This window comes from Equus asinus, chromosome 3 (genome assembly GCF_041296235.1).
Source record: "Equus asinus isolate D_3611 breed Donkey chromosome 3, EquAss-T2T_v2, whole genome shotgun sequence".
NCBI classification, from domain to species: Eukaryota; Metazoa; Chordata; class Mammalia; order Perissodactyla; family Equidae; genus Equus; species Equus asinus.
In genome coordinates this window covers 51,137,161-51,281,339 of record NC_091792.1, presented here as the reverse complement: position 1 = coordinate 51,281,339, position 144,179 = coordinate 51,137,161, and the positions used below count along the sequence as shown (strand labels likewise).

Genomic DNA, 144,179 nt, shown 5'->3' with positions numbered 1-144,179 from the left:
CAAAAATGGCCACATACACATACATATACACATAATCACTAACGTGTACAAACTTACACACGTAAACATGTTTGCATACCTGAATATATGGCCTCTGATAGTAAAAGATATTTGCACCTACGTGAACATGCTCACTAAAGCAAAGACATACACTAAAATTAGCAGTGCCCAGCCTGGACACTCCAGTACACACAGACACACAAGAAAGGAAGAGTTCTAATCCCACAGGAAAAGGTTGATTCTTTATTCCAGACCACTACTCCACAAACCATTCTGTGGATCTTAGTTGTTATTATGTGAAAATAGGTACAAGATCAAATAAGTTTGGGAAACACTATAAAAACGTTAAATGTTTATCTTTAATCTGCGTCTTCAGAAACACTGCTCTACAACTGTTTCCACAGGAACAAGAGAGTGCTGTAAAAATCAAAGATATGGTCAAAGATTAGGTATTTCACTTTGATTCTTTGAGTCTAAATATAAGCAGGGATTAATCCCATTACTGCACTGAGTATAATATGATATAGAATTCTTTTCTAACCATATTTTTATAGTAATGTTAAAGTCTCTGTGGATATAAAAAGTTAGGATTAATGAGAAAAGAAGCAAGCAGTGACCAGCTTCCTCACCCACAGAAGTGAAATAACCTCCAGCACAGCAAACTTTGCCTGTAAGAGGGGAGAACATCACACCTCGTCTCCACTCTCCATAGGGCAATGGCTGTTCTACAGACTGAATATAAGAGCCTCCATTAGGGCTTCTGCTCACCCCAAGCCCAGTTCATGCCCACTTCTTAATGCTCCCACAGCACTTTGCACAAATGTCAGTTACAGAAACTGCTAACTTGTATTGTTCTTGGTTTGGGGCCCACATGACCCATGATCTCCTAAAGGCCATGGACAGTCTCTTGCCTAACACCATACCTGGCATATGGTGACTACCTAATAAATGTTTCTTGGATGAAAGAAAGAGGGAGATTAAAATCAGCTGGAATGACTTAGTTTTCACATCAAGGGGATCTTTCCAAGAAAGAAGACTGTTGAAACAGAAATAGAGGCTGTGCTAGTGAGATGGTGAGATCATGAACCATGAAGCCTGATTCTTATACCTGGAAAAGAGAATGAAAAAGACTTGATGGAATGAGCCTTCTCCACAGAAACAGAATGCATCAGAAAATGTGTGTGTAGTGTTTCATTTTTTCGGTGCTTCTCCCCTGGGCATATCAGAAAAAAATCTATCAATAGCAACAAAATGCCTGAAATGCTGTCTTTGTGCTACCTTGGAAATAAGGCTTACAGAAGCGTTATCTAACTTATGGGTGAAGAATGGGTGACTATAGGATCTTTTACTGACTGCCAAATGGTAAAATGTGATAAGGACTCAGGACAGTCAGAAGCACACTTTGAAATATATATTAAGGACAAATATTAAATATAATCAGAGCAATCTTTTTAACCCACTGCTCACATCACACACTCTTGTTCCAAACCCTCCCCTCATCACCTTCTATATCCTTACTTTGCCTTGTTTTCTTCATATCCCCTGTCACTACCTACAGGCATCACTAAAGGACATAAGTCCATTTTTAATATCATTCTTCCCCTCCATTATGTGATCTCCAGAGATTAGAACATTGTCTGATCCACCATAAACATTTAAAAACAATAGCTGAACCACTAAAGGATGTTGTATTATAGATTTGAGCCGTCAGAAACAAAGTCACAACCAGCAGCCATTGGCTGTAGATAATAGAACAGACTTACATGTACGGACAGCATAAAGAACTATTGGTCATTTCATCCCATACCTGTTACTACCGCTGCTACTGCTGCACTTACTATTACCCATACTATTACTACCACTATTACTAATTATTACTGATAATAACAAAAGTAACCTTCTAAGCTTTTAACACAGGCCAGATATTGTACTAAGTACTTACTATGCATTAAATCATTAAATCCTTGCAAGAACTTCATGAGGTAGTGAGCTAATACTAAGCTAAGGTGACATTATTGAATCAGCTTCACATGACTCAGAGAACTCACCCAATGTCAAGTTTTATTAATAATCTCATGGGTACAAGCAATCAAGGAGCATGAGCAAAGCAGGGAGCAGTCTAGGACATCCCAAATGTCCGGGTCTTTCCTTTCATAGTGGTACACACTTTGTGGCCCAGAACAATAGGTGAGCTCTCTGTAAGGTTTGCAGGTCATCTCACATAGAAAAGAGCATTTAAGCTATAAAACATATCTATTTTAACCCAGAGCTTTGTGCAACTTTCATGACATTATTCATGGAGCCATGCCTCATAATTCCATAGATTGCAGATGTGTTTACCCCAAGCAACTTGAACCAGAGACATCCTGATCAAAGCATATCATAGATAAGGGCTCCTCTTCTTAGCAATCTATTAGGATCACTAACCTATTTCATGGTGACCTAGATACCATGTTTATCTAGATGTTTATAAACATCTCACCATGTTTATAAGGAGAGTGGATTAAGCAGCCTGCCTTCTCTTGCTTCCTCTGGGTGTGCTTCCTAATAATCAAAAGTAGAAATGGATCATATGCCAGCTGTTCTAACTCTGTCCTCTGCAAGTAGCAAATCATCATTTTATATATTAGGTTTAGAAAAGTAAATAAAGCTGCTAAATAAAAATCCAGAACTGATACTGGAACCCCAAAGACCTGTGATTTTTAACCACTGCGCTACTGCCTCCAATAGATAATATTTTCTGTACGTACTTCAGTTAATCAAATATTTCTTGAGTAATGATACTGCTAGGTTTTGTCAATAAAAAAGAATAAGGCAGGGTCTCTGCCATCAAGGAAAAAGAGAACTCAGAAAAAAGAATATAAAAAAATGTAATAAAGTGTTATACATTCAATGAGAGAGTTACAAGGTTGTGAGAGTACAAAAATTTTGAGTAATTCAGGAAGTAAAGAGGAGGAGAGCAGTGACGGTTGAAGAGAACATCGTGATTGTGCAGCATCCATGCATGTGCATACATATGGAGAATGCACATCCTCATAAACACAAACGTTTAAGAGAGAGGAAGAACAATTAAATACAATTGTGCAGTTTGCCTTTTGGAGAGAACTCTCAGGATCTCTGGATACCAACAGAAATGTCAATTTGGACAGCAGTTCTTTTGGAAGCCTAAGGCAGTGGAAACTGAGTAGCCATAACTACGTTTGTATGAACCTTGAAAGTTTTCAGAGCACATCCATTTGTCTTTTAAAAAGTATGCTCTTTCTTTTTCAATCATGTATAGGCCAATTTTTATTAAGTGAAATAAGAAAAGATAAATAAATACAGCTAAATATATAGTAAAGATAAATATTTTGAAAATTTTGCCTGTGGATTTACACTGCATGCAACACAATGGATTTCCTTGAATAAAATAGGAACTTACAGAAGCCAGGATGATGAGTTATAAAGATACCTCTACCTTAGAAACATATATAAGGGACTCACTGTTTATTTCTTCAGATTGATATATTCTTATTTCTCACGGAAAGAACAGTGTTATGGTGTTTACTTAAAAGTTATACACACTGAGATGTAATTGAAAAGACACAAAAAACTCCTTCATTCTTTAGGTCTGAGATTGTGCATCAGCCTTTCACAAGTCTGTGACCTAGAAGTGCGATCCAGGCTGTAGAAGCAAGTACCTCAAAGGAAAGACAGAGAACACACCTGAAGATCGTTAATGCAAAAGAAATTATAACCCAGAGGAGATAAAGCACAGATCAGAAGTAAATCTTCTAAGAGATCAGTTAAAATATTATGTGATCTTAAAATCTTAACCTTGGATGCCCCAGAAATCTGCAGGTGTGAATTTGTCTGCATCATATGCCATTGAGCATATGGTAAAGCAGCTTCCATATGTCAACCCTAGAGACAGAAGAACTGCCGTTGCCCTTCTAAGAAGCACACAAAAATTTTTTCATCCTCATGCACTTTATCTCCTCAGAATAGCTAAGCACTATACTCAGAAAAACTCCCTCTTCCCCACTTCTTCCTAGCTCACAAATCTAATTTAAATATTGGAAAACATTAAATCAATTATTTTTCATTTTACGTTAACCTAAATGATTACAATATATAATCCAACTTTCAGATGTTTACAAATGAAAAATAATGCATTCAACTGTTTTATATTTGAGTAATTTTCACCTTTTTTAATTAAAAAGTTGGTTAGGATTCCTTTACTCAACTACAAAGAAGCCTGGGACAAGATGAGGACAAACCAGAACTGTTTCTGAACTGTGAGAACAAAAGATGAAATAAACTGACTCATCTGCAAGGAGAATCTAGTGGTCAAGAGCATGTGGGGAAAATTTGGATGAATTGGCTGCCCTTCCAAAAGTTCAAAGTCAGCCCCTAAATCTTAGTGTTTTCCTTGGGGAATTCTTGGCATGGTGCACACATTTTCCTGGAAAAAGCAATAATTCAAAACTACAAAGTACCCTTATTATCAGCAGCAGAAGCTGTCAATAAAGGGAAAGCAGGAAACCCACCTGTCCCAGATCCTTCACCAACAGCAGGCTGTTAGGGAAAAAATATAGGCAAGAAACCCACACATCCAAAACCCTGCACTGATACAAGGCAGGACTCCTCTGCCCCTGTGGAGACTTGCCTATACTCCAGGTAAGGTAAAGAATGCTTGTTATTAGGGAGGATCAGGAATTTTGAAAAAGTCTTATCCCTGAGATTCAGGCACAGAGGGCCTCCCAAAGACTTGGGCTGGAGCAGGAAAACCAAGAAATCTTCCTCTCCCCACTATAAGTCTTACACCGAATACCAAAGAATAGTCATCTACTATTATCAGACAGCATGAGAGAGACCCAATTCATGGCACAGTCACGCAAGAGCTGCTGAAATGTGAGGATAGAACAAAGATATGGAGAGGAAGTCTGGTGCTCCAGGTCTCATCCTAGGTACAAGACAGAGGCACAACCCCACTAAAGGAAGGTAAAGACTGTTGCACTAAAGCACTAATAAAGCCCAAACCCAGCTCAGTTACAGTCTGTATTGACTCACTTTCTCCCATACATGCACACTAATGGCTTTGTGCCATTTCTGGACATAAAAATCATTTGCCTCCATCTCTACTGTTCTTTTCCACAGTATGATCAGCATTCAATAATGAAATTATACAACATCCAAAAGAACAAGAAAAAAAAATGACCCATTGTCAAGGTATAAAACAGTGACTTTGTCAAAAGATAAAAAGGTAACAGAATCAGATCCAAAAATGGCCTAAGTTGTTGGCATTGTCAGACTGAGACTTTAAAATAATTATCATTAATATTTTAAATGATCTAGTGGGAAAAGTGGACAATATGTGTAAAAAGATGATAACTTTCAGCAGGAAGATGTTAACTCTAAAATAAAAAAAAGAGTCAAGTGGTAATGCAACAAGTGAAAAACGCCATTCCTAAGATGAAGAATTCCTTCAATGAATATAGTAGAGGAAAAGGAAATGAACTTGAAAATAAGTCAGTAAAATTATTCAAATTGAAACAAAATGAAGAAAAGGGGAAAATTAAAAGGAAGAGATCATCTAAGGTTTGCTAGACGATATTATAGAACAGGTCATTAGAGTCCCAGAAGAGGAAGAGAGAAAATTGGAGCAGAAGAATTATTTGAAAATATAATGGCCAAAAATTTTCCAAGATTAATAAAAGACAATAGGCCACAGAAGAAGCTCAAAGAACTCCAAGAAAGAAAATATAAAGAAAATCTCTATTAAAAGAGATAGTAAACACTGCTCTCTTTCTCTCATAGGTTTGTTTTAAAACTTAATAACATCTGTAAATACATTGCAAAACTTTCAGTGATTTATGGAAATTGTTGGGATTACAACCAAAGCTAACTTTTCACGTGTGGTTAAAGACTGTTTCAGAATCACTCTGAACATTAGAGCAAGAAAACTAGTAATTCAAGTGAGTGAAACCGAGAATGAATGAGTTAAAATCTTCCCGAGGGCAAAAAATTTGAGATCAGCTTTGCTAACTGCAGCTGTGCATACCCCACTAAAACTAACCAGATCCTTCTGTCTGAGTTGTTTTTCCCAGGAAGTCAAGGTCCAGACAGTCAAGAAGAAAGGAGATTCAGCCTCACAAGGCCAAAAGCAGGCCAGATGCAAATTAACCAGAAAAGACCAAAGGGTCAAGGAAAAAAGAGATTTGGTCTTCAAGGCCAAACACAGGGTGAAGAGACCAGCCAGCAAAGCCACATGCTCCCCCTTCCCTACCTAAAACCCCGAGTGAAAAACCCTACGTTTCTCCATTTGAAGAGGTGGATTTGAGTTTTAACTCCCATCTCCTCATCTAGCTGCCTTTCAATAATAAACCTCTTTCCTTGCTACAAGTCTGACATTTCAGTGATTGGCCTCTGCTGCACACCATGCAAATGAATCTGTGTTTGTGTTCAATAACAAGCTCCTACTGTTTGTCAGACATTCTGTTACATTCATATACCTTACTTCTCTCAGCCATCACAAATCATTCATTCATTCTATAAATAGTTATCAAATGCATACATTTTGTTCCAGGCATGGCATCTCTGAGAAAGTAACATAAAGTCAAAAGCCAAAGGATGAGGAAAAACCATTATGCAAAGACAAAAGTGACTAGTGGGAAAGGAGAGCCTGTTTCTAGCCAGAGGAATCAACAATCCCAAATGTCCTCCACTGGGAAGGAGTCTGGCATGTTCTAGGAACTGACAGGATAGAGTGGCTTCAATGCAGCAAGCCAGGAGAAGAATGACTAAAGATGAGACCTGATCATGCAGAGGGTCATCAGTGCCTTATGGAACAAAGCAAGGTATTGAGCAGAACAGGAACTTAAGCTCAGAGCTTCCTGACTCCCTAGCCTCTTTCCACTTTTCTGAGATAACTATCAACTTTTCCAGAGCTTTCTATTCTCCAGAACACTTCCATGTTCCTTATGTGTTTGAGAGCTCCTAACCCGGATGGCTGATTAGCAGAGCTCTAGCTTCTTTCCTCGCTTGTCTAAAACCACTGCTTTGCTGCTGAAATCTAAATAGTGGCAAGAGGAATAAGCTAAGAAGACTTCTAGCATTGGGTGAATCAAATGCTTGACTTATTCAGGTCATGGGTGATGGGGATTTTACAGACCCATTCAGTTGCCTTTGCATGATGCTTCCAGTTCCTTGACCCTACCACACCTCATTATCAGAATCTACAGAATTAGAGGACTCTGCATCAGATGCTTACCACATCTTTATCTCCCCTTTTCCTGTATTTATCAATACCATGATAAAGAAGCCTATAGGGCAAAGACATGGAGGCGGCTAATGGTTGGAGGCTGTCACACATCTATGGAGGGAAATTTACTACCATAAGCTCATACTCTGGAGGGAGGAATGCAAGCTGTCATATAACACGTACACTAAAGGGCTTCCCCTAACCTATGACCTTCTTAGGTATAGAAAGTGAAGGAAATACTACTACGTGTCATAAGCATTAATGAACGTCCCCAAGCACCTGACACCAAATTAATGAGGTGCCTTTATGAGCCTGTTTGTAATGACCCCTGAGCCTGTACTCTGGGACTTTTCTTGCCCTTCCTGATTCCTCAGATCTTGTCTTTAGCCTTCCAAGTTAACTTAACTGCTGAATTTCTAATTGTGCTTTCAGCATGCTGCCTCTGCTACAGTCCAAGTTATGAAATTTCATAAAGTCATTTCTGATGCAGCCTAGAAATTTGACTCTTTAGCTCTGACTTTACTGAATGGTTTATTTTGCACTCTGTTCTGGAAATATCTATGTGCAAACGCAAGGGTAGGCACGCGTTTAGGCCTGGACTGGACGCTGACTCTCATTTACCCTGCCGTAGCAGCTGGTCATGCAGGACCCAGGGCCCTTTACGAAAGCCCTCTGTCAAGAGATTCCTCCTTCGCTTCCTTCACTCTTGATTCTGTGTCTTCATTTTGATTCCCACTGCTACTGCCCCAGGGCAAACAGCAATCACATTGTACATAACTGGCAACAAAACGCTGACAAGTGTGCCTGTTTATGATCTCTCCCTCCCTACTCCCCTTTTCTTGGCTTTTCTCACACCACCCTCTGGGCAAGCATCCTCGGTAGCTCCCCAAGTCCCACATTCTAATATTGAAGGCACAAGTAGAGGCAGGCTGACCTATGAACAGGGTTGTAAGACCTGCTAATATAACTAGGAAGATGGTAAATCACTGCTCAAGGCCCCCTCAAATTTTAAGAAGTAGGCAAGAATTGTAGGATTGAAGCCCATGGAGTCACATTTGGAAAGTATTGAGAACTCTATCAGTCAGGGTCCAGCTGGAAGGCAGAAACTACACCAAATGTTTGAACAGAGGTAATTTAATATACAGAATAGTTAACTAGATAGAGAGTTTTTAACTAGGCAACTCAAAGGATAGAAAGGGACATCTTAGAGGTAGTAACTGCAGGAAGCAGTTATCATCTCTAAGCCTGACGGGACAATGGGAAGAGCTTGAAATTATTAAAACTTAGAAACTTGGAGGAGGCACCCTATGTGATGTTTACAACTTTCTTCTTCCATTTCTAATTCCATCACTTTTGGCCCTCAACAAGGACCTAGTTAGTTGGGGTCCCTACTGAGAGAGTAATGACACCTGCAGGCCTGGAGGAGTACAAATGTCTGAAGCCTCAGTTTCCTGCTTTAGTAGCCATAGTTTTCCATTAACTTTTACAAATGGATATGGAAATACTATGAGGCACCACACAAAATCCTCGAGTTCTAGAGACTGTCCCCTCTGTATAACATCAACCAATTTCCCCGGCCTTTCAGGATGTAAAATCCAAAATATCTCTCTCTTTATGTGAGTCAGTTATGTGTTTCGATGATGATGAACATTATGATTAAGATGCTGATGCTAAAATGTTACATATACTAGACCAAATATGAAATATGACACTAATTATTAATACCATACATTTTTAAAGAGTAGAAAAAGTAGAAGTAGAGTTTGTCTCAGTAAATTAACACAAATTATATTGTTTATGGAAAGACGTTACTGCTTGCTTAATTATTACACAATTTAATGATAATATATATTATAAACAAAAAGTAGTTTTATCGCAAATTCCATTTGACTAGGATGTTGAACTATGTAAGTATGTTCACACCTCATAAGCTGGGTTTATCTAATAAAACCATTGGCTTATAATGCTAGCAAAAAGTACAAGAGTGTGGCGTCAACCCTCTTGTTGATCAATGGAAAAGCACTAACGTAGGTTGCAAATTCCAGGCTACAGTTGAGATCCTGGTTTGTTTCACCCATGGCCATTTGATAGCCATGCCAAATTTCCTTTACCTGAATACCTGTATGAGTAATTCCCACCTGAGAAAAGTGGAATGTATTGCCACAATTCCTTTTTCAGTTTGTAGTTTTTTAGGCAAGTCAAGACAGTGCTTCTTCAATTAAAACATTTAGAAACAAATCACATAATAAAGTTGATAATGATCTGCTAACAACGTCCAAACTCAATAAAAAGACAGTGAGAGATTCTAAAACCACTTCAATAAGGGAAAAAATACCTATGCTCACTTAAGCTGTTCTGTTCTTTAAATTTGCCTACAGCGATTTTAAAGAGATTGTTTCATTTGTTAATAAGATTACAAGAGAGCAGATGCATACGAAACAAATTGATAGGATTTATTACACTGTCCCGAAGACTTTAGCTTTCTTTCTTTGAAATCTTACAGCTATGCAAAGATTTGCATGTGGTATCACAGGATCCACATGCCAAACTATCTCTGGATATCTAATTCAGTTAATGGTTAAAGCAGCAGAGATTTTTTTTTTTACAACAAATGTTAACATAACCGGAGGAAACTTGTTTCCAAAGGGAAGTCTATCTATTCTAACCAGCAGCATCAGGCCTATCTGATTGGCTCTTTGACTTGCAAACTGCTCATATCTAGCTACCAACAAGTATAAAAGGTCTTACAGTAGTCCCCCCTTATCTCCAGTTTCCCCTTCCAAAATTTCAATTACCCATTGGTCAACCGTGATCCAAAAATAGTAAATGGAAAATTCTAGAAATAAATAATTTATAAGTTTTAAATTGAGTACTGTTCTGAGTAACATGATGAAATCTTGCACCATCATGTTCCATCCCTCCCAGGATGTGAATCATCACTTTGTGCAACACATTCACGCTGTATCTGCTATTCACCCTTTAGTCGCTTAGTAGCCGTTGGTTATCAGACCAACCGTAGGAGTATCGCAGTGCTTGTCTTCAAGTAACCTTTATTTTACTTAACAATGGCCCCAAAGCACAAGAGCAGTGATAATGGCAATTCAGAGATGCCAAAGAGAAGCCATAAAAATGCTTCCTTTAAGTGAAAAGGTGAAAGTTCTTGACTTAGTAAGGAAAGAAAAAAATCATCTGCTGAGATTGCTAAGATCTACAATAACTTTTATTACCTTATATTGTTAGAATTGTTCTATTTTGTTATTAGTTTTGTTGTTAGTCTCTTACTCTGCCTAATTTATAAATTAAACTTTATGACACGTATGTACATTTAAGAAAAAACATAGTCTATACGGGGTTGGATACTATCCACGGTTTCGGGCATCCACTGGGGGTCTTGGAATGTATCCCCAGCAGATAATGTGAACCATGAGAGAGATATTTTAAATGTGTATAAACTGTTATCACGTTGTCTCTATTTTAGACTGACAGTGACATTGAAATCTATCCTTTGTTTTCTTCTTTCTCGCCATTGCAAGTTTCAAAACAAGATAGCACCAAGTTTCAGGTGTTTATATCAACAGTAATCCCTGTGTTAAGACTATGCATAGTTGTGTATAAAGGCAGCCAAAGTTTAGAGAATTGAACACTGGTCTTAGAATTAAATTAGGTTGGGACTGACTTTCTACTCTCTCACTTGCTAGCTGTGTAAATTTAAGCAATTAACTTTATCCCAGTGGTATCCACATGAAACATATAATGTACATATAAAAAAAGGAAAATGGAAAACATTTTTGAAATTAGACTTTAATTTTAGAATTTACAATGTGACAGCTTAATTTTAAATACCACTGTAAAACTTATGTTTTCTATAATTTGTATTTATAAGTTAAAGAATCCATCTCTCAGGAGGGGAAGGGAGAAAGGGGGGATATATTTCTCTTACGCGTCATCCATGGATCAGAGGGATATTTAAATTAATAGCTGTTTTATGAAAGCAAAGACTTGCAAACTGCTATAAGTCACTTACATCCTTCTTTGGCATGCTGTAACCTCATCATGAAGCTGCCTCATACCCAGCTAAGATAGGCAGCAATAGAAGCTTTGATGGGCAAAGGCCCTGCTGGAACAGAAGTTCAACCAGGGCGGGATTCGAGTCTGTCGTGTTCAGTGTTGTATCCTCAGCACCTGGGGCAGGTCCTGAGTCATGCAATAAATAATTGTATGACTGAAGTCTCTATGATTCAAGGGAAGGACATTCTTTTGTGGTTAAAGGATAGTATGAGGCACGTTAGGTACCTACTAGGTGAGAGAAAGAATCAGACAAGGTTCAGAAAGGAAACTGAAGGGTGAAATCTAACTGAAGGTCTAGGTGGCAGAATTATCTGGTGCAAAATCTAGCATGCCACTCTAGGTTGCCAGTTGTTAATACCTTGGAGATATTTCAGGTTTGGTTCCAGATCCCTGAGATAAAGCAAATATCACAATAAAGCAGCGAGTCACACAAATTTTTTGGTTTCCCAGTGCATATAAAAGTTATGTTTACACTATAGTGTAGTTTATTAAGTGTGAGATAGCATTATGTCTAAAAAAATAATGTACATACCCTAATTTAAAAAGACAGTATTGCTAAAAAATGCTAACTATCATCTGAGCTTTCAGGGAGTCGTAATCTTTTTGCTGGTGGAGGGTCTTGTAAAATACGTAATATCTGAGGCACAATAAAGCGAAGGGCAATAAAATGAGGTCTGCCATCACATAACACAAACATCATAGAGTAGAAACTGTTTAGAAGTGAGACGCCGAGCATATTATAATATGTATATATTCAAGAAATAGTGCAGCACAATTCTGGGTGTAAACTTTACCACACAGGGGAAATTATAGGTGAACTAATTGGTATCTTTCATTGCAATTTATAAACTAGAATCAATCTTTCCTACAAAAAGGAAAAGGAATGTTTGAACAAATTATTTTTGGTGAATATATGTTGAATTTATTTGAATTTGACGTGATTTGATGAGATCAAGGGGAAAATGTGTGTGTGTGTGTGTGTGTGTCATAAATCAGAGACAGAGTTTAGAGCCTACCTCAGGATTTCGTACTTAGATTCCTGAATTAAGTGCCCTGGGATGACCTGATGGGTTAATATATTTCTGAATAATATTTCTAACAGGCAGACATTGTGGAATAATGGGAAAATCAAGACTTAGTAGCAAAAAAGGCCTGAATTTCAGTGCTATCACTGCCATTTTTTTTAATAACTTTTGGGAAGTTGCTTAATCTCCCTGAGCCCCAGTTTGTCATCTGTAAAATAGGGATATTAATACCTATTTCAGCAGGTTGTTGTGAGGAGATATAAGGTAGGAAAAGTGGCTGGTACATAGTGGGCACCCAGTGATCTATTTTCCTCCATCATTTTCTTCATCTCCATGATACATACCCAGCCACCTCGATCATTTTAAGATGCTCTTTTCCTGATAATGTAATCAAATAACTCATTCAAATGTTTGCTTTTAATCAACCCAGGCCGTTGGATTAAATTGACTCTTCGAAATAGTCAAAACGGTTAAACTGATGGCTTTCTGAAAAAGTCTTAAAGTTAAGCAGAACATTATAGCAGATTTTATGGAGGATTATGATTTTTTCTATTGTTCTCTTTCAAGAGCAAGAATGGCATGACTGAGCACTAATCCTCTAAGTGCTCCTGGGCACTCTGCAATATGAAACTTGTTGAGGGTGATTGCTTCACTATACTGTGATACATCTAATGTTAGCTTCAAGGTGAGAACTCTGTGTTTATAATCACTGTACTCCTTTTTCTGGAATTTCGACATTTCAGGAGGAAAACAGCAACAATTTAGCATCTATAGAGAAAAGGCAGGTGTGCTGCCTTAATGTCAGAACTCATCCACCGATTTAGTGTAGGCTAGGACCAATGGAAATGGGACTTAAAATCCAAAGCTGGAGTCTCTGACTGCCACATCTGGGCCCCAGAGCTCTTGAAAGAAATGCTAGAGGGGGTTTAGCCACCTGTGCTTTGGAGGGATGGAAGCACTACCTCAGTACAGTCAAGGGTTTGCCTGTAAATGTATAAAAGTGTAGACTTGTGAGGCACAGCTCTACCTCCTGCCACATGCCAACTGATCCAATTCCAATATCTCCCAATTGCTCCCTCTCAATCCTGCTGCTTCATCGCCCTGGTGGACTGACTTCTCCATATCTCCTCTCACTTTATAGAGGCTCTGATTGTTATTGTTTTCACTCTAAGATGCTTTGGCAATTTCTGCACTAGTTGGTATATTCCTGGTAGGACATACTCTAGTAAGCGAATAACAGCATTTTGGGTTACATACATAGTTATAGGCATTTGTGTTATAAGCATTTGTGTTCCTTTTCTGGCTCTGGTTCTTGTGACTTTGGACTGGTTACTTATCTGATATTAGCCAAACTGGAAAGTTCAGGGGCATAGTCCTTCAGGCTGCCAAGTCTGCTCAAGACTTCTGACACCAACAGCAAGGAGTTAGAGTTCAGGTACAAAGTTAGAGGAGAAAGTCCACACAAGACCACCCTCACTTCTGACACCAACTGCAAGTTTGGTTGGTTCCCAAAACCACCCTCAAGTGTGAGAATTCACAAGAAGGATTCACGGAACTCACTGAAAGCTGTTATATTCGTGGCTATGGTTTTTCACAGAGTAAGGATGAAAAGTAAAATCATCAAGGGAATTGATGCATAGGGCAGAGCCTGGAAGAATTGCAAACGTGAGGTTTACATTTCCTTAGGACATGCTACCCTCTCAGCATTAATGTGTGACAACATATATGGAGTATTGACAACTGGACAGACTCAGTCAAACTTCCATGTTCAGAGTTTTTATTGAGACCCCATTGTGTAGACAGGATTGACTGATTGATTGATTGCCCTCATAGTTGAACTCAGCCTCCAGGTTGACTGATACTTTGTAATCCATATCCCTCACCCTAAATCACATGGTTGGTCTCTTTGGCATGGCCAGCCCTGACTGTAAGACTGTCAGGTGTGGTCAGCTCCAGCCTAAACAAAGACATTCTCCCAGAAGCTGAGGGCAAAGGTCAGACTTCTCTTTAGGGAAGGCCAAATTCTTTATTGGACATTACTTAACATCCATGAGCCTCAGTTTTCTAATCTATAAAATGAGAATAATTAGAATACATGAGGAATATAATAATATAATATTATATTATATTATGGTATATTATATGTAATTTATTATAGATATTATAGTTATTATATATATTATATAATTATTAATAATATAATGATTATAATATATGACGAAGCCTTCATATATAGATAATCACCCTAAACATAAATGGATCAAATTCTCAATCAAAACACACAGAGTGGCAGAATGGATTACAAAACATTACCCAACAATATGCTGCCTCCAGGAAACACATCTCAGCTCTAAATACAGACACAAGCTCATAGTGAAGGGATGGAAGATAATACTTTAAGCTAATGGCAAACAAAAGAAAGCAGGTGTTGCCATACTTATATCAGACAAAGCAGACTTCAAGATAAAACAGGCAATGAGAGACAAAGAGGGGCAGTACATAACAATAAAAGGAACACCCCACCAAGAGGACGTAACACTTATAAATATATGCACTCAACACAGGAGCACCAAAGTACATAAAGCAACTACTAACAAACCTAAAAGAAGATATTAACAACAACACAATAATAGTAGGGGGCCTTAACACCCCACTTACATCAATGGATAGATCATCCACACAGAAAGTCAACAAGGGAATAGTCAATTTATACGAAAAACTAGACCAGATGGACTGAATAGATATATATCGAACACTTCATCTGAAAACAGCAGAATACACATTCTTCTCAAGTGCACATGGAACACTCTCAAGGATAGACCATATGTTGGGAAACAAGGCAAGCCTCAATAAATTTAAGATTGAAAGCATATAAAGCCTATTTTCCAACCATAATGCTATGAAACTAGAAATCAACCAGAAGAAAACAAGCTGGGAAAGTGACAAATATGTGGAGACTAAACAACATGCTACTGACCAACTAACGGATCATTGAAGAAATTAAAGGAGAAATCAAACAACATCTGGAGACAAATGACAATGAAAATACACCATACCAACTCATATGGGATACAGCAAAATTGTCCTAAGAGGGAAATTCATAGCATTACAGTCTCACCTTGACAAAAAGAAAAATCTCAAGCAATCTTAAATTACACCTAACAGAATTAGAAAAAGAAAAAGAAGTCCAAAGTCAGCAGAAGGAGGGAAATAATAAAAATTCAAGCAGAAATAAATGAAAATGAAACCAAAAATCAGTAGAAAGTATCAATGAAACAAAGAGCTGGTTCTTGGAAAAGATAAAAAAAATTGACAAACCCTTAGCCAGACTCACTAAGAAAAAAAGAGAGAAGAGATAAGCTCCAAATAAATAAAATTAGAAATAAAAGAGGAGAAATTACAATGGATACCACAGAACTACAAAGGATTATAAGAGAATACCATAAAAAACTATATGCCAACAAATTGGACAATCTAGGAGAAGTGTATAAATTCTTAGACTCATACAACTTCCCAAACTGAATCTACAAGAAACAGAGAATCTGAATAGACCCATCACAAGTAAAGAGATTGGAACAGTAACCAAAAACCTCGCAAAAAATTAAAGTACAGGACCATATGACTTCTCTGGAGAGTTCTACCAGACAGTGAAAGAAGATTTAGTACTTATTCTTCTCAAACTATTCCAAGAAGTTGAAGAAGATGGAATAATCCCTAACACATTTTATAAGGTCAACATCACCCTTATCCCAAAGCCAGACAAGGACAACACAAAGAAGAAAAATTACAGGCCAATATCACTGATGAACACAGATGCAAAAATCCTCAACAAAATATTGGCAAACTGAATACAGCAGTACATTAAAAAGATCATACACCATGATCAAGTGGGATTTATACCTGGGATGCAGGGATGGTCCAACATCCACAAATCAATCAATGTGATACACCACATTAACAAAATAAGGAATAAAAACGATATGATCATCTCAATAGATACAGAGAAAGCATTTGACAAGATCCAACATCCATTTATGACAAAAACTCTCAATAAAATGGGTATAGAAGGAAAGTACCTCAACATAATAAAGGTCATATATGACAAACCCACAGCCAACATCATACTCAATGGGGAAAAACTGAAAGCCAGCCCCTGAGGACAGGAGCAAGACAAGGGTGCACACTCCCACCACTCTTATTCAACACTGTATGGGAGGTTTTGGTCAGAGCAGTCAGGCAAGAAAAAGAAAGAAAAGGAATACAAATACGCAATGAAGAAGTGAAATTCTGGCTGTTTCCAGAAGACATGATTTTATATATAGAAAATCCTAAAGAATCCATCAGAAAACTATTTGAAATAATCAAAAGCTACAGCAAATTTTCAGGGTACAAAACCAACTTACAAAAAACAGTTGCATTTCTATACTCTAATAATGAACTAACAGAAAGAGAACTCAAGCATACAATCCCATTTACAATCGCAACAAGAAGAAGAAAATATCTAGGAATAAATTTAACCAAGGAAGTGAAAGACCTATACACTGAAAACTATAAGACATTATTGAAAGAAATCAACGGTGACATAAATAAATGGAAAGATATTCCATGCACATGGATTGGAAGAATAAATATAATTAAAATGTCCATAATACCTAAAGCAATCTACAGATTCAATGCAATCCCAATCAGAATCCTAACGACATTCTTCACGGAAGCAGAACAAAGAATCCTAAAATTCATATGGGGCAACAAAATACCCCAAATAGCTAAAGCAATCCTAAGAAAAAAGAACAAAGCTGGAGGCATCCCAATCCCTGACTTCAAAATATGCTACAAAGATTTAGTAATCAAAACAGCATGGTACTGGCACAAAAATAGACACACAGATCAATGAAACAGAATTGAAAGCTCAGAAATAAAGCTACACATCTATGGATAGATCAGGGAAATGCAAATTAAAACTACACTAAGACACCACCTTACACCCATTAGAACAGCTATAATCACCAAGACAAAAAGTAACAAATGTTGGAGAGAATGTGGAGAAAAGGGAATCCTCATATATTGCTGGTGGGAATGCAAACTGGTGCAGCCACTATGGAAAACAGTATGGACATTCCTCAAAAAATTAAAAATAGAGCCGTCTATTAAACACCCAGCCATCCCACCACTGGGTATTTATCCGAAGAACTTGAAATCAACAATTCAAAGCGACTTATGCAGCCCTGTGTTCATTTCAGCATTATTCACAATAGCCAAGAAGTGGAAGCAACCCATGTCCCCATGAACTGATGATCGGATAAAGAAGATGTGGTATACATATATATATATATACACACACACACAACACACAATGGAATACTACTCAGCCATAAAGAAAAGACAAAATTATCCCATTTGCAACAACATGGATGGACCTTAAGGGTAGTATGTTAAGCTAAATAAGCCAGACAGAAAAAGACAAGCTGGATGGTTTCAATGTGGAAGATAAACTAACACACAGACAAAGAGAAGAGTTTAGTGGTTACCAGAGGGGAAGGGGGTTGGGGACTGGGCATAAGGGGTAAAAGGGCACATTTATATGGTGACTGACAAATAATAACGTACAGGTGAAATTTCACATTATAAACCATTATGGCCTCAATAAAATTTTAAAAATTAAAAATTAAATAAAAATAAAAATGGAGATATCATTCCTGTCTGGTCTATCTCACAGAGTTGTTGTAAAATAAAATAAATAATTTATAAGTATAGACATATATAAATGTGTTAAGGAAATTTTAATGAAGGTGATGGTGAAGTCAAGCCCTCAAGCGCTGGAACTTCTGCCCCCCTTGAGAGCGGACCTCTGTAAAGTACTAAAGAACGTGGTTGATATGCCAGTATGAAGTTCCTTTAGGTCACATTCAAATCCATGGAACGGTTTGTAAGTGGATCACTGGATTTTCTCCCCCATCCCCCCATGGCAGTTTTATGTGCTCTCCATTTCTTGACTAAGTAGCATTTAAGATATTTTACTCCTATACTCTATCCTTGGCACTTACTGAATCACAAATATCCAACTGGAAGATAAGGGCTTCAAAGATTCTTTAGACTGTACAATCCTTTGACAGATAAAGGTGAGATTCCATCCCCTCTATTCTTTTTTGTACTTTCAGGAACTCTGAGACTCCCTTGTTTATGAAACCCATTGTTAGAGGCCCTGTCTACCACCTCATAACTTCACAGAGCCAAATAGATATAAGAAGGAGGGTACACTAAAAGGCCCCCCCAGAACCCGGACACTGCCATCAAACCAAAAGTCTACAACCAAACATTCCACAAGCCAATAAAGCTTTAAAAACCCCACAATGCCACCATTTCCCCCTCCATTCTCCAAGAACTAGAATGTTTTCTCTCTTCCTTCCAAAGTTCCCCTCTCCCAGCACTATCCCAGCTCCCCTCCCCAACTTGCTTTTAAAATTAGGAAAAATGAGGAAAGAAGGAAGAAAGAAGAAAGCAAATATTTATTATGTGCTGCCTTCACCATCAACAGGGTTGGCATTGTTTCACACTCACCAGTACTTCTCCCGAAGGGCTCCAGTGAGCGGGGTTGTCTGTAGCCCATACCTAGTACCCAAGGAGCAATGTCCATCCATCCAGAGAGGGAGGGAGGGAGGCAGCTACAGAGCCCCAGCTCTGACATTACATTACCCTCCATGAAGAACTGCTTAATTGGCTCAGGCTGCTATGGGCCAACCCAGAAATCCAATTTCTTTCCATTTTGATGAATGATTTATAAGCTCTGAATGGTTTGATTCCAAGTTACAAAGAGACCAATTTTCCTCACCTGCACTCTGCTGCAGCCGAGGGCGAATGTGATTTCATAAACAAAAAAGAGGAGACAGATGCAAACATGAATTGTTCCTGAGAGGGAAGACTGTTCCCCCACAAAGGCCAGTGCTGCCTTACCACAATCAGTCCAAAAGACTAAACAGGAGGAGACTGCATATCTTCATCCGACATGGCCCAGAGCCAACCTGCCAGAAACTTCATCTGCTCGTGTAAGAGAAAGGAAAAATATGAATTTGGAACACTCTTATGGTCTGTAATTTAAAGAGGCAGGCACAGACATTATTTCTAAACAAACTATTGCTGTGTTTAGTATTACAATCTGTCACACTCTGGCAGAGACCAGAGAGCACACTCCCACTGGCTCAGGAGGAGAGTGTAACAAGGGTAGATAGACTCTTGGGAAACCAATAACAACGGTGCAGCACTAGGTCCAGAAATACAGAGCCACTTGTCACCACCCTGGGCCTAGATCGAAGGGATGGACCTGGGAGAGAAAGCTGTATGGCGAGGGTCACCTGACAGGAGCTGTAGGATTTGATGGAAGAGCACAGCCAACCCACAGTGCCAGGGTAGGGAGATAGCCTGTGGGATAAACACATTCTTCTTGACTTCCAATATTGATACCATCCACGGGCATCACCCAATCATAAGTCCAAAGACAAAGGAGCCCATGGATGTAGAAGAGAACAGAGCATGAAAAATGGGGAGTGGATCTGGAAAGATAAACAAAAAATAGTTAACACAAGAATCTTTTATATGTTCTATTTTATGTGGGAATATGTCATGTGTTGTGGATTGAATCGTGTCCTCTAAGAAGGTATGTTCAAGTCCTAACCCCTGGTACCTGTGTATGTGACCTTATTTGGAAATGGGATCCTTACAGATGTAATCAAGTTATGATGAGGTCCTACTGGATTAGGGTGTTCCCTAGCCTAATGACTGGTGTTCTTTTAAGAGCAGGAAAATTTGGACACAGACCCAGGGAGAATGCTATATGACTACAGAGGCAGAGATCTAAGTGATACGACTATAAACCATGAAGTGCCAAGAATTGCCAACAACCACCAGAAGCTAGGAAGAGGCAAGAAGGGGTCCTTCCCCAGGGCCTTCGAAGAGACTATGGCCCTGCCTATCCCTTGACTTTGGACTTCTAGTCCTCAAAACTGTGGCACAGTAAATATCTATTGTATTAAGCCATCCAAATTTCTGGTAATTTATTACAGCAGTCCTGGAAAACTAACAGACCGTATATTCAATAGATGTTAGATCCTGTATCAGCATCAAGATGCAAGTGTTACTGTGCTTCAGAGAAATATGACAAATGAAAAACTACTTCCAGAAGCAAGGATTTCAGGCGGGATGAGTTATGTTTTCAAAATGGAAAGGGCAGTGCCACTAGTATTCACTAGTGTTCTTAAATGTTATGATGCTAAGCATTCTAGATGACCAGTACCTAGGCAATACAAGATGCTCCTACAACTACCCTGCATGTGACATTCTTGTGATTATCCTAGAAATTTTTCTAAAGACTCTAAAGCAATGGTTCTCAGCCAGGGGCCATTTTCTCCCCAGGAGCCATTTGCAATGTGTGGGGACATTTTTGGTTGTCACAGTTGGGAGGTGCTGCTTTTACCTAGTGCATAGAGGCGAGAGATGCTGCTAATCAACCCACAGTGCACAGGCCAGCCCCCCACAATAAATTATCCACTGCAAAATGTCAGTAGTGTTGGGGTTGGAAAACCCTGATCTAAAGGAATGTTCCAGGAATGTAAAGCGGGAAAATAATTTGTAACTGCAGAAACAACGAGCAAATCTGAATTAACTCTAATGAAGATTATTAGTAGAAGGCTTATAAGGGCACATCTCAGAGATGCTGATGACGACTCCTCACTAGGGACTGCAAACACAGGCTCCATGGACCACCTCTCACTTTTAATCAGCATCGTTTTTACCTGGACTGTGGTTTCCCCATCTCTGAAATGGGGATCAAAAGTAGGACGTAGATTTGCTAAGAAGAATAAACAAGAAAATGTAGGAAATGTGCTTAAGATATTCCCTGTTGCACAGTAACTTCTCCAATAATGCCAACTATTATTATCATCACTATTATCACCATGACGACTACTATGATTACTACCACCTAAGTCTCTGGGACCATGCATTCCACCACTACTTCGTCCCAGAATAACTCTCACCTCATTTCTGAGTTTTCTCTGTTTTGATATTACCAGATTCCATGAGCTCTCTGGAGAAATGAATTGCTGATTGCAAACAAAAATTCTAAAACCAACCCAAAATCCACTTCCACAAAAACATGTCAAACTGCGACTAAATGTTAAATGCTAGTCTTATTTTCCTTGAATTACCAGATATCATTACCAAGGTAGACTCAGGTTTCTGTTCTGTAAATAAAAAGAAAAAAAATCCCTACCCTATATTTGATTTTTTTCTTGGTTTGGCCAGAACAATCCTGAATTTTTCACTACTCACTTAGGTGCCTAGGAAATGTTTCTATTATTTTATGTAAATTAAGCTGGTTACATAGTTCTGAAAACAAATTTAAGTTTCACTTATCATAGGTCTTTTAAAAAAGGCAAAAGACTGCTTTTCCCAAATCATGAATTTGCCCAGAAAAAAGTCATTGGTCAATCTCTATAAGAAGAATTTTTGTGTACTTTATCTCAAGTACTTCTCATAAAAACCAGGCAAAGGAGGTTCTTTTATATTTGGTTTTGGATTATGAAGCTAAGTCTCTGAGAGATTAAATAACTTGCCAAACATCACACAGTTTCTCAGTGGCCAAGCCTGGATTTGAACCCAGAGATGTCCTTCTCGAAAGCCTGTGCCCTCTCCAGGACTCCCCATGCTGCCACCAGCAGTCTGCACTCTGCACCCTTACTGGTGAGGTAGAGAAGAGCAACTAGAGGTGACTTTTAGGGGCCTCAAAAAGGTAATGGTGGCGAATGTTCCCCACCGGGCTGCGGTGGCCCTAGGGGAGGGTTCTACCTAACATTCCTGTAACGAAAACCTAGTGAAGAGCAGTCACTTCTCTCATCAAAGTCTCTCTCTCTAACAACTTCAGAAATAATTGTGAAACGTCCCGGTCCTTGTCCTGGTACCGAATCTACCACTCTTCTGCCGCTTTACTACACAGGCGACTTGCTTCCTGCACCCGCCCTGCTGCTCAGTTACTGTTTGTCTTAGAGCTCAGAAGGCAGAAATGCCTGCTGGTTCTCCAAAAGGAGATTCCAAAAAAACCCATGCCAAACCAAATCCACACAGGATGGGGAAAGTGTGGGAATGTTCGTCTCTTTCCCTCATGCTCTCAGATGGCTGCAACCTGAGTTCATTCTTGCCCATCTTAATTTCTTCTAGGCCTTAGGTACACAGCCAAGGCTCATTTTCCTGACAGAATTCTGTGATACTTTCTTTCGCACATGCTGTAACTCACTGTTAAAAGGATGCCAAGATAAACCAGAGGCAGGCTTAATAGGTAGCGTTTCTTGAGCACTCATCATGACCCAGGCACTGTGCTGAGCACTTCTGTGGATCTTCAAAGATGTATCCACATAGAGGGGAAGGAAAAGAAGACTGAAAGGCACTCCCTCTGAAGTCTGACTTCCAGCAAATGCCACCTACTAGCAGCGGAGGCCTGCTGCTGGTTAGGTTTATCCTGGCATCCTGCAATACTGAGTCACCGGCTAACCAGCATCCTGACCTAGATCTTGTCTCCTAAACGATGGTCTTTAAAGGAAAGAAAAAAAGGACTTGCAAGACCAGAACAAAGTTTGACATTCAAAAATTATCAGAAGTTCACATAAATGGCAATATTTTAACACTAAAAGGTTGCATGCTCTAAACTCTACAAAGAGCGTTTCTACTGTGAAGAATATTTGTGGCTAGGTGTTACCACGAAGCAGCTTGAGGCAGAATGTCTTTTTCTCACTTGGATGCTGTTACACACTTGTTTTCGTCTCTTAGCAAAACAACCTACTGCAAGAAAAAATTTACATCCGTTTTAAAATTCATAAATACTTTTTTCCAAGCATTTATTCACAATTTTCCCCCAAAAGCATCTTAACTGTTTTGCTGTTACTTGGCACACATACATATATGGAAATACACGTCATCATAATCTCACACATATTAATAGCACAGTAGCTTTTTCACATAACCTTATTTGTTCTTCAACACTATTCTGATAAGCAGGAAAACTATTTCCAAATGTCCTCTAAGCCATGGTGAAAAGTTTAAAGGCAGCTTATTTCAGCTCTCTCTAAGAATTGGGCATTCTCAATATGAGGTTCTTAAAAATGAAAAAGAAGCAGGTCTATTTAATTCAGACAATAGACAAGGGCAGAAACGGAACCATCTGCCTATGTGTCCTCTTGTCTCACATCTCTGGTTCCAGGACAGGATCCCCTCAGGGTTCTGGTACCCCCTCACTCCCAGTGGATGTGGTTGATACTGAATGAGTTGCTGACAGTTCCCGGGCATAGTTGACTGTAGAGATAGAGAGGATGGGGATGGGAATGGAGATGGAGATGATGGGTAAAGATGAAGATAGAAGGTAAAGATAGAGAGAGAAACAGAGATATACATCCTATATCAGAAGGATATAGTGAGACTCAGAGCACCATCCCACATTTGAGATTTGACACCAACTGCAGCATCCCTGTCCATCACCTCCCTTCCCCCCGCCACCTTGCTCCTTCTTGCCCTTGCTCCTGTCCTCCATTATCAGTACCAGCTTCACTGACTCCTCTCCTCTTAAAGCTGCTACCTCAGACTCAGGGGCCTCTTGGCATTCTTAAGGTTCACTCTGTGAGGGGTGTGGTGTGGGAGAGAATATGTCTAAGGACCTGATGCCTCATCTTGCTTGGGGAGTCAACATTACTGACATTTAGGAGTCATAACTTTTTTATAGCCAGATTTTATGGGCCAGTACAAAGCTATTTCTGAGCCATGGTACATTTTAACCAAAACATACTCAGCATCACAACCTAAAGATTTTAGTGTGTCTTCTATTTTTATCTTTTCTTACATTCTAGAGGAAATTTCCTATTTGTAGTCTTATGGGATTATCAGGAAAAGAATTTTAATAAATATCTTAATAGCAACTATCCTGTCTTCTAGTTAAATACAAGAAGACTGGGCTTCTAAAAGGTGCCAAGCTCACCCAGCCTGCTATCTGACAAGTTGCAACTGCTGCTCGGGTCTCCTGAGCCAAGTCCAGGGCTCTTTCTATGCCGCCATGCTGCCTGATCTTCTGAGTTCATCCTTCCCCATGTTTAAATAGTTTGGCCGCAATTTCTCACATTTGTCAATACTGAAGGAAGTAACCTATTTCTTTACTAAATTCCTGTTTCTCTCAGGAGATCTGATTTCAGATAAGCCAGGGAAGACTCCAGAATTGGGATCTAGGCTCTTGGGGTCACAGCCAGGGTTCTGGAAGTTATAAAGGCCATGGAGAAGGTCAAGGAGGTCCTCTAGAAAACAAGCTGCCCAGAGAAAGGCTAGGTCTGAGGAAGACCCTTTTTGAGGAAGGCGCCTGTCAGAGAAAGGGCTGTGGGAAGGAGGAAGAAGAAGAGAGTCTGTACTCCTTGCCTTCAGCTGCTTTCCTGGCTAAACACAGTGGTGACCCAGAGAGGTCCAGAGAGGCAGAGGAAGAGAATACAAAGGAGTGAAGATCAAGGAAGCAGAAGAGAAGGAAAGAAGTCAGGCAAAGGGATGTTGTGGAAACTGTGCCAGATAAAATGTATCTTAAAGAAAGGTGATCAGGAAAACAGAAAAGTAGAAAGACAAGAGAAATGGGTATCATGTTTTATATTGCAAAAACTCAAAAATAAGGATACTAGGTTTGGAAGTGATTCCTAAGGGGGTTGAAAAACAACTTTCTGCTTTTCTGTTTTTTTGTTTTGGTGCAATCCCAAAGAATCCGTCAATCCTGGGCATGATACCCATTCTCCTCAGTCAGCCACATACAGCTGATGTGCATGGGTGGTTCCTAGCTGCCCCAGCTAACAAGTTAGGGTTTATAGAGTCTTCCGCTGTGATTGCTGGGGGCTGTATTCTCATTCTGCGTGGGTGAAAAAAAGGAAGAAGAGATAATACTACCAAGTTTGTGCGGGCAGGAGCCTGCAGGACCATTCGCTTGGCAAAGGACTCAACCAAACATCCAGCATTTAATCCTTCTTTTCACATCTGCCTGTCTGCTCTGTGTATTTGTTGGCGCCTCTCGTGGACTGACAAAGAGCACATGTGGCGGTCTGGACCTTGAGGTGTGCATACAGAGCTGGAGCTTTCTCACTTTAATTACACACATACTTGGCTTTGAAATACCTCTGTGTATTTAATGCACAAGGAAATATATTTTAGGTCTAAAGCAAAGAATGCTGCACCACCCAGTGCTTTAATCTTCCCTAACCAGACCCCAAATCCCACTGCGGTGGTTCATGTAGCCAGATAAACCATGGCAACAAATTTACGAAGCCCTGTGTAGACTCAGTGCTATTCTCTCACCATCTTGCTCAAGTTTAAGGTTTAAAATAAACACAGAGGAAAGGCTGCAGTGAAATTTCTGGAGCAAAGGGTAGCTGTAGGCAAACGACTACGCCAGCCCCTTTAGGATTGTTTCATTGCAATGGCAGGAATGGAAGCGGGCCTGGTAGTGTCAGGGCTGATTTTTCAGGAATTTCTAGAATAAATATTAGTGTAAATGTGGGTAAGAAAAAACCAGTTTTAGCCAGAGGGGTCACTGGGAAATTCTAAGTCATTTAATCAGGACAATAAGAAGAATGCATTATTATGATATTCAAACTTATGAAACTTGCCTAACTCAACCACTGATTCAGCTATTCAAAAAAGTCATTGTATTGTTTTCTGGTTTACATATTTTGTACATGTGTTATGTTTTATTTTATGTTAATTGACTAGTGATTTCTTTGTAACTCATTAAATATTCTATTCATTAGTCTGTTTTCTTAACCCCGTGAATAGGGTTTCAGCCAGATCAAGTTTAAGACGCAGAACCAGTAACAGTTTAACTCCGAAAAATCACATGCAAAAGAAATATGAGGAAAAGACTATATTTCTCCTCGTTTTGTAGCAATTGCTACAAACTTAAATTTTTTAAGTATTTATAAAGTAAAAAGGGCAGGGTCATTTATGGCTATTTCATCGGTGTTTTCTTCCCAGTAAGTTCTCTAACAGTGTCAGATTGCTTGCTATTGATAAGGCTATGAGTTTATTTATAGGTTAATGTTGGAACATCTGTGTTTGAGTGTAGGCTGCTCACCAAACGCTGTGTGCTCCCTCCTGTCTGAACACGCCTCCATTCTTTCAGCAAATGTCTGTGGATAGACATTCACATCCAATTACCCAGAACTTCTGGGCGGATTCCCTCCATCTTTATCACTGTCATCTCCACATGGACACTTAGGTGCTAACATTTCAGAAACACCAGTGTTTTCACAGTGAAAGTTGGACACTAACCTCACAAATCTTAAAATGTAAATTTCTTATGTTTTTATTTCTCTTTTTGTTTTTATCATTCTGGCTTTAATATTATATTGTTGCTGATTAAACACAATGGTAAGTGGAAAAAAATACAAATAATTATTTAAATCATTTTTAAGTTATTCAAATACCACTACAGTTAATACTAAAATTATTACTAAAGAATACCCTTTTGCATGACATCCATACCTGTCTCTCTTTGCTTTCCGCTGAATACTTCTCAGCAGACTTAAGTCAACTGCAGGGGCCTAGATAGATATTGACCTAACATAGGGATGTTTACACAGCTCCAAGAGTCTTATCTGTACTCAACATTAGACCATCGCTCTTCTGATAACTAGGTTTTCACCTCATTACCAAGCACCTATAGGTCTTTTACGTGGGTTTCTTCCGTGGTTCCAGTTTCTCAGTACCAAGTCTCCTAACTTAACTTGCAATGATAGCAGTAGTAAAATTATAACACATTTTTGAGAAATAAAAATACATCTTTGAGTAATAACACATTATTGAGTCACAATAATAGTAATTAAATTTCTTAAGCATACGCTGCATTTCAGGCAGTTTTCTAAGTGTTTGACATATATTAACTCACTTAGCAGGTGCCCCTTCCTTCGAAGATTGTATAGTGACCGGGAACCTTTGTCCAGGAGCAGAAGCCTCACTCTGCATGGACAGTTGCCTTGAGTCTAAGGGTCTGTGTCCCTTTATTTGTCCCTTTATTAAAGTATTATCTACATCAATTTTCCACCAGACTTCAGGACCCCCAGAACTTCATTTTATACCCTCCCACTCCACCCTTGCTGTAGTTTTCCCAGACTGTAACTTCAAGACAGAGCTTCTGCAACCAGAAGTTGCAGTTGGTCAGTTTCCCATGGAGGAAGGGGGGCACAGGAGGCAATTTTAATGCCAGATTCTCCTCTCTCACCTGCCCTGTTCTCCCGTAAGTTACTGACCATGCCCTGGTCCATCCTGAAATGTGTCTCTCTACAACATTAATGTCAGGGCCAAGCATAACATCTTTGCCAAGCATCTCATGTCTACATAGGACTGGATCAGATTAACTGGATTCACAATAATTCCACATGGCAAGAAGCTATAAACAGCAGCTTATTGCATTTATTTGCAAAATGTTTAAAAATTATCTTTAAAAGTTCTTTTTTCAGAATAGGTAATAAATACTGCTCAGAACCTCAAAATATAGCAATCAGCATATATGAAGTAGTCAAAAGAATATATAGCAAAGATATATTTAATCAAGAAGAATACAACCCTTTCCATGTCATGCTAGGGAAGTGAGGTAAGGTGGAAATAGATGGACTTGGGGTCAGGCAGACAGGAGTTTTGATGTTGGTCTGCCACTTACCAGCTGTGTGAGGTAAGGAACTTAACAATTCTGAGTCTGTGTCTTCAACTATTAAATAGGAAAAATGCAACACCTGCTGTGTTACAGTGTTGTGGTGGGTTTCAAAATATTGCATTTCAAGTGCCTAGCCCAGACTGTGGCACAAGACATATGCTCAATAATGGTGACGATGATGGTAATGGTAATGATGATGACTGCAATGGTGACGACCATGGCCATAGACCATGGAGATGGCTATTCAACTCTCTAGTAGAGACCACAAGTGAGCATTTAGTGATTGCTGAATGAACACTTAAAAGAAAAGAATGAGAAAGGGAAAGAAAAAAAAAGAGCTAAGATAGGTTAAAAACTAGAAGAGGTAGAGCCAGTCCGGAAAGCCTAGTAGTTAAAGTTCAGCATGCTCTGCTTTGGCAGCCCAGGCCTGGTTCCTGGGCACAGAACTGCACCACGCATCTAACAGTAGCCATTCTATGGTGGCGGCTCAGGTAGAAGATCTAGGAAGGACTTACAACGAGAATATACAAGTGCATACTAGGGCTTTGGGGAGGGGAAAAAAGAGAGAGAGAGAGGAAGATGGCAATAGATGTTAGCTCAGGGTGAATCTTTCTCAGAAAAAAGAAAACCAAAAAAACTAGAAGAGGTAGAAGAAAGTACTGCAACGTACAAACCCAGCCTAGTGGCCCCCAGCACCACGAAAATTTCCAATAAGCTTCATGAAGGTGATTTTTCTTTTCTGACCCATTACAGACCATATTCAATATCATCTTGGGTTGTACTGATGATCCTTAACCCAGCTAAGCCAAGTCTTTGCTCTGTTTTTAAAAACACTGATCTCACAGAATTTTGCAATGATTTAAATTAATCACATAAAACTAAAGTTATATACCTAGAAACCCATGTTAGAATTGATTTGACTCACAGACTGACTGTCTAGTAGAAAGAAATAAAAAAAATAAAGGGTACCTGACTGTCTAGTAGAGAGAACATTTGTAAGTACCTAGAAGGATGTTTACCTAAGAACAGCAAAACCAGAGTATAGTATATTTACAGTTGAGACCTAAAAGTCCGGTATATTCTATCTGGACATTTCTGAGGCAGAAACTTCAAATTCCATCCAGTCCTAACCACAGAAGAAAATCCTCCTGAGAATTTTGGAAAGAGAAGTTGAGTCATATGTTAGCCAAATGATGGTTTTTTGAGCCTCCCATAACACCAAATTGTGGCAAGATTTCAGAGGTTGTATAAATAAAATGTTGCTGTGATGATGAAAGCTATACTGACGCTGTTTCAAATACCAGCAGGGTCACTCACAGTGGACAGGTTTCAGCAGAACTTCCAGACTAAGACAGACTAGGAAGAAGGACCTGGCCACCCACTTCTGAAAAAATTGGCCATGAAAACCCTATGAATAGCAGCAGAGCACTGTCTGATACAGTGCCAGTAGGTGAGAGGATGGCACAAAAAGACCAGGTAGGGTTCCACTCTGCTGTACACAGCGGTCACTGGGAGTCAGAATGGACTCCATGGCACTAACAAAAAATAAATAAAATATAAAATATCCAAGTTCATAGCTCCCTTTCTGCAAGCAATGTTTATCTTTGTGTGAAGAGTTGAAAATAAAAATGAGTTGAGATTAGCTGTGGAATACTTCCATAGTAACATGTCTGATTTTTATTGTCAATGAGGAAAAAAAAAGCAAAGTTTCAAATGTGTCCATCATTTCACTAAAAGCAACTACTCATTCTCCCTTTTTTTTTTTTAAAGATTGGCACCTGAGCTAACATCTGTTGCCAATCTTATTTTTGTCTCCTTCTCCTCCCCAAAGTCCCCCAGTACATAGTCATATATTCTAGCTGTAGGTCCTTCTGGTTGTGCTATATAGGACGCCACCTCAGCATGGCTTGATGAGTGGTGCCATGTCCGCACCCAGGATCCAAACCGGTGAAACCCTGGGCCACCGAAGCAGAGCTCGCAAACTTACCAGCTCGCCCACAGAGCCCCTCTACTCCCTTTCTGATTTTTGTCACCTAAAACGATTGAGCCCTATTGTTCATAATCCAGATCTGTTTAATCCTCAACTTTCACATCCTCCGTGTTCTTGCCTGCTCTATCTTTTAGTTTCAAACCAAATCAAAGACTTTAATTCAGAGTTTTCATTGATGCTAAGTTTAGAAGAGGCAACAGTGTGACATAACTTCCAAAAAAGGTCAGTATCATCTTGGACTGTATTAAGAGAAGTACAGTATTCGGAATGAGAAATGTGCTGGTCCTATCTTACTCTTGCAAAAGAACACCACAGCTACAGTATTAAATTATTCTCTCTCTTAAAGATTTTGGATTCAATACATAATACCCATTTCTTCCACTCTTGAGTTCAGAACCACTTGAAAAACAGGAGACCAGCAGACAGAGGTTAAACTGTCAGCTTTATTGTTGATAAACTAATTGGAGAATGTGACATTAGCTCTGTGGACCAAAGAGCCTATCAATACTCCATGCCCACAAGCTCTTCTTCCATCCCAGTACACACCCCCAAAGCCTACCTCGCACATGCAAAGGAGAGTTTGGGGCTGCATCTACTTGGGGTAAAGAAGGGAGGGAAAGGGGAAGCTTATAGTCCTTTGATAGATTTATGCCACCCAGTTAGCTCACCTGTCATCACCTAACAATTAAGCGACCAACTTCTCTGAAGGAAAGAGTAAGTGAGGGGTGGGAATAGAGGCCAGGAGTCTTATTGCAGCGGAGGTCCTTCAACACAGAAACATTGACCAAACAAAAGGAGTTCACTCTCAACAGCACTCAATTCTAGACCCCTCATTAGATGAAATCAGAGAACACTCAGAACATGACCAGGATAGTAGGGACAAGACTACATGGAATCAACACCTTCCTTCCAACAGCTGAACGGGTAGTTGACTTGGGCTGTATAGCCCTGTGGCAGAGACATGCATTCTACTCGCTCCTCCATATTTCCTGCATCCTGTTCAGTTAGGCAAGGCCATGTGACTAGTCTGGGCAATGAATCATGAGCAGAACTGATGTATGTCATGCACAGGCTAAGGCAGTGAAAAGTCCGTTCTCGGTTCTTTGTTCTCTCCCTCTGCTGCAGAAACTGGGATGGGGGCGGGAGGGGTCCCACATTCCAGATGGTGCAGCTGTGCAGGATGGGGTCTTCGTCAACCTAGGTCCTGAGTGAAGGAGAGAGAAGGAGTTCAAGAGCACAATGTCAGGGCCTTAGAGAACAATGAAAGAATGAAGCACATTCCAGAGTATAGAACCAATTCTGAAACCAGGAACATTCTCCACTCCCAAAATGGGAGGCCTATGAAATAACTGCTTGACAAGATTTCAGAATTGCTGTAGACCAGTGAATGCTACGTGTCTCTATTCCTCACTGTTCCAAATGGAGAGTTTACTGACATTATCTTGACCCCATTCTACTGTTGTATATTGGGTATGAGGGATGCATATAACCTGTCCTTTTAGTTTAGTAGGTTTCTGGAGTAAGAGTGGCCACATGCAGACCTATTATAGAGACTATTATGGGATCACTCAAAAGTCCCAAACTTAAAGCTCAAAGCCTTGATTTGATGTGACTTTAAGTGGCCTCCCTTGAGGAGGTGTTAAGTGAATACTATATTTGGAAAAAGGGGAGCCAAGTTATGTTGGCGACCAGAAGGGAAGACTATGGTGGTGATAGTGTAGCTCATCAAACATTGTGATTAAACAAGGCTGTGTGACTAGCTCTGGCCAATGAGCTGTGGGTGGAAGTGACTCCAGGTATCTCTTCCTGTGACCTAGAGGAAAAACTGAGAAAACCTTGTGCTGAGATGGCAGAGCCAAAACGCTGAAACATGCTACATTGCTGAGTCACTGCACACAGTACCAATGTCCTGCAGAGTTACATGGACCTATGCACTTTTCACAAAAAAAATTACTAAGTTAAACCACTGAGATTTAGGGTTGCTTCTTACTGCATCGTAGTCTAGCATTCCCTATCGTATATAAACCACAAGGAGCAAAATTTTGAAGTTCCTCAGAGCTCAGTCCTGATCTTATTTTTCTTCTAACTCTATGGGCTCCTCTTAGGGGATTTTAAATATTCCCATGACTTTAAATGCCATCTATATGTAGGTGACCCTACTGCCAAGCTTACCCCAGGCAGTTCTGGATTATATCTGCTGTCCTGGCAAAACTAGTTGTGCCCCTTTCATTCTCAAAAGTGCCCTGGTTTGGAAGACTAAATAATATGGCCGCCTTATCTACATGTTAATTATGCCCCAACCTCTATTTCCAATCCCAGGCCTCTTTTGAGAGCATCACACATAGGATATCCATCTACACACTCAACACCTCTATTTGTATATCTTACAAGCATAACATTTCCTATATTGAAATTTTTTTCTTCTCACCTTTTCCAATCTGCTTCTCCAACATCCCAAATTCCATGTACCCATTTGCTCAAGTTAGAAGCGTGATGTCATCTTTGACACCTAGCTCTCTGTCACCATCCACATCTAATCCCTCACCAAGACCTGTAAATTCTACCTCTGAAATATATCACAAACCCACCCCACTTCTTCTCATCTCTACTGCCATGACCTGATCCAAGTCACCTCTCTCCTAGACTCCTGAAATGGCTTCCCAACTGGCCTCCACTTTTGTTTCTACTCTCTACACAGTAGCCAGAATGACCTTTAAAACAAATTAGATCATGTCCCTCCTCACTTAAGAACATTCAGCAATTCTAAAAAAAAGCATCCTAAATCTTCAAGTCTGGTCCATAAGGTCCTGCATGATTTTGTCCCTGTCCATTTTCCTGGCTTCTACTTCCCACTTCCCACACGTCTCTGCTCCAGTCATTCTGTCCTTCTTTTAATCTTCCAAGCTATATTCTTTACTATCCCGATGTCTTTGTACATGCTGTTCCTTCTGGCAGAGACTGTTAGATGCTCACCAAAGACCATATTCTCCTCACCTACCTAGGTGTGCTGCTAGACTACATTTCCCAGACTCCTTTGCAATTATTGTGGCCAGCAAATAAAATTATAGACAATGTGATGTGAGCAGAAGTGATGTATACCACTTCCAGGCCTGGCCCATAAATACATCCCCCACATACTCCTCCATGCTTTTTCTCCTTTCCCGTTAGTGGCAATGGAGATGACTATCATGCGACTTTGGTGGCCACATGTAGAAGATAGCAAATCTTCCGTCAGAATGAGTCCCAGAATGACTGTGTGGAGAAAAGCCATCTCATCTTTGTCTTCTGCCCAGCACAGGTACCTGAGTTAGAAATACACTTCTATTGTGCTTAAGCCATTATATATTTGTGGGTCTATTATTACAACAGTTAGCTCTATTTTAACAAAAACCTGTACTTGGAGCATTGGTCAACCACACCACCGCCACAACATGCACACCCCCACACATATCCCTCTACTCAGTCACTCTGTGTTGCTCACACGGACTCATATTTCAGGTCTGGGCTTTCACGCATTGAGAGGCCATCTCTGAGTCCCCTCATTCAGTCTAATTTAAGTTGCTCTGACATTCTCTTTCTCCACACACTATTCTTTCTCGTGATTTTACTCAACACAATACATAATTACATATTCATTTGTGTGTATATTTATTTAAAGTCCATGTCCACAACTGATCCATAAGAGCCATAGAATCAGAACCTTTTGTCCACCACAATAATATACACAGAGCTTGCACTGTGCTTGGCATACAGCAGTCACTTAATGAATTTTAAAAAGTAGAGAATGAACAAATGAGAGGGCACTATCAAGGGAATATGTTTTTTTATCAGCAGACCACAACTCTAGACCAAAAACCATAAAGAATTAAAATACAGACCATGGGGATTTTTTTTTTTTACTTTTATTCATTCAGAATGCAAATCTGGGCCAATCTACAACCAAGAGAAAACCCTAAACTTTGAAGTAGTGTTAATAGGCTGAATAATACAACGACATTGTCCCTATATGTACAAGCAAATCAGTTTCTATTCCTTTCATTAAACCTCTTGCCAAACATTTACATTCTCTTTCCATTAAATGCATTAACAAGATTATGCTTATATAGCTTGTCAGCACAAGAGACAAATGACAATTTAAACTGAACTAGTTAAGTCTTGCAGTATAGTGCTCACAACTCCAAGCTGTAGCTATTGACCTTTTCAATGGCATTCACTATGTGACACTGTCACCAATTACATTAAAAGGACTTCATTAATTTTTAAAAGTTAGAATTACTCAAAAAGTTCAGTAATGTAAATAACTCATGAAATATTGCATTTAAGTCTAAGAAGGCAGGATCACTTAAATCTTTTCTACAGTCCTCTGTGTAATATATGTAGGAAAATGAATGTTATATAAGAGAAGAAATTGACCAAAATTCTTACATTTTGACCTAAGAGTCTAACTATTTATTTTAAGTAATTTCTATTAATATTTAAATGATTAAAAAATAAATCAATGTTAAATATTAACTGCACAGAATCTAAAAGAAAATGGCCACATTACATCATAATACTACATTATCTAGATAGATTAAAAGCAGCTAAGTAGAAGCCTTCTTAAAAATTTAAAGTTTCTGACATCATTTTCCACCATTCCATCAATTCTTCCTTTTCCTCTTCTTTCCTTTCAGAAAATGACTCCAGTTCAAAATCAACCTAAAGGAGAAAATCAAGAATATTTTGTCATCAAACTGAATATGTACTTTTAAAAGCTGGGGGAAAGAAAGCAGTTTTAGAGTTTATAGGATAAACTCAATCTAGCCACCTGAATTAAAGTATATTCTAAAAAATCTCTCATGATAAACAAAAGACACTTTCAGGGAAAAAAATATCAAAAGCCATATGTTTGAAATGTGCTTTGATCTAAAAGCTTTGTAGGATTATTTAAAGCAGATTATTTAAAGGCAGTCTTTTCCCCCAACAAAAGGATGTAATTTACAATTAATTTTCTGCCTTTGACTGTTTAGTGAGCCTCTCCAGTCAACCTTGAATTTTCTCCTAATACCTGGGGGAATGTGGAAGAATGCAGTTTAGTGTTCTGGTGTCCCAAACAAGATTCTGCCTTCCAGAATCTTAAATCTGTTAAAGAAACTGATGGAAGCACATACATCTCCAAACCACCACAGAGGCCAGTGGCCCAGGAACTCAACCCTCCCTGTGAACTGGGAGTCCTCAGCAGGTCTATGGAGAATTCATACACTTCAGCATAAAGCGTATGCTGAAATATGAAATATGAAAATATGCAGCCCCCAACCCCAATCCTCCTTGGACCTCTTGATTTCTACGCTTCCATTCTAGGTGGAATTAAGATTTCTTTGATTTGGCCTCTTATACCCCTGGCTATTTAGGAATGTAACTCCTCACTACCTCCTTGAACTAACCCATGCTAGAAAGGCTAAGGATCAAAATAGTTGAGCCTTTTACAACCCAGTCCTGGAGCTACATTTTTGAGGTTTTATTTGCCCAGATTTATTTCCTGATTTTAATACATATACAGCCTAATGTACATATACACCCAAACAAAACCAAAGCGCCTGTTAAAAACTCAAGATATTTTGTTTGCAAAACCCAAGGATTTATACTCAAAACTTTGGGTCTCTAAATAAAAATACAATAAATTCCTTTCAAGTTAGCCTTTTGCTTGAAAATCCTGTAGGCCATTTCATGGTCCCAGTAATGGCACAAAGATAGCAGTAAAATCCTGCACAAAGAGAAGTTTTGGCCTTATCACCATCACCATCCTGGCAAAGTAAATGGTATCTACTTAAATAAGATACAGTTTTTGATAGTGCTTAGCACATAGGGCCCTGCTTATAGTATGTGCTTACTCAATGTGTGGTTAATGCCTAAAATTATCTTGAAAGCATAAATTATTTTCCCTAATACTTAATGAACAGGGTATCTATTAAGTGCCAGGGATAAAAGATAAATGGAACAGAATTTCATTTACATTGAAATCAAGGGTGGCAACTAAAAGTTTAATTTTTTAAAGTTTTATTCGATTTTCTTGTGGATCTCTTTAAAAACTGAGAACCAATAACAGAGCTTCACACTGAGTGGTGGTATTAAATCATCCAATGAGACCTTGGGCAAGTCACGTACTTTGCAAGGCCTCAGCTTTCTCACCTGTTAAATGGGGATAAAGGTACCTACCTCATAGGGTCATTATTCAGATTAAATATAAGTCACTTACATAGGCCTGACACATGGTAAGTGCTTAATAAATCTCACCTATTATTATGATTACTTACCCCAACAGCAGGGCTATAAGGAACTGCTACTTTCTTTGTTATCGCCAGATAGCCTGGAGCTGAGGCGGTAAGTTTATAGTTTCCAGGTACAAGCAATCTCCAGTAATCACCATCCTTTGCTGTAGGGAAACATAATATCAAATCGCAAGACACATACAGGAAACGCATAATGATACCATCTAAGGAATATTCACTATACTGCAGTTCAACTTCTTTGTTTCTCTATTTTTAAAGTAGATGCTTATGGAATTTGATGAAATTCCATTGAAAAGAGTGTGGAAACTCTCTAGAGGGTATCATTTCTATAGTAATTTTATAAATATTAATGTTGAATTGTCTAATAAATCTTCTAAGATAAAGAATCTTCATAAGCAACTCAGGAGTGACACAAGTAAAAAGATATACAATGTCCCCAAGTGGTGGGGTCAGAGCATCTGGCATCATGTTTTGATTCTTGCCAAGGATCTTGCAAGGTGACGATCTGATGGTCTGAGAGTCAAGATCAGTGTTTTACAAAGTGTGGCCCAAAGGTAGTCTCACCAGAAACTCTGAGGCACTTGTTAGAAATTTACTTTTCTAAAGATTCAGAATATGGTGGTCTGGAGTGTCTTCTAGGAACTGAATTTTCAACAAGTTCTCCAGAGAATTCTTAAGCAGAGTTACGTTTCACACTCTTCCACTCCCTACATATCTGCAGTTCCCTCCTAACCTAGATTAGGATCCTGGCCCACCACTATACTCACTCTCATGCATATGCCTTCAACTCATTTCCTGCGTGGCAAATCACCAACCCTGGATAATTTCCAGCTCTCTATGCCTACCTCCATGAGGCCGCCAGGAGCTGGAGCAAACACACAGCCACGCTGATCTGTCTCTGATTCATAAACACGAGCCTTCCACAGGTCATGGTACTGTCCTGTCTTCCTTCTAGTCACTCCCTCCCTAGTGGTTCACTCTCCCATTTTCCTAGATGACTGCATATCACTGGGAAACTTGGTAGGATGCAAATTCTACTTCACTAGCTCTGGGGTAAACCCTGACATTCCGCATTTCTAACCAGCTCCAGGGTGATGCTGAATTCAGCTGCTAGTAGGGGGCTATACTTTGAGTAGCAAGGTCCCAGGAGACAATTCAGACATTCTCCTTTTTCCTATCACCTCTAACACATCCCCTCATCCTCACTCTCAGTTGATGCTTTACATCTTATTTCACTGTGAAAATAGAAACAGTCAGAAAAAAATAAACACCCATCACCATCTCTTCCACAGATGTAAACACCACATCTTTTTCCAGCTAGTGCCTCATTTATCTTCTTTGCTTTATAGCAAAATTTCTAGAAAGATCTGTCAATATTCTCTATATCTAATGTCTCTCCTCCTAGTCTCCCTTGGACCTCCCCAACCAGGCTCCCACTTCTCCAGTGAAACAGATTTTGTAAAGATTCTCCACACTAGTTTATTCATAAGGTTCATGTGACCTGACACTTTTTAGCACTCCCTCCTTCTTGAAGCACTTCTAGGATTTCGGGACAACACAGTTTTCTCTCCAACTTAGATTCTATTGCTGGTTCCTCCTTCCTACACTGCCCTCGCACAGCTGGAGTGTCTCAAAGTCCATTCCTCAGATTTCATTCCTTTCCACCTATTTTATTCCCTACGTTAGATTTTCCTAAAATTTTCACATCATGGATGCAGAGAAAATATTTGTATGGCATGCTAGGGTGAACAGATAGATAAGGTTTCCTGTGGTAGGAGGGGATCAACATATGGGCGCCATCTTTAGGAGCCCCCTCCCTGAGGACTGAGGGGAGAGAGATCTTGGCCCAGATTCTGGTATGTTGGTTGGAAAGGTGTGCTGGCACTTAGCACGTTGTTAATAAATATTTATTGAATGAATAAAGAGAATTTTAGAGGACAAATGTTAAGGATTAAAAAATACAAATTATAAATGTAGGGGTTAAGAGAGAGGTAATGGTATAGAGTGGTTTAGGAAATAAGTTAAAGGTCAATTAAGTGTGAAGTCTAAAAATATGTAAAGAGTTTATAGCTAAAAAGATATTGTTGTTGACAAGATCCCAACAAACAACAGTTAAACTAAAACGAGCGGGATAGATGTTTATTAACAGGAGTAAGTAGGTTTGCCAGGAAAATACATCATTTTGCCCAAACTAGAAAAACAGAAATAAGGCTTTAAACCTAGATAAGTAACATCAACCTCAAGCCCGTAACATTCCGTTTTAACCTTGAATAAGTCTGGATTTATTATATGGATTAAATGAAGAAATGTATGAGAAATCCTAAATCCACAACATGCTGGCCATTATCTTCTTTCTTACTCTTTGCTCCCTCCTGAGGTCCACCAATTAACTGCTCATTAGTACATCTTCTTAAGAGATCAGAAAGACACTGATATTTTAACTCCAGCTAGTTCATCTTCCTTTGCCTCAAGAACTACAAATAGTCTCCAGTGGATGGCACCACCTCGCAGCTCTGGGGTGAGATAGCTGGAGAAAGGGCGCCACCTGCTGCTCCCCAATTTCTAAACTCACCCTGAGTAATAGCCTGACCTGCTCCCACAAATGAAATTTAACTAGATCAAAGCTGGAGAGAGAGGAGGTAAAGAGATATGAGGCATTTAATTGTTTTGCTTAGAATAGCATATGAATTACAATTAGCAGGAAAAGTAATCACGTTCTTGTGTATAACACAAGAGCCTCCGGATGACGGCAAAGAACACCCACCAGATGTAATATCATGGTCTATTCCTTCCACGGAGATGGTTGCATTGGCAATTGGGTTACCTTGAAGGTCTCGGACAAATCCTTTAACTCCTCGGTGTATCTGGGAAGGTCAAGGACAACCAAAAAATGCATATTAGAAATGACCTAAAAACACATTTCATATCAAGAATCTCCTTATTTTATAGCAAAATACCGTAGATCCTCACTGTTTAAGAATCAAAACATGTTCAAATGGCCACTGAATTTTTTGAGCACTCTCTATTCTGCTTTTTCTCAAGTGGACAAATGAGAAGTAATCCCCTGAAAATTGATACCTTGTTGTGAGTCAAAGAAAGACTGTGAAGTAACTTCCAAACCATCAAAACAAAAAAACAAAAAAGAAAGTCTGTTATATCTGTAAAGTAGTTCTGGTCTTAGCATATTTCATTACTTTCTCTCTGTTTTAAATTTGGTCACTTGTATATAGATTATATGACCACTGTCAGTTAATAAGAATATTTACATTACAGCCCTTTAATATTTGTTCATCTTGGATAAAAAGATATATACTGATATAAAAAGACTACTTTTGCAGTAAGCCCATTAACAATATTATTTTGGTTGACAATAAGTAACATGAAAGATCAGTGAACTTCACAGCTGAAAATTGGATTTAGAAATAAAATGGAAGAGTTTCTATTGAGAATAATCCCCCTGAATTAAGTTGCAGTCATCAACTAACGCCATGTAAACTACAAAAACAGCTTTTTCCTTTATTTTTAAAGATAAGTCAATATGTGTTTGAAGTGACAGAGAGTCAATTCAGGTCTTGAGAAAGTACTGCTTCTGGAATATCAAGCGGTAATTCATTAAGCTTGATTACTTAACAGAACATGTCCCAACCTCCCAATGGCCCAGGTTGCTCCTCACTCAAAAGGCCCTAGAAAATGAATTTTCTTTTGCAATGATGATATTTGAATATTTCTCTACAGAAGATAGAGTAAGGTTCAAATATCCCTTTGTCATAAAAGGATAAATTTGGCAGTGGTACAATGTTTTATCAAAGAGATGCCCCTGGTTATCAGCAAATCTTCTTGCATTTGCTATTTTTTTTTAAAAAAGTAGAACCTCTAAAACTCTGTAAAAAAAACATAAAATTCTTTTCTCTAAAGGCAATTTAGAAACGGTAAAAAACTATACATGTTGTCAGTAATTATAATTTTATTGACAATAAGTATAGTGAGAAGAGAGTAAATATATTTTAAAAACACAAAGACATTTTTAAGATCTAGTGAACCTTTGACTTTTCCCCAAGATTTATCTATGAACCAGCCAACCAAAATTGAAAGAGATTGAAATTTAGCCACTGGAAACAGGCTTTCTGAATGAAATTCACATGGTGAAAGTGGCTGAGGATCAGAAAAATCGTAGAGATGAGGAAGAGAGATACACACAGAGGTGGCATAGAGCAGAAAATCAGAGCAAAAACACAAACTTTAAATTTCTTAATATGAGGGCTGTCTAAAGAATCTTAGAAAGCTTGTAAAAGAGGAATTATTTACCCACATGTATTTTGTTCATCTTGAGGCACTATAATTCTGAAATTATCAACATTATAAACTTAAAAGAAACGAGTTTTAAATTTCCTTATCATTTAAAATAAGTCTAACATCTCAAAACATACAAAGCACTTGTATTAGGCACATCTACCCAGTTAATATTCATGACTACTTTTTTCTGCCTCTGCAATCCAAGACTTACATTACAGTATGTGGCTTAACAAATAGTTAAGTATATGTCTATTGCTGATATGCCAATTGTGGAGCAAGTTTTTCTGTTTGAAAAATTCCACAGTAGTAATAAATCTCAATAGAAATGTTACAGGCTATCACAACCTCTCACGAATGCAGACTGGAAAACATTGTCACTTTATGGCTTTTGCAAAGGAAATCACACAAGTTCACATTACACTCTTGACTGGAGAAGCTATTTACTACACTTGTCCCTCCTGTAATGCTCTTTCCTCAAATTCCAGGACATTTCAATCAACCAAGGCTAAAAAAAACATCCAGAAGATTCTCCATTGTTGCTAGGACTGTTTATATCAATAGTCCTTAATCCCTTGTGTGCTTGAATGTCACCCAGAAAGCTTGCTGCTGTGGGGATCCTCGGGTCCTGCCCTGCAAGGATGTGAGTCAATGATGGGACAGACACTCACTTTTAACAAGAACCTAGATGATTCTGATGCAGGTGCCCATGAACCATTCTTTGTGAAATTCTTTGGGAATTTTGAGAACTAGACTGTTCCAGAGCTGTTGAGTGAGGGGCTCTCTACCACAGCAAACCATTTACCCGAATTATCTTTACAATCCCAGCTCCTGCAAACTTCCCTTTAAAGTTCTGCAAGAGATTTTCTCTCAATTACAGACTTAGGACTCCTAATCACCTATTTTCCATGAGTCGTAAATTAGTCCACGCTTACATTTTAGGCCCAGGTGTTCAATTACTAATCACCACCATACTCTGTTTCACTGTCAAGAAAACAATTTCAACACAGAATTTCTGGCAGTCTGCACTGATCTTTCATCAGCCTTTGATTCTCTCCACTGGAGTTTTCTGTGAGGCAAGCTGTATGAGCTCACTGTAAATACCGCTCTTTCTGCTTCTGCACTGCACGGCTTGCACCGTATCATCGATGCCATAACAAGGTGGATCACACAGATCTGTGGACGGATCAAATTCTCATTCCAAGCGGCATAAAACAAGACTGTATGACCTGGTCCCTCTTCTTTTCAGCTTATTTCTTTATAAACTGACACAGCTATTCGACGAACTGAGACATGCCCACCTGCCACCATAAAAATGACAAATATCTTCCTCTTTCCTGATGGCACACATTTGTATTCTATTTTGTTTTGTATTGCATTCTTTCACAAGAGCTAAGAGAGGTAGGCAGCAGCTGAACTTGTTTTTTAACTGTTGATCAGAATAATAACCTTATTGGCATCAACCATAGTAAACCTCACAGTACGGATCCAAGCAGCCTTTCCTAAAGCCCCAGGACTGGGTAGGGACCCATCTGTGTACTAGCAGTGCTCCTTGTAGTTAACCTTTATTTTAGCTTTTAGCATTTAGCATCCTCTCCTGTGATTAGATATTCATGTTTCCAAAGTCCACTAATAAGAAGCCTTCTTCAAGGGCGGTCACTATCCCCAGTGCCTCACAGGACGCCTGCGACACAAAAGCAGCTCAATAACATTTTGTTGAAAAAATATGTAAATAAAATGAAAAGCATTATGTTGAAGAGGTATTCTTTGACATCTAAGTGGAGAACACACCAAATAGCCCCATTTTACTTCTTCTACCCCCAAAATACATTTTTCAGTTAACTTTGCTCTTGGAAGTTCTCTCCTCAGAGGAGACACTTTATAGGGGTTCCCACCAAGGGTGTTCCAGGGTCAACATGGCTAATTATCCGTAGCTTTTATTGTTGAAAACATACCTTTCTATGTTAACATGCAGCAGGAGTCCACTGACTGACAAGATCCTCTGTAATGGGTATTTTTCAATTACTGTCTGTCATCAGTGGATCAATTCTATGATAACCCCTTTTGGTAAGGTATTATATGGATATTTGACATGTGTAAAAGAACTATTATTTTTTAAATGCATTGGGCTCATATATATATACGTTTATATGTACCTATATACATGCAAATAGCTACACATTTAACACCACTTGTTTATGCCAAATTAATTTAAAAATCAGCCTAGACTATCTGTTGGCGTGTGAAACTAACATCACTCTGCTTGACTTCGGGTGTAAATGACCACATACAGAATGGCATCTGAGGACTGTCAAACCATTGCAGCAAGGAACAGAATCCTTAGAACTTTTCCACCACCACTGCCCCCCAGTGCCAAAGTCTACATAGCATAGAAGGGTGGGATTGGCAGGGGCCTGGCCTGGGTTGAGTCTGAGTAGGTATTTTATTCTAACAGATAGTGAGATTCCCCAAAATTGTGTACAGATCCCATTGGAATGGGTACAAAAGTGACTCTCTGGTCAAGATCTAGGCTTGGGGCATGAGAAACATAATAGCACGGTGATTCTGGATCTAGACACCTTGGATGCTAGCTGAGTGACTTCAGGGAAGCTGTTTAACTTCTCTGTGCCTCTGATTCCTCCTTCACAATTCAGGGAAGAAGAAGAAAGAGAAGGAGGAGAAGAAGAAATAACTTTCCTCACAGGGTTGTCAGGAGGATTAAATGCATCAATTACTACATGGAGGGCATTTAGAACAAGGCCTGGGAAATAGTAAATGCCAAATAAATGTAAGCTATCATTATTTTTATTACCTCAGACCCAGCTAAGTCTAGGGTGAGACAAGTGAGGCATGTGGAGCACAAAATTTAAGGAGGCACTCACACTCAGGTGCTGGTCCTATATCTGCATGCCCCTGAGTGCAAATGCCTCCTTAAGTTTTGTAACCTAGGTGCCTCACTTCCCTCATTCTAGTCCTGGTCCTGCCTGGGATGCCTGACAGGCCCAAGGGGATCAGGGTGGAGGAGGGTCCAAGGATTGCCCTTGCTGAGAGCACTCTAATGAAAACAGAGCTTTGCCTCGCGTCTCCACCGCTCTCCAATATCATCACTTCTCAGTGAATAGTCACCAACCACAAAACCTATGTTAAATGAAAGCCTGTTTGAACCACTACTGACACGTTTTCCAAATTTACCATCCTCATTCTGGGTGGATGGATTCCCCTGGACTGGAAGGAGACTATTATACTCCAGGTTTAAATGCTTTTAAATCTCCCGTTTCATGCTGGAGACTGTTTACCTGCTCAAGGTAGCTAATGAGGGAATCTTTGTTATCCTCCCAGTAGCTCTTCAAGGTCTCTTCAGGTGGAAACTTTTCACAGCTAAGCTCCACAGTGATCTCGAAACAGTTGCTGCTGAGGTAATTGAAGTCTTGCATTCCTGCCAAAGCACCAAATGGAAAGTCAACATTTGCATGTGGTGACTAAATCTCTACACAGGCTGTTCTGCTGAATTGAGAGCCAAGTAAAAGACACACCAACCAGTGCATTTGGGGAAGCCTGTGGGAAACCTCAAGGGAAATCACCTACCATAAGGCAAAGAACAACGTACTTGGGAGATTCTTATTACCTCAATAGCACAAACTCTCTCAGGTTCTTAGGCAACCATTTAGCTTAATGTATTGCTGCTTCAGGGTGATAAAGCGGGCATCAGCCACGTTCCATATTGCTGGAATCAGCTTCAAAGAAAACAACAGGGGATTGATATCGCCAAGATGGTGAAATAGTTTTCTACTGTCTTCCCCTCAAAGAATACCAATTTTGACAGTCACCCATGAACAGAGTGCCTTTGTGGAAGTCTGGGAGTCCAGTGGAAAAGAGCCAGCACACCCCTGGAGCAAAAAAAAAAATCCAAGATTGGATGCATTGTAGAGGGTAGGAGGAACAGTTTCACTTTCCATATGTCACCCCTCCCCCAAGGTGGCATAGCTCAGGGCCAAGAGAGACCTAATTAGTAGCATGAAAACATGAAAATATACAACACACTAGTAAAAGTAAGTATATAGTCAGATTCTGAATACTTAATACTGTAATGTGGTGGTGTATCAATCACTTGACTCTAGCAAAAAGGTCAAAGGACAAAAATATTAAAAATAATTATACCTATAATAAGTTGTTACACAATATGAAACAATGTAAATTGTGACTTCAAAACATAAATGGAGGAAGGGTTAAAAGGGTAGAGTTTGTGTTTGGGATAAAAGTTAGGTTGCTACCAGCTTAAAATAGACTGTTACATCTATAAAATGTTTTATGTAAGCCTATGTAACCACAAAGCAAAAACCTACAGTAGATTAAAAAATGCTAAAGAGGGGCTGGCCCAGTGGCGTAGTGGTTAAGTTCACGCACTCCACTTCAGTGGTCCAGGTTCCTGGTTTGGATCCTGACGTGAACCTATGCATTGCTTATCAAGCCATGCTGTGGCAGCCATCCCACATATAAAGTGGAGGAAGATGGGCACAGATGCTAGCTCAGGGCCAATCTTCCTCAGCAAAAAGGAAGGATTGGCAGCAGATGTTAGCTCAGGGCTAATCTTCCTCATTAAAAGAAAAAGTTAAAGAGAAAGGATTCAAAGCATACCACTACAGAACATCATCAATTCACAAAGGAAAAGAGCGAGAGAAAAAGCAAGGAACAAAAGAACTACAAAACAGTCAGAAAACAATTAATATGATGGTACTAATAACTTCTTACCTATCAATAATTACTTTAAATGTAAATGAATTCAATTCTCCAAACAAAAAGCATAGAGTGCCCGAATGGACAAGAAAATAAGACCCAACTATATGATGCCTACAAGAACCCCAAACTCACTTCAGCTTTAAGGACACACACAGCTCAAAGTAAAGGACTAGAAAAAGAGATTCCATGCAAATGAAAACCAAAAGAAAGCAAAGGTAGCTATATATCAGACAAAAATAGGCTTTAAGCAAAAAACTGTAACAAGAGACAAAGAAGGTCATTATATTATGATAAAGGGGTCAATGCACCAAGGGTATAACTATCAAAAATACATATGCACTCAATATTGGAGCAGCTAAATATATTAAGCAAATACTAACATATTTGAAGGGAGAAATAGACAATACAATAACAGTAGGGAACTTCAATACCCCACTTTCAGCAATGGATAGGTGGGTCATCTAGACAGAAAATCAATAAGGAAACATTGTACTTGAATTATACTTTACACCAAATCAACCTAACAGACACCTACAGAACATTCCATTCAATAGCAGCAAAATACACATTCTCCTCAAGCACACACAGAACATTCTCCAGGATAGTTCATAAGATAGGTCACAAAACAAGTCTTAGCAAATTTAAGAAGACTGAAATATACCAAGTATCTTTTCCAACCACAATGGGGTCAAACTAAAAATCATAACAGGAAGAAAACTGGAAAATTCACAAATATGTAGAAAACTAAACAACATACCCCCGAACAACAAATGGGTCAAAGAAAAAATCAAAAGGGAAACCAAAATATCTTGAACAAACAAAAAATGGAAACACAACATACCAGAACTTATGGGACACAGCAAAAGCATTCCTAAGAGGGAAGTTATTGCCTATCTTAAGAAAAAAGAAAGATCTCAAGTAAACAATCTAATCCTACATTTCAAAGAACTAGAAAAAGAACAAACTAAGCCCAAAGTTAGCAGGAGGAAAGAAATAACAAAGATTAGAGCAGAAATAAATGAAAGAGACCAGAAAAATAACAGAAAAGACCAATGAAACTAAAAGCTAGTTTTTTGAAAAGATACACAAAAAAGACAAATCTTTAGCTAGACTTACCAAGAAAAAAAGGAGAGAGGACTCAAAAAAATCATAAGTGAAAGAGGAGACATTACAACTTTTACCACAGAAATACAAAGCTTCATAAGAGACTACCACGAACAATTATAGGCCAACAATTGTATAACCCAGAAGAAATGAATAAATTCCCAGAAATATACAACCTACCAAGACTGAATCATGAAGAAATATAAAATCTGAAACAGACTAGTTACTAATAAGGAGACTGAATCAGTAACCAAAAACGTCCCCAAAAGAAAAGCCCAAGACCAGATGATTTCACTGGTGAATTCTACCCAATATTTAAAAAAGAAATAACACTGGGGCTGGCCCTGTGGCCAAGTGGTTAAGTTCGCGCGCTCCGCTGCAGGCGGCCCAGTGTTTTGTTGGTTCGAATCCTGGGCGCGGACATGGCACTGCTCATCAAACCATGCTGAGGCAGCGTCCCACATGCCACAACTAGAAGGACCCACAACGAAGAATATACAACTATGTACCTGGGGGATTTGGGGAGAAAAAGAAAAAAATAAATAAAAAATCTTCAAAAAAAGAATTGGGCAAAAGATTTGAATACACATTAAAAAAAAAAGAAATAACACTAATCCTTATCAAATTCTTCCAAAAAATTAAAGAAAAAGGAACATTCCTAAACTCTTTTTACAAAGCCAGCATTATGCTGATACCAAAGCCAGATAAGGACACTACAGGAAAAGAAAACTACAGGCAAATATCCATGATGAATACAGATGCAAAAATTATCAACAAAATACTGGCAAACTGAATTCAACAGCACACTGAAAGGATCATACACCATGATCAAGTGGAATTTATCCCTGTGATGCAAGGATGGTTCAATATACACAAATCAATAAATGTTATATACCTCATTAATAGAATGAAAGATAAAAATCATATGACGTTCTCAAAAGATGCAGAAAAAGCATTTGACAAAATTCAACATACTTTCGTGATAAAAACCCTCAACAGATTGGGTATAGAAGGAATATACCTCAAAATAATAAAGGGCATATATGACAAGCCCACAGCTAACATCATACTAATTGGTGAATGGTTGAATGCTTTTCTTCTAAGATCAGGAACAAGAAAAGGGTGCCCACTCTTACCACTCCTATTCAACATTGTCCTAGAAGTCCTAGCCAGACCAATGAGGCAGGAAAAAGAAATAAAAGACATCCAATTTGGAAAGGAAGAAGTAAAATTGTCTCTGCCTGTAGATGATATAACCTTATACATAGAAAATCCTAAAGATTCCACCAAAAAAAAGTTAGAAGTAATAAAAAATTCATTAAAATTGCAGGATACAAAATCAACATAAAAAATCAGTTGCATTTCTAGACACTAACAACAAACTATCTGAAAAACAAATAAAGAAAGCAACCACATTTACAATAGCATCAAAAACAATAAAATACTTAGGAATAAATTTAACCAAAGAGGTAAAAGATCTGTACACCGAAAACTATAAGACACTGATGAAATAAATTGAAGAAGACACAAAGATATAGAAAGATATCCCGTGTGCATAGATGGGAAGATTGTTATAATGTCCATACAACTCAAAACCATGTACAGATTCACTGCAATCCTATCAAAATTCCAATAGCATTTTTCAAAGAGACAGAAAAAAAGAATCCTAAAATTCATATGGAACCACAAAAGACACTGAGTAGCCAAAGCAATCCTGAGAAATAAGAACAAAGCTGGAGGAATCACACTTTCAGATTTCAAACTATACTACTAGCTATAATAATCAAAACAGAATGATACCAGCATAAAAATAGACGTGTAGACAAATGGAACAGAGTAAGAGCCCAGAAATAAACCCTGGTGTACACAGTCAACTAATATCTGACAAGGGAGCCAAGAATACTCAATGGAAAAAAGATAGTCTCTTTAATAGGAGGTGTTGAAAAAGCTGAATATTTACATGCAAAAAAAACCGGAAATTGGACTTTTATCTTACACTATACACGAAAATTAACTCAAAATGGATTAAAGACTTAAATATAAGACTGAAACTGTAAAGGCCCCAGAAGAAAACATAGGGAAAAAGCTCTTTGACGTAGGTCTTGGCAACATTTTACTGGATGACACCAAAAGCACAGGCAACAAAAGCAAAAATTACTAAGTAGGACTATATCAAACTGGATATAAATTGTACAGAGAAAAGCTTCTGTAAAAAAAAAAATCAACAAAATGAAAAGGCAATCAACAGAATGGGAGAAAGTTTTTGCAAATCATAAATGTGATAAGGGGTTAATATCAAAGTATATAAGGAACTCACACAACTCAATAGCAAAAAAATAAACAATTCAATTTAAAAATGATCAGAGGACCTGAATCGACATTTTTCAAAAGAAAATATATAAATGACCAACAGGTACATGAAGAGGTGCTCAGTGTCACTAATGAGATATCACCTCACACCTGGTAGAATGACTATCATCAAAAAGACAGGAGATAAGTGTTGGCAAGGATGTGGAGAAAAGGGAACCCCTGTGCACTGTTGGTGGGAATGTAAACTGGTGCAGCCACTATGGAAAACAGTATGGAGGTTCCTCAAACAACTAAAAATAGAACTACCATACCATCCAGCAGTTCCTCTTCTGGGTATATATCTGAAAGAATGAAATCATTATCAAGAAAAAATGTCTGTACCCCTCTGTTCACTGCAGCATTATTCAAAATAACCAAGGCATGGAAACAACCTAAGTGTCCATCAACAGATGAACGGATAAAGAAAATGTGATATCTATCTACCTATTTATATCTATAGATAGATAGATATAGATATAGATATCTACACATACCACATAATGGAATATTATCCAGCCGTGAGAAATGAGGAAATCCTACCATTTGCGACAACATGGATGGACCTCGAGGGCATTGTGCTAAATAAGATGTCAGATAGAGAAACACAAATCCTATATTACCTCACTTATATGTGGAATTTTAAAAAAGCCAAACTCATAGAAACAGAGTAGAATGGTGGTTGCCAGGGGATAGGGGTGGGAAATTAGGGAGATGTTAGTCAAAGGGTACAAACCTCCAGTCACAAGATGAGTAAGTTTTGAGGATCTATAGTACAGCATGGTGACTATAGTTAAAAATACTGTATTATACACTTGAAAGTTGCTAGATCTTAAATGTTCTCATCACAAAAAAATTAAAATAGTAATTATGACAGGTGATGGATGTGTTAACTAACCTTACCATGGTAGTCATTTTACAATACATACATGTATCAAATCACCACATTGTACACATTAAACTTACAATATATGTTAATATCTCAATAAAGCTGGAAAAAATAAAATTTTTAAAATAATAAATAAAGTTTTTTAAAAAAGAAGACTGCAGGGTGAAAGACGCCATCCTTCCTGGCCTACTAAAGAAACGTACATCTCTCTAAGCCTACCCCCCAACCAAGGAAGAATGAGGAGAGTCATGTACGATGATGATCCGACATACCATCCTATTCCTTAAGTCCAACCAGTATCAAGGTGTACTCCTGAGGGACTGGGAGTCTTGATAATAATTAATAATTAATTCAACAATCATTGGGTATCTACTACATGTAAGATATAATGATAATAATACTTCAAATTGCACCAAAGGGAAGATTCTGTATCCAGAACAACTTTAATTTTAACCTGATTCAAAGTAGCAATGAATGCTGTTGGTGCCCCAGATTGCCCCTGTTTTTCAGAGAATTGCTGCTAGAGCCACCTGGCTTGGGAGGTTACATCCTTCAATCTCCCACTCCCAATCTCTCCACAGCAGCCCACAAACGGTGACTGACTAAGATGGAGCCACCAAAGGCTGGCGCCCTTGCCTCAAGGCAGAACAACCCTGCCTGTGACTTATGCTTGAGGCCCTCCTCCCAAGGGCTCAGGCCAAGGCTAGACTGCATCTGAGACCATATCCTGGCTCAGCTCTATCCCCTTCCTTACCCTGCTTCCCTCAGTTCCACACAGGGTCTTTCCTAAAGAGCGCTCCCTCGATAAATTATGAGCATCCACACCCCTATCTCAGGCTCTGCTTTTCAAAAATCTGACCTAAGGCACTGATTTTATTCACTAGATAGAAAGCTAAAGAAAGTCAAAGCTTTCTTTTACTGTTTGATTGTCGTGGGCCATAATCATTGACTAAGATTAACATTATTATTATTATCATTATTTTACTAATAGGAATTACTTGGTATTCTGTAACAATGCACTGGTTGTCCAAAAAGGTAATTCCAAAGGAATTACTAAAGTTTTCATAAAAACTGAAGTATAAAATTACGTCCTATCTGAAGTATTTGACATAGTCTAAATCCTAAATCTGACATAGACTTTATTTCTCAAGCTATAACGTGGGGGACAGAGGGGGGAGTGCTAAATCTAAACAAACCAAAACCCTACAATTAGCTAGTGCGCTACTGCCCTAAGGAATTCTCGTCTTCATGTCCAAGTGGGCTGTAGAAAATTTTCCGTAGGCAAAGAGGAAAACAAAACATAGCAGTATCCTTACACGTCCCTCTTCACCCTTGGTAGAGGTGAGTATTATATAACTGTTGGTCCAGGTAGCCATAAACATAAGAGCTCCACAGAGTCACATGGGGCAAAGGGAGCCATGAGAGCTGCCTTGGTTGTCTAGAAGATGCTTCCTCCAGTGGCTGTGCTGCAAGCCGGCTTTTCCCTTTCCAGACTCCATAAAAGGTGAAGAGCCTCCTGATCTAATAGTGCTTATTACAGTAGTGAATATAAATTAAATATTGCACATCAAATAGTCCCCATTATCCCATCATTTAAAAACAAAAAAGTATGTGAACCAAGATATGCTAAAGGCCAAGGCCTGCCCTCTAAAATATACATTTACCTATGGTAAAACTTGGCTAACATAGAATCAGGATGCTATCTTACTCCATAATGCCAGAATTTGAAAAGTAGGCTCATTGACAATATTCAATTTATATGTTTTCCCAATGGACGTCTTCAGTTCATTTCCTATATCTCTTCAATTAGCATCCTGATTTTTAAAACTCAACAAAAAGATATATAATAGGAATCATTCATGCAGAAAACTGATTAATTTTAATGGATGAACTACAGGTTCAGTCTATTTCTTAATGACTAAAGAGGACTGAAGATTCTCTAAATCTAAATGGTAATTATAAATAAGCCACCATCACATAATCAAAGAGCAAAACAGAAACTCACCACCAGGTACACTGTACCAAGCAGCACCATTAGTTGTTCCATCTACAAAGCTGCTGTCATCATCGTTCTTACGACATGGTGGCCGATTGGGGTCAGACATGGGTGGATTAAAAGAGGAGTAGGCCCGGGCCAAGCTTTGGAAAATGGCATCATCTGGGCAGGAGCTATATTCATGAGCACTACCTAGAAAATAAACCCACAAGATTAAAGAAACTGACACAGACCAAGGAGCAGCGCATGTTTCTGAAGAGTGATTCAGTGTTGATCTCTTGCTGGTGCATTTTTTCAGCTACGTCACCATGGGAAAGGAGCAAAGGTTTCAGTACTCAACAATTACACATCGTTTTTAGGTTATATAACTTCCATTCCTAATATCACAAAGTAGAAATTGGGTAGAATGTACATTCTACTTATGAATTGAAACCTTCTCAAGAAAAGATGATAAGATCATAGTAAACTGTACATTCTACTTATGAATTGAAACCTTCTCAAGAAAAGATGATAAGATCATAGTAAACTGGACCTGGGAAAACAATAAGAAGATTTCCATTGTTAAAATTTTTAATTTAAAAAATCTACCTGTACTAACCTCATAGCCACTGTGAACCTCTCTCACACATACTTTTCAGTATCTGAGTTTAGAGTTAAAAAAAAATCTCCCATGTGTATTATGGAAAAAAAGAATATATATTTTGATAGACTGTATTCTTATTCATGTATTATAAAATATGCCAGGCTTTTATTTCCCAGCTATTGACAAAGCCCAAAGTCTAAATTCTAACTCTGTTTCACCAAAGACTTTCTTAAAAGTTCAAAGTTTCCAATATCTAAAATTGTCATCCTGTGTTTACAAAGAGGTAACTCTTCAAAGGCCCCTGAGAACTGATCCAAGCAGAAAATCTTCTGGAGCAACAAAAATTAAGCTGAAAATAGCTATCTGGCTAAAGCTTGCTGTGCCTGAAGCTGGCCTACAACTAATTGGCAAACCAAGGCACTACTCCCCCTCCCTGACAACACTAGAAACAGTTCCAAATGCAAAAGTGTGAGAGCATAAGACACACGTAAGAGATCCACATGGTTCCTGACCAAGTGCCAAGAGGCTGCCTCCATTTTTAGCCATCTTGTACACAAACCTATGTAACTTTCATTATCTCTCCATTTTACCAGGGTCTAAGAGCTACCCAACTTCACGACTTCCATTTTCTCCCTTTCTTCTGTCCAAGTATTCTGTCAAGACCACGTTTCTGTTAACCCAAACTTTTAAAAAGATTTAGTCTTTTTCTGCCAAATATATATGCCAATGGCCCATGAAATAGTTAAGGGATGTTGCTGTTAAACGTGTATTTCTACAGGGAAAATCACTTAAGAGACTATTACAGAAACCATCATACAAAGCCTTGTAAAGTAATTGTAAATCTGGAAGCAATTAGAGCAGCAGTAAGAACACCTACCACTCCGCGTCTCATCATATGGATAATTGGCCACAAGGTCTCCTCCGTGGAGATTGGCAGAGAGAACAAAAGGAATATCCATAATCCAATGAATGACAGCCTTAGTCTCAGGAGCAAGCTGTATTAAAGATTAGAGATGTAAGGGATTATAAATTTGGTAATCACTGGTGAGATCACTTGACAGAAAAGACATAGAAAAGGTTAAAACAAATCACAACCTGAAAGCTGGTCATATTTCAAGCACTTTGTGGTTGTTTTCATAGAAAAAGAAAAGTCCCTATATGAGCAGCATTCCCCATCTCTATCTTTCCAAGACTTAAAAAGTATGTCAATAGTGTTTAAATTTCCTTAAAAGTTCTACTTCTGTAGACTGCCAGCTTTTCTCTCTTTTTAACTTGAAAACCAGCATGCAAATCACTTAGAAATTTTGGGACATCTCCATCTGATCTGTGTTAATAATAGCTCAGGATAAGACATGGAGAAAAGAAAATAGTTGAACCGCAGAACAGGGGTTTTTTTTCCCTATGGTGGTCCAACTCTAGAAACGTGGTAAATTTTATTTCCAATTTTCGCTTACTATTTTTCCAATTCTCTTGAACTACTTCTAACATCGTCCCTATAAAAAAATATATTAGAGGGGCCGGCGCCCTGGCCGAGTGGTTAAGTTCGTGCGCTCTGCTGCAGGTGGCCCAGTGTTTCGTTGGTTCAAATCCTGGACCCGGACATGGTACCGCTCATCAAGCCACGCTGAGGCAGCGTCCCACATGCCACAACTAGAAGGACCCACAATTAAGAATATATAACTATGTACTGGGGGGCTTTGGGGAGAAAAAGGAAAAAAATAAAAATCTTAAAATATATATATATATATTAGATTGGGTCTCTTTCAGAGCTCACTGTAAAATATCAGTTTACTTTGGGATGATCGCCTTAAATTTTAAAACAAAAGGCAAAAGTTTCAGGAATTCATGTTGTCTTCTGAATGATTCACAGCCCCTCGAAGCAAAACAAAAGGAGAAAAAATTTATACCAAAGAATTCATCTGGAATCAAAAGCTTGATATTTTTATGTGAAGAGTTTTTAACAGCAACTAGGAAGACTGTCAAAGTCCCAAGTACCTCTTTGATTAAAAAAAAAAAAAAAGCTTTTACTGGAGATGTAATCCGTACTCTTCTTTGGCACATAAAGTCTAACAGCATCAGTAGGGTTTGATGGTCATAATAAGATTCTGTATTTGTGTATCTCTGTTGAGTTTATGAATAGCTCTCACATGCACTATTTAACCAACCTTCACAATGTCCCCATTGGATAAGCAGAGATATTCATCCCCATTTCACAAGGAGGAACCTGAAGTTTGGGTGCATTAATAACACATCCAGATTCATAGAGCTAAGGATTCAAATCCAGTCTATGAAACCATAAAGCCCACGCTATTTTTAGTTTATCAGCTTTAATGTATCAAAACTATCCTATTTTTCATGTGAGTTACTCATTATTGTGGAAAACTGTAATTTAGAATGGGGTGTTGTTTTTATTATTATTTGTTTGGTCTATCTTATTCTCACTACAAAAAAAAAATGTTCACTGTAGAAAATGTAGAGCAGACAAACACAAAGAAGAAAATTAAAATTACCCAAAATTTTACAACCTAAAGATGCCCACTACTACCATTTTCATAACTCTTTATCAGTCTTTTTTCAATGCACTTATATAATTTTTTAAATGTGAACATTTATATACCATTTTGTATGTTGCCTTTTTTCGCTTGAAAACAGATAAACACTTTTTCATGTCATTGAATACCCTTCTAAATTATGATTTTAACAGCTGAGTAACATCCAATGTATGGATATATCATTCTTAAACATGAACAAAATAATAGCTCATACTTATTAAACCTTTTCTGTGTGACGCATTGAATTCTCACATCCTCCCTGTAAGACAGGGACCACAGGACCCCCATTTTACAGATGAGTAGACTGAGACACAGAGAAGTTAGGGAACAGCATGGGGTCATTCAGTTGAGAGTGACAGAGCCTGGACTCAAGCCCAACCAGCCAGGCTCCAGAGCCATTGCACTAGCACTAGCAACATCCAATTGATGGGAGGGGCTCAGGGGAGATAGGGAGATGTGGTCAAAAGGTGCAAACATTTAGCGATAAGATGAATAAGCCCTGGGGAATCTAATGTGCAGCCTGGTGACTTAATAATACTCTATTGTGTACTTGAAATTTGCTGAGAGAGAGGCTCACAGCGCTCTCACCACAAAAGAGCAGAAAGGTAACTATGTGAGCTGACGGACATGTTAATTAGCTTGAGTGTGGTAACCCAAATCATCATATTGTACACCTCTAATCTAGACAATTTTTGTTTGTCAATTATACTTCAATAAAGCTGGGAGGAAAAATTTCCAAATGTTGTTGTTTATTTAAAAAAAAAAAGATACTGTGAACACCCTTGTAGCTATTCTTCGTGTAGATCTGTACTTCCCTTAGGAAAATTCCCCGAGAAATGGAACGACTTGACCAAAAGCTAAGCACATTTTTAAATTTTATAGAATGTATTCCTAACTGCCTCCTTGTAAAGATACAGCAATATATCCAGAAACAGTATATTAAACCTACCATTTTTAATCACTCTTACCAACACGGCATATGTGTTTTTTTAAGTTTCTCACTGACACATGACAAATAGAATTTTTTTTAATGTGCATTCTTCAACTAACTAGTAAAACTAGAACAGTTTTTATATGGTTAGTGACCATTTATATTTATTCTTCAGTGACATTTATACACGGTTTAACTGATTTTTCTATTGAAATGTGTAGCTTTTCTTATTAATTTGCAAGAGTTGTTTATTTAGTAAAAACGTTAACCCTCAGGGCTGGCCCCATGGCCGAGCAGTTAGGTTCACACGCTCCACTGCAGGCGGCCCAGTGTTTCGTTGGTTCGAATCCTGGGCGCAGACATGGCACTGCTCATCAAACCACGCTGAGGCAGCGTCCCACATGCCACAACTGAAAGGACCCACAACGAAGAATACACAACTATGTACGGGGGGCTTTGGGGAGAAAAAGGAAAAAAATAAAATCTTTAAAAAAAAAATTAACCCTCTACCTACTACACAGCATAAATATTTTCCAAGTTTGTCATTTGCTTTTCAAATTTAATAATAGAAATTGAAATACAGACCTTTAAGATGTTTATGTTGTCAAATCTACTGATCTTTTCTCCATGGTCTCTTCCTTTGCTTTTTATATTTCATTCATTCATTCAATAACTACTAAGTGGCCCCTATGTGCTGGTTTCGATTTAGAAAGTTCTACCCCCCCCCAAAAATGATATATTTACCAAAGTTTTCTTTTACTAGGTTCATACTTTTTATATTAAATCATAATACATCAAGGTTTTATTTTGATCAATGCTGATAATTGTGAGATGGACTTGTCTCCATTCCATTTATTAAGTAATCCATTCCTTCCACAGCAATCTGAATCACTCCCTTTTACAAATGAAATTTTTATACAACCCTAAATTTGTTTCTAGAGTTCAAATTAATTTTCAATTAAGCTCAAATTTTTATTGAAATCAACATAAAAAATAACTAATATAGGATATTTAATCAAAAGAATCTATAATGCATATGTTTTTTGTATAATGAATGTATCTTATTAGGCCTAATTGCTCTAAATGACATTAATATTGTATGATATGATTTTAACACACAATCTTCTATAATATTCTGTTCAAAAGTTTTTCTTTTACTGCTGAATATGTTATCAGTCTTCTTCCTTGTACATCCCTCTCATTCCTTCTAGTTACTCAAATCCAATGGCTTTTGCTGACAAATATTTCAATGAGTCCAGAAGAGACAGCAATTTCTTGTTTGGAGAATCATTGAGGACCTCAGGAAGAGGTGGAACTTCACTATGTGTCAGGGAAAAAAATAAGGTAGGATTTGGATAGGAGAAGGGAGACAGGAGTAGTAAAAATAAGAAAGGAAGAGAGTACCCTTGGAGGAAGCAAGCACAATACCCTCTGGGGCGAAGGGCTGGTTTGAATAGAAGCTCAGGAGGCAAAGCCATCCTGGGAAGACTCTACTGTTGTATTTATTTACCTGAAAGGGTTCAAAACAGTGTGCATGGCATCCTTCCATATATTTATATGTTGATACGTGCATAAAAAGTAATTTTGAAGGATACACACCAAAAAGTGATTGGTGGTCATTTAAGAATATAAGGTAATAGGTTATTTTTCTTCCTATCCGTATTTGCTTTATCTTTTTGTTGTAATAAAATATTAATTTTGTAACAAAAATCTTTTTAAAGAAACTGTCTTTTGAAACAAATTTAGAGATACAGTCCTGAATACACCAAGTCGTTTGTGGCTATTAGGTTTGGCCAACACTACTGCTAATATACATGTTACCAGTATGTTAAAAAGCAAGCAAGTAAATTCCACAATTTGATAAATTAAACTCAGTTTCTCTCTGACTATTAATAGAGTCTTTCAGGCTGACTAAATGCAGAGACTCCTTAGATACTGTAACTATATATTTAAGAAATCCATAGAGAAGCCTCTGAAACACCCCTGAGATGGGACCCTTAATAGGATCTGGAGTCAATTATGACCTATCCTTAAAGCTTCCATTTAAAGATGGTAAACATAGCTCAAATGTTATGCTCCATAATCAGATGGCTTTGGCTCTTAAAATGTATTAAAGTTATATTTATTCCATTTTCTTCACAACTATAGCCATTAAAGACAAGTATAAAATTAATAAAATCATTTGACTTATTTTAATTCACTCTATTTTCAAGCAATCCAGGCCAAGGCTCATGGAATGAGCCCAGAGAACAGTGGAAGTGACCCAGCTGAAGAGCTCAAGAGCAGATGAGAAATGACTTTGCAGGAAGAACTCTAGGAGAGTGAGAGAGAGCTCTGATTCAGAGAGATTCTGAAGGGCAAGGAGAGCATGGAGAGGACTCAGTAAAAATGTTGGTTCCTTTCCACCCCCACCCCCCACCCCCGTCCTCCACGGCAGTCCACACACCCCAGACCCCCTCAATCAGCATCCATGGGAATCTGCATTTTTAACCTGATTCCTGGCATACAAAACATAAACCTCAAAATTTAAAAACCACCATAAGGATACAGAGAACAGATTGGTGGTTGCCAGACTTGGGGGGTGGGGGATGAGTGAAGGGGGCCAAAGGGTACAAACTTCCAGTTATAAAATAAACATGTCCTGGGGATGTAATTTACAGCATAGTGACTATAGTTAATAAGACTGTATTGTGTATTTGAAAGTTGCTAAGAGAGTAGATCTTAAAAGTTCTCATCACCAGAAAAAAAATTCATTATTATGTATGGTGATGGATGTTAATCAGACTTTTGTGGTGATCATTTTGCAATATACACAAATATCAAATCATTATGTTGTACACCTGAAACTAACATAATGTTGTGTGTCAATTATATCTCAACATAAACAAATAAATAAATAAAATAAAAACCTCTATGAGGGATATAGATAAGTACGAAGTGGGGATGTGTAATAACATTAATGAAATGCCTCCTGTATGTCTCATACCAGGCTGGGTCTACACGTTGACTCAGTCTTAACGACAAAGACGAAAAAAGGACATGAGCCAGACCTGGGTAATAACACCCCATGATTATTAAAGGGGCTCACTGAAGATTTATTGTAATGCAAAAAAATCCTGCTTCTCTTCCAGAAAAGAGACTAAACTTTAATTTTTGTGTGTCTCTTTAATTTACCTTTATCCAGAAAAAGTATTGGCATTGAGATAATTTTAATAAAAGTTCCAATTTTTTTAAAAGTACCATGAACCTGCATCTTTTAAGTATGGCTTAAGCTAGAAATGTAAAAACTTCTAATATAGAGACTCTGCAAATATTATACAGGTTCAGCTGAGAAAGATGAAGATATTCCTGGCTGAAAATAATGTCACTTGCATAAAGGCTGCCAATCAAATATTCTGTCAACATGAGTTTCTTTCACGATTCTTCTATGAAGGGTTACACGAATTATTTTTCTCATTTCTCAGATTTAACGAAGACAGCCTAGGCAGGTTAATGTAAGCAATGGGGAAAGTTTGTGGGCTAATATCAACAGTGGGCTTCCAGAACGGTTTTTCATTTCTGTCATAGCTGACATTTCCTCATAGCTTATCACCCAAGATTTGACTGTCCTCTTTTCACCTCTGGTTACCCCAAGCCTCTGCCTTTCCAGCTCTCTCTTCTCCCAAGAAAGATGGTTTAGGGGTTGAGAAATTGCAAATGTCTCTGTGACTCAGAAGCAGGGATGTTTAAGTCACTCGCTTATCAGGTTCTGCCAGAATCCTCAGCCCCTGGCAGCGCTTCTCAGACCAGTCCCCACTTGTAGGCTCAGCCCAGGTTTCTGGAATGAATCCTGAATAGAGGCAGGGTAGTTTTAAGAACTTTAGACCAAAAACTTGGGACTCTCTATCTCCTGGATCCTCTTCCCAGCATCCCAACCACATGAGGAATGCTTGTCTGGAACTCCAGCTGTTGATTTTCAGATCTTGTGATTTGCCTGCCAGGCTGGATTGCATTCGTTCATAATAGGCTTTCAGCCTACTATGTGTCAGACCCAAATATGAATTATAATTCCTGTAATCAAGGGATTGAAATCTAGAATCAAAGGGAAAAACAGCTATATAAACAAAAAATTACAATATAACATATATGAAGCTCTATGTAACTATAACCACCACACTAGAAGTCTATATAAAGAAAAACCCTAAGATACATAGCAGAGAGTATTGAGAAATTACACTGACACGGTAATAATAGTTCTAGGTCCCGATCTCAAGTACTTTACGTGTGCTAACTCATTCAATCATTACAACTGCCCTATGAGGTAGATACTATTATCATCTCCATATTTGGATGAAGTGGAAGCACCTAGCAGTTAAATAACTTCCCAAAAATCACACAGCAAGTATGGACCCAGGATTTGAACCAAGGTGGCTGCCTCCAGAGTCTCCAGGCGAAACCATCACACAATTCTGCCATATTGAGTTTTACTTCATCCTCTGGGCAGGGGAGAGCTAGCAAGATTTTTTAAGCAACAGAGCAATAATTTGTGTATGAAGATCACTCTGGAGGAATTCAGGAAGATTGAATGGAATTGGGAGAGGCTGAAGCCAAAACAAGAATAGGGGGCTACTGTGCTCACCAGAGCAGGAGATGATGCGGGCATGAACTAAAGCATGGAGTGAGTCTGCGGAGGAGAGAAAAACTGAACAGGTGGTAAAGAGGCCAAATCACCAAGATTTGGTAACTGATTGCTGGTGAGTGGTGACAGAGATGGAAAAAACAAGGCTTTGATGATCAGGTAAGTGAGAGAATAGTTTCGTCTTAGGGAAAATATTTGGTTTTTATCATGCTGAGCTTGAGGTCCTGGGTGTCACTAGATAAAGGGGCTGAGTGAGCAAGTAAAATAGAGTAACAGAACTCCATGCGAGATCTAGAGATAGAGACAGGGATCTGGGAGACTTTGTAGAACAGGGAACATTGAAGATATGGGAAAGGATGGAAACCTAGGGAAGGAGAGAATGGTAGCAGATGGGACCCTGAAGGCCAGCATTTGAGCCAAGGTAGAAGAAGCAGGGAAAGAAACCGAGTAGAGATAGGAAAGGCAGTAAAAGAGGTAGGAGAAAACAGAGTTGTGCAAAACAAAGAGGAGAAAGTTCCAGAAAAGAAGCAAAGGATCAACTGTGAGATGCTGTAGGAGGACCTGATCACATATGCTGATAAAGGGCCTCTGAAAGGGCCATGAAGACTTTCTAAGACACCCACAACTGGGTTCCTTCCTCGTGTCCACACCCTCACCTCCCACTCCTAATGCCCCTGCTCAATTCTAGGGACAGGACTAATTTCAAGCCTCCAGCCTTTCCAGCTGTGACTTTCCCAGCTATAGTTAACTATCCCCTACAAGCTTTGACATTACTCCTATGTCCTTCATTATGATAAACATATTTCCTTAGGCTAGAGGACAGAACCCAAGAAAACCATCCATGTTCTCTACCTTTGTGTTTTGATCCACAATTTTCTTCAGATTTTTCAACAGATGGTTATTTGGCCCTCCTTCTTTCTCATTAGCATAAACTATCCTATCCAGGTCAGGAAAGTTTCGGTTCAGATCTATTCCCTGGGCATTGCTCCGACCCACAAACCAGTCCTTGAGCTCACCGGGCTAAAAAAATCAAAGAGAAAAATCATCAGTTATTTATTATTATTGTTGCTATCTATTTAAGGTCTCCATTAATGATTTTAAAAATAATTTATTAAGAATAATTATTTATTTCAATAACATCTTACCATAAAGGCATGTTCACTATTTTATAGTTACAAACACAAAGGAATTAAGTTTCAGTATTTGGTGTGGGTAATTTTCAATGAATATTATTTTAAATGTTAATCACAATAAGCTTTAAAAGATATTTATCAAATTGCAAAAGAACTCAATATGTATTAGCTAGTAATAGATGACGTGTTTCAAAGCATGCCACTCCATACTTAGATTTAAATAAAATATTCATTGCCTCTGTACATCACAGCAATCTAATTTTGGAAATATTCAAAAGAATACTCAATAAGATCAGAAGCTTAACATGAGTTTAACATTAATTATTTATATATTAATAATATACCTCCCTCAAAGTCTTCATGAAGCAAAGTTCTAGAGGTCTGTAAGTTGAGGAATTTCTGTTCAATTTTAAACCTTTCATTTCAATAATGGTATAACCTGCAAATTTAATGAATTTCCAAGATATTCAATTATATGCCATAATGCAGGATTTCTTGTTTTACTATTAAGTTATATCAAATCTATGATATAGAGACAGTTCCCATATTCTTGAGGCCATGTCGGCTCAGATACATTAGACGGTGAAGAATAAAAATATGTAAGACAGAAAATAGCAATGACAATCTTTTTGCCCATTGTGTCTCACAGTTCTAAAAATTACTTTAAAATATTAAATAATTTAATGCTATATGTTACTAGAATTTTTCCCTCATAACTGTAGAAATTATATCTATGTTACACTTATTTACAGAAATTCACTGTCTGGGTTTCTTACAACATCAAACTATCAGGTAATTGAATATTTTCTTTTTAAGGTACAAATCGACTTCTTAAGGGTAAATATATACTTTAATATATTACCATAAAATAAGAAAATTATTTCAAACTGTAGAAAACAACAAATATAACGTCCTCCACTCCTGTCCAAAGAAAAAGAGAATACATACCATATGTCTTCTCTTAAAATAACGTTACTTTCCAGCTTCTCTAACTGTTAAAATGTATTACATTAATTTTAGTTTAGAAGTAGGAGGGGTTTTTGAAAATTTTACTCATCATACAGAGACAAGCACTAAACATCAAATTGATCTGGTCAAAATTTTTTCTTCCTTGACTCAGTAGAGGGCGCTATGACATCGCCTCATTCAGATGCAGCAAGGGCATTACCCTTCAATACATGGCAGTAGATCTTTTTCATACTTGAAGATTTTTTAGAAGGAAATTTACCTAGTCACAAACATGGATAAATAAATATGATTTATATAACAACAAAAACAAAGCATTAATTAAATATTCACTTATTAACAAAATTTCTCATTTGTAATCTCTGCTGAAGGAATGTTCACTCATCATCCCTCACCTTCGGAACATTTTTCTTACAAGCAAGTTGAACAACATATCACCTATACCCTCCCCTGCACCGTGTGTAAGCTTCACGTGAGCATTGCTTGTAGATAGGCGTGTATGTACAAACATACCAAATGAAGAAAGCGTGCCCTGCTCTACGCTGGCTCACACTCACCTGAGACGCTGCCTTCTCAAAGCCATCGGGGTTGAGGGAAGGCATTATGTGGATCCGGGTGTTGTGGATCAGCTTGACGATTGTCTCATTCCCCTTTTGGTACTCATTGCACAGGTACTGGGCCAGGAAAATGAGCAGTTCCCGTCCAACAGCCTCATTACCATGCATATTCCCAATGTATTTAAATTCAGGCTCACCTAAAAGCCAAAAACAGAGAGTATGGAGACGTTTTCTAGGGTGTCAAATAGAAGGCAAATGACATACAGTAGTGAATATATTGTTTATCTGATCATTTATTACCCATAGCTGACAACTTCTCTTCCTTCCAGAATTGATGTCTAAGAAATCTACCTTAAATATCAAAATATTCCAAACACCCCTTCTATCCTTCTAATTCTCTCCCCTCCAGCTACCTACTTGTTATGGACTGAACTGTGTCCCTGAAAAATTCATTTTCAAGCCCGAACCTCCAATGTGACTGTATCTGGAGATATGACCTTTAAGGAGGTAATTAAGGTTAAATGAGGTCATTAAGGTGGGGCCCTGATCCAACAGAACTGTGGTCCTTAGAATAGGAAGAGACACCAGTGATCTCTCTCTCCCTGTGCATGGAGAAAAGGCCATGTGAGGACACAGTAAGACGGCAACCACTTGCAAGTCATGAAGAGAGGCTTCATCAGAAACCAACCCTGCTGGGACGTTGATCTTGGACTTCCAGCTTCCAGAACTGTGAGAAAATAAATTTCCATTGTTTAAGCCCCCCAGTCTGTGGTGTTTTGTTATGGCAGCCCAAGCAGACAAACATACCACCCCACCCCAATAACTGATAATACTAATGCAAGGCGTGCCTCCTATTGATTAAAAGCTGAACGTTGCATGTTTTCTTATTTAGTTTTCATGAAACATCCGGAAGTAGCTATTACTATCCTATCTCTATTTTAAGATGCACAAACTGAAGATTTTAAGACAGCTTAAGAGGCCTAACCACACAGTGACACAGCCCATGAAGCCAGGATTCAAAAGCTGGTCTTCCCATTTAGTTAAAAGTTTGTGCTTTTCTTTCTTTCTTTTTTTAACTATAGTGATTAAAGCATTATCTTCTGGAGCCAGACTGCTGGGTTGAAATCCTAGCACCACCTCTCACTGGCTGGCCTTGAACAAGTTACTTCAGTCCTCTGCGGCTCTGTCTCCCCATCTATAAATGAGCTAACAGATTCCACCTCATAAGGTTGTTATAAGAACTAAGTGAAACAGTGAGTGTAACTGCTTAGAACAGTGTCTGGCAAATAAGCGGTATGTGTTTGCTATAATTATTATAACATTATTACTATTACATCACATTATCTTGTCATTGTGAGGCGCTTTACCACATGGAATCTAATTTTCTGTTTACAACAGCCCACTAAAATGTGGAAGAAGGATATTTTTATTATCCTTATTGTACCCAGGCAGCCCAAAGAGGATACATTTTGCTGAAGGGCTCAGAATTCAAACATAAGTCACTGCTGCTCATTTCTGGTGCTCTCCGGTGCATTTTAGGAGGAGTAACAAAATTGCAGAGCACGGCAGCAAAATGATCTTAATTAATCCTGGTGTTCTGCTCCTTTCTGCTTCATTCATCCCACCGGCCCAATTTTGACAGTGGAAAGGATTCTCTCATTTACAGAATCACTAGGACTGCTCACCCCTGAGAAAAGAAAAGAAGTTGGAATTATTTTTCTGCTGGAAATATGTTGTCTAAATATTCTTTGCATGAGATTCGTGAGTGTGTGATTTAAGCGACTGCTAACCACAGAAAACCATGCCCTTGTGTGACCTCTCAGCCTGAGTTTAAGCTAATCTTAATCTAAGGAGCAGGTGGGAGCTGGATCAGTGCTATTTATATTCCCCTCATTTTTATTTTAAGGGAAAGTCTTTAATAAAACTACCCCCGAGGGACTTGCCCAGAAGGTATATGAGAAGCGATGTTTTCTTTGCTTCTGATTTCGAAAGTCATAACAACCTTCTTCCTTTCTATCAAACTCATGAGCTTTATGTCTTCCCCTTACTGGATGTATTAATGTGACTGAGACACAGAGAAACTGTAGCAGTCCATTACAACAGAAAATAAAGACCAAGTAGCCAGAGGAATATTAGAAGCCTGCTTTGCAAAGTTATTTGGGAAGAATGCACTGATGAAGGCATTCTGGTCCTGCTCCCTTACCCCGGCACAGCTTTGAAGCTTCAGTCCCTCAAAACTTGGTCCACAACCCATAAGAGGAGATGAGTACACTGCAATTTTCTATTACTTCTCCGGATTAAAAAAAAAAAAAATTCTTTAATTATTTAAAAGAGAAATAGCAAACATAGTCACTTGGCCCCCTGATGTTTTGTTTGGCTGTCATGGGACATTTTGTATTTGAATTTGAATGCTTTGGGACACGGCATGCGCTCCCAGTTCTGCCACAGGCAGCACAACTCCCTTTCAATGCTTTACTTATTTATATTTGCAACTCCTGATTTTCAGAGTCTGAAAATTTCCAATATGGTTTCACTTCTTCAGCTCTGTAGGAAATTTCTCTCAGCAACAAATCTCCCTCAGCATATTTATTCTATTTGTGATGAAACAGTAATAACAAGGACAATAGCAATGCTTTAGTCTTGACATTAGGACTATAAAGGTCATTTTATAGAAGATATTAATGTATGGAAATAAAATGCAAGGTACGTATGACTTAGCAAAAGAAAAGGCAAGTATATTTTTATCTTCCTTGTCTCCAGGAATAAATTAGATCACTAGATAATGCTATCACCAGAATACAGAAGGACTGTCTTAAGCCTACTGACATGTCTTCTGAGATGGAGAAGAGCCACAGTTTAAATATAGCATTTGTTGGACGTATATACGCAAATCCCAGTATCAGACACTACAGGGGACCCTAAAGCAAATAAAACAGCGTTCCTAAACTCATGGAATGTAAGGTCTGGCGGAGGACACAGGCATGCACATGAACAGCGTTCAGGGTGAGGCAAGGATGAAGGAATGTTGGATACATACACGACTGGAATATTCCCACCACCTTTCTGGCCCCTCTCCAGCCATTTTCCCTCCCAAAGCCAGTTATCTTTTCAAAACACAGTCCTCAATGGGTCTCCTCTACCTAAAAACTCTTCAGCTAACTAACTTCCCATTTGCTTTCACCATAAAGATCAAAATTCTTTAACTCCAAGGTGGTCTGGGCTGATCCATCTCTTGAGCCTCCTAAGGCACCATCCTTCCCTCCTCGTCTTTCAGCCACACTTCCTTCAGCCACAGGGCTCTTGTCTATGACGCTCTCTAGTTCTCAGACACACATTCCGCCCTCACGTCCATCCGATCCTGGATAACTATGATTTCCTCATATTTATAAGGAATTTGAAAATATATATTAATCAGTGTGATTATTTGTTGCATCCCCCACCCCCAGATTGGATGGTCTATTAGTAATGGGATGGGATCCATGTTAGCTCACTGGTGTGTCACCCATGCCCAGCAGAGAGTCTGAAACACCGAGAGAGCGCAATAAATATCAATTAAATAAGTTCATGAGTAAATGAATAAATGAATGGCCTTGCTTTTAAATCCCCTCCTCCTAACAGCATGACTGACAGGAGAACATGCCCTTGAGATGCAGGTGCAGCCGTAGCCGCCTGAAAACCTTTCTGGAAGAGTGAAGGGAATAAATGAATAGCTGAAAGGGACTTGAGGCAGTGTTCAGGAGCCCATACCCCGTGGGGAATATTTAGGCGCCTCAACACTTGTTGCTGTATCCGACATTCCCAGGCAGGAATAGAAAGTCTTCTTTGGGAATGAAGGCAGCAGTGTTGTGAACAGCTGATTTCCCAGGAAGAAGATTAATCTCCATGGTCACGAGAAAACCACAGAATCTCTCTAGGCAAGCAAGTCTCTAAGGCTATTTTTGTTGTAAAGGCTAAACAAAGGGTTCTGAAGAGACTTTGCCTTCACTGTCTTTGATCCAGAAATAGAGATAAAATTGAAGACTTTGGACTTTGAATAAGCCTTTCTCTGTCAATTTCCTTCAATTTATGTAATGAAGGAGTGACAGCTTTTCATCATCACTTAATTTTCTTTTCAGTGGATTTAAAGACGGAGTTTACAACTGGCTGTTGAACGGATGACGTATGCATTCCTGTTTACAGTGTCTACACAGCACCAGTGCCAGGCTTAACAGGTGCGTCATTGCTTGCGGATACAGTTGGTAATGCACATGTACCCCTGCATTAGCTCCTCCCTCTCCTAGGAACAGAAAGAAAAGGCAGCTAGAACTATTCTCAATACACCTGGGGATGGTTGTTTTTACATTCATCTTGTCTTCCTCACTCACTATCTAATTCGTTTTCCTTTTTACACCGTGCTTACCGAGAGTTCCCAATCTGAACTGAAGAATCATCATATTTGCACAGGTTGCATTGCATGGGCTCAGGAAGTACAGTTTCCCTGTTGCATCAATTTTTCCACAATTACGTCTATCTATCAGTTTTCCAGTTACGTCACATGGCACACAATCATCAATCAAGCCATCGTTAAAAGATAATCACCTCTCAAACCAAATCCAGCCTGGCTGGGCCGAGTTTCCATCTTTTTCATCTGTATCACAGAACAATTAATGTATCTGAATGGGTTTGTATTCTCATCAGAACGAGATAAAAATAGATAATAAGTTTTTTTAAAATAAGATCCAAAGTTTTACTGAAGTCAGAAATAATTAAATAAATTCCAAACTGGAGCAGACAAATGATTTTAAGTTTCATACTTGTAACTCTTAATTTAGCCCAAAGGTGTATTAATATGATTTGAAATAACTAAATCAGTTTAAAGAGAAAGAGATAGGAAGGAAGGGAGGAAGGGTGGAAGGAAGGAAGGAAGGAGGAAGGGAGGAAGAGGGAGGGAGGGGAGCAGAAAGAGAGAAGGAAACTCAAAGAAATTTCTATTGCTTCAAAAATAAAACATGAATATTTTGCACTCCAGAAACCCACGCCCTTTAGGCTCGGCACTCGGGTGAAGTTTGAAGCTGACAGCAGACTAGCGACACTCCCAAAGGGTAGGAATTAACGGTTTAAAGTCACCAGAGAGCCCCTAAAGCAGAAGTCCACAGGCCCAGTAGGCTGAGCCTGAAAAAAATCATCAAAAAAGAGCGCAAAAGTGAAAAATAATATTTTCTGCCTATCCCACAAAAAGCAAATTTACTTTCACTGCCTTATTTGACCCAATGGTCAGCCTAGCTGCCTCTCTAACATTTTCTCCTGTTGGAAATAGCTGACAGGATGACCACTGGATACAGTAATTGATCAGATAATTTTTAAGGCTCCTTTCAAATCTTAGAGGCAATTATTCCATGATCTCCATATGGAAAGAAAACAGCAGGGGAAAATACCTAACACAAAATGAGATGACAAATGTGAAAGTGATTGTAAATGGTGAGATTCTACATAAGAGGTGTATCATCAATATTTAGAATGAATAAGCAGATTAAGGGTATTTTAAGGAAGAACTTGATTATAATAACAGAACTCTTCCATCTTTCATCTTACAAATAGAGACAAAAGACTCTGAGATGAATCTATTCTTCCTCCGACATCACACGATTGCCAAATTACAAGTACACTAACTCATTTGAAAGCTACATATTAAACTCATTGATTATACAATTCTTAGAGTTGGTGACAATTTCAAAATACATGTTCCAAGAACATGTAATGTACTAAACACATTGCCGAATAACTATAGTATCCACAAATAAAACCCGATTTCTCAAAGATGCCATGGTAAAATGTGTCCATAACCAATGATTTTGAGTAATAGAATAACTAGCTATGCAAGCAGCACAATCACTGAACAGCTATGCAAGCAAACTGGAAACATCTATGGAACAGATGGGCCTTTTAATCAATGATCTGCCTCCCTCAGTAGTAAACCTGGGGTTAAGACATTAGTGTTACTAATTGTTTCCACTTGTTTGACATTCTAAAATATTATAGCCTGGAAATCATTCTTGCAGAAACTGAACTCTACAAGTTTCCTAGAACTTGTCAGTAAGAACGTCATTAATTGGCTCATGTTTCAGCACATCTTAGCAGCGTAAAATGCTGAGCATATTCCTAAAAGAAATGTAAATCTCCAGGGGCCAATAAACAATGGAAGAGGGTGGGTATGGTTATAAAAATAGATTCCTCTTCTACAAAAGAGATGAGGAGAAAACAAAGAAGTAAAGGAGGAAAAGAAACCAAGGAAAGGTAAAAGAATAAAAAAGATTACAAAAGAAATTACAGAGTATAGAAGATTATATTATTGCCCCTTGCTGATTCTTTCAGTCATTTTTAAAATAACTAAATTAACATGACATCTTGAAACTGAAATCTTATTTCATCTGATTTTTTTTTTCTGAGGAAGATTCACCCTGAGCTAACATCTGTTGTCAACTTCCTCTTTTTTTGCTTGAGGAAGATTAGCCCCGAGCTAACATCAGTGTCAGTCTTCCTCTATTTTGTATGTGGGTTAATGCCAGAGCATGGATGACAAGTGGTGTAGGTCCATGCCCAGGATCCAAACCTGTGAACCTGGGCCACTGAAGCAGAGCATGCCCAACTTAACCACTATGCCATGGGCAAGTCCTCATCTGATTTTTAATGGGCAGTTAAAACAGAAAACATTCCAGAATTATTCTGCAGAGATGTGAAGAGGAGCAGAATATACCACCAAAAATATGCCTCTTTGGCATAAGGATTATTTTGAGCTGGTTATTTTTAAGGAAGCACAGACATAGGAAAAGCCCTGAAAAATCGAGAATTGAAATTACACTTTTGTAAGAGATATTTACATTTGTAAGGGAAATCTCCATTTGTAAGGGTGTCTCCCCCTCTGTAGCAGCAAGAGGAGGATGACTAAATCTCTAGAAACTCTATCAATGGAGAAGGCATGGATTTAAATCTGTATAACAACCTTACCCTTGTTTACTGTGCTTTTCCTGGTAAGCTCCCATAACTGGTCCCCCCCACACCCCAGCCCCCATCACCCCCCTGACATCTTTCTTTTGTCTTTAGCTGGAGGTGGTATTTAAGGTGGTAGCTTGGCCATTTTGGGGAGTTACTCAGTTTCCTGGGTCTTTCCCATGTATATAGGAGGTATACATGTTATTAAACTTCTGTTTGTTTTTCTCCTGTTAATCTGTTTTTTATCATGAGAGGAGAAAAGTCTCAGGTAAGAACCTAGATGGGTTAAGGGAAAATTATTTATCCTCCCCTACAGATGCATTATAGAATTATTTTTGAAAATATCAATTATGTATTAGCCATTACATATAATTTTAAAGCTCTCTTACATATAACATCTAGAATGTTCCTATTAACATCCTAATTGAAGAAACAGAGGTAAAGAAAAGAACAGAAGATATTTCCAGCCTTATAAGTCTATAAAACAATGTCAGAGTTCCAATATTAACAAATACCTTCAATTTTTTTTTATTTAAATAGTTTTTTTCACACAAGTATGCTAGAAACTTTTTATAAATACCTATGTGTGCTGGTAAATGTTTAGCAATCAGCTCTGATCCATAGCAATTGCCAATTTCCATGGTGTAAATAGTCCCACTGTGGCCAATTTGAAGCTACAAATGTGAGGTCAGTTGGCTCACAAAATTCCTGAAAATTAAAAATAAGTCTTATAAGCCCCTGCAAGCCTACTCCAGCACACCACTGCATATGGAGAGCATTTATTTGAGATATATACCTTACAGTTTCTTCACAGGTTCTCCAGAAGGGGAATCTAACATCTAAGAAATCCGAAGAATTTCAAACACATTATAAGAAATATCATCAGACTGGCCTCTACCCTACTGCCTTTCTTTATGTTTAATGTTATGCAGGAAGAATTAAAAGAGGTTTGTTTCAGTTTTTTCTTGTATTGAAATAGAGCTGTTTTCCAAAGCATTACACCATTATCCCTTCAATTTAGGGGGAAGAAAAGATAGGACTAGTGAATTTTTTTTTGACTGAGTTGATTATCCTAACAGTTACTGACGCACTGGATTATATCACCCTTTGCTCTAAAAAAATCAATTCAAAAATTTTACTTTAACCTGTTAAATAGTTTTTCTAAAATATTTACATGCAATTCCAGGTACAGTTGGCCCTCCATGTCCTCAGGTTCAGTAAGCTGGGGTTTTGCATCCTTGTGTTCCGTGTCCTGGGATTCAGCCAACCCCAGAGCAAAAGGCCCACGATGGTTGCCTCTGTACTGAACATGTACAGATTTTTTTTTCTGTCATTATTCCATGAACAATACAGTATAACAACAATTTACATAGCACTTACATTGTATTAGGCATTATAATTAATCTAGCGATGATTTAAAGTATAAGGGAGGATGTGCATAGGTTATATGCAAATGCTACACCATTTATATAAAGGACTTGAGCATCCATGGATTTTGGTATACAGTGGGGTCCTGGAACCAATCCCCCCAAGGATACTGAGGGACGACAGTATTCAAAATTCCTTCTGTTCTTCCTATAGTCTTGACCTACAAGGGTATCTTCATGATACAAAAGATAATATAATTTCTGTGCCCACTCAGAGAAATTCATAACTTTAAAAAAATCACAGAAATCAGTTACTTAAAGCTAGTAATGTGAGACACGTAATATTAAATTACTATCCAAAGAGAGACTGCCTACAAAAGCTTTAGATTCAGAAAATCTTTTACTTGTTTAAGAACATAGTGAAGTGAATACAGAAATTTTAATATAGAAATCAGATAAGTCAGAGATTTTCATGATGTCATTTCATGACTTAAACTCTTTCTGAAGATATAATTATTTTTAAACTACTTTAATAGTTACAGACCGCAAAAAATACTTATCAGAATACCTTCGTGCATTTATTTACTGAAGATGGGGTTTTGGTCCTTAAAGCATTTTTCAAAAGTATTCATTTCTAGTTATTTTAGATAACTCTCTTAGAAGATTCTGCTGTCTTTCACCAGTATTCTTATCAATAAAATAAAACGTAAAGATAAATTTATCTAAGAGGCAAGGAATAGAACAGAGTTACAATGAACCAGCACTTGAAGAGGGGCAAAGAAAACATGAATGGACCTGGCTTCTGACAAGTGATTATGATTCAGGTCTTTGTTGAGTGCCTCATTAACATATTGGGTTGTGATTTGCACATCTATTTTGGAAAATAACACCCACGAGGAGTATATTTTGTAGCCTGAGAAGAGAAGTTTTGGGACAATATCAAGTTTATGAAGGTTAAAAGTTGTTTAAGTTTCTGAAGGTTGAAGGTTAAGTTTTCGAAGGCTGTTATGCAGGGAAGGATTTGATAGATTCTACAAAAGTCCAGAGGACAAAACTAGAATCGTAATTAGAAGATACAGAGAGAGAGCATTTAGCACAGCTGAAGGGCAAACTTTCTTTCAGCTAGAGCTGTCAAAAGACAGAACGGCTGCTGTGCAGTCATCAATTCCCCTAGAAGGCACAAAGGTATCTTGGAGACACGTTCTACTGGCTGGACTAGATGCTCTCAAACATCCTATGATTCCATAGAACAGGGCCTAATATCTTTTCTTTGACAAACTATTGGGATTCAAGCTTCTAAACTTGTCCAATACAAATCGTAATTCTCAATAAATGTTAGGTGACAATTTGATAGTTCTCTGGAACAAAGAGAAAATGGTAGATCATCATAGAAACTAAGACATGATTACAAAAAGTAATGGAAAAACACGAGTCCATTTCCACTGATCATCTCTCTTTATGCCTATGAATGAACAGCTCATCCTATTTCCAAGGTGAATTAGATGAGAAAAATGAGTAAAAGTGATGACATCAGAACCTGTGTGGGTGAAAAATGTCAAGCATTTCTAGCAGACATGGATGACTGAAGAAGAAAAACCTCAATTTGCTATTAAGCAGATAAAATAGCAGCAACATCAACTAGGTGAAACAAAATCAGCTATTTAAAAGCTCACTTGAACAAAGTCTTCCCAGAAACCTCTTGGAACTTTCTTTTTAATTCTCTCAGGAAGAAGATAACTCAAAAGTCGAATTGATATGTCAAAACATCTTTAAGATGTTGTTTGTTCCACATCACGACTAAAGACTTGCAGCACTAAACACACACACCAGTCTCAGAAGCAGCAGGCAATGCAAGAGAATCTTTCAAAGAGAGTAAAGGGCCAAATGGAGCTCTCTGGGTCTTTCTCCCGGCCTCAGACTGTAGAAAGCCAATAACTGGCTGGTGATGATTTCCCTTGGGACAACTGGGTCTACTCCAGGTCTCCCTCCAGAAGATTATGCTACATCAGGGCATACATGAAGTATTCTCTTTTGCTCGAAGTTTTTAAAGAAAATTGTGCTGATTTACAGTACTCTAGGTCAGAACCATTCATGGGCTTCACAGACATACAGATTTCTGAGCTGCATTCCCAAAGATCACACTTCCAAAAGGCCTTAGGAGGGGGCTGAGTATCTGTATTTTTAAAGGATCTAGAGGTGATTCTGCTGCCCTTCCAGGACTGAGAAGGAATGATCTGGGAGGTAGGTGCAGGGAAAGTCTAGTGGTGAGGGGGAGTTCAATGACGCCAGCAGACAGGTGGGAATTCCAGCGGCTGAGGATCTCTGGGATACGGACTGAGCAGGGTGATGGTTCTTAACAATTTGTGGGTCATGGTCGTTTTTGAGAATTTGATTTAAATAAAACTATGAATTCTCTTCCTTCACATTTGCAAAAAGAACACCCACAAAATTATGCCAAGATTTCACAAACTTAAGGAAACTTATGCTAGACATTTATAAGTCAGGAAGTGGGGACATCACAGGTGCCATAAATCTCAACATACATCTTTTACACAGGCTTGTTTTCTGATCCAGACAAACAGGAGACTATTACATGTCCTTTCTCACTGCAAATGAAACACAGCAGCATGGCAGCAATATAGCACTGGTTTTTAAAAAAGTTTTAGGGGAACGGAGAGCATGGACTTGTTGAGACTGACTTGGGTTTGAATTTCGGCTCCAACGTGGTATATCTCAACTAACCTTGAGCAAGTAATCCTTACTCTCGTCTCAGTATTCTTTTCTGTAAATTGGATTACTAACATCTCTTTTGTTGAGTTGTTGAGAGGATTAAATGAGAAAATACATAGGTAAGACATTTTGCACCACGTCCAACAACTAGTAGGTAACCTAGGGAACAAATAAATGGAAACAATATGGCCCATGACTCACACTGTTAACAATATGAACAATCTTCCCTAATGGACACATGCCAGCAGGAATATCAGGTGCCCTGGGATCTTTTACAGAGATATGGAATCCAAGTGGGTTTGGAAAATTAACCAGTCCTTCCAGGCATATAGACAATAGTATCAGTCTAGTCTCAGCCTATCCCATAAGGCAGGCTCTTCAAACTTGGATGTGCTTGTGAATCACTTGAAGATCCTGTTAAACTGCAGATTCCAATTCAGCAGGTTTGGAGTGGGACCTGTGAGCCCGAAGAACTCCTAATCTCCCAGTGTATAGCATGCTGCTGGCCTGTGGACCAACTTTTGAGGGTAGAAGGACTATCTGGAACCTCCAAAACCAAGAGTGGGGGAGAAAAAGAGGGAGCAAGAGAGATTGGCTTTTAAAATAATAAAACTCTTTAGAAATGCATGCTTTTAGTTATTATTGGCTCACTGCAACCAATTTGAGCATCCACCCACCCAAGCACATAGCATAATTTTGGAGGCCACCACATCGCCTCAGGTCTAAGAGTCACTACAAATGCTAAACTGCATGACCCCAAAATGATCTGCTAAAGTATACGGAATCCAATGTTAGATGCAGGAAGAGGGTAGAATATTATAGGACTTACTGACACAACCCTATAATGCTCCAGAACTATTCAGATTACAAGAAAGGGTATTGCTCTCCTCAATTTTAAATTCAACATTTAAATTTTAAATATACATTAAATAATTATGCACAGTTCTATATTTTTAATGTATTTATGAATAAATCATAAGAAATTTTAGGGATTCTTATAGGATATGTACTACTATATTTTGTTTATAGCTCTCTCACTAAAGTACTTTCAAGATTTTTACTGACCACACCTATTCTAATTTTACCTCCCACTCCATCTCACCCATCTTCTGCTACTCATTTATTTATTTCTTCGGGGACTAAGATAAGGCCTTTACAGAATGTTTTTTCCACAATGAAGAGAAGAGAGTAGTAAAATGAGGGACAAAATCTCATACAAGTTCAAGCAGATAACTAAACAGATACACACTGCCCCCAACAAAGACCAGACATTTCTGATTTTATAATACATTTTATTAGTTTGTATTAGTATTTCACCTGTCCCTGCCCTTAGGAACTCTTTAATGTTAATTTAAATAAATATTCTACAAGCATTCCAAAGTAACAAAAGTGTTGAGGGCCAGCCCCATGGCCTAGTAGTTAAGTTCAGTGCCCTCCACTTCGGCAGCCTGGGTTCAGTTCCCAGACACAGACCTACACCATTCATTGGCAGCCATGCTGTGGCAGCATCCCACATACAAAACAGAGGAAGATTGGCATAGATGTTAGCTGAGGGCGGATCTTCCTCAAGCAAAAAGAGGAAGACTGGCACAGATATTAGCTTAGGGCCAATCTTCCTCAGCAAAAAAAAAAAAGTTGAAATGTTTTGCTAAATAAAATATAAACCACCTGGCTTCAATGAAGTAATAAACACAGTTACTAAACACTAACTAATCACCTTTAATTTCGTGTGTCCCTCAAGTAAGCAATATCTACAATCCCAAAACACCAACATAAAATTTTATATTACACCTTCCCATTGTTTCTAACAATTTCATGATTCTTTTAAAGCTATTTACTATTCTGTATTTGGCTGGTTTGAGATATCTTGTCAAAAAAATTCTTATTGAAATATTTCTTTGTGAACAAAATAAACAGCTGTTTTCAAGCTTACTGATAAAAATCATCATATGTATCAAAAGTTTCTATTTAAAAAGATTTTCTAACTGCTTAACAGCTCAGAAAAAGATAAATAACTGTATCCCAAACCAGAAAAAGAATTTCTTTTCTGAGAAGGTAATTAAATAATAAAAAACAATCAGAAAAATTCCCCATGAAATTGCATGAAACCAAAACAAACAAACAAAAACCTAGATAGCTCTATCTATATAGATACACTCAACACATAGCTCAACTTCGGGGTAGGAAATACTGTCATTTTCTTCATATATCTATTACTCTCTTTTCATCACTCACCAACCACCTTCCTGTCTTCACACTCGCTCCTCCAATCTATACATGTCTTGTCCCCATAACACCCAGGATAGTAAAGGACATATCCAATAGAGAAATAAGGGTAGTCATGAAAATTAACAAACAGGAGTCACAAAAAGAATCAGATCTCTCCTAAAATAAACCGGTATTCTTGAAAGCAAAATGGTAACTCAACATTTCTGGTGTCACACCTGAACACACTAACCTAACACACATGGCAGTATTTAAATGTTTATCAACCTTTATCTCATCTTATCCTTCTTTAAACTCATGATATACAGATAGGCATTATCATTACGACATTGGTAAACACAGGCTAATCATGTCCAAAGTACATCATCTTATTAGGATCTGAGGGTTAGTGGTAATAATAACGGCCTGCGTGTACTGAGGGCTGAACTTGCACACACACACACACACACAAACACACACACATCCTAGGAGGTAAGAACTATTTTCATCTACATTTTACAGATAAGGAAACCAAGGGCGTTGGGAGTCTAAATACACAGCTTACAAATAGCAGTGCTGGACTGAACACCCATGACCTAGAACCACAGCCACATTGCTTAACTGCTCCGCTACTCCACGTCATTTAATCAATTTTTAGGTGCTTACCTCTTCCATTCTGCCTTGCCCTGACTATCCAAATTCTGGTTTAAAGATAGGCAATAATTCACTGGACAGTAGATTAAAGATCAAAAATAATTTCTTTCATTTCAAAAACATGACTGGTTGGAATTTCATTAAAAGTGTATATTAATTTTGGAAGAATTGCTACATTCATAATTGTAAGTCTTTCTGTGAATTCAATTTCCATTTACTCAACTTCTATCAATAAAGTTGTACATTTTTCTTTACACAGAAGTTGCACCTTTCTCATTAAATCCATTGCCAGGTATACAATTACGAAAGGAATATTTTTCCAATACTCTCTCTAACTTGTTATTGCTACTATTTTAAAAAGCTGTTGACTTTTTTGTCATTTCTTTTATATTTTCAAATCTAAAGAAAATACAAAAATCAGCCAAAAGAAAGTAGGCATAGGGAATTTTAAAACCCAGGGGCCAGCCCAGTGGCGTAGTATATAAGTTCACGCACGCCTCTTCAGCTGCCCGGGATTCACAGATTCAGATCCTCGGCATGGACCTACACACCAATCATCAAGCCATGCTGTGGCAGCATTCTACATCCAAAATAAAGGAAGATTGGCACAGCTGTTAGCTCGGGGACAATCGTCCTCAAGCAAAAAGAGGAAGACTGGCAACAGATGTTAGCTCAAGGCCAACTTTCCTCCCCCCCCCCAAAAAAAAAAAGCTATAAGCAAAAATTAATGTTTAAAAACACAACACAAAATCCAGTAGAAAGGATAAATAACATCAGTAAAATTTAAAAAATGAGTAAAATAGAGTAATTTCTGTTGTGCCTAAAAAAAGAGAGAGAAAACAAATTTACATGCTATTGGAAGAAAGTAAACAGAACCATAAATATAGAAGCTACATAACTTTTATTCTTATTAAAAACCAAAGCAACAAAAGCAAAAATAGACAAGTGGGACTACAGCTAACTAAAAAGCTTCTGCACAAGAAAGAAAACAATCAACAGAGCGAAAAGGCAACCCTCAGAATGAGAGAATTTGCAAATCATATAGCTGATAAGGGGTTAATTTCAAAAATACATAAGGAACTCCTACAACTCAATAGCAAAAGAGAGTTAATAACCCGTTTATAAATGGGCTAGAGACTTGAACAGATATTTCTCCAAAGAAGACATACAAATGGCCAACAGGTATATGAAACGATGCTCAACGTCACTAACCATGACAGAAATGCTAATCAAACCTACAGTACGATATCACCTCGCACCTATTAGGATGGTGCTATGATTTGAATGTTTGTATTCCCTCAAAATTCATATATTAAAATCCTAATGCTCGATGTAATAATATTAGGAGGTGGGACCTCTGGGAGGTGCTTACGTCATGAGAGTGGGGTGCTCATGAATGGAACTAGTGCTCTTATAAAAGGGACCCCACAGTGCTCCCTAGCCCCTTCCACCACATGAGGATACGAGAAGTCTGTGACCCGGAAGAGGGAGCTCACCTGACCATGCTCATCTGGGACCTCCAGTCTCCAGAACTTAAGAAATAAATGTTTGTTGTTTACAAGCTACCCAGTCTGTGGTATTTTTTACAGTGGTACCATTTTGATAACGGCTATTATCAAAAAACAAAAAACAAGTGTTGGTGAGAATGTGGAAAAATTGGAACACTTGTACACTGTTAATGGGAATGCAAAATGGTACAGCCACTATGGAAAACAGTGTGGAGATTCCTTAAAAAGTTAAAAACAGAACTACCATATGATCCAGCAATCCCACTTCTGAGTATTTATCCAAAAGACCCGAAATCAGGATCTTGAAGAGATATACGCACTCCCACGTCCACTGCAGCACTATTCACAATAGCCAAGACGTGGAAACAACCTAAGTGAACATTGACAGACGAATGGATAAAGAAAATGTGGTATATGTATACATAATGGAATATTATTCCACCTTAAAAAGAAGGAAATCCTGCATTATGTGACAACATGGATGAACCTTAAGCACATTACGCTAAGTGAAATAAGCCAGTCTCAGAAGGACAAATACGGCATGATTCCACTTATATGAGGTAGCTAAAATAGTCAAACAAGCAAATAATAGAATTGTGGTTGCCAGGTTCTGGGGTAGGGAAAATAGTGAGTTGCTAATCAACATGTATAAAATTTCAGTTAAGCAAATAAGTAAATTCTAGAGATCTGCAGTATAACATTGTGCCTATAGATAACACTGTGCTATACAATTTAAAAATCTGTTAAGAGAGTCCATCTAGTGTTAAGTGTTCTTACCACAATTTAAAAAAGAAAAGTGACTAGAGAAAGCTATCCAACTTTCAATAACAAGAATTTTGTTCTTCAGTTGCTACAGCCACCCTGTAACTCCTGTGGCTAGTGCAACTGAACACTGCCACAGCCCGAGATGAATCCCTCTACTCACCAGAAGTTTCCCTCCCCAGAGAAAACTGGGGGAAATGCAATGAGGGCATGAAGAGAGGATATGGCTGGGGTAGCAGGAACTTTGAAGGCACTAGAGTTGACAAGTATAGCAAAGAATAACAGAAGCCAGTGGCAACAAAGACTGTCCCCTGTGTTCCCCACTTGGCCATCATTACCCCCAATGCTCCACCTCAATCAGCAGTTATTTCTTTTTGTAATTAATTTCAAACCCCAACGCAGTACCTCTTCAGAAGATGCAGTACTTAAGAAGATGGTTAAAAATGCAAGCTCTGGAGTCACACAGGCTAGATTTCTATCTGTGTTCCATCCTTTATCAGCTTTGAGACTTTGTTATTTATCCTCCGTACCCCAGGTTCCTCAACTCGGATGTAGGAATAACAATAATACCTACTTCATAACATTATTGAGGGGATTAAATTTAAAAATCTATTAAAAGCACTTGAATAGTGGCTTGCATGTAATAAATGCCCAAAAAGGTTACCTATTTGATAACAATAATGATGATGGAGGGTGAGGAAGGGAGCGAGGAGGAGAAGAAGAAAGAGAAGAAAAAGGAGGAACCACTCAGCAAGTGCTGTTTGCTCTATTCTTTGTTCTGACTTCTATATAGAAGACATTTCCAATGACACTTACTCGCTCCTTCTCATAATTCCTAGAGAACCTTCCAAATGCCCCTTTAATTGGTTTTTGCTGAACTCTTTCATTTATTCAGTCACAGAAGTGTTTACTGAGCGTCTACTATGTGCGAGGCCCTGGGGTTACATTGGAAAACAAAGTAGACTTAGACCTTACCTTCATGAAACGTAAAGTCTCCTAGATCTTGGGTTTTGAGTTCTGGGATGGCTGTGCCACTTTTAGGTTTCACTGCTCTTCCTCAAAGTAATACAAGGGATTCTCCTAGAACCCTGACTCACTAGCACAGAATCAGAACTGAAGACACATTAAAGGCTGACTCAATTGCATTTTCACCAGAGAATAAAAGGAGTGTTTATATAAGGTCTACCCATTCCTCAACACCGTCGCGGTCCAGCAGAACTTTCTGCAGAGGTGACAAGTTTCTCTATCTGTGCTGTCCAGTTTAGTGATACTAGACCACTTGAAACGTGGCTAGTGCAACTGAGAACTGGATTTTTAATTATACTTGATTTTAATTAATTTAAATGTAAACAGCTGTATGTGGCCACCATATTGAACAGCACAGTTCTAACTCCTTATGTTCTTGTTGTTATTGTTGCAATCCGGAAACTTAATTTGGCACTTTTGCATGAATTCCTTGTATGTTGAGTTTATTTACATCTCAAAAAGACAAGTTTGAGGAATAATAGAAGGAAATTCGGAAGTAGTATTGTGGACAAACTAGCAAGAGCTGCAGTTATATTTGGGAGTAAAACTCATTGTTTTGCTGTAGAAAGAAATTTTCCTTAGTGGGAAAATTTAAAAATGTCTGCCAAACCAGAAATGCTATTTAAATAATAAGAATTTACTAAAATAATGCTACATTTTATACAAAATATGGAATGCGTTCCTTATTCCTCTTTTTTAGCAGAAGAGATGATCAACCATGATGAGAACCACTTTGAATGCATTTTCATACACAACCTGGGGCAACAGCTATAGAATTGGAGCAATGGTGGTCATTTTGGTTTGGTCAAAATGCCTATAGATCCTCAACCATAACCCACACCCTCCAGCTAGGAATGAAAGTCAAACCCAAAATTTTGACTGGACTCGCAGCCAAACAAAAATAAAAAAGAGCTGTAAAGAAAGCCCAAATACAATGGGATAAATAATTGGGAGTAACTAAAAACAGGCTTTCACGGAAAATGCCTGCCCTGAAGGTTATAATTACTGATTCTAGAATGCTACTTGGAAAACAGGGTTAGTGAATCTATGGATCTGGCTTGAGAGTGTCCTGAAAACTCAGATACCACAGTGTCTGCTCCAGAGGCAGGCACTGACAGGACATTCAAATGATGGCATCGTCCTTTAGCAAAAAGGGGTTGAGTCACTCTGATGTCCTATGTCACAGGAAAGGTGAGGTCACAAGGTGCTGCTAATCAGGCCTCTTTGGGAATTCAGGACATATATGAGCTACCACTTCTCCCAGTTGCTTCAATTCTCCAGAAACACAATACTCTAAAGTTTCTTTACGCTATTTGAGTTATTAAAAACAATTTCACTATTCATCAGATTATCAACCAAATCAGGGTTCTTGAGAGTGGCTAATAACTCCAGGGAAAGTCATAAACTGGGCCAGCCTAAGCAAACTGGGACATGTGGTCACCCTAGCAATGCTGAGTGACTGGCGTCAAGCCCCCAGGTTCGTGGTCAGGAGATGTTTCAGCACCGTGCCTCCCTCACTGTTTCCCTTTGGAGTGCCTTTGTACTGATGACTTTCCCATCCAGTGACATTCTGCAGTTCCTTTAATGTAACAGCATTTCATATTCTTCTTTTATTGTTGAAGATTAGATTGTCAGGGCTGAATTTTTAAGATTTATGTCATATTGACATTTGCTGATGCTGTCTATGAGATAAGAAACACACCAACCTCTCTAAGAAGTCCCAATATCTGAGTGAATTTTCAAGCACTAATTAGCCAATGCTTATCAAGGATTTACATGGCACCACGGAAAACCCATCAAGGTAAATATTTCCCAATTGGAGAAGGGGCAGAGGTGGTCTTTTCTTGCTCACTCCTTGGAATTCTCCTAGTGCTGATGCTTATATTTACTAAGCGTTCTGGCACGCTAAGGGAACTCAATGGAGAGGGTGTGAGGAGGATATCCTATATAGTGGATAAGGCTTAAAGCATATAAATTGTTATAGAAATTTACTCTTGTTTATTCCCACAGTGCTCATGTGAATCATGAAACCAATGACATTCCCCAAAATCCTGTAAATCACCACTGCTCCAGAAACCATAGCTTTGGAGGGGCTATAACAGTAGTTGATGGAATTCTTAAACTTATGTTATGTTTGGTTCATTCTTGCTACAAATGAATACCTTGGCAATACTTCCACTTGCCAACATCTGTATAATGAGAGGGGCTTACTTCAAACTGATCCGACTTCTGGATAAGTAAAGAGACAGAGTTATTTTCTATGATGATGAAAATTATCTTTAAAACCACCATTCTTCCTGCCTCCCAGTGATTCAGCAGTAAAGGAAAACATCAGGAGCCTTTCTGGTTAAAGACGTCACAGCGTGAGAGGTATGCTGAAAACTTGGAGAAGATAACAGAGAGCAAAAACAGAAAAACGCGCACACACAGTGTTTTTAGCAAGAATAACTAAAGAAAGCAAGAAAGGCTGATGTGGAAGTCTTACGCAAAGCTGTATAAGACATAAGTGTATTACGCAAATGATAGCATTTGAGCTAAGGTATTAAAATCTAAAAATTTCTAGAAAGCAGAGAAGTAAACTCAAAATAAAAGCGAAGTGAATTTTCATTCATTCACCATCATTCATGAGGCTAATGAGCTGACCTGGGGAATGGTTTAGCTCTCTCATAATTCCATCAGTTCCCTATCACCTCAACATTTTTTTATCTAGAACACTGACATTTTCTCAATTTAAGAAAGCTGCTCCCTCTTGCTACTCAGATGGCTGCCCCAATCTCTTGGTATAGAGACAGTTCTAGCAGCAATCGTAAATAAATATTCTCCTCATTAGTAACAGTATCATTTAATTGTTGGTCTGTGAATTTTTTATAAGAGCAAGAAATGCAGGCTCACCCGCCTGTCGTATTGAGATATAAGATATAAGTCTGAAACTAAAGGAAATCTGCAAAGTGATGAGTCACATAAAGAAATCACTTCAGCAGACTTCTGCCACAACATACTGTTCCTTCTATGTGGATAAATTAGCAATAGAGAACACAGATGGCTCTTCCATGAATAATTTATTTCTAACAATTTAACTAGGAAATAAATTCCTCTTGACTTATAAACCAGAACAACAAACAACAAAGACATGGTCTACCATCCTTCCCCCAGTTAATTCTCTGTTTTCCTCCCCTTCTTTTACCTTATCCATTTCCCTTTTCACATGATCTTTTTGTTGCCTTCCCAAATTTTAAAGTTAACCCAAGGCCACCTTTTGGCAATTACCAATCAACTGGTTTTTATGCTGTTGTTATTTTGGGGGTTTTTTGGTGGTTGTTGTTAATGTTGTGTTGGTTGGTTGTTTGGTTGGTTGGTTGGTTGGTTGGTTTTTTCAAAAGTAAAGCTAGACTATCTATCCAAAAGCATCTTTAATGAACCAGGCAAATGAAGTGTTTCTCATCATTCCCTTTTTTCTAAGTCAGAATTATAAGAGCCAGATTCTCTGAAGGTTTAAGCCTCTTCCTGACTGCAAATCAGATACCTTTGAAAATTACGCTTACTCTTTTAAAACACCAGGACACGTATTAGTTAGGAGTGCCTTGCACCAAATCTGTGCAATGTTAAAGGGACCAGTCTTTGCACTAGAGGCCAGTCTAAGGATCTTCACCTCTGCTTTTGGCTGTTGATGTTCAAACTCAGAGAGCGCATTCCTCAAAACTCTACTACAAATTCTACCATCCGTGAGTTCCAAGAAGTCCAAAATCAGTTCCATACATTGCCCCAGTCACAGCTACTGACATAAATCTATATAGTCTTTAATACACATCAGCCTGGAAGCCAAAATGGACACTTCCACTGTGTTAGAACTATTTTATCTTTTTAAAACCATTTTTATTTTAGTGACTTTGTGACACTATTCATGTTTGAAATGACCCATTCAAATTACCCATTTGTCTTCTCCACTAGACTGTAGGGTGCATGGCAGCACGGATTATGATTGTTTTGTTCATTATTAGGATTCCAACACAGTGACCATTCTATAGAAGAAGCTCAATAGATATATATTGATGAAATAATCAATAGAGGGAAAATGTGAGCAGACCATAACTGCACCTCAAATAAAGAAGGATGGATGCCTGATTATTTCCGCTACTCCTTCCTCAGAGGCTTTTCTGTTACTTCCAAATACACCTGTTGCTTTGTCTAGACCAAAATGGCCTTCCTAACCTGAGGAATCACATGTGAAGGAGCCCTGTACCGCAAAACAACCTCCACACCCAGATCCAATTACCAAACTTTGCCAATATTTCTCAAATCCATTCCCTTTTGAACACTCTTCCTTTCACTACCCTCATCATCTCTCACTGGGTCTATTAAAACAGCCTCCTAGGTGGCCACCTGTCTCCAGAACTGGTGCTCCCCTCATCCATCCTCCACGCAGTTGCCAGAGTGATTCTTCTGAAATATGCATGGGACTATCCTTCTTCTAAGTAAGGTCCCTCTAACTCTCCTTAGTTCTCACAGGATAAAGTCTAAATTCTTTCGTATTTGAACTTGATCTAAATTCTAGGTAGCTTATGTTGGTTTCCAACATCTGGTCCTCACGCACCCCTCTAGCCTCTCTCTGACTCATATTTCACCCTCAAGCAATGTTAAATCATTTGCAGCTCACCACACACACCATGCTCTATCACATCTCCAGAGGTGGGCACATCATGTTCCTTCTGCCTGGATACCTCACTCCCTACTTCTTCATCCAAAAACTCTTACTCATACTTCAAGCTTCAGCTCAGATATTTTCTCCTCTAGAAAACCTTGCCTGAATTCTTTCCATACCCCATTCCCTACTCCCACATTGCCTATATGCCTTTCTTCCCATAATACCCAATGCATGATGACATCAGAGTAAATATTATATTGTCTTGAATTTATATGTTTACACATCTCCTCTTAGACATAATGACCCCAAGGGCCAAAATAGTGCCTTCTCTATTTATATCTCCAGGATCTAGCAAATCACCTGAATTATTATTCAAAAGTGTTAACCAAAAGGGTTTCAGTTTAATCTTCCCTCATCCCCAGTCATTTAGAAAACAATAAACTCAGGTGCAGAGAGCCTGGCAGAATAGAACTGATTTATTCAGGATCCATGACCTTACTAAAGATGCCTGAAAATATTACTGAAACGGTGTCTAAAGCGGACAGCTGATGCTTTTGCTGCTCCAGAATTAACATTCCTTTTGTTGAGTAATAGTACCATGGTTTCATCCACTCTCAGTCCATATGACCCAGGCCTAGCCAACCAGGAAACTCTACCTCTCTGACCACAGCAACTGTTTCAGATATGAGCATGTGACCCAAGCCAGACCAATAAGAATCAACGAAGGACTTTTGTGGGAACTTACCCTTCTAAGAGAAGTGTCTGTCTGAAAAAGGAAACAACACAGAGAACAGCAATCCCCATGACCGTGTCCTTGAGATCTCACTTTCACTCTCATTCAGCCATGCCTGAAGCTAGGTCTATCCCAGGACTTGTCATTTTCATAAACCAATATGTTCTCTTTCTCCCTAGAGTTGGGCTGTCTGTCACTTGCCACTAGAATTTCAATACAGGGTCCAACTGAAATAGTCACTTGAGATATCAAAGCTCCAAAACCAGACCAATTTTGAATACAAAAAGTAGTAAAGAATAGTAACTCATGAAGTTTACAGTTCCTTTATACATAAAAATTAAGTTGTTGGGTTTTTTTAATCCCTGAATTTCCCTATACTACTACTTTAGTTGAGATACAAAAAAAAAAAAATTACATAAATTATTAAAATCCATTTTACATTGTCTCTAAAATAGACTAAGTAGGAAATTGGCTGGGCTTTGGAAAACTCTGGCCCACTCATACGTAATGTTATTCTCTAGCTGTGTTTTGATAGGAAACAGATGAAATGTCCAAGGGCACTTTAAGCAGAGTAAAAGCATCATACACTAACCTGAGAAAAACTGCTTGATGGCACAGCTTTAAAGGTGAAGTTATATCATGATACAAAACTCCCAAATACAAGGTAGAGTGTTTCATGTGTGGAATTAGAGGCACCTTTGCTGGCAGGGCCTGTTGAGGCCTCCAGTTTAAGGTCCTTCATCTCTGACCTCCATCCACAGATGGGCCGGGATCCGGACAGAGAGCAGAAGGGGCCTCTCACCCTCAGCTTAGGAAACCGAACTGTCCTAAGGTTCTCATATGCAGCCAAGTGAGCAAACCCAGACTGGAGAACAGATAAGAAGGGGAGCAAGTCAGGTACCAAGGGAGCAGGAATGAGACAGGCCCCCAGGGGAGGGTGAGCCCTCCGGACATGTGGAAGTTCAGGTACAGAAGTTGGCTTTTTGTGGTGACCACGTCATCCAGCTTGGCACACAGGACTGACCACAGACAACAACAGAGGGCACACCCCTCCCAAAACGTGGTTCACGCTGAACAAAGTAGCTGAATCGTTTTTAGTCAGAACGTAAGTTCGTAATTCTTAGGATAATGGCAAACTGTAGCGACATAGAAATGGTGAGTAATTTTTGTACACCAAGCCTCCAGCACACATAGACTAAGAGAAGCAAGTAGAAAAAACGTCACTGGGGCCGGCCCTGTGGCTGAGTGGGTAGGTGCGTGCACTCCGCTAAGGCTGCCCAGGGTTTCACCAGTTCAGATCCTGGGCGTGGACATGGCACTGCTCATCAGGCCACGCTGAGGCAGAGTCCCACGTGCCACAACCAGAGGCACTCACGGCTAGAATATACAACTACATACAGGGGGGCTTTGGGGAGAAGGATAAAAAAAAAAAAAGATTGGCAACAGTTGTTAGCTCAGGTGCCAATCTTTAAAAAAGAAGTCACTTATTATATTCATATAGTGCTCTTCAATTTGCAGTGTTTTAATATATTATTATTATATTTGATCATCACTTTACCTTACCACAAGCCTCTGAGATTGTGCAGACCTGGTATTAATAATCTCACTTGATAGGAGAGAAAAATTAAATCAAGTAAAGTGATTTGTTCAAGATCACTGTGCCAGCAAGCTGCCATTCCAGAAGCCAGATTTGGATCTTCCCATCCCAAAAGCAGATACCCTCACTATACTAGGCTGTTGCTCTGAAAAATGCCAAGTGTCCACACCACTAAAAAGCATTTATTCTGGCTCTATTCAAAAGCAACCCTTTCATCCATATATGCAGATACCAATTATTACCACTTAGAGTGATACACAACCAAGGTTACAAAGCCAAAAAACACTGTAGGAACTTAGATTCAGCAAAAGTCACAAAGCTTATTTTAGTTTGGAAAAAAGAATCCTATAATAAAAGAACACAATTTTTTTCCTTCAGGATAAAAGCCAGGAGTCTGACTTCTTAATACTCATTACAATGTGAGCAAATATTAAACAAAGGTTAAGAACTAGATCTTTTCTAGGTTCACTGAAAGGGGGTAAAAGGAAGTGGGCCCCCGCTGTATCTGTAGGAGATGTGTTAGAAATGTGGATAATCAAAGGGCTAGTAAAATTAGGGGAGATAGTTTGGATAGGATTATGAAAGCTCTTTCCTTAGTTCAAAGATTTATTTAAAAACAGATTTTCTATGTCTAAGATGATTCAAGAGTGATTCTGCCAAAAAGTCATTGGAATAGTCTAGATCAGGGTTCAAGAAACTACAGCCCATGATCAGGCCATCTGTTTTTTATAAATAAAGTTTTATTGGAACACAGCCACGCCTATTCATTTATGTATTATCTACAGCTGCTTTTGTACTACTAGAAAGCCAAAAATAATTACTATCTGGTCCCTTAGAAGAAAAGGTACAAGGTACTCCCTTAGAGGAGTGAGAATAACCAAAGATGATTATCAGGCACTTCTTTTTAGGTCTGGCTAGTCAATCTCTGTTTCTCAGAGGTTCCATTTTGGACATATTGAGTTCACCTACCTATAAGAAATTCAAGTTAAGATATATTATGCTGGAGTTCAGAGAGAAGTCCCAGCTAGAGTTATAAAGGCAGTCTTTGCTTTGCCTGGACCAATATGAATGAATATCAGCTACCACGGTTTAGTTAAATCACACCAGTCCCCCAACAACATAGTTCAAATTTCAGTCACCATGGTAGATCAGGTGTGAGTATTTGCATAAAGTGCAAACGTCACTGCCAGCTCTTCAGTCCACAGATCCCTACCTAAAAGAACAGATGTGCATCACGATGAGTGACCAATCATGTCACTTCTTCTAAAGTCTGTTGGTGACTAGTCACTGCACATCTGTCATTCAGTTCATGCCCAGACAACAAAGCGTGTAGTTGTGTTGCCTTCTTATCTCACAGTGATAAACACACGACTTTTTACAAAATGGGTAATTCAAGGAGGGAATGGGCCAAGAAAGACGAAATTGCAGCAAAGAAATGGAAAGTGATAATGCAGAAGGTGAGATTGAAATTGAACTCAAATGGAGTAATGGGAGAAACAGCTAATTGCGGGAATATTGAAACTGCTACCACCCGAGAGCCTCTGGCTGAGACTTAGTGAAGGGAAACCCGTCAACATACATGAGGAAAGTGGTTCTGAGGAAAAGGCTAAAGACGTCCTAGCGGAAGTGATGCCGGCAAAAAACTTAACATTAAAGGAACTTTTGGAGATATTTTATGACATTAAAAGCGTAAAGGATAAAATGTTGGAAGCTAATCCAAACTTAGAAAGGAGTACAACGATTTGCCGGGCCATTGAAAAGATGCTCATGCTGTATCATAATTACACAAGGAGAACAAGGAAGTAAGCACTGTCCAAACTACTCTTGATATGCCTTTTACAAAGAAATAAAACTCTAATTCTCAATGTTTCTAAAGTTTTAAGTTACAGCGTACTAAGTAATATGAGGCTTACTATTATTTCACTCCCCTACATATTTATAACAAGGAATAAGAGTTAATGCTTTAACAAAAAGTTTTAAAGATCATAACTTTCCCACTGATTATGAAGACTGCTATGCATGGGTACAGTTTGCACAGTCATTTCTACGATCCCACACTACCAGAAACTCCCACATATTTAGGTATTATCTGCATAAAAGTGGCATCGAAAACCATGAGATGGTAGAAGACCTACTTAGAAAAATATTTTTTTCAACTGCAGGCTGTGACTCATTGGGTGGGTAGTGAAATCGACTCAGTGGGTGTGAAGAGGATTTTTTAAGGAAATAGAAAAGAGAAAAGAAAAAGTATATCAAAGTGCACTGCTTGGTGAGGACTTTGATTCAATATGTGTGGGCGTGCACGTGTGTGTGTGTGTGTGTACCGAAGAATGTTGTGAAATGTATTTTTTTTACTGCATAGGGATCCAAATAGGTTTGAAAGTCACTGACCTAGGCAACGTGTGCAGACAGAGAAGTCCAAGGACAAAATCTTAAAGTACCCTAAATATTTGAGTTTGGGAAGTTGAGGGGAAACTATAAAGAGAGGAGAAAAGAATCAGCCAAAGAAATAAAAGGAGAACTAAGAAACCAAGTCCTGGAAACCAAGAAAAAATGTGTTTGTTTTAAAAAGGAAGGAATGATCAACAAGGTCAATTGTCAATCCAAGTGCTATTATATTTAACGACATGGGCACTGATGATCTTGACAATGATGGGAGATGGTAACCTTCAAAAGAGTTGTAGGAGCAAAAGCTTACCTGGAATTTATTCAAAACAGGGAGGAAAGTGAAGACTCAAAGACAAAGGTTTTGCAGTAAAATGGTACAGATTGATATTTAAAATGTGTAGGAACATGACATCAAAGTAAATAAATGTCAATACACATAGCATCACATATGCTATATAAAATAGTTTCAAATTTATGTGCTACATTATTTTTTGCTCCCTTTCTATACCTTTTACGAATCATAAAGCTAAAAGGGCAAACGAGAGGTCATGGTTCTCACATTTCCAAAACTTTCAGAGATTGTTAATATTTTACATCATATTTATAACTATTTCCTATGCTTAAACAACCCATAACATGTCCCACTAATGAATAAATTATATATCTGCTCTTTACAAGCACATACTCAGGCTCTCATCTTTTCTTCTTTTGCTTTTCTGAATTATTTTCCAAAGTATGTTTTCTCCTGTAGCCTGAAAAGCATTAGCATCTCAATTCTTCCAGAAAGCCATTATGTGAAAACCATGGTCCCTTTACATATCATTAAGGCTGTATAAGTTATTTGAGACTATAGCTTTTCCATCTTTTTCCTATCGTTTTGGCCAACTAGTGCTAAAGATCTTTCGTTATCATCCATTCAATGACCAGGTGTTGCTCTTCTTCTTGGTTAGACCCTATTGGCAGTTCCCTCATTCTTACTTCTGGGATTTCATATCCATCAAGAGCTTACTTAATATAATATTCAACATAAGCCAAGTGGGCACTGTGACCCCCATCTTGGTATTGGTCAGTTCCATTGAGCTCTTTAGGTGCTGGAAGTAAGAAGCTATAACAAAGAGGGTACACGATATTTAGTACCCGGTTGAGGCACATGAAATTGCCTCTTTTTTGTAGGTCAAGAATAATCAAATGTAGGCAGTTTCATACGGTTCAGCCTAAAAATTTTTCTCACAAAATCTGTGCATCCTCCCCGGCTGCTAGTCAAACACCACATCTCCACTTCACCTTGATTCTCCAACTAGCACAATTTCTCTAGGATCAATTTTCACATTACAGACAGAAATCATAGATTTAAATTTGTTTATTTAGCAAATATTTGTTAATTGCCTACCATACAAGGCACAAGATTTGATGTTGAGAATTCATAGTTGAAACTTGAGACATGTTCCCAGGCCCTTAAACTTTACAGTCTAGCACGCAGCTAAATGTTAGATAAACAATAACACAAGTATTTATTTAATCAAAATTGAGATAAAAGTTATGAAAAAAGTATGGATATAGCAGAAAGAATCTAAATTAGTCTGGAAGCATAGGGAAGGTTTCCTTGAGAAAGTGACATTTAAGCTGAGAACAGAAGGTTGAGTGGGAGTTAGGAAAGTGAAGATTTTCAGGGAAAGGAAAACAGCTTGTGTAAAGGCCCCAAGTCAAGAAAGAACTTGAAGCTTTCAAGGATCTGAATGAAATAAGGCCAACAGGACTGACTCAAAATGATTAAGAAGGAAGGGGCTCAAGATAAGCAGAATAAAGAAGGAAGACACTGCCAACTTATTGCTATGAGTGGGAGAAGTAATTAGATAGCTTTAACCAGGGGTCTGACATGATTCAATTTGCATTTAAGAAGGACCACTGGCCACAGTGTAGACCAAAGATCCTCAGCAAACCATGGCTAGAACACCAACCCTGCTGCTGCCTGTTTTGTAAAGTTTTACTGGAATATCACTGCCATTGTGTACAGACTGGCTCTGGCTGCTTTCCACCTCAAGGGTAGATCGAGCAGTTGAGACAGAGACCGTACAGCTGACAAAGCTGGAAATATTTATTTTCTGGCCCTTTACAGAAAAAGTTTGCTGACCTCTGGTGTGAAGAATGAATTGGAGGGACCAAGAAGGTAATAAGGAAAGAAGTCAGCAGATATTGTGGTGGTCCAAGCAGGAGATGCTATTGGCTTGGACTGGGATGGTGGTGGGGGTCATGGAGAGCAGTGGACAGATTGGAGAAAGCTTAAGAAGCAGAATTAAGGGCTTGGTGATGGCTGGGCTGAGGCAGGAGGAGGCAACCAGAGTAACTCCAAGGTTTCTGTAGGAGTAGCTGGGAGAATGGTGGTATCACTTATGCAGTTAGGAAACAAAGAATAAATGGATTTAAGGGGGAAGATCAGGAACTGGCCCTGAACTTTAGAAATAAATAATAATTATCCATCTGGAACATGTAAATCATGGGTGTCTCGATCATCTGTGCCCAGCACGATGACTAGAATAGAGCTGTGCTCACAGAACACCATATGAAGGAAGACAGGTGTAAATAAATCTTCCTACACCATTCAGCTTCCCATTTTTTTGAGAACTTAAAATGTTTTGGAAGTGCCTTTGTCTTCTCTGACCTTCTTTTTCTCTGCCATCATCCTGATAGTCTCACATTGACTATTTCATTTTGGGTTTTTTGGGTTTTTTTGGCGGGGGTTGGTATGTGACAGAGAAAATGAGCGTTTTTTGTTTTCTCTATCTACTACTTTCATCTCTCTTGCCCATGTTCTCTATTAACCACTACAATGGATAGCAATGTCTACTGTACTCTGTAAAGGCTTCAATATGGTTTCTTCCCTGCAGATCTCTTTCTCATATATTTACCCAAGCTTATTATTCTCTGGGATCTTTATCACCGTTTATTATCTTTTAATGTCTTCAAGTTCAACCAAAACTCTAATCAGCTTTCACATAACTCTGCCCAGAATTCCAAGTTATTTGGTACTAAATTTCAGTTATGGCTACTATATGTTATACAGAAGAAGCAGAATCTTTCCATATCAGATGTTTCAAATTTGTGAGGAAGCAGCATGTTGTGGTAGAAAAAGCATGTTCTTTGTCAGAAAAACTCCTTCTATTATTAACTATGTGTCCATACTTAATGGGGATATTAACATCTGCTTCATAGAGAGCTATTGTAATTAAATATAGAAATTATAGATGGAAACTACCTGGTCCAGTGTCCTCAACATATTTTCTTTCTTCTCTTCCTTTCTCCTTCTCTCTCTTAGACAGTAAGATAGTTCTGTTAGTCCTTTCCCCTTTTTTGCAAGGGTGATTTTGTAGTATTAACACACTACATAATACAAAACCATAGCCAGACTGGTATGGAGCAGATACAAAAACAAATGCTGAAGCTAAGCCAGGTGGCATAAGGTAAGTGTAGACAGTGGGAAACAGAGGTACCACATTAGGACAGGGAAGTCCTACCAGAGTCGGAACTGATACATATGGAGATAACTCCACACTACAGCTCCTGAAGTTTAGCAGAAATAATGCTCATACATCAATAGAAGCAGATCTAAGGCAAGAAAGCCAGGAGGCTGGGAAAAGGCAGGCGACACGTTGGAAACTCTCTAGGAATGGGGCTCAGGCTCCTTTCCAGAATGAGCAGGCTCAGCAGCGAGCTGAGGCCAGGTGCTGAAGAACTGTCTTTGCAGTGATCACAAAGTCTCCAGTGAGGTGAGGCAAGTTTATTGGAAAAGCCAGAGCATCAGGCTGGTCATGAGCAACCATCAAGGCCCAAGTTTCTTCCGGTCAGGCAAGGCGTTGAATAAGTAATAACGAGATGGTGGCTCAGGCCTTGCCCACAGTCCCAGCCGGTCCTCACTTTCCTCTGGACTGCGCCAACATTCTTCAACCTTGGTGTCTTCAGACAAAATCCAAATATCTAACCTAATTCGTTTTCTGATTGTTCTTTTTGCTTTTTCTGAAATACAACTTCCTCACCCTAAATTTCACTCTCTCTCAGTAAACCTTTAAAGTACATAGCCTTAAATAACTTTCTTTTTACATTCCTTTTGTGAGGCATATATTAGCTATAAATAAAAATCACTTTCATATAGATCTATATCTTTTTTCAAACTCCAACGTGGAGTGAAAACCCTATATTTTACTACCGCACGGTTTCAACCACCAATCGTATTGTGAATTCCAGAAAGTCCTTACCATTTTCCTTTTGGGATTTGTGCTAGAAATGATGAAGCTTAAATACTAACTGACAACACTTTTAGTCTATTACCTTCAAAATATTACTGAAATGGGATCCTGCAGAATATATCTGTAAACATCATTCTGAAATCCCAAACAAGCACTTAGGTTTGGAATCAGGCCCCCAAAAATATTTTTTATGTTATTTTGTCACATGTTGTTTTGCACTGCTTTTAAAACTTTTTGTGCAAACTTCCCAAAGTGACATTTTCCTCAGAGAACAAGAAGGTCTTGTAGTAAGTATGACTAAGATTACTTCTTCCAAAAATTGAGTCAACACATGCAATCAATTTGGCCACACATGGTTACTTACAAGCAGTAATTTTTTTTTTAATGAAAACTACCTCTAGGCTATGTGATTTTTGTAGCTATTAAAAACTGGTAGAAAAATAAAAAGGCTAGAATCAATCCACTTTCAAAAACACAGTATCAATAATAATAACACTATTTCTATTTTTCTTTTATATTTCCACACAGCTTTCAAATAATCAGAAATTCTCCACGCACACAAAAATTACCTGCAGAATGACTCCCAAAACGATCATGGCTGGCCTCATGCCAGCTGAGGGTATGACTTCCCCAGTGATTAGATGTTAAGCATAAAATTCTTCCTATCTAACTGTTAGTCATATATGCAACATGGAAAAATAACTCAAAAACACAAGCAAGCATAAACAAGGACTTACAATTCCTTATGGTTTGTCTTGGTGGCTTATTATTGTTTTTAAATTATAGAAATGTATATTTAATCTTATAAATTTGAAGAGTTGGTGACATAACAGAAGCTTAATTATTTTTAAATGTGTGTAAAAGAACAAAGAAACTTCCTAATATACTTATTCTGGGAATGCTTTTGTCCAAACTTGGATTTCCAAAAGTATTAAAAATGAGAGATGGAGGGAATTGTTAGAAATTTTTAAATTAGTAGCCCTCAAGAATGACAACTCCCCGAGTCCACACCCCTGTGTGGTCCCCTCTGGTAATCCACAGCCCACACAGTCAGATACAAATGAAGCCATTTGAACCAGGTAGCTTCTAAGTGAACTCGGGTAAATGCGCAGAACTCCTCAACTGAGCGCAGCCCAAATGGCTAACGCACAGATTTATGAAAAAATCAAATGATTATTTTTAAGCCACTGAGTTTTGGGGGTGGCTTGTCACATAGCAATAGATAACTAATACAGGAGAGAAGAGTGACAGGATTGGTTAAAAGAAAGAGTAAAGATCGGTGTTGTTAAAAGATAAACTGAGGCATGCTAACAATGTTAAGAGTTTGAGCAAACATCGATTCAAATCAGGCCACATCCAATCTAGCAGATAGAAAGCAGCTCCGAGGAGCTGTACAAAATGAAAGACAGTTATAGGCAGAAGAGAACAGGAACAAGGAAGTTATACCAGGCAAAAAACCAGGTTGGCTATTGCAAGGGTACTTTCCTTTAGGGGATGGCAGTTTCTACCAGGCAGATCACCGAACCAGTGCTGATCAGGCGATTCCTGATTGACTGGTTTAAGATTCCATTTCTGGGAGAGCCAAGCTATAGTTAAGTCTTTGCTTGGTGAACATAAACTTAGCATAAGCAACTCCATTTTGGGCCTGTTGTCTTGTTTTTAACAGTGTGGTAGGCTGAAAAATAGCCCCTTAACAGAAATCCATGTCCTAATGCCTGGCACCTATGAATGTTACCTTACACAGCAAAAACAAAAGTGTCTTTGCAGATGTTAAGAATCTTGAGATGGGGAGATCATCCTGGATTATCTGCGTAGGTCCTAAATGCAATCACATATATCTTAATAAGATGGAGATTTCACATACAGAAGAGGAAAAGGCACCTCGATTACAAAGGCAGAGACTGGAGTGATGCAGCCACAAGCCAAGGAATGCTGCCAGTCATGGGAAGCTGAAAGAGAGAAGGAAGGGATTCGCCCCTAGAGCCTCTGAAGGGAGCAGAGGCCCCACCAACACCTTGATTTCAGCCCAGTGATACTAATTTCAAAATTCTGGCCTCCAAAACTACAGAGAATAAATGTCTGTTGTCTTAAACCACCAAGTTTGTGGTAATTTCTTACAGAACCCACAGAAAACTAATACAATGGGAAATACGTGTATATGGGAGATCAGGCTACCTTTATGTTGCACTGTCAGGGGACAAATTATCTCCCATTACTGATATGTCTTTTTTCTTTGAGCAGCAGGTCATTCTTTGAGTGCTTTCACATTGCAATATTTAAATCTTGCCAAAGAGTTTAAGAAAGTACAGCATAAAGTGCATGATCTTAAGGAAAACTTAAGAAAAGTGTCCGTTTCACTAGTAAATCACAAAGAACAGGATTTTTATATTATAGAATGAAACACAAATTCATACGACTTTTCTTTTTAAGAAGAAAGTTGCATCTAAAATAAATATCAAAGTACAAAGTATGGATGCTTTGGACTACACCCTGAGCTGTTGGAGGTCCTAAATCACTATCCCCTATTGCTCGAGGAAATTCCATGGAAAATATAGAGAAGTATTATATCCACTTTTATTTCATGTGAGAGGTACAATATGATACTTCTGACAGTGTTAAAAGAGAGAATAAAGCATTACAGACAGGGAGTTCTATACATACTACAGAACACTGGGTCTCCTTTATAGGAGCTAATATTCAGAAAGAAATAATTGAAAAGTTTTGTAGGCTCTTACCCAATGCCCATATTAAATTTTTTTAATTTAGGAATCACTCTCCACAAAATGATTAAGTAAATTATGCTACATCCATAAAATAGAATATTATACGACCATTAATTTGTCATACAAATAACTATAGAAAATGATTGAGAAAATGTTTATGATACAATGTTTTAAAAAGGCAGGACAAAACTATAATATACACAAACACATACACATAGAAAAAGGACAATAAGAGAATAATGCCAAAGGACTGCTGTGGTTAAATTATTTATACTTTTTTGAATTTTCCCAAATACGTGTATTTCTTTTATAAATCAAAAATGGTCCAAGTCAGATAGACACAAAAGATTTTTACTTCTTCCTACTTCTAAAAGAATTTGAGGCGGCTTATATTATTTAACATTACATAAACTAGACCACTAAAAAGGAAAATAAAACCAAGGCCAACAAAAGAGATGCATCTCAAACTTTCCTGTGCAGATACATCACCTGGGGACCTTGTTAACACACAGGTCTGGATTCAGTGAGTCTGATCTGGGGCCCACGAGCCTCCATTTCCAACAAGATCTAGGTGTTGCTGGTATGGCGGCGGGGCCTGCCAATTTTTGATAAATTTTAAAAAGTAAAATGTTACAAACAAGAAAGACTATTGGTCACATTCTCCAACAAACATACAATGAAACTGGAAACTAATAAAATTTTGAAAAGAGGCATACAGTTGGAAATTTTAAAACTTTTTCTTAAAAAATGAGATCAAGGGGCTGGCCCAGTGATGCAGCAGTTAAGTGCACACATTCCACTTCGGTGGCCCGGGGTTCGCCGGTTCAGATCCCAGGTCAGAACTTCGCACTGCTTGGCAAGCCATGCTGTGGCAGGCATCCCATATATAGAGTGGAGGAAGATGAGCATAGATGTTAGCTCAGGGCCAGTTTTCCCCAGCAAAAAGTGGAGGATTGGTGGCAGATGTTAGCTCAGGGCTAATCTTCCTCAAAAAAAAATTTTTCTGAAAAATGAGATCAAGGAAAAAAATAAAAATAAAATAGCTTATTTATAAAATAGCAATGATGAGGCTGCTAAATATCAAACCTTTAGGAGGGTCAATGGTGTACTCAGAGACATTGTCATAACTTTAATCTTTTTCATATTTAAATATTAAATGAACAAAACTATGTTTAAGTTGTAAAAAAATGAAAAGATTGCTTTAAAAAGTATAAAAATAATTAAAATATAAGTAATAAATAAGAAAAAAACAATGAATTGAATAAGAAATTCAAAGCTCCTTATTTGAAGCAATAATAATGATGAAACACACTAGCACTGCTCAAATTGGCGTTAAGAGAAAAATCAATTACTGTGCCAAGAAAAAGTCTTCCTCTCCACAATAAGTTCTTTATTTTTAAGTTCTTTAAAACATTAAATAGACTTCACAAGTTTTCCCTTTTACTTTAAAACTTCTCAGATCTTTTCTTATGTTAATATGTACTTTGAATCCTCAAGAGGGGTATTTAGTACAATTCCCGGAGCTTGTTGCCATTTTTTAGTATTCTGAGAACAACTTTCAAAATGCTGAACTAAATAAACCTCTAGCAAAACTATTAATGAGAAAAGAAGAAATAGATTAGAAACAACATAATGCAAATAATGTGTTAAAATGGAATGCTATGCACAATTGCAGCTTAATTAACATGGGACAACATGATTTGGGGAAGCACTTGCTGTCCAGAAATGCCTTCTTGTTCAGATAACCTGTGTTTTAAATCAAGATGTGATATTAACAAGAATTATAAGACGAAAATGTGAACACAAAATATTTAGCCTAAATCAAACTTTAAGTGAGCATTCTGTAACTACAACTCAGTGTCCTTTCCTGGGTAAAAAGTTACACTATATGAAAAAAGACAAACTTCAAGTGTCCCTATTGTAAAAGCAAGGAAGGAAAGGGGGTTTGTTAGCAAATGTTAAGATTCTTTGAGCAAACTTGGAGAAGAACAGGAAATTCACCAATCTGGAAATGAGCCCTATCTCCTCCAGTAAGACAGAGAGGACAGGAGCTATAAACTGCCCAGTCCAGGAGATGGAACAGAGGCAGAGGTTATTTGCTGACCAACCATACAAGGGACATCAAAATTTAGATTCAGTACCTTCTCCGCCCTCCAAAGGACAAGGAGCTATAGCCAGGTGCGTAGGTCCTAAAAGTACAGCTTTCAGTACATCTGTTCTACTCTGCCCTGAGGAAATCATCAGCCCACAGAGCACAGCAATGAAAAGTCTCCAAATCCTAGCACAGGGGGATTCCAAAAAAGCAGAGAGGGATTATAAAATATTTTCTACTTTACTACTGCACACCCCTTAAGTTTCTACCTTAAGATCATGCTTAATCTGACCAGTTTTAGGCGGTTAAGGAGAAGAAACTGATAGAGTGTTCAGAACTGTAATTTTCCTGTATAACAGAGACCTAAATAGAGCCATTTCCCATTACGTCAATAAGTATGTAGACCTCAAAGAAATGATCTTCTGAAAATAAACTACAACTCTAACTCCAAATCTGAGAAAAATTACAAAAAATAGAAAAGTACAGGCCAATCTCCTTTAGGAACACAGATATGAACATCTAAATAAAATAGCAGAAAACAGAAATATTTAAAAAATAATCTGTCCCAATCAAATCAAGTTTATCCTTCGTATCCTTTAAATAAAAATTAATTTCAGATCAAAATGACATTTGATAAAACTAATCAATTATTGCAAAGGCTTAGTGTACCTAATCTGGAAGTACTGAAGCACAGACATTTACACACTCAAGGATGCACATGGACCATCATACAGTGACAAGAAGAGCCATTCCCATGAGAGTCAGGGGCAAAGATATTTATTGGTATTATTATGTAGGAACATACCAGAAATTCTGAACTTTTAATATATGCATGTGAATAAATTAAGATACATAAACCTTGACAAATAAAATGTAGACATTGTCTACAAATTATAGAGTATACTCAGAAAAACTGAAAAGAATCAACTAAGCAACCATTAGAATTGAGAGCTCTGCAAAATGGCCCAAAAACAGGATACATATATGAAAAATCAATAGTTCTCTTACTCCAGCAATAACAAGTTAAAAATAAAAGAAAGAGAATTCATCCACAGTAGCAATAAAAATATTGTTTGTATAGGAATGACTATAAGGAGAAGTATATTACCAAAATAAATAAAACTGCTGGAATTTTCTGAGAGACAGAAGATATAAAATATTTTCATTTTTCTCAGATTCATACTTTGATGTATTTTCAGTCAAAATAAAAGAGGACATTTTTGTTCCACGATAAAAAGATTCTTAAGACCTCCTAGAAGACAGAAATGGTGGGAATAACAAAACAAAGAAAATTATTGAAGAAATGAGACCTGAGAATGAGGGTAGGATAGCACTAATTCTTTGAGATATTAAGAGATACCCACACATACAAAGGAATAAAAGTGGAAAAAATATATATATAAGTACACAAAAAGAGAAAACAATTATGTGTATATATGTATATTATCTCTCAGAAATAACCTGCTATGTTTCTTAATACCTGATAAAAAGACATTCTAAATCTAGGATTAAAAAATATTATTCTGTGAAAAAGGTTAGATCAATTAGCTAGCAAGTTGCAGAAAATAATGCTTACGTCTTCACGTACCACCATACAATAAAGACTGGACGGGTGGGTGGCTGGGTGGGTTGGTTGGCTGATTGGCTGGATTTTGAAACTAAGGATACAGCACTTTCCAACTAAAGGTTGGAATCAGAACCTCCTCTGCAACTTTTTCAATACACATATGCCTAAGCACCACCCCCAGACAAGTGCAAAGGACAAACAGTCTAACGGACAATGGGATTAAGTAATCTAACGTGCTAAATCCCCACCCTTATTAAGAAGCACTGTCATACTGGAAAGAGTTGGGAGACATACAGAACTGAGTTCAAATCTTGACTCCGTTACTCATTAGTTGTGTGACTTTAGGACATTGACTTAGTTTATATGACCCTCTGTTTCTCCAATTACGAAATGAGGATGATACTGTAATAACAACTACATTAAAACATCGTTTCGAGGATTAAATAAAATAACATGTAAAATGTCTAGATTTCATGATGCTAGTTCATTTAACAATATACCCAATACACAAGCTTGTTTCCCTGTGTGGAAAACCATAGGGTTTTGGGGGGTTTTTTGTTTTGTTTTGTTTTGTTTTGTTTGGCTAAGGAAGATTTGCCCCAAGTTAACATCCATGCCAATCTTCCTCTATTTTTTAGTATGTGGGCCACCAGCAAAGCATGGCCGCTAACAGAGCAGTATAGGTTCACGCCCAGGAACCAAACCGCGGCCTCTGAAGCGGAGCGCATTGAACTTAACCACTAGGCCACCGGGGCTGACCCCTGGAAAACTGTTTTTTAAAGTAAAACAAATTTTCATAATATATTTAATTTTTTGCCTTCAGTTCTTAAGGAAATTGGTAGAAGCATCGCCACATAATCCACCTCCCGGTCTTTTACTTTATTTGCTTAAACTTACAATATAATACTTACTCTTAAGTAAGTATGGCTAAAAATCCAAGAGAAAAGCAATGAAAATAGATAAGAATCCAATATATTAAATTATTAACTACTTTTAAAGAAGGAGAGTGGAGCATCTAACATTTCCGATGCATGAAATCAAAGATATATTCAAGCCCATAGCAGAAATGCTTCAGTGGTCTACAAGAGGGTTGTAAAAACCCAGGCTTATTTGATTACTTAAGTTGGACACTGCCATAAGAAAACAGAAGAGTGGTGCAGCCACTATGAAAAACAATATGGAGATTTCTCAAAATTTAAAAGTAGAAATACCATATGGTCCAGGTATTCCACTTCTGGGTATTTATCCAAAGAACGCAAAAACATGAATTCAAAAAGATATATGCACCTCTATGCTCAGAGCAGCATTATTTACAATAGCCAAGACTTAGAAGCAACCTAGGCATCCACCAATGGATGAACAGATAAAGAAGATGTGGTATATTACATATACATATACATATATATACAATGGAATACTACTCGGCCATTAAAAAGAAGACAAAATCGGCCCATTTGCAACAACGTGGATGGACCCTGAGGGTACTACTATGCTAAGCGAAATAAGTAGAGACAGAGAAAGACAATTACTGCATGACTTCACTCATACGTGGAAGATAAACAAACACATAGATACAGAGATCAGATTAGTGGTTACTAGAGAGGTACAGGGTGAGGGGAGGGAGAAAGGGGTAAAGGGTCACATGCGTACAGTGATGGATAGAGTCTAGACTTTTGGTGGTGAACACAATGCAGTCTATCCAGAGGTTGAAATATGATGTATATCTGAAATTTACATAACGTTATAAACCAATGTGACCTCATTAAAAATATATATATGAATTTTTAACAGATTTTTTAAAAAGGAAAATGGAGGGGGTGGCCCGGTGGCCGAGTGGTTAAGTTTGCGTGCTCCGCTGCAGGCGGCCCAGTGTTTCGTTGGTTCGAATCCTGGGCACGGACATGGCACTGCTCATCAAACCACGCGGAAGCAGCGTCCCACACGCCACAACTAGAAGGACCCACAACAAAGAATATACAACTATGTACTGGGGGGCTTTGGGGAGAAAAAGGAAAAAAATTTTTTTTAAAAATCTTTAAAAAGAAAGGAAAATGGAATAGACAGTTCTGAATTCAAATATAAGCACAGAAAATTAGGTCCTTTATTTAAAAACTATTCCGAATTCTAAACGTTTGACTGCATCTATCTTAAAACAGTGACACGAAGTTTTTTCAAATTCTCCCAATACCATTCCAAATGATGGGTTTTCTCTGCTACAGTTTTTTCACAACTTTCAAATTAAAACTATTTACCTTAATCCTCAACATTGTTATTTCTTGTTTTCTATATCCCATTCCAAAGACCTTTCTAAGGGGAAAGAAAGAGAAAGAAAGAATGTCTTGTCAGAAAATTATTATTGCTACCTTAGCAACCTATTAATAGTCTTAGGAGAATTCTTTCTTACATCAAAAATGTGAAAGGAACAGATTTAATACAAATTCAACTCTTTTATGCAAAACAAAATACTTTTTATAATTTTGGTCACAATCTCTAAGTAAACAAAACTTCTATTCTAATGGAATAATGCATCTCACACTACTATTATCCTGACACAAATACACACTTACTTAATATTCTGTTTCTGTACCATCACCCTTTCTTGCAATACTAGCAGAGTTTTAATTTTTCCCCAAAACCTCAAACTACAGATGGATAATTTTATAATCTTTGTGATTTTTAGCACAATCACCCCTTGCTGAATACTTCCTGTCACCATCTGCCTCTTTTAAGGCCAAATAGGATATTTCTTGGCTTGTTTATTTTTCTCCACAGCCTGTTGTCTGGCATTTTTCTCACCACCTTCTGGCCTTCTGTATTTTTGGAGAGCTGCTCCAATCTGATTGACTCTAGGCTCTTCCCACTCTTGTGTTTCCTGGTTTTCCCAATGGGTCTTGAATGTCAATCAGTGGGCTAAGTTCTCATTCACACAAAATGTGTTTGCCTCCCTGCTGGCTGATGATATTTGTATTTTAAACCAACATATTTATTAAATTCTCAAGTCTATTATTCTCCATGACTACCTGCATTGGCGTCATCTGTCTTAAAGTAAAGGCTTAGAGGTCAAGAAACTCAATTCCCCGTGGAATTCAATTCCAACAGTGAGTATAACAGTGGTACATGAATTTGATCCTTGAAGTCCTTCATAATTTACACTGAGTGAAATGCTCCTTACACATAACCAAGAAAAAAGGTCCTCTTTTAATACTAAACAAAAAATGATTTATGGTTCCACTTCTCCCCACCACTATAAATTATTTACTAAGTCCCGCAGCATGTTCCAGGCACTATTCCAGGAGCTGGAGATTCAATGATTTAAAAAATAAGAGAGAGAGAGAGAGAGACAAGATATTAAAGTTATAGCGAAAGGATCTGAACTTAAAGCCCTAGACACTTTTGGATGAATAAAATGGTGGAGTTTCACATTTATACTGACGTGATCTACTTAACTCAGCGCCCTTTTCTACATAGCTTTCCTGGATTAAAATCATGAGTCTAAATGAAATGCAATTGTTACCATGGAAAAAGGCAAAACCAAGGATGAAAAACATTTCGTGCCAATAAATATGTGTTTAAAGAATGAATGAACAAATAGCTCCCAGCTCTACTTTATGTTAGTTTTGCAACCCTATAGTTAATAACCCCTCTGAGTTTGTTTCCTTATCTGTAAAATGGAAGCACAATTCCTATTTCATCAGATTGTTATATTCAAGGAGATAATCCATATGAAGGACCGGCCCATAGATATGGCTCAATAATAGATAGCTCTGTCTCTAAATCACGTCATCCAATAATATCAAGGGAATTGTATTTTCTTAGTTCAAATATTTTTATATGGCTACATCTGACTTTCAGAAAATTCACTCATAAAAAAGAAGTCGAAACTAAGGAAATTGAACAGTTTCCCAATTTCCAAAACCATCAACACCACACCTGCCACTGATCCTCCACCCTCTACTCTGTTCCATATCATCTTATGGCCCTTTCTCTCAGTTTCTTAAGTTCAGTGGTTGATTTGCACCTTTTGTAAGGAAAGCTGCCAGCTTTCTAAACAACACACAACCCCAGTTCTGCGAGGTTACAGTGAAGGGAGCATCCCACGTGGTGAAGGGAAGCTAGATGTCAGGGTTCTGACTCTTTTTCTCTGGGAACCCATTCACTCATTGACTCATTCATTCATTCAAAAATATTTTGTGCCCAGTGTACCTGGCAGTGTTCTAGGTGCTGAGGACAGAGTGCTGAAAAAGACAAAGTTCCTACCTCAGTGAGTTTATGGCCTAACATGACAAACGACTGCAAAACACGGTGAAGAGCTTGCATACGCAGGATTACTGGAGCATATGGAGCAGACAAACCTAAGCCAGGGAATCAGAGGGATGTCACACTACACTGAAATCCAGTGAATGAGAAGCTAGCCGGACAATGACGGAGAAGAGAAGCTGAGCAGAGGAAATGCGTGTTTGGGGCCTGGAATGGAACAGCGCTTCGGGGCTCTGGAGGTCAAGCAAGTTACATGGAGGGGCTCCAATTGTCTATGGCATTTTCTCCCCTCACTGGTTTCCATTCTGTTACCCCAAAACTCTAGCTATCCTTTTGGAAGTGCTTCATCCTGCCGTGGGCTATGCTACTGGAAATTAAAAGCAGTATTTTGTGTCCCCGCTTGGGGCAGAGCATCAGAGAGAGCAGCACCCCCAAGCGAGACCAGTAATGGCAGTGTAACTGATGAGAGCGCCCAGGGGGGCCAGGTGAATGGACGGAGGGTGGGCGGAGTCAGCACCAGACTTGGTTAAACCCTCCCCATGCACCTTCTCCCTCCTTCGCCAAGCGTGGAAGATAAGACTTAGTTTTATTCAGGAGGTCAGAAAGTTTACTTTCATCTGACCTTCAGGCACTGATTCAGTCTCACTTAAAGTTGTGGTTGAGCTGGCACAGGAGCGTGGACGGTGGGTGAGCTGGCAACAGAGTATAGATGGGAACACCCCTCGCCCAGGCAAGGACCCAAGTTTCCAAAAAAATATTAATGGCATGCCCAGAACTGGAGAACCAGAGCCAAGTTCAAATTCTCTCTTTTACATTTAGTGTTTACCTCTGGAGGGTCTAGATCCTAAACTAAATGAAGCTAAAGAAACAACCAAAAAGATCTGTCTCCTCCCAGGACTGTATGTAATGCACAAGGATGCTTACTTCAGTTCTCCCACGTTACTAACGAAGCAGACGAAGGACTGTACGTGACGAAGAGAACAGCCGACATGTCACTATCTAAATGTACTTGTATTAATTTTCATCTGTATATTTCTGCATAATTGAAATTACACACTTTCATTAGGAAATCATTATGCAATGACAGGGGACACGAGAAAGACGTCGAATATAAACGTTCACCAACAAGCTTGCATTCGTGGTGAAAATTTAAGTATTAGTCATCGTTAATTGTCCCAAAACATACTTTCAGGGAAAATAATACTGAGAAAATATTAAAGATTGTGGTGACAGTTACCCTGAATAATGCCGCTTTCATTTTGCTGTATTCAATCCAAATGATAAAAGAATTTATTAAAATTACCCTCTAGGTAGCAGTAACTTTAAAAGATAATTCAAGTCAGATCTCTTACACAATAGCTCCCTAGAGAACAACAACGGATCCTACAATGTCACATAGGAAGAAACACACCACTGTCTGCTGCCCCCATATCGGGAGAAGTAGAGTAGCTCACTCCCATGGAAACCTACAAAAACCTTTCTACAAAGGTTTTCCACCAATCAGAAGGTCAATGATCCAAAGATAGTTTCAGGTTTGGCATTATTAACATTTTCATTAATTTTACCTGTTTACAAGTTGTGAGGAGCAAGGCTAAGGATGAAATGAAGAATCTAGACCAATGTCTCATTCAAACATATTCATTTGGAAGTAATTTATAATAATGAGATAATTACAGGAAAATTCTTTCCTCTAGTGTTAATTATATTTTTCTTAAAAAAAATTGGGGTCTAGACACGTGGCATAGTGATTAAGTCAGGCGCACTCTGCTTCAGCGGCCCGGGTTCACAGGTTCAGATCCTGGGCACAGATCTACAGCATTCATCAAGCCATGCTGTGGTGGCAACCCACATACAAAATAGAGGAAGACTGGCACAGACGTTGGCTCAGGGCTAATCTTCCTCAAGCAGAAATAAAAAAAAAAACAGATGTTAGCTCAGAGTGAATCTTCCTCACCAAAAAACAATAATAATAATTTTTAAAAAATGGGCTTTCTGCTCTCCCAATCTGGCATTTTGCAAAGTCACTCTAGTTCACTTCAAAATGTAAATATTATCCTAAGCAAATAATTAGCTATCCCTGCAGTCATGGGACGTGGCACTTTTCAAGCTCAATTTTATTTCTAGATGCATTCTTCTGAGTTACTTTACTTAATATGTATATATATATATATATATATACACACACATCATCTAGGTTATTTTTGTTCAACATTTCTTGGACAAATTGTGTAACTCAGTGGATTTTCATGAAACCACCATAACGATGGAGCCAGGTAGCCTACAAAGGAGTACTGTTCGGGCTGTTGACACACACACACAATTTATGCAAGAAAATGTTCTTAGCTTCCTGGTTGCACACTGTTTTTATTTTTCTTACATAAAAACTATTTTTAGAAGCATAACAAATTTTTTTGTGCAAATAAAAACATCTGGCTTTAAGTTGTGTACAAATACACTCATTATTTCAACACACCCTTGTTTAGAGCAGGTCATCCTATTCAATAGAAGATTCTTAAAAATTTATACCTTTGTTTTTATTTGTTATAAAAAGCTTTCTTTGGAATGAAATAGATTTTATGCAAAGAGGCAGAACTATTTTCAAGATACATTCATCTGATCGATTTGATTCAAGTAGTAATCCCTCAAGTAATTTTAGGAAAACTAAAGAAACGGCAAAAGCTTAAAATATGAATTATACAGCTTTAAAAATTCTAAATCCTTCATGGATTTTATTTTACTATTCTATTGCAGGAAACATATACAAATCTTTTGAGAAAATAACAAAGTTAAGATGTTTTTTTGCCAGCATGCTATAAGCAAGCTCAGGAAATGTTTCAAACTAAACATTCTTCTCGTCCATATTAAAAATAGAACATTTCTCCAAATGCTATTAATAATTCAACTTAGAATAGAATATAAATATGCATGAATGGAAGATCACTTGCTTTATCCCCATGCTCAGAAAGACCTTGGGCCAGACTTTCCCAGAAAGATGAACAGCTGGTCAACTTCCAGGTATCTCCGGGCATGTCTATGCCAGAAGCTCTGAGAGGCTGAAGACAAGGCTTCAGTGGCATTTTCCCTGATCCCCTGGGCTGCTCTAGTTGCCCTTCTTCTGTGTTCCCATGGCCCTCTGCCCATGCATACCCCATAACACACAGTGGGTCATAATTATCTCCTTACAAGTCAGTTTCCCACACAAAAGTTTCCAAGCCATTTTAGTGATCCTTGCTTTTTCTATGAGAAAACAAGTTCAGAACGGTTAAGCAACCAGCTCAAAGTCTCAAAAGTAGTAAATGATAAAGCTAGGTGATTCAATGAAGAGCTATCTGATCCCAAAGTCCCTCAAACCTTTATATTACACATCTGCCCAACGCCTAGCATCACACATGCCAAAGCAGGTGTTCAAAAGATGTTCACTAACTGATTACATGTATTAATGGATCTCCTTCTGTGAGACCACGCTGAGTGCTAGAAGGAACTGTGTGACCAAGACCCCCAGCCCCCATGCCCCCACCCTCTCCTTCAGCCCCATCAGCATGGGGTTTCCAGTCCAGGGAAGGAAGTGGCGAACATGTAATTACCACACACTGGAGAGGTGGCATCTGGGTGGAGATTGAAAAAGGAATAGGATCTAGCCACTTTCAAAAGAAGGGCAGAGTGTGAGGGAAGAAGGGAAGAAAGGTTTAAGGTAAAGGAAACAGCACATGTAACATGGAAGAGGCAAGAAAGAGACTGTCTCGTTAAAAAGAGCAAAATTCAGTAGGGCTAGAGCTCTGAGGGAGGAAGGGAGGAGGAAGTGATGAAGCTGCAGGGTACACAGGGACCCACGGAGAAGAGTCTGAGAGCATGCGGAGAAGTTTGGGCTTGATCCTAAGGGTGCAGGTGAATTACCGGAGGGCTTTAAGCAGAGGAGCAATAAATATTCTGTGTTTGAGAAAAACTACTCTGCTATCATGAGGAGAAAGGAAATGGAGGGATGTGGCTGATGAGACGCTGGGAAGCCAATGAGAAGACTGAGGCGTTAATCAAGGCGAGAGATGAAGGAGAAGATTCTAGAACTTCTCCCTAACAGATGACTTTAAATAAGTTGTTTTTGAATTTTTAAATATTTTCCTCTGTTTTAAATGTAAAGAAAGATGCCTGTCCTGCCTCCCTCACAGGGTTGTTTTCAAAATGAAGACAAAGTACACGGTGCCAGTGCTGACGGCCTGAGACAGGACAGTGTGCTGGTTGGGAGCACAGGCTCTAAGATAAGAAGGTCTGGGTTTTGATCCCAACTCCTCTACTTCTTAACTGTGAAACTTTGGGCAAGTCATGTAACCTCTCTGTGCCTCAGCTTCCTAATCCATAAAATAGAAATAATAACGGTACTTGGTTTGTTGGGTTTATTGAGAGGACTTAATGGAATAATATCTGTTGTATTTATTGCCCTATCTCCAGCATCCAGAATTGTGCCTGGCATGTAGTAAGTGCCAACTAATGTTAGTATTTATTTGAAAATTATAAAGGACCATGTAATTGTAAGGCGTCACTAGAACTGTAAAATATTTAATGTCTACAATTTTCCCCACCATCAGACTATATTTTAAAACTCCACAATCTCTGCATTAACCACACATCTGTTCTTTTAAACATAAAGCAAGTTTACATCCTTCTCTTCTGTTTCTTCCTTAACTTTTCCATAATGGGCTTTATTTACCCTTTCAAACAAAATCTCTTCTGTTGAAGGCATTTGTAAACTCCCACTTTCAGGCTGGCTGGGGCCCAAATGCCCTCCAAAATCACCTGAACCTGCTCTGCATGGAGACAGACGCTGTTCCACTAGAAAACTGATTCTCCTGGGTATAGGTTCAACTTTTAAAAGACATATTAGCTCAGCCAGCTGTAGCTGCTAAGCAGCCATTCACTGTACCAAAACGGTTACGAATGATTACAAAAAAGATGGTTCCCCTGTGGACAGAAAGTGCTTTCATATTTAAAGAGATTGTTTCCTTCTCATGGGGTAATTTAGAGATACTCGGCCCCCACTCTCTTCCCCATACTGCTCTTCTCCCGACTCCTTCCAGTAAAGAAAGGTTTTCTCCTCAAATCATCAGCAGCAGATGTAAGGTTCGATCCAGCCGAACCAAAATCCACTCAACAATTTACCATATACTGTAATAAAAGCACACTCTTCACTTTGAATAAAATTATTGCATCAATCATTGGAGCAGATAAACAGAATGTGTTTGCATGTACCCTTCATCAATATGGGGATCTAGATGTTGTGAGAAAACTGATTCAAGTACATCACAAGGCTTCTATTGTGTAACATAAAGAACTGGAATTCAAGTGTCTATACCCAAAAACGAGGAAAAAGCTCATTTTTATATTCACTTGATGGAGAATGAGGAGGGGAAGGTGCATTCATTGATCAAGGCTGTTGTTGGCTAGTCATTTAGCAATTTATATGGCATTGACTGATCAACTGTCTAGAATGTCAAGGGTACTCTACCAGAGGGTCGACTGTGAGCTCCATGGAAAGAGATAAACTAAATAAAACAAGGGATTGAGAAGGGCAGTTGGAGGTAAGAGCAGGGAAGAGAGGGGAAGGAGGAGAGAAAAGAAAGGAAAAAAGGAAGAGAAGAAGGGAAGGATGAAGGGAGAAAGTCCATTTTTAAATAAATAAGTACTGATAGCACCTCTCTTAGGCTACTAAAAAAAAACTCCCTTTCCAATAATGCCTTTTTGTTTTAATGAGTTCTTTCCACAGAGGAGAAAAATAGGGGGAAATATTCCCTCTAGAGAGGAGAAAGAGGCCAACTCTCAGAAACAATGAGCTAGATTTTTTTTATCTTAACTAATACCGTAGTCAAGATTCCCTAAGGTAACATTGAAATAATCACTTCCCTATTGCCTTCATGATTGGAGAGACTGTGTAATGTCCCCCATGAACTCTGGTCTCTGGTCCTCAATTTATCTCCCAGTGCAGCCAGGAAATGGCCTTTGACATCCCCTGAAAAAAGGCTATCTGCTGGACTGCTGTTCTTTAGCTTCAGATCCGCAGCATCCACAGAAAGGGAACCCCAACACACACACACATACACACACACACACACACACACACACACCATCTGCCTAAGAGGCATGGTAGCACCATAAATGAAAAGAAAATTAATTTTGAGCAAGATTTTATCCTTCTCTAAACTAATCCCAAGTTTTCAGTTAGGTCTCTAAAATATCTTCTAATAAATTCTGGCACCTTCCATTTCGGGGAAGGAACAGATGCAAAGACAAATATTGTTCTTTCCCCTTTGTTATCTTTTCTTTTCATTTTTTTTAATAGCTATACATTTATAAAACCTCTGCCTCTTAAATCAAGTATTCCAGAGATTCTATTTCGGCACCTTCTGGAATGACAAGATTCTAAATTTGTAATAAAAATAAATCTCCAATAATAGCTAGGTCTTTGGCAGCTGAGAGGTTTACTGGTCTCTTTCGTTTACTCACCCAGAGCAGGTGTGAGTTCTACTTTGGGCACAGCTGTGAATAGGACCACGAACAATGAGGCTGCATCAAAAAGGGATCAGTTCATAGCCCTGGGCTTCAATGATTTTTTTTTTTGAACCTTTAGAAACTGAAGTTGTTCTGAGCAAATTGTTCATACAGTTCAAGACTGACCCATTAAGATCTCTGACTTTAAAAATTAATTCATTAAAAAGCCTGTATGATCGACAGACAAAACTACTTCAGAAAGAGAGGCCATCTCTGTACACAATCCTGAGAATCTGTAAATCCCATTAACACTGATTCTGCAATGACATTTTACAGAACCCAGCAATAGGAAGGTTACTGGGTGAGCATAAAGTCCAAATAAACTATAGCATAAAACAATTCAATAAAGAATGGCCTATCCACACTCGCTGCGGAATGAGATCACCACAGTATTTCATAGCTTCTTAGAAAAGCATGATATACTGTTTTTTGATATTTTCATTATCGAGATCTCATTTGTACACTGAAAGACTCAGAGCCAAAAAGAACCACCAAACTAAGTCCATTATTTACTTTTAAATTCTCATACAAATGGCATCAATTCACTGAACCTGACTGTGGGACAGAAGAGTGCTGGGAGCTTCTAGCCAGCCTTACTCACGTTACTCTCCTGTATTCGGTTTCACAATCTGGCTGCTCTCTCTACTCTTCTCACACCAACCACTCCAGAACCACTACTCTGTCCAAGATGAGCTTGCTCAAGAGCTTAGTGCTCTAGGCATATTTGTGACAAAGCAAATGTAGGAAGGGACCGTTGCTGTTCTGTGATTTCACCAGACAGAGGTAAAGCCTTGAGATTACCCATAAACAAATCCATTCCCATAAGATCTTCTACAGAAACTTTGTCCAACACTCTAACCAAAATTATCATTTTCCTTCTGCATGTACTCTTAGCCCTTTGTTTCTATTATTGACTTTATATTATTTTCTGAGTCTCCCTTCACCTCAACTCTTTGAATATCAGCATCTATACACAGGGGAATCCTCACAGTGTATTACAATAGCTCTCAAAGTGTAGCCCCTGGACCAGAAGCACCAGCATCCCTGGGAACTTGGTAGAAATGCAAAATTTCAGGCTGCACATCAGACCTATTGATCAGAAGTTCTTGGGGTGGGGCCCAGTAACCTATGTTTTAACAAATCCTCCAGGTGATTCTGATGCAGGCTGAAGTTTGAGAACCTCTGGTATAGCATTGAAACAAGAATGGGTTTTAGAAGCAGATAATCTAAGGGGTTTTAATTCCTATTGTAGCACTGATGACATTAAGTGAGTCATTTGACATCTCTGAGTTGCCTCTCCTCTCTATGAAATGGAGAGAATACTAAACAATTCCTGACATATAATAAGTCCTCAGTAAATACTATTGTCTTTATAGTTTGTATCTTCAACCCCTGGCATCTAGTCAGCGCCGTGAAAATACTTTGCCCTCCATACTTACTTACTTAATTGAACCAAATTGAACCAAATGGCATAGGAAGAATAAATACAACCATTGGGAACCAAGCCATAATGTGTCTGGAAGCAACACCACTAATAGATACAGGTAATGGGTGAGGAGGACAGTCACATAAAACACTAGTGGAGAAATATTCTAGGTCAGTAATTCTGACTGCTTTGTTTCAAAGTGACCCTCCTCTTATCTCAAATTCCTGCCATATCTTTGCCCCGATAGGAATTCCATTCTAGGGATAAATGTCCCACCAATCTCCCAAATTCTGCCACACTCACTGGGAATAAGTCATAGTGCCCATATAAACTTATACTATAGCAGTTGTTTGCTAAATAACTCCTTTAAGTTGGAAATAGATAACTTTCCTCCCATATTATAATCTAGAATTTAGAAAAGTTTGGCCTCGGAGAGTTATAGCAACCCCTACATCACAGAAAACCAATAAAACTAATTCATAAAATGTGAAAATATTGAAAGAAAAGTTTTTTCAAAAAATAGGGGCAACTGGATATCCACATGCAAAAGAAGGAAGTTGGACCCCTATCTCACACCATATACAAAAATTAACTCAAAATGGATTAAAGACCTAAATGTAGGAGTTAAAACTATTAAACTCTCAGAAGAAAATATACGTGTAAATCTTCATGACTTTGGATTAAGCAATGGCATCTTAGATATGACACCAAGAGTACCAGAAACAAAAGAAAAAATAGATAAACTGAATTACATCAAAATTAAAAATGTTTGTGATTCAAAGGATACCATCGAGAAAGTAAAAAGACAATCCACAGAATAGGAAAAAGTTTTTGCAAATAATATGTCTGATATAAGGGACTTGACTCCAAAATATATAAAGAACTCTTACAACTTAACAATAAAAAGACAAAGAGCCCAATCGAAAATGGGCAAAAGATTTGAAAAGACATTTCTCCAAAGATATGCAGATAGCCAATAAGCACATGGAAAGATACACAATATCATTAACTGTTAGAGAAAAGCAAATCAAAATAACAAGGAGATACCAGTGGTCCCCAGGATGACTATAATCAAAATGACAGAAAATAAGTTTGGGAGGATGTAGAGAAATTGGAACATTCATATACGATGGTGGGAATGTAAAATGGTGCAGTCATTCTGGGAAACAGTCTGGCAGTTCCTCAAAATGTTAAACAAAGAGTTACCATATGACCCAGCAATTTCACTGCTAGATACATACCCCAAAAAATGAAAACATACGTGCACACTAAAACTTGTACATGAATGTTCATAACAGCTTTATTCATAATAGTCAAAAAGTGAAACAATCTACATGCCTATCAACTGGTGAATGGATAAATAAAATGTGGAATATCCATATAACAGAATATTATTTGGCAATAAAAATGAAATACTGATGCATGCTAAAACATGGATGAACCTTGAAAACATTATGCTAAATGAAAGAAGCCAGTCACAAAAAAAACACATACTATCAGATTCCATTTATATGAAATATCTAAAATAGGTAAATCTACAGACATAAAAAGCAGATTAGTGGTTGCCTAGGGCTGGTGGAGGAAGGTCGGGAGAGATTGGGGAAATAGAGAGTGACTACTAATGGGTACGGGTTTTCTTTTGGAGGGGATAAAAAAGTTCTAAAATTGATTGTGATGATAGCCACACAACTCTATGAATATACCAAAAACTACATAATTTTATCCTTTCAATGTGTGAATTGTTTGGTCTATGAATTTTATCTCAATTAAGCTACAATAAAAATAATAACAGCAAGAATTTTCAACCGTTAAAATAAAAGAGGCAAATTTTAGGATGAAGCTTGAGAACAGTAGAACTGAAATCTCAGGAAAAGACTGTGAAGTCAGTTCAATTATATGCTCCTTGATTATAATGCATGAAGAGAAATTTTTCTTAAAACATGAAAATAAGATTAAAAATATAAATTATGAGAGGTCTTTGACTTCTTTTTATGTTCTTCACATGCCAGGAAACACACTCCCGATGGCATATGCTACAATTTAAATTTTTTCCGACAATTAAATCACTGTCACATTAATAGCAGTGGCCGGATTTTAGAGCTGCGGCTCTAGTGATTGTCTATCCCAAATCTCAGATTTTACAAAAATAGACTTCTCTAACATTTTTCACACCATCCCACACTGCTTTCCCACCAGGAAGAAAACATTAGTTTTTATTTAACGGAATTTTAATCAGTTGTCTTCTGGAACATGTGTTTCATGGCCTCAAGAAGGTAGATTTTTTTATCTTAAATTTCTTACATTTTCTTCTTTTCATACTGTGTTGACTTGAACCTTTGTTGTAATGGTAGGTGGTGACGGTTTCCTTTGTGATATATACACATCATAAACCACTCGCTCTTCAGCTTTTCCCTTTAATACCTTGTCTAGATAGCAACACAGAGCTATGAAAGAATATTCTTCATAATCATCGTTAATTTTTAGTTGTTTCCCAAGCTGACTTTTTAAATCTGAGCTCAAATTTGGTGTGTCTGCACTTGAGTTCAAGAGAAAATATTTCCCAATGTTTGGTTATTTCAAATCCAGAAAAGGGAAGAAAGAGTCTGGCATTTTACATTCCAGATTTCAAAACAATTACTCCAAAACAAAAGGGAAAAAATTTGCAAGTTTTTTTTTTTTTTGAGGAAGATTAGCCCTGAGTTAACATCTGCCACCAATCCTCCTCTTTTTACTGAGGAAGATTGGCCCTGAGCTAACATCCGTGCCCATCTTCCTCTACTTTATACGTGGGAGGCCTGCCACAGCATGGCTTGCCAAGCAGTGTGTAGGTCTACACCTGGGATCTGAACCAGCGAACCCCGGGTCACCAAAGCAGAACATGTGAAACTTAACCGCTGTGCCACCGGGCGGGTATCTGCAAGTATTTTTAAACACATAAGCAGTTTTCTCCTTTCGTTTTTTCAACTTGCCAAATTTCTTAGATTTTCATATTGACTCTTTCCTCTTCAGTGAAGAGTAAATCTTTCTGTGATATATTTGAAAGTTTATCTTTTAATTCACATGGTATTCTGCAACAAGCCGGAATCACTGGAGGTACAAACATCCTCTGAGAGTGAATTAGATATCAGGAGAAATCTTTGTAACTATGAGAATACAAAACCACAAACGGGACCAGCCATTTACAAAATTCATTCAAAGATCTGAAGAAGTAAATTAACATCTAACTAAATATTAAGTGCATCAGGCTGTAAATGTTTGCCATCATTATGAGTACATTCTCCTTCTCTATCACAAATAGATTGGCTTGAAAAAATAGTGACTTCTTGATCTGTAAAAAAGTTTTACTAAATCTTTATTAAACATATATTGTGAATGAAAATGAAGTTATAGTCTTCTGAAGAAGAACTGACATGAAAAATAAATTAATCTGTAGATTTATCACCTTTTTCCACCTATCTTTTCCTGTTCATCCCACTGTCACCACCCTCCTCCAAGTCCTTATCAAATTATGCCGCTATTACTTCAACAGCCTGCCCCCACTTTTAATATATCTGGCTTAATTTTGAAATAATTAATTTTACTAAAACACCACTTTTCATAGAGTCACCCTTGTGCATAAAAGCCTACAGAAGTCTCTGTTACTCACAATCATGTCTAAACTCTTCTGTCCAGCTTTTAGGGTCTCATATATTGTGGTACTGCCCAGTCTTTTCAAAAATATTTCATGTTCCTCCAAGTATGGACTCTCCTCCACTCAGCCAGGGAGGTGTTCCACACCCCATCAAGACAGAGAGTATGGGAGGAGAACAAGGTTTATGGAATAACAATCCCCATTATTTATTAAATGTATATGGTGTGCCATGAGTTATGTAAAGCACTTTACATGTGTTCTCTCATTTTATCCCCACATAAACCTTATATAATAGGCTTCCTGATTTTACAGAAAGTGGAGACACATAGAGATTAAATATCTTCTTCAAGGTCTCTAAGCTATTAAACAGCAGAGCTGGTAACCTATGTCTGTCTTACTCTAACGCTCAAATTCTTGCTCACATGTTGAGTTTCACTTACAGTAAATGTGTCCACTAGGCAGATGAATATGCAACTCTGAAGTTCAAGGGGAGAAAACAGAGCTATATTTTGCAGTCATTGGCTTCTAGTTAGCTATACTTATTTCTATGAATGAGCCTGTCCAAGGAGAAGGTGTGTAATGAGAAAAGAAACCAAGAAAAGAAATCTGAGCAATGTCATCACTTAAAGGATGGACAGAAGAAGAGGAGACCTCCAAAAAGACTGAGAAAGTATGAGGAGAACCAGGAGAGTTATCCAGCACAAGTCAAAGAAGAGACATTTAAAGTGTTAGTAAAGAAGCATGATCAATTGAACAAAGCAAAAAAAATTAAATAAGGCCAAGTAAGATACAGACTGAAAAAGTACTCATTGGGATTGGTAGCTAAGAGCTACAGTGATGCAGTACTTATTCAAACCAGCACAGTTTTGAAGGTGAAAGAGGGGTTTCTTTGGGAGTTTTGGGGTTTTTTGAGACTGGCAGCAGTTTATCAGTCATATGCACTCAACAGCCCAGGGTAGAAGGACAACATATGCCACACAGTTCCACAAGGGGGTTGCCCTCAGGAACAGAGTGAACAAGCAAAGGCTGTAGGGACAGGCTCTGTAGTAACAAGAGGGTACAGTAGCCCCTGGTTCCAGTGGAAGGATGTGACTAGCTTCTTTGAATAATTTCACGGGCTGGAAGAGAAGTGAAATCTGTTAGACTGAGGACCAAGTGGACTATGGCTGGTCCAACTGATGCAGGAATTAGCTGGATGGAGAGACTTTGCTGCTGAGTGGGGAGCAAATCTGGCAGCAGCAGGGGCCTTTGGGGTCCTGTGAAGCTCAAAGATGTCAAGACAGCAATTGTATCTTAATTTTAGGTCTTATCCCACAGCTCTATCCCCAAAATCCATTCCAACTATCATCCACTTCTCCTCTCCTGCATCTCTACCACCTGAGTGACAGCCATCATCATTCCTCACCTGTTTTACTCCAACTGCTTTCTATGCAGTCTCCCTGTTTTCACTCTTCTAAAAGAGGGGTTTAACATCAAATGCCTCAGGATCACAGAATATGCTTCCGATGCAATAAGGTCACCTATTAAGGTCACTAGTGCCCTTTGTGAGAACAGTTTCAACAGAGTGATGCAGTGGAAGCCACATTGCTATGAGTTTGGAATGAATGCGTGATGAAGCAGTAGAGAGAGAGACACTAATCTTTCAAGAAGCTTAGTTTGATTAGTGGGTACTATATTGGAAGCTCCTTAAAATAGGGTATTTCTCTTAATAGATGCACAGCAGATATTTATTATTTAGAATGGATAGTTATCATTTATATAATAGATGCATTTGACACAACTTATTTGAAAATCCATTACATTTATTGTCCTCAAATGTAAAAGAAAAACCGACAACTATTCATGTTCGAATATATTACGTATCCTCAGCAATCATGATTTTAAAAATATATCTCTAACTATACTGTTTATGAACATATAACCTGAGAGAATAGTTTAGCAAGTGGGTTCATTTTTAGGCACACCAACATTAACATGATCATGTAAAGGTGCATATTTAGACAATTAAATTTTTATAACATAAGCAAGCTCAAAAGAAAAGCCCTTTAATTCCTAGTGTCAAAGCCCAGAATCATGAACTAATTGATTATAATAGAGTGTCATTTGAAAGGGAATTTCTCAGTCACTGATTAGTTAAAACAACCAATGCCTGCAAAACCTATTTTTAACACTGCAGTGTGTGTCCTCGCGCATTCTTTATCTAACAACACTGTACCTTTAAATACGGCTAATGCCAGATGGTCTCAACAAAAAAGACCAGGAAGCAACATATTAATGCTACTCAACAAGCAAGTCTGCCGACACTCAACCAATGAAATTAGTCTTCAGTTGCTAAGCCATTTTGTCACCATGGCAACACTTACTTCATAAAAAATATTGGATTTTCAAGTCAAATAAGCCACCCATCTTAAAACCCTGGATCCTTCAAGCTATGATGATCAGATACTTTAGCTAAAGCAACTGCCAAGATCCTTCCCCTCACTTCAGATCAAGTCTACCTACGAAAAGCCATTTGCCCTTCCATTTTTAAATATTCATATACACTCAGTTTCTCACTTTCTTGATTTTCTAGATGAACATGCTCCATTTAAAGGTGTATGTATATGTGTATATGCATGCAATTGTAGGCTAATAGTCCTAAATATAATGACAAATGTTAATGTCATAGAAAATTTTCACTGTACATGCTCTTATCAGTCTTTTATTAATATTATCTCTGACTAAAGAGATTAATCAGGGAAATAAATAATGCAGAAAAGATCAGAATGATACTCTAACTGTTACCAGCCTATAAGTTATCTAACATGAACACTCAAAATAACCAGTAAATCTTAGTTTATCATAGCTCCATTTTTAAGTCGAAATGATCGTTTGACCTATAAAAGGGAGATAATCCTGTTTGCCTGATGCAAATATAGAGTATCTGAGAGGATGTTTGGAAATATATTGTAGAATCAAGATATGATGATGGGGTAGAAAGGAGACTTACTTTGGAAGATGGAAGAGGGTATCTAAGAACGTGGCGGCAGCTCCTACTCAAATCTCATGGCTAGAAGAATTTCTCCAAAAAGGAAAGGGAGAAAGGCAAGTAAATAGGAGCTGGTCCCAGCAGAAGGGAAGAGGATGAAGCAAATGGGTTCTAATATACTGATCTTGTGTATTTATTCAACAATATAGCTATATGTAAATACACATGCATACTCATCTTGGTTTTGCCACTTACAAGCCTGTGATGTTAAACAACTGCCTTAACCTCTCTGAGCCTCAGTTTCCCAACTTGTAGAATGGAGATAATAATAGCACAACCTCAAAGGGGTCAAGGATTAGATCAGCTTAACCTTCAAACAGTGCTTAGCAGATACTAAGCGTTATAGAGGTGTGAGCAAAGAAAGAAAAAAGGGAAATTCATATTCTTTTCATAACATTTAAAGATTTTTGCTTAGCTTTTTTATTTCATCTTTAAAATTTATTCTCTTTATTTTCTCCCTTATTTCTACTGTTTTTAATGCTTTTTTGTTTTCAAGTTTGCTTCATTTTCTTCTTTTATTTTAAATTTATGTTCGTCTGCCTTAATTTTTTTAAGCATCTTTATTATCTTAACTTCTTATCTGATATTTCCAACATTTGATGGCTCACTTTCTAAGAGCTACTTCAAAGTCAGGTTGCAGGAGTCACAACAAAGAGACCCCAGCCTAGAAACCATGGTCTGACACTAGCAGTTCCCACATCACCTGCTCGATTCCTCAGCCCAGTTAAAGATGACTCCAAGAACTAATTCAGGGATGGGATGTAACATACCACCCAGGACCCAACAACCTCACTGCGCAAAGAACACGTGACAATTTGAAAAGTATTTTTTCACGAAAACTCTGCTATATTTGAAATTTCAAGATAAACACTCACACACACTTGTTTTTCCCTTGGAGGAAGGAGAAAAAAGAGGGCAAAGTAAATGGCACATCCTTGGGGCACCTCTGTGCAGAGAAAAAAGTTGCAGTGGTCTTAGAATAAGTGACTAGACAAAAGTCAATCTAGTTTTTTATTTACTTACGACAAGGGAGGACGCTTCTTCATATTCGAATTAGCCCTGTCCTCTGGCTCATACACACAAGATGGGGTTGTCTTAAACCTTTCGCTGTAAGGTTTTTTTTAGTCATTCTACTTCTGAAGTACTTCGGGTAGCTCCAGGCCTTGCATGTGCCCATTTAGCATCCTCTGAGGGTTAAAAAACATTTCCCAAGAGTCCTTACAATTCTCTATGTGTGAAATAACATGTAGTACCTTTGAACTACACAGATACACAGAATTTATGATTTCAAGTTTTACCCTGTGCTGTTTATTTCGTTTCTAAGCTGAATATATACTTAACAAAAAGCAAGAAACAAGATGAAATTTGGTCCACACTCTTTTCTTTTCATTCTAATCCATTTGCATAAGAGAACTTGGAAAACGACTCTAAAAAGTCACTTTTTATTAGTCTGGCAAAGAAATGGCTGCTAATAAAACTGCTCACTCAAATCATTTCCAGTATTATTCACTGACCCTTGACACACATAGAACTCTCCCATCCCTTCTTCCTCATCTGGCACTTGATTAGGCTCTGGACTCCCGCTCTCATTAACACCCAAAGGTTATGACCACGCACAGACCAAACAGAGAATTAAAGCACTTGTCTGAATAATTCAGACCAAGTACTTTCACCTGAAATAATATGATAATCAAAAGGAAAGTTATTTTACACCAAATTAACTGTAAAATTATCTCAAGTCTTTTCACCACATTATTAGCCTATTTCCTGCTCACAGGAGAACACACTCCCTCACACAAACATCAGCCTGAAGACTTTGGCATTTTCTTTGCTTGCTCATATCCTGACTATAAATTAACAACAGAATTTACCATCTAATCACTTTGGTAGAGTTTCTCAAAGGGCAAAAAATCAAAACAGAATTCCACCCATACATATTTCATACATATTCTTAAAATCTTACAATAATACATGCCACTATTTTCTATAATTTAAGGAGGCCCTTTATCCAGGTATAGTTCCTACATATATTTATTCTTTTTAATAAGGGATATTTATTAAATATGCAATATAATATCAATAATTCTTATACCGTAATAATGTTTTATAAAACATTTACAAACGTGGAAATAAAGTTCTTTAAGAAATCCTGTGCTGATTGTTGGTTTGGAAAAATTCACAACAAATGTGCAATCTTCTTTGGCACAAATAACTTATTTCACATTAAAATGTAATGTAGACAGCTGAACAGGTCAACACAAGTACTATTTTTAAAAGTAAACCTCACCCAGGTTCAGTTATTTATATTATGCACCCCTAACCTCCAACAAGACAAGATATGTTTCATTCTACATGGTGCACACAAAATTTGAGTTGGCCATACAAACCACAATACCCACCGAAAGGCCCTCTCCCAGTGTTTACATTCTCCTGGGATTAGGATTCCAATTTTGAATACACAACTCAGGAAGCTAAGACTTTACTATAAATGGTCAGTGAGATGGGAGACGCCTGGCTTACATTCCCCAAAATATGGCTTTTATGTATTCCAGGAAGCACTGTGGTATAGTGTATATCTGATCTTTGTTAATGAGTTCTTGTGTCGTAACTTCATGTAACTGTCCTTCCTTGGACAACATCTGGTTTTGCCAGTGCTTATCCTGAAGCAAGATTAAGTACTTCATCCCATCTCCCAAAGTTATCTACTACACAAAGTATCTCAGATTAGAATGGATTCTGCTGACGTCCCCATCCAACATTTCTATCCCCAAAGTTTCTCTTAAGTCACCAGCCAACAAGTCTTTCTCTTCCTCTCTGACTCTCCACACAGCCTCTGAAAATATGCCTCTCCTTTTTATTCAGTTTAGCCTATTCTTCAGCCCTGAAGGCCCAGCCTTCAAAAGAGTTCATCAGCAGTCTTCCAACAAAAGCTTGTTTCTTCCTAGAGAGTGGATTCCACTGCCAAGAAAAATAATATATTCTGTATATACTTATAGAGTGCTAAAGTGATTTATTTCAATCCTTTCCTGATTTTTCGCAACTCAACACACTCTCATGCCATCCTAGGCCTTGTTCATCCACCTTGGGCACACCCATACCCCTTTGTAGCACACAGGTCAGGAAGCTCTTTTCTAAGGAATTGAAAACACACTGATAAGTTACATTCCTGTAAATTCCCTCCCAGACTGCAGTCCATGCTCATAACTCTGAATAGCCACATAAGAAATAGTTACGTTTAGTCCCCCACCTGTATACATTGTTATGGGAAATATTCTAAAAAGAACGCCCAACTGTATATCAGGAAGTGGATTCTAGCTTGGGCAAGTTGTTTAATCTCGCTCTGAAGCTCAATTTACACATCTATAAAATGAGAGTGTTCCTTCCAGCTAGGAAAAAAAATCTATAATTCCACTGTTTCACAATTCTATGTAACACTAATGAAGATTGGGTTTAACATGAGGAGTAATTCAAAATAAATTTGCCCTAATCAAAAACCTATAATTGGAAAAATTAGTTAAACACGAAATATTTCTGCATAGTGAATTTCTCTCCCAAAGCATCCAGCATAACTACGTGATCATTATTCAAGTGTCAGACAAATGCAGCTGGATGAATGTTCTGAAATGGCTGCCAATGCATGGAGAAAAGTTATAGGCTGAATTCTCCTTCAATAACTCAAACTACATCACTTTTTTGTTGTTGTTGTTATTTTGTTGCCTCATATAGTTTTTGAAATGCATATTCAAAATAGAACACTAATTGAGCTGTATTTAACTGCTAGAAATTGGCCTAGCAAAATCAAAATCACTCAAAATCTTTTTGCTCCATGACTTACTAGAGAGTGTTCAATAATAGCTACCTGGGAGAGGAAAGTATTGGTAAACAATTGTTGCTTATTACAATATAATATATATGTTTAATATAATTATACTTATAATTATATAATATATAACATGGCCATATTATATTATATGCCTAATTTACATATAAAGAAAATGGTAGCATAGTCTCCATCCCAAATAGTTCTACCCTCCTGATGAGGGAAATCAACCCCAAAGGACAACACCCTAAAGACTATATTCTTTCCAACAAGGTGCAAATTTCACATGTTAATGGAATGTAATTATCTGTCACAGTACTTATTGAATACTTCTGTGCCACCACTATTGGGGACAGGGAAGAAACAGGCACAAGAAGCACAAATGACCCTCAACTGACATAGAATGAAGTCCTCTCCCCTACTTTCCAGATTTGCTTCAGCCTTTAAGACCTGCCCAAATCCCACCTCCTTCTGAAAGCCCCCTTCGATGATTTCCCTCTCAACTTCCTGTAGAATTTGGGTCAATACCTTCATATTAAGTACTTGGTAAAATACTGTTGTTTGTTGTCCCTTTTTGCAAGTATCTCTTCAATTTGTAGAAGGTCACTCAGACAGCAGGCACTTGGTTAGTACTGTTAAATAAGACATTAGAGCTACAAATATAATAACATATACAGCAATGAGAGATGTGCCTCCTCTACTGCCCTCTAGTACCCAGAGTTTGACTTCCAAATGTGAACTGTTTAAAAGCATTTCTGCCCAATATTTCCAAAGGCCTAGTGAATGAACGCTTTAATTGTCTTGATAATTTGTCCAGCTAGAGTGATTTATACTTGAAAGTTGTTAGGAGGCCCTTTTTGATAATAAAACATTCTTATTACCTTGGTCTGGGAACTGAGAACATCATGGAAAATGTGGTATGGTCTACAAATGAGAGCTTTCTTGGCCTCTTGGAAATGTTGGCAGAAGTATGAATGTTTTGCTTATACTACTGTCTTTATAGAGTCCTTAAATACATTACACTTATTCTATGGATTTGGGGAAAAATACCAGCCAGTCTCACCCTTCTGTACATTCATTTAAGAAACACATTCTCATTCATTCCTCCTCCCTGTACACACAGGTCATAGAATCATAGCAATCAAGGGTTCAGCTTCAATGTTAAAACAACAAAAGCAACAGTAAGAGTTTTTAAACTATTCAGGAAAAATACTTGATGTTCCTAGAAGTCACATGTAATTTTTTAAAATACAGTTTGTGCAAACTGAAATAGAGTCAAAGAGAAGGGAAAATGTTTATTAGCACAGTATAAGGTGTCTCCAACTCCCATCTATCCAGCAATCTGAATCAGCTATAACAAGTATACCCAGGACAGCCGGCCCTGATGGCCTAGTGGTTAAAGTTCGGCATGCTTCACTTCAGCAACCCAGACCCAGTTCCCCAGGTGTGGAACCACACCACTTGTCTGTCAGTAGTCATGCCGTGGCAGCAGCTCACACAGAAGAACTAGGAGAATTTACAACTATACACAACCATGTACTGGGGCTTTGGTGGAGGAGGAAGAAAAAGGAGGAAGATTGGCAACAGACGTTAGCTTAGGATGAATCTTCCCCTGGAAAAAAAAAGTATACCCAGAAGTCTAGAAATAATGGAAAAAAGATCTCAAAAATATTAAAAATAATTACAACATAGTTTATAGCTTTTACTGCTAGTGCAAGGCCTAGAGTTGTCCTTAACATATAGCCCACCAATCTTGACAGATGAATAAAATTAATATATTCTTTCAATCAAGTTTCTCCAATTCAGCCCCAGTTACCATTGGAGAGCAAATTAGAGCTGAAATGGATTTAAGAGGTACAATAAAATTGTGTATAACTCATACATATGAAAACATGAAACTCTATTAATCCCAGATGCTACACTGGACAGTGGAACACAAGGACCAACCAAAGAGCAGGTAAGTATTTTGGGGAGACTCTTCTAAGCAACACTCAGCCCAGAGGTGGTTCTGATTTGCAGAAAGTTAATTTGAGAAAAGCTTGTAGAATCCTTCCCATGAATTAACACATTGAAGGAAGCATTTTTATCGGTATTTTGCACATGCTCAACACTTCCAAAATCTCCTGCAGTCCATGCATTTGGAAGCAAAACTTCTTTCAGAGGAAGAAGCTCCCTACTTCAAGAACTGAGCTCTGAGCTACTGCATGCAGAAACTAATGTTAATTGCAAGCTTTCTGATGCCCTAGAGAGTGACTTATGTGAATAAAAAGATTTGGAAATTAATTTGGTTTTTAAAAATCAATATTCAATTTATTAGAGTTACAAATTATAAATTCAAAATCCTAGTCCTTCCATAAGCGTTTAAGCTCAGTTTACAAATCATATTAATCAATTTACAAATCTAACAGATTCTATAATCACTTTAAAGGGAGAGTTGGTCACAATTAAATTATCTTTAAAATTTCAAACTGTCAATATAAATTTAATACATTCAATTCCCTTTTTAAGTACCTTGTTTGACTGACTGACAAACATTTCCAACTTCTTAAATAATATGGTAAATCTAACACATTAAATGTACATGGTGATTGTTAAGGTCTCTTAAATACTCTAATACCATCTACAAACTTGTTAAAATTTCAACTTAAAAATCATAGCTGACACATTTTTCTTTTGGGATTACAAGATTAATCTTTAGACAGTGGAATCTTTATAGTAAACTAAACATTTTAAGTTTTAAAGGTGCTTAAAATCCCAACAACATACAAGATTATTTCTAAATCTCCTTGGGGTTGAAGATTCTTACTGAAAAAGGAAACAGCTGCATCAACCCACACAGTTTTGGGGTTACCTTCCCAAAGGAATCTGATAAATTGGAGACAGTAATGCCCTCCCAGGTGACTATATCACGAATTTGACTTTGCACTTCCTTGGCTCTTAAAATAATTATTTCCCATCCTGTTCCAAAGATTTTTTTCCCCTTTTCATTATCACCCTGTTTGGGAGAACTACACAACTCTTAAAAATATTGAAATGGTATTCAGTTGAATGCTAAATATCACCCGCGGCTTTGTTGATCCTTTGGTCACAACTTCCAGGGTCATCCTCCTGACGACTAAGGGCTCTTTGCAACCAGTACTTTGGTTCTGATACAACAAACCAGCCAGAGTGATGTGGCTCAACACAGAACTAGGACTGAATCTTACTAAGAAGTAGATCAGGAGGCAGCACAAAGCCAGGGCTCTATGTAAAAACGACCAGAACCAAAAAAAGGATCAGAACCAAAAACAGGACCAGGCCAGGGTGGAGCATTAACATCAGATCCAATCTGTGATCAAATTCACATGCCAGGTACTGTGGATAAGCAATGAACCTGGGAGAGAGAGCACCCTCTCCCCAAGCTCACTGGGAAGGCAGAATTGCACATGGATATAACTCTTTGCCCTGCAGTGGACGGCAGGGTGTGCTTGCATGCCCACTGTTACTGGTTTGTCAAAGTGTGCATAACTATATCTAATATGCATGTTATTCATTCCGAAGTGTTCATTCATTCATCACTTGCAGCAATGCATTGAGAACCTACTACAGACCCAACATACACCAAAGAGCCCACACTGAAATATGCAGTCATTATCCTGGTTCCAGGAGAGGGCAGACAAGTTAGGAAATCTCTCTTTAAAAATGAAAGGACATATCACTTTATAATTTGGCCACTGTAGAAATTAAGCACTGACATGGCAAAAATCTGTCCTAAATTTAATGAAATTATGATTTTCATTAGATGTTTGGATTTGTTCGTTTCTTATTTTAGTCTCATTTTAATAATGTTTACATGCCAAATAACTTTATAAAATTTAATTTATAAATGGTTATAAATCACCATGAGCTTCTAACAGTTTTAGTATATTTGGCAAATAAATTAAGAAACTCACAAGAAGGGTGGTCCCATACAGAGAAGGAAAACTCCAGTGCAGGCAACGCTTTCAACTAGTAACTTGTAAGTAAATGTACAACTGTATTTTTGAAGCCTCATTTTACAACTCTGATTGCCAGAAATGAAATGGAGAGTGTTAAGGACATGAACGCCCAGCTCTTTTAAAACTTAGGTTCTTTTATGTACCTGATATAGGCTGTCCCTGTTTGATAGACAAAAGCAGTACAGACTTAAGTAAAATGTGCCTATGTTAAGACTCAGACTGTTCCTTCTTCAGCTCCATAAAACTTCTTAAAAATAACCCCTTTAAAAAATAAACTCCTTAAGTTACCTTTTTTATAGTGTAACTATTCTTAATATGTTCACTAAGATTTTCCTAATGCATAAACGACAGCAATTTATGTGCATTTTTGTAGGAAATTAATTAAGATCATTGTGAGAAAATTTTAAAAGAAAACAAGGAAATTTACATTTTGAATTTTTCATTTAAACACTTCTTTTCTACAACAGGCAGACTCTTCCTGCATCTTTCAGTCCCTGTAAAGATAAATATTATCCAGTTCCTCACCTATGATGAGTATGGAAAAGTTGCTCATTTAGGACCTAACTGGAGGTTGTTTACAAAGAGATGGAGAGCTATGGAATAAACGGTTGGCAGCAAATGAGCTTCTACACGTCCCTGTGTGTTTACGACCCAAAGTTATCAGACAAAAGCCTCCCGAATTGCTATTCTTTCATACAGAAGAGAGGAAAAGCCACAAGAGGAAGAGGCAAAGAAAACGTGGGACTACATTAATCCATTAGGTTCTCCTAACTGACCTCAGAGGGTATTTAGATAGAATCTTCATGAGTAAGGCAAATTTGGCCAAATATTTAAAGCCCTGGGTGGAATATCTGACCAGATTTAGAGAAGGCGATAAGAGCCCAAGAAAATTTCCTGAAAGTAAAAGCCATTGAGAAATGATTTTCTTTTTAAAACTAAGCCACTTAGAGAGGCCAGCCCAGTAGCACAACAGTTAAGTTTGTGTGCTCCGCTTCAGTGGCCCAGGGTTTGCCAGTTCGGATCCCAGGCATGGACCTACCCACTGCTTATCAAGCCATGCTGTGGCAGGTGTCCCACATATAAAGTAGAGGAAGATGTGCACAGATGTTAGCTCAGGGCCAATCTTCCTCAAAAGAATTTGATAATAATAAGGCACTTAGATAAAAGAGAAAACTCTTTAACATCTGATAACAGGTATGGATAGGAGTGAAAATAAGAAAAATGAAGGCTATTTTATAGACACAAGCGAAAGCTATAAATATAAATAGACTTAAACCAATTTGAAATTTAAAATAATTTAAAATGACGGCTCCACTCACGATTATCTTGCAATCATCAAGACCTAGACAAAGCCTATATATCTATATAGCATTTTAGTCTACTTCTCGATAGAGTATTATTCACTACACATCTATATAATATTCAGAGGAGAATTATCTATCTGTTTTTGTATGGCTTTAGCATTTTCCAAAAACGAATGTGCCTCTTGAGAGAAAATACATTTAACAAGCAGATTTGTCTTCGTGTGAACACTACAAAGGTCCCGTTGATTTTGTAGAGTTAATGCAGTTTCCAAAAGTGTGCTAACTTAATTCCCAGGATGCTGATCATGCGGAGAATCAGCCTTAACATCTACTGAGTTCCCACAATGAATGAGACTTGTTCCCTCTAGTGAACTTTCAAAAAAAAGATCTGTGCTGAACCATGTCACGATGTGAGATGAATTAAACTATTTCAATAGGACTGTTGTATTTCAAAATCAGCTGTCCAACTCTGCACCTAAAACACAAAAAGGACAGAAAACATTTTATTTTGTAAATGTCTAACATTTCCAGTAGTTTCCCCTACAGATATTGACTTTACATTGCTACATCAAGAAAATTATAAGGAAGACTTTGACCCTTGCATCTGGATACGGTACACATTTTGTAGAATCGAGTGATGTGCCCACTGGCTATACAGTGTGTAAATTAAGCTCAACGTGTGTGAAAGAGTGAATCCGAGGCAAGAAACTAAATAACTCATTTCAAGATACTCAAAGACACTGCCTAAAAGGGCAACTGGCAGATAAAATAAAATAGTATATACATAGTGAGTAGTCATGAAATATTCCCTAAATTAAATTGAAAGTATTAGCTATATTGACAAAAGCCTACATCTTCTTTTCCTCTTGGAAAGTTGATCTTAGCTTGGAATGCTACACAGCAATTTTTTATAATGGTTATGAGAAAAGGCTATTTAAAAACTACTCCTTGACTAGAAAAAGAAAAAGAAAAAGTATATTCAGGACTTTGATCAGGGAGGTGACAGCAGAAGTTTTCCTACCCTGAACTCATGGTCATGGTTACGATTTGTGCAAGTTGTTGAACTGAGCTCTAGAAACAAACTATTTCTTGGGGGGAAAAAGTTATAAAATGGTAGTGAATAGCAGCCGCATGATAAAGAGAAGATTTTCTGGTTTTGAATAATTCAGGCTATGCAGGACGAGACATTGGGTACGTCCAATCAGACAGCATCACTTTGGGATCTGAACATCTGAGTAGCCACCTGCATACACAAATACATGAAATAATTGCTGTTTTTCCCAATTACTTTGACACACACAACAAGAGTCAGGGATTTTTTTAGCAACCTTATTTAAGTTAAACGTTATATTTAGTCTCATTTTAAAAAGAAGTGATCTGTATCCATTTTTAAATAATCAGTCTTTGAAATCAGCAATGATTTTATAGTAAACAGACTTCTATAAAAACAAAATATTTACTGGCAGTAGAAAGTTGTTCCAGAGTTTATAATCATAACTAATACATTTTTGGTTGTTGTTTAAGAATCAACTCTACTCCTCTATGTGAGTCACCTTATCCTTCAAAGGTTACTAACTGGGGACAGTCAGAGAGGTAGGCAAATCATCTGAAAATAGTAAAAGGTACTAGTAACACAAACAGGCTCTTCTCTGAGGCCACATTTTATTAGAAAGAGCTGGCTGCTGGGTCACTCACAAAACGCCATATCCTGAATTTTAAAAGAAAGAAACATTCACAGAGCAATGGGCTGGCAGCCATTCCAGTAATCAACGAGAAGGGAAGGGAAGAACAAATTTAAACATGTTTCAAATCTGAGCTCACTTGACCCACCAGCCAGCTTTCAGATAAACCTCCTCCCCTATGGCATTTTCAAGTGCCTATTTGAATGTCATTTCATGAGGGAAGGCAAAATTAAAACCCGGAGATGTACGACTTCTATATTCAAAACAATGCACAGCTCTTCATAAGCAACACTAAGGGCTCATGCAGAGTTTTAAAAGGTCAAAAATTTTACTAGGTACATTTTTACAGATTATCTTTAGAACTTTTATTTAACACTTAAAAACAGCTTAACTTTCTAAAATGTCTCAAGAGAAAAAGAGCTTCATATCAGTCAAAATTATAACAGACAGAAACAAACACAGCAAGCCATCACTGAAACTTGAAGAGACACACAGTTGGTGGGTTTCTCCATATGCGAAACTGGATGCATCACAACAAAACATAAGTATATAATTAAGAAAAATACCATTTCTATCCTTTCTTCTTATCATACTTCTGACATGCTAACATGCATAAAGTCAACAGTGACCTTTAATATAGCTTTGTTTTGTGATGCACATTTTTGCCTGTTTGAGAAATTTCATTTATTTCACAAACATTCACTGAGTGGCCACTATGTCTGAAGCACATAACTAGATATTTGGGGTAAAGAAATGGACAAAATACAATCCTGACCACGAGAAGCTCACAGTCTACTGTGGGAACCCTTACACCACCCATGGAAAATGCCATAATGGAGGCAATAATAACTGTTGACTCATATTAAATTAAGAACTTTACATTTACAAATTTAATCATCATATCACTGTCATTTCATAGGTAATGAATTTGGGGTTTAGAGAGAAGCGAATTGACTTTCCCGAGAGCAATTAGTTAAAAATAAGAAGAGGCAGGATTTGAACTCAGGTCCGTTGACATGAAAGCATATACTGTGAACCTTTATGCTATAGTTCTTCAAAGAACTATGGAAACACAAAGAAAGGACCCCAGTGGGGGTAAAAAAAAAAAAAAAAAGTTAGAGAGGGATAAGAAAGGAGGTTTCAAAGATGTTTCACTTACATGGAGTCTGGAAAAGAATAGTCAGGACCTGAGCAGTTTCATTATGAATTCTTTAGGAAAATAAGTTAGCTGGCCAAAGTAAATGTTGGAATTGCCCTAGATTTATTTAGCTACCTGAAGAAACAACCATAAAGACATTCTCAAATAATGATGAACACTTTCACTGTTCCTACGGAAGGAAGCAAAATAAGATGTCAAATTGAAGAAAAGAAGGAATGCCCCACATTTTAAAAATTGATAGAGGGCAAACATTTGTGAACAAGAAAACAGTGACAAGAGGGGAAAAGTCCTTCAGGGCTGTCAACCGGGCTTGTGCGATGCCAGGTAACAGGTACACACTCAGCAGCTTTCATGAGGTCACATGGCCAAGGAGGCCTAATCCAAAGGAGCATAAGCCAATGGAGCACATTCTTCAGACCGACTGAATGTGATAAAATTTTTTAACCAATTAGCCCATCTCCTTAATAACTAGATGCAAGCAACTTCGCTCAATTCTTTTCTCTGTTCTATACTACTTTGGCGTCACAGCAACCCTGTGAGGTATGAGTTTTTAAAGCATTCCTATTTTACAGACAAGAAAAAGAGGTAAAGAGAAGTTAAAGCATGAAGCTACTTAATAAAACAACTGGAACACAGTTGCTACTTTCGTCTTTCCAATCAAAATGATCTGTCCTATGCCTTGTCGCCTCAGAATCATGCTCTCAATTCAATAAGCATATCTTAAGAGCTTACTCTATATAAATCACTAGTCTAGTTGTTTATGGGCAAAAAAATGGAAAACATATGCTCCCCACCCCTGAGGATCTCCCTGTGTGAGTCTCCTTGGTAGAGAATCATCAAATTAATCCTTAATAATATGATAATGAATGACAATGGGCCAATGCTGTGTTTCTCAAACTAATGTAACACTAGTTCCAAGATAAGCTCCTTGAAAAACAGGGTTTTATGGTGAAAGAAGATGGGAAAATACTGTATAGTATAGGTCTAACTTGGAGATCTGAAACATACGTGAGCATATTAAGAGCTCTGATAAGTCTTGCAATACACAAACCTGTTTATCTTTGTTTACCTAATATGTATCAAACCGAGCTGAACTAATGTTCCATTGAATACACTTTGGGAAAAGCTGGGTTATGTGTCACCCCTTACAGAGGCTATTTTTGCATTTGTGAAAAATATCTCTCCCAATGGAAGTGACTATAAATATGGGGATTTCACCCAGGCTATGCTAATCGTAGAGACACTGACAGGTGATTCTTTTGCCACCTCTCAAATCAGTTTCCGTAGAAAGATGCCTATTTTCTCCGATCACAGGATGTAATGTTAGGGGGCCAGCCCAATTTCTTCTCTTCCGTTAGCCAATCACAAGTCAATCAAGTACATTTTTTCTGGCAAGAGCTTCATTGACTCACTTGGGTCTAAAAATAACTCTTGACCACAATGTGGTACATCTAGATCCTTCTCCAGAATCTAACATCTATATTCACCATTGCAAGGTGTTACTCAGTTGTAATCATTTTCCACTAATACATACTAATCCGGTATGAAAAGACACCATACAAAGTAATCAAAATCCTCATTCTTTTTTTTCAAGTTGTATAGAAATTTTTCCAGCATTAAATGTTCCATCACAATATTTGGCAAATGCATACTGGCATTCACACACTTTAAATTTTAACAGATTTGGGGAGGAACAGGTCCAAAATAATCATTCCAGCCTTTGAGAAAGAAAAATCTACGCTCTAAAGAATGTTTCTAAGATAGCATTTTAGCTATAAATCAGATTCACTCCCCAACAGCGATCTTGAACTACATGTAAAAGAATCAGTGTTTTAAACAAACTAATCTTAACCCATGTTTAACTCTCAGAGGAGTGGTCTAGGAATACAGATTCCACTGCTTAGCCATAAATTAATAAAGGTTTCTTTTATGAGTATTGCAATGACGGATATGCATGCCTAGGACTGCATGTGTTTGGGTTTGAGCACAAGTCCCTATGTGTAGAAATATTTTTAAAGTATAAAATATAAGCAAACAGAAAGAAAAATGGTGAACATGATCAGGCCCTGAAGGTATCCTATCAAAGGGGAACACATCTGAGGACCTACAATCAGCCAAGAGCCCAATCTGAGCACAGAGACTCAACCTCCACCCAGTCTTCATCGCAGGCCAGCATCTGCCATCCAGATGCACGATGTGTGAGGAGATGAGGCTGGTGCCAAGACCACTTGCAGTTCTTCTAACAGAAGATGGCTGATACCCACAACCCTCCTCCAACAGATTTTTGCGGATCTCTAAAGTAATACAAAATGATAACTCAGACCAACATTCAGCTGGTCAAGAATCAAGATGATTCCCATGACGTCATGACAGAATAGATATAGATATTCCTCGCTGATCAATGAAAAATGGAATTTTCTGTCCCTTTTAATGAATCCTAATGTAGAATATCTGAGAGAACGAATCACTTTCAGGAGTTAAGTTCAAGTTCAGTCCCCAGCCTGGTACCAAACAAGTATGATGATCGCTTCTTTCTGCTCAGGAAGAGAGCTGGTGGTATCAAGGAACACCTATCCATACTCTGCTAATCTAACCAAGTAAACCTCCTACTCGCTGGTTCTACCACAGGGAAAGGTTTTATCTGTATATGTTGTTTTGTTTGGGGAGAGTTTTTCTACTACGACAACTAAATCCTTAGACATTAGCTACACTTTTCTTAAAGTTCAGAAAAAGAATTTAGATTAAGAAAACTGACAAACTTGACATCTCTCTCTTGCTGGAAGATAAAATGAATATGGGCAACTTCATCATAGTTTTAGTTAAGTAAATGAATTTTTTGAGCTAAATATTATTTCCTACTAGCTTAATCAGAAATATTATTTCAAACAAATAAAAGGTACTTATAAGGTGAAAATTGTTAAGACAGTCACTCTTTTCCAAAGGCAGAGGGCTCTGTTAAAACCTACATCTATAGGAGCTACACTGGAATTGGTAAATTTCAATATTCTGTACATTTCCTGCCTTCTTGTCATCCATTCTTCAAAAACCAAATCCCCCTGACTGAATGTCCCTAGTCTCCTTTCTCCAGTCCTCCCACACCATTCCTGCAGCACTACACACTTTATACTATCCTTCACGCTCCCTATGTGCAATTCCCTGAGGGCAAGGCCCATCTTGTGTGTCCCTGCACAGCCCATTGACCCTGGCCCACCTAGAGTGTACATGTGCTCAAAAACACTGAATGCATCCATTTCTTCCTCAGAGTAAGTATGGATATTCCTTTATCATTTCTTAAAACATTTTAATCTAAAAGAAATTTGAAGGCCGTGTAAAAATGGTGAACATTTTCTTTTATCTAAAACTTCCTAAAAAGTTAATTCGTACAAGTACCATCAAATTTACATGCTGAGCAGACCTCTCTGTTTACTAGAATGAAAAACCATACAATAAGCCCAAAATGGAGTTGCTTGTGCTAAGCCTCACGCCACCAAACCAAGACTTAATTACAGTTTCCGCTCTCCCAGAAATGGACTCTTAAACCAGTCAATCAGGAATCGCCTGATCAGCACTAGCTAGGGGATCTGCTGGTAGACCCCTGCCATCCCCTAAAGGAAAGTGACCTTGCAATAGCCAAGCCTCTTTTTTGCCTGGTGTAACTTCCTTGTTCCTGCTCCCTTCTGCCTATAGAAGTCTTTCATTTTTGCACAGCAAGTCGGAGCTCCTTTCTCTCTGTTAGATTGGATGCCCGATTTATGAATTGGTGAACACAACCAATAAGATATTTAAAATTTACTCCATTGAACTTTGTTTTTTAATACTAGTTCCCTGAAGATTCCTAACCTACTTATCTCCTCTTAAAAGGTGATAGAGGGGCCAGCCAGGTGGCATAGTGGTTAAGTTTACACGCTCCACTTGGGTGGCCCAGGGTTTGCAGGTTCGGATCCTGGGCGTGGACCTAGCACTGCTCATCAAGCCATGCTGTGGTGGCATCCCACATAAAATAGAGGTAGACTGGCACAGATTTTAGCTCAGCGACAATCTTCCTCGAGCAAAAAGAGGAAGATTGGCAGCAGATGTTAGTTTAGGGCCAATCTATCTTCCTCATGGGGAGAAAAAAAAAAAAGGTGATGGAGAGGGAAATCACCTTTGTGGTTTTTTAGTGTTGGTTCGTAGTTTAATTCTACCTTTAAAAACACAATGAACAGACATTTTCTATTCTATTATTGAGTAATACCATGAACTTAAAGTTCCCTTCATTTAACAAGGAATTATAAAGTACATAATGTAAAACATTTCTGAGTTCACATTCGAAAAACGAACTAAATCTAAATCTGCATATTTTGTGTTTATGAGGAATGAAACATTTTACTTTAAAACATTGTGTTATTCAGCAGATGACTGATTCATTTTTTCCACAACGTGTACTGAGTGCCTGCAGTGTGCCAGATCCAGGATAGGGGCTAGAGACACAGCCCCACCTCACAGAGCTTGCAGTCAAGAGGGATCTGGAAATCTTGATGGACTATACATTCCAGATAGTCAAGCAAAAGAATTATTGTTTTCATTTTCAAAAGTATGCCGCATTATAACAGTAATATCACTTTGGAATTTCATTTCTAAACTTGAAATAAGGCAACGATAAATTAACATTAGCTTGCACATAATCCCCTTGAAGAAACAATGTAACAAATTCTGAGGTGCAATCTACAAAAAGTGGAATAACAGAAGGTTTTAATTAAGTAGGAAGTAGGTGAATCACAAATATTTAGATTAGCTTTATCTATGCCTGGGGTGTCTTGACTTTGGTTATTTGAAATAATTGAAAATGAGTCGTCACATTTTAAATTTTTCTTTATCTTCAGATAACAGTATGAAACTATTTTTTCAAAATTTCCAATTCACATACTGAATCCTGCTAGACTGCACTATATAAACTGTTTTCTAGGATCTGATTTTAGGGTTTTGATAGCAAACTTATACAAACCTTCTTACTTATATTATCGGAAGGTAAGAAATGTTTCCTGTTTGAAGATTTATTATTGATCAACCCATACGCTCTCCATTTGAAGATCAAAGTGTCTCTGCTGATCACCTCTTTTAATCCCTTCTCAGTTTGATTCCTAAATATTATTAGAAAACTATTCTAGCCCTACGTTAAGAATTTTTAGCTTATATTCTTGCTTTCTTGGTCGTTAAAAAAAAATTAAGCATCCCATGCTGATATTAGTCCAGATTACTTTAACATACCTTTACTATCAGAAAACCAGGCCTTAAGAGTGCTATCATTTTTAAAGAGCAGAAACATAAGGAAAAAAGCCTCAAGGACATTTTAAAGAATACCTCTTTATTAATACTAAATGAATCATATTTAACATAAATTAAAACGTGTCTTATACTCAGGAGGAAGATGGGTAAGATGGCTATATGGGAACATCAGTTGAAATAAAAACCTGGTCACAAACTACTCATCTCAAGTGGTGAAAGCAGAGAAAATGGAATATTCCTTTTTCCTTAGAAAGACCGTGTGCAGTTTCAAAATCGAAATGTCTTTCAGAGGCCACTTTGCCACCCTCGGAGGACGACCTACGTGTCTGCACACACCACCACCCAATGAGGCTAATATCCTCAACATCCCCTGAGCATCCACAGCAGAGCGTTCACCTAATACGCACGTCCAGGTAGACATGGGTATGCAGAGCCCGCAAGACCCAGTAAGCTGGGCTTCTGGAAATTAGGAAACAAATGATAAATGACTCCCTCTCTCCTCTAAGTCCCTGCCTTCTGCACCTCATCTTTCTACTCCCGTCTGCAAAGGAAGGTCAACTTCCTTCTTGATGGTTCACTGTTATTCCCTCTGGGTTTTGAGACAGCACAGTGAGAGTGACCGCCGGGTTTGCGGGCGCGCAGACTTGCTCGCTCCGTGCTCCCACCTCCCCCTCTCCAGCCTCTCTGGCCTTTCCTGACCAAACGGTGGCCTAAGGACTGGGGGAAGGCTTAGAGCTGCGACGAGGAGTGGGGGAGGCCAGCAGAGACTGGGACCTGGCAATCCGCAGAGTTCTAGGTCAGGTTCATCCCTATCTCCATCCCTCCCTCCACCTCCCAACTTCCACCCCAGACGCCCTTTGCCAGAAGGCACCCCTTTGCCCACCTTTCCCTCCTAACCCCACGCCACCAGTCCAACCCCCTGTGGCCCTCCAAGACGCCCCTCAGGGATGGCAGGGTGCAGCGCCCTTACCAGGCTCGTGGACCCCGGGGTTGTCGGACAGCTCGATGACCAGGAGCTCCCGGCCCTCGAAGCTGCGCCCCACCGTGTAGATCCTGCTGATGGCGGTGCACTGGAGCCACACGGACACCAGCGCCTCGCGCAGCTCGGGGTAGCGGTGGTACTCGAAGGAGATGCCGTCCTCCTGCTGCAGCCGCCGGCGCCGCCTCATGCCCGCCGCGGGGGCCCCGGGCTCCTGGGCTCCGGCGCCCAGCAGCCACCCGCAGGCGGCCAGCGCCCCGCACAGCGCCAGCAGCGCCCGGCCTCCGCGCCCAGCCATCGCCCCGCCGCCGCCCGTGCCCGCCTGCGCCGGCGGCTCTTTTGTCTGCCCGGCTCCGGGACTGAGCTGGCTGGAGCTGCGGGGAGGCCACCAGCTCCGCACCAGCCTCCGCGCGCCTCGCCTTCCCCGCCGAGTGAGCGTCAGCCCGCGCGCGGGGGCCACCCAGAGGAGAGGGGCGAAGCGGCGGCCGGCGGGCTGCACTACTGGCCGCCGAGCCCAGGGGAGCTGCAGGAGAAACCACTGCGAGCAGGGGCCGGCGCCCGGCAGCCGAGCGAGCGGCGGGGATGCGCAGGGCTGCGGGCGTTATTCGTTGGCTCAGAACCACGTGAAAAGCCGAATGGCGCAGGGGAGGAGGCAGGTGAAATGACAGCTATGGTCTGGGTTTGGGAAGGTTGTTGACATTGACAGACCCATGACATTGCGTGTGGAAAAGATATTCTTGGATTGTTAGTGGAGCCTTTTAAAGCGGCATCTATTCTAAGCCGACCAGGGTTTTCTTCTCCATGCATCAAGAATTGGAGAAGATTCCAGGAAAAAAAAACAACAAAGTATAGGCAGTCGCTTGCCTTCTCCCCATGATGTATCTTTAATAACTGTATGGATAGTCCGAACACAAACCCAAGGGTGGGTTTTCATTTATTTCAAGGTCTGACTGGAAAACAGACCATCATGCATTTTGGGTTAGAGGTTTAGGGGAATAAAAATGCATTCTGTCAATTTGTAGATACTGTCTTTAATTGTATTTATGCACATTCCTGGATTCTTCCGGGGAAAAAAATTTAAAAGCTAAGTCAATGTCACGTGGCAGTGCCTCCACCAATCCCTTCTGTAGCGCCCCTGGGGAAAATTAAGTTCAACTCTGGGGCTGCCTAGACAAAGGATGTAGGTTGGTATTAAGATTAGATCTTTCAGGTGCAGCTTATCTGGGTGGTTCTGGCTCAGGGGAGCTTATCAGGTTGTAACCAAGATGTTGGCCAGGACTGTAGTCATCTGAAGGCTCGATTGAGGCTGTAGAATCTTCTTCCAAGAAAAAATCAAAAGATTAAATCCTGTTATAGAAAAAAAAAAAAAAAAAAACTCTGATCTTGAGAGAGAGCTCCATGCAGATACAATAACTGCAAAGTTATTGTAAAAATATAAAATCATTTACAGCTTTAAATACCCAGCCTTTAGATGGGATTTATATTCCTGGAGCAACTCCAGAGCAGATGTTATTCTAAAGAGGTTGCCATTTGGATTCAAGAACAGCTCAAATCTAAATAAGTAATCAATCCATTGGGTATTCCAACCAAGCGGAAAAACTGGACACCGTATGGGTAATTTTTCACGTTGGACGTTTTCCTTCTAAACTTTCTCTTTCTCCGCCTGTCTAACAATGCATTGCACTAAATGAGAACTTTCTCCTGGCAAAGGATTCAGATATTTAAATGATTTTACTGGATAAAAAAAAAAAGGTTGCTGGGGTCTGGCCAGATGGCATACGGGTTAAGTTCGGACCTTCCACTTCAGCGGCCCAGTTCCCGGGTTCGGATCCTGGGCAGGGACATACACACCTCCCATCAAGCCATGCTGTGGCAGGCGTCCCACACATAAAACAAAGGAAGAGGGGCATGGGTGTTAGCTCAGGGCCAATCTTCCTCAGTAAAAAGCGGGGGATTCGTGGCGGATGTTAGCTCAGGGCTAATCTTCCTCAAAAAAATTAAAATTTAAAAATTGAAAAAAAAAAACAGGTTGCTGGAGAAGCTGGTTCCAAACCCCTCTGACTATCTCCACTTCCCTCAGCAGCATGGGTCTTCCTGTTTCGGAATTGGGGGGAAAGCTGCCACTATAAAGACATGCCACTCACTTCAATTCGGATCCAGCCATGTTCCTTGTCAATGTAGACAGAGCTAAGAGCTGTATATTTTCCACTATGACCAGTCTGTGTTTGATTACATCGCCCAGAAGTTTGAAACCAGAGTTATAATTACATTTCTAAAATCATACCCAAAAGAGCAATGTTGGAAACCTAGAAAAAGAAAACAGAGTAGCTAAAACCAGTAACTTCAGAAGTGGGAGCTTAAGATTTTCACGTTTGCAATTTAAGGTCCCCATGCTAATTTGTGGCTAGGTGGGGCATATGGACTAGTAACTACACACATAACATATTATTCATTGAAGTCCTGTGTTGCCCTTCAGCTATCTCTTTAAATAAAGGGTGTGTTTTCTATTTTCTCCCAAATCTCATTTTTATGGGTTGTTTTTTACTTTTTTTAAATGGGTGGAATCCTACCGGCTACGTGGCCTCGCCTGAGCGGGAACTCTGCGTCTTAGAAGTGGTTTCCCTTATCTATAAAATGAAAGTTTGGATTGCATTATGCGTTCACGTGCGGCAGAATCATCTAGAGAGTTTGTAAAATGTGCAGTCTCCCAAGCCCCCAGCAATGCAGTATGTCTGCGATGGGTTCTAGGAAGTAACAAGAATACCAGGTATTTCTTTTTCTTTCAGTTATTTTATTGAGGTCATCATTGTTTATAACGTTGCGTAATTTCAGGTGTACATTATTATTTATCACTTTCTGTATAGACTGCATCATGCTCACCACCAATAGTCTAATTTTTGTCCATCACCATACAATGTGTCCCTCTACCCCTTTCACTCACCCCCAGCCCCCTTCCCCTCTGGTAACCACTGATCTGTTCTCTTTATTCGTGAAGAATACCAGGTATTTCTGATTTTGATGTTTGATTGACAAACATACTTTGAGAAATACTGTACTATATGCTTTCTAAAGTCTCTTTCAGATCTAAAATGCTATGATTCTGAAAGTTTTCTTTCTGAAAAAAATTCCTACTTATCCCATAGATGATGGAGTTCCTCACTCATGATGGGGCATACCACGGACACCAAGGAACCAGTTCAAAGGAGTTAAAAGTTGGTCTTTGGGGCCAGCTGGGTGGCATAGTGGTTAAGTTCCTGTAATCCGCTTTGGCAGCCTGGGGTTCACAGGTTCGGATCCCAGGCATGGAGCTAGCACTGCTTGTGAAGCCATGCTGTGGCAGCAACCCACATAGAATAGAGGAAGATTGGCATGGGTGTTAGCTCAGCAACAATCTTCCTCAAGCAAAAAGAGGAAGATTGGCAACAGATGTTAGCTCAGGGCCAATCTTCCTCACACACACACACAAAAACTTGGTCTTTGAATTTCTGGGCTATTTTAGGTATAGGTCAGCTTCACTGGAGCGTATATTACTTGTTTGTGGCTTCATAGGCAATTGGTAAAATGTTATGCACCCATGCTGGTTGCTAGATAGAAAATCTGGCGTGCCAAGTCTCTAATGTGTTTGGCTTTGTGTACTCATAGTTAAACCTAGTATGTAACCCACATTTTAAGTTGTGCACGCACAAGAAAGAGAGAGAAAGAGAGAGAGATCTTTTTCTTCATCTTACTTCTGGACATCTATCTGGGCATATTTAAGCTCCCCAAACCTCCACTTCCTGCATCACCTCTACTGTTTTCAAATCCAGAAACTATCTCTTTCTATTTCCCAAATCTTTTATGCTCTCCTCCCAAGGCCCTGTCTAAAACTCGTCTACTCCACAAAAGTTCTGTAAACACCAAGTTCTATATTCATCCAGTGGTGTGCTGGTAAATGTTTAACACTCACCTCTCCAGGAGTGAAACATCTGATTTAGAGTGGTTGCTGATTGCCGTGGATTCCCACCATGGCTGATTTCAAATTACCAATGTGACGTCACTGAACATGACGTTGAGAAGAGATACTCGGCAGCACACCTTTATATGGTGAGGTGGTGTGGACAAATTCTTTCTACTCCTCCCTTTCAAGAGGTGGGGCTTAATTTCCTTCCACCTGCAGGTACGCAGGACTTAGTGACTCGCTTCCAATGAACATAATGAAGGGATGGGATCTTACCTACCAAAATTATGTTGTAAAAAGATTGCAGCTTCTCTCTCTCTCACTCTCTCTCTCTCTCTGTTTCTCTTCCTCTCTCTCTTTCTTTTATCACTTGTCCTGGAGAAGTTGGCTGCCATGCCTGGAGAAGCTCATGTAGCAAGCACCTGAGGGAGGCCTCTAGTGAACAGCCTAAGAGGGGCTGCCATCCTTAGTCCAACAGCCCGTGAATTACTGACACCTGTCAACAACCACATGAGTGGTCTTGGAAGCAGATCTTTCAGCCCCAGCTGAGCCTTCAGATGGCTGCATCTCTGACAGCTTGGCTACAACCTCATTAGAGACCCTGAGCCAGAACCACCCAGCGAAGCAGCAACCAGATTCCCAACCCACAGAAGCTGCTAGAGAATAAATTGTCATTTTAAGCAACTGAGGTTGGGCTAATTTGTTATGCAGCACTAGCTAACTGATACATAGAGCATCTCCCCCAGACAGATACAATGGACACAAATAACCTCAACAACGTAAAGGATAATAAAATGTGGTGAGATAATTAAGAAGTGATGAATTTTGAGTATTTATTGCCTTCATTCTTCAAATAATGTATTTAACTGCAAGTTTTTGTAATCCATTTTTTGTAAATAATGGCTGTGGTTAACAAGTGACTCATAAAATTCCTTCAGTTTAAACAATTGGCTCTTGCAAGTTGGTATGAGCTGGCTCCAGCACCCCTGTACATATATCTAGCTCTGGTCTCGGTTCCTCGCTCAGCAGTACTCCCTCACTCTCTGGCTGGCCTCTGTAGTTCCCTGTAGAAGCAATATTGTACTGTCATTCAGTTTTCATGAACCTTCTGCATCAGAATCGCGTAGTGAGCATGGCCGCATTCCAGACCAATTGAATCCAGTTTTCTGAGAATGGGGCTTGGAAATCTAAATTTAAGTGATCTTTCCCTACCCCTACTCTGGTATGGTGATTCTGATACACAATAAGGTGGGAGGAACACTGCTTCAAGAGACTCGTTTTGAAGTTTGACAGATCAGTGTTCTAATCCCTAATCGACTTGTTTTGGGATATTGCTCAATGATTTCATCTGAAAATGAGGGACACTTTGAGCATTCCATGAGATAATGCCTGCAAGCGGGCGGGCACAAGAGAAGTGCTCAACAAGTGGAAGCCTTCCATGCCCCAGTGCTCCTTGCTCAGACAAACTCTCCAGTCGTGGTACCTCTTACTGCATTCCCCCTCCAGGCATTCCTGCTTCAGAATCCTTCCTCCTACCTTCTCAACTCCAAACGCCAATGCCTGTTGTTCCTTATTATCACTGAAGAAATTCTCTTAGCCGACTCCCGCTTAGCATCATTCACACCCTGAAGCGCACCGACAGACGCCCATGTACCTGACCTGGGCTATGACTGGTCTCACATTTCTCACATTCCTCTCACTTCTCACGTCACTGGGTTATGTGCATACCAAGAGTCAGTCAGGAGTCACCAAAACGTTCATGGTGCTTTTAATTGTAGTTGTGTAATTAATTAAAAATTAGGTAAACTGATAAATACAAGAGTAGAAAAACACTGAATGCTTTGGAAACACCTGAATTTTAAAAATGGCATTACATGTGGATGAGAAAACAGTGAAGGACTGAGGAAAACATAAAAATCTCTAAAGATTCTGCTCTTAGATTTGTTCAAAAACCTGCCACTTGGAAGAAACTAAGATAGGTGATAGTAGAAAATGCATTATGGTGAAAAGGCCTTGTTCCTGCAACTAATGGCCAACCAATGGATGAGCATACGCTGATATTTTAAGTGTAAATAAATTATTTGAATTGTGCTTGTGTGCTTCATTTTTTTATGATTCTCTTCGTTAATTGGTTTTTTCCATTAAATAACCCACTGGAACTGTGTTCCAGTTGTATCAGTTAAGAGGGTAGATATGGACTACGGCAGAAAGGTAACAAGAAATTCATTCTGAATGTGGTGTAGAATCAGCTGGACAGAATTCCATCTACAAGGATCACCACCTGAATATCTAATTACCAACTCAAATTAAACATGATCCAAAGGGTTTACATTGTTTTTCTTCATGTCTACTTTATACCAAAATCTCTGTATCCTAGCGGCCACCCCAGTATTACTGACACTGCCCAAAAGAAATAAAATATGAGCCCTATATGTAATTTCAAATTTTCTAGTAGCCATGTTAAAAAAAAGTAAAATTAAACAGCTGAAATTAATCTGAATACTAAATTTTGTTTAACCCAATATATCCTATCATTTCAACTTGTAATCAATATAAAATGTATTAATTAAAGATTTTTCATACTAAATCTTCAAAATCTGTTTTGTAATTTACCTCGCAGCACACCGGCACAATTCAGACTAGCCATAATTCAAGCGCTTAGTAGGCACACATGGCTAGCGACAACTGTGTTGGACCATTGACAAATCTTGCTGTTCTCATATATCTGTCTTCTGAAATTATTCCTTGTGCTTTATCTTCACAGTTAATGTCTTGGTCCACGCACTGCTTATTTCTTGCCTGGATCAAGGCAACGTCTTTCCCTGATTATTCCTCTCCATCATTGGTTAATCCCAGTTTTTAGTCTTGAGACCCAAACCACCTTCTGCATCATTCACCTTGATTGCGCTCTCCACAATCCTGTCACATCTTTCACTCAGTGGATCAAAACCAAAGCCGTGATCCCCT

At 38.5% G+C, this 144,179-nt stretch overlaps 1 protein-coding gene across 1 annotated transcript; it reads right to left on the bottom strand.

Annotated features, from left to right (window-relative positions):
* Nucleotides 1-33,659: 33,659 nt before the first annotated feature.
* CPE (carboxypeptidase E) lies at nt 33,660-137,721 on the bottom strand. Its single transcript, XM_014851446.3, has 9 exons — nt 137,267-137,721; nt 63,007-63,203; nt 61,203-61,370; nt 53,127-53,244; nt 51,676-51,858; nt 43,891-44,030; nt 39,069-39,168; nt 36,329-36,447; nt 33,660-34,733 (listed from the first exon to the last, which is right to left on the bottom strand). The coding sequence occupies exons 1-9, from the start codon at nt 137,571-137,573 to the stop codon at nt 34,635-34,637; spliced, it is 1,431 nt and encodes a 476-aa protein (XP_014706932.2). The 5' UTR covers nt 137,574-137,721; the 3' UTR covers nt 33,660-34,634.
* Nucleotides 137,722-144,179: the final 6,458 nt, after the last annotated feature.

Coding starts and splice junctions, on each gene's coding strand:
- CPE (XM_014851446.3), bottom strand. CDS start 137,573: ATGGCTGGGCGCGGAGGCCGGGCGCTGCTGGCGCTGTGCGGGGCGCTG. Junction 51,859..53,126: donor ATATGATGAGACGCGGAGTG/GTAGGTGTTCTT, acceptor TTTATTTTCTAG/GTAGTGCTCATGAATATAGC. Junction 36,448..39,068: donor AGACCATGATATTACATCTG/GTGGGTGTTCTT, acceptor GTTTCCCTACAG/CAAAGGATGGTGATTACTGG.